The sequence below is a fragment of the Canis lupus genome, chromosome 2 (genome assembly GCF_048164855.1).
Source record: "Canis lupus baileyi chromosome 2, mCanLup2.hap1, whole genome shotgun sequence".
Classification (NCBI taxonomy): Eukaryota; Metazoa; Chordata; class Mammalia; order Carnivora; family Canidae; genus Canis; species Canis lupus.
In genome coordinates this window covers 60,367,296-60,489,191 of record NC_132839.1, presented here as the reverse complement: position 1 = coordinate 60,489,191, position 121,896 = coordinate 60,367,296, and the positions used below count along the sequence as shown (strand labels likewise).

Genomic DNA, 121,896 nt, shown 5'->3' with positions numbered 1-121,896 from the left:
ACTCCTTCTCAGCCTGGTGGTAGGTCTTACTTTTCTAGTTTTGCAGAGGGAGGAAACTGAGGCTCCGGAGGGCAAATGGCTTACAGAAGCCCACATGGCAAAAGCCAGAGCTAATGAAGAGCCCGGCAGTCTGGCCCCAGTGCTGGGCTCCACCAGCTGCTCCGCACAGCCACCCTGTCCACAGGCCTGGGGGGGTGGGGGGGTGGAAGCTCCCCACTGTGCACCCCAGCCATTTTCCAGGCCTGGGGAGGCTGTGCCCAGGTAGCGGTGTCCCCAACTCTCCAGGATCTGTAGCCAAGCCGGAAAGCCAGAGGCTGCCATGAAGGAAATCACTTTGTCAGCAGCCCATTTGCAGGGTGATGGGTAGAGATGGAGCCTCGTGTGTCTCTCCCAGATGAAATGTATAATTTGTTCTGCAGGAAGGGCCCCACCCCCCACCAAGTGTATAGAATGGATGGTTGTACCTCCCTCCTCCTCGTGCTGGGCCCAGAGATGTTGCATGACCTTGGCAAGGCTGCCCAGCTGGTCAGGGCCGAGTGACCCCAGGGTCGGGTGGGGTGGAGGGACTGCCTGGCAGGGAAATCTGGGGGGTAAGACAAGGAAGAGCCTTCTGATGGGGAGGGCTGCCTGGACTCACACCTTCCTTCAGAGCCCTCGAGAATGGTCGTGGCTCAGGTGGGCTGGAGAGACCCTCTGAAGTTTATCTAGGAGAGATGAGAGAGGACATTGTGAGGCCTTCCTTCCCAGAGAACTGGGGCCGCAGGAGTTTTACTGATTTAGAAAAATAAAATGTATTACTAGCATCGGGTTTATGGCCTAGCACATAGTAGGATTTTGATACTTATCTGTTGATTGAATGTTTTCAAACTCTATTTGTGACCAAGGTCCAAAGACCTCTTTTCCTAATTAGCAGCTTAATGCCAAGATGAAGACACCCCAACCCCAAAAGACCTCAACTTGCAGCCCCCATTTCCACTGTGAGGACTCACTAAGGTCAAGGCATGGCAAGTCATTAGGCAGCAAGGCTCCACCACTCACCAGCCTCACTCAGATGACAGTGTCACACATGATAGCATTAAGCCTGGGGGAAGCATGTGCGAGTGGGGGACCCAGGCTCAGCATGAGGAAGTCACCCAGAGGTCCAGGTGTCTCACTTCCTCCACCACTCAGGAAGGGGAAGTGCAGGTAGGGGGTGGGAGTCTGGGCACATTGGAAAGGTGGGGAGAGAGCAGGGGAGGAAGAGCCCAGAGGCACCCAAATACACGAAAGAGGCTCACCCAACACTCTGGCTAGGGCCTCATGCCCTGGGGGAGCTGCCCGGCAGACATAGTTTTCCAGGGCAGGGCATTGACACAGGTACAGGCAGGTGTGTGGGGCAGGGACCAGTGGCACGAGTGCCATGCAGTGCAGAGTCAAGGACCAGGCCTGCTGCTATTGGGTTTTGTTGGCTGGGGATCCCCAGTGTCTCTGAGCAGCTCCCAGGCCTGTGATCGCTGGGGGGGAGGGAGGCCTGGGAGCTTGGGCACGGCCAGCGGTCTAGCAGGAGAGTCACAGGGCTGGCTGGGCTGTCCGTTATCGCTGGCTTGCAGCTTGCGGTTTGTGGGAGGATGCCGTGGGTATGTGTGACACTTGTGACCGACAGGAATTGGGGCCCCAGGCCTGTAAGAAGAGCTACAGTCAAGCCCAGAGAGGGGTGAGGGGCTTGCTCAAGGCCCTCAGTGACCCCTGGGAACCCTGGGGTTTGGAGTGCTCGGGCTGGGGCCCCTTCAATGCTGCTTCCTCTTCGGCAAAGGGACAATGTACCCTGAAGCCGCCCCAGGCTGGACCAGCGGCCTCTCCCACCAGGCGTTGGGGTGCCCTGTGCTGTCCCCAGGCCAGGCCTGCAGTGGGTCTCGATGAGCCCTCGAGGGGACAGTGGGACAGGTTCCTGTGGAGGCTCTTCGCTCTGCCTGGGGATCTGGAGGAGGAGGGACTGGGGCGATGGAGGAGGGGAAGCCACAGTGGTGGGAAGGTGGGCCCCAGACCCGGGAGTGAGGAGCCAGCAGCAGACTCGGCCCAGGGCCTTGGACGAGACGGGACTGCTGGGCAGGGCCCTGAGTGGGGGGGCATATGTCTGCATGCTACAGCTGAGGCAGCAGGGGTGTCAGAGCAGGAGCCCCCAGGGGCCCAGGAGCAGGGGCCCAGGGGACAGAGAAAAGCGTGTGCAGGGGGAGAGGAGGTGGATGGGGAAAGCTAGGCATGCCCACTCCGGAGCTTGTCCTCGGGCCAGGGGAGGAGGAAGCTTTACCTGCCTGTCACCAGCCTCCCTGCTGGAATGCACAGCTGGGGGCACAGGGCTGGGAGACAGAGGAGGACCAGCTCACCTAAGCCTTCCCGTCTGCACACTGAGGGCTGTCGTCCCCATCGGTGACTGCAGGGTGGGTGCGGGGAAGGCAGGGCCCGCTGGGTGGCAGGCCAAGGGCCGGGCCTCGTCCATCTCCTCAAACAGGTCCCCTGGACAGGAAGTGGCAGACCCAGGGTCTGGCTGAACCCCAGTAGGCCATGTGCCTGTCCCTTTACCCCAGACTTGGACACCTGTTGTGTTGAGCCCCGCCCCCACCCTCCCAACACCACCTGGGACTGCAGCACTCAGGGGCACAGGTCTCAGCAGGGCCTGACCCTGAGGCAAGCAATGCCCCCCCAACCTTCTGTGGGGGAGAAGAGGAAAGAAAGAGGCAGCCTGTGGATGTGATTTGCTTCTGAGAGTTACCCACTGAGGTGTGGCAGCTTCTCCTTTGCACTTCCGGCTTTGCTTCTTTCCTGGCCACACCCCCAGGACACCCCCAGGATGGGACCACGTCCCGCTGACTCTGTGTTCTGGCTGCACCACCGTGCTATCAGCTTTATAGACCCTATGGGAGGTACTGTTGTGATCTCCACTTACACGGACTTGGAACCTCATCTCCACCTTTCAGCAGGTACCTCAGTCTTCCCGCCCATAAAATGGGGCAGGTGCACCTACTTCACAGGGTTGTCCTGAACAAGGCCGAACGCCCGGAAAGATGCCCTCCCCTCCATCCCTATTACTAGCAGACATGCGGTCACCATCCAAGCGGTTACGTGGTGATGTCACTGCCAGTCACTGCTAGTTCAGTAAAGTGGGGCAACCGTCCCTGGCAATCCTCTACCCACATCGGTGACGCAAGGCTAGTGGCGGATTCTCAAGCAGGAGCTCCTTTCCTGGACTCTGTGCTCACAACAGTGCCTTGCCCATGATGCCATCCATCCACTAGCTGCTTTCAAGTTCCTAAGATAGCCATGCAGACACAGGCCCCCCGGGCACTGCTCAGCCACGCACCCCACGTGCCCAGAGTCTGCCAGGGGTGGCATCTGCAGTGACAGGAGCAGCAGCATTAGCCAGAAGAGCAGTGGCTCTACACCTAGAATAAATATTTCATTTAGGGAGAGGGCTCTAGGGGCACCTGTGGGGGGGGGCTCCATCAGCTGAGCGTCTGATTCCTGATTTCAGCTCAGGTCATGAGATCTCAGAGTGTGAGATGGAGCCCCATGTAGGGCTTTGCGCTCAGCAGGGAGGAGACTCTCCCCTCCCCCCACTAATTTTTTTTTTCCTAAATTAAAAAAAAAAAAAAAGAGGGCTTTACACCAGTTGGTTGAAAAGGACTAAGCTGTGATGTCATGATTCCTGGAGACAGAGCCCAATTTCCAGGTGACTACATGCACAGAGCAACAATCTAGCCCAGTACCCCCACCCTGCTCTTGCAGGTGTGGGGCACCGCTGAAGCAAGCAGGCTCACCACAGTCAAAGGGGGCCACAAGACACCCCTCCTATGGACCAGCGAACGCTCCCACGTAGGGGAACACCTTGCTGCACAAATACCCTCCAGTCCTGCCTCAGGTGGTTCCGGGAAGGGACTGCGCCCTGCCACCTCCATCCAATTGGGCGCTGCTGCCATACCCAGAAGCGAAGACTCAGGTTACACCCAGTCAGTGACAACAAGTGACACTGGGTAGCTGGCCAACTAGCTGGCAGACAAGGAGGCTGAATCCTTAAGCCTTGCTCCCTATAAACAATACACGTTTCAAAGGCCAACTCTACAGGGGCACCTGGCTGGCTCAGTTGGAGGAGCATGGGGCTCTTGATCTCGGACTGTGAGTTCAAGCCCCATGTTGGGCGTACAACTTTAAAAAAAAAATCAACTCTAAGTATATGGGTTCTAGAAAAACACAAAGGCGTAGTATCTTCATGCTCTTTTAAGGTGAAGAAAGCATTTAAAAACATGCCCACACATCCCCAAAACCATAAACAATAAAGAAGGCTAAAACATCACTGAAATGCTTCTGTGTAGAATCCACTTGTCCTCCGCTCCGGATGAAAGACAAATGCTAACCTGAAAATAAGTACTCGCCTCAAATAACCAACGCTGAGAATCAGCTTGCACATGATGAGACAAAGGAGGTCCGACTTCCAACAGAGGCCCTGGAGGACCTCCTGGTTCCATGCGATGCTGGAACATCGTGGTGTGCAGAAGGTAACCCACAGGCTGCAGCCTCCTCTTGGGAGCAACTATACCGGGACACACGTTTACAGGTGTCCGCAGAAGTGCTACTCAGAATGCTGAATACACAGAAAAGGAACACTCTAAATGCTGATCAGCGAGGAACCTATTAAATCTCTGTAACGGAGTAATAGAGCTATAGAAAGTTCCCTACACCTACAGTCACTGCCATGAAAGGACGTCAGAGTGAAGACCTATTTCTCAAGTTGCAGAAGAGCCGGTGTAGCATCACCCTGTGATACAGTGCCCCACAGACGTTCAGCTGTCTAGAGAGGCGCTGGGCACGAATGGTAGCAGCTACCATCTCTGGGTGATGGACACGCAGATGAGTTTTCCCTTATACTTTAAAAATACACTGAATTCTCTTTCTACAATGAAAATTGATCGTGTTAATATATAGAGACTTGTTTTCCAGAACAAAAGGATGAAGTTTCGTCTACACCTATAAACAAAACTGCTGTGTTTCTTGCAGGATTCAGGTGGGAGGTGGGGTGGTGGTAGTGGTATGTTTGAGGGAAAGTGACTCATTCATCAGCAGGTGCCCCCCTCCTTTTCCAGCAAAGCAGCATGCCAGCATTTTGAGCAATGCCTGTGCGAGCTAAATCCCCTTCATCCAGAATGATGGGACTTGTGCATCTCTATCTTATCCTGGCGCAGGTAGTTAAGACAAGGCCGAGGCTCTTTATAAATGATTCTTTGCTATGATAAATAAAGACAACCAACTGTTTTTCGAATTTTTTATTTGGTGTTAACTCCACAAGAAAACAAAAAATCAGTTACTCTGGTGTACGTGAAATCAGAACAATACAACCACGGGGAAAAAAATCTCAGCCCAGGAATGGAAAACGGATACTTCAGTGCTATGGATATGCAATGCGCTTCATACCACAGTGCGTTTCAGCGTTTTGCCAACTTTTTAAAAAATGCTTTTTCTTTATGATCATCCATTCACAAAACTAAAAACCACACTTTCAACTCTGTTGCTGAAAGCCTCAGGGCTTCAGCCACTTAGCTATGAAAACAAATAAATACATAATCTGGTAGTCCCCTTGCCCATTTATAATCCACCCCCACCCCCGTGGAAGGTGCAATGTCCTCCTGCCAGTGCGTAAGGAAGTCGGCACCCTTGCCACCTGGAGCCCTGTCTTGATAAAAAGCAGCTGTCCAAAATCAACTGAGCTAAAGGTTGTGTCTGAAATATATTTATTTGGTCTCTGCTACATAAGCAACGATTTCTAGAGTGATCGTCACTGTAGTGATTTTAGGAATTTACAACTTCCAATTCTTTTTTGCCCTTGCTGTTAAATTATATTTCAGTGCAGATGCTAATCACTTTTTAGGAAGCTCCCGGAAGAAAGAAAAATACATAAAACCTTATAAAGTCTGTAAATAAATAACAGCAACATAAACCTTACACGCACACACACACACACCCGCACACACACATACACACACGCACACTCTTTAAAGTGTCAAAAGATGTGCTGTATAAAAACAAACCCTGACATGTGGTGAGATCCAAGCCAACCGTCCATCAGGTTTCTCACAGTGAGGACACACAGAACCCGGGGTGACTCCACAGCTTTGGAGTCATCTGTGTTCTCAATTACAAGATAGGCAACTGAACCCAGGGCTCAAAGCAAATCATACATTTCTCAGCCACTCCAGCTCCCAGCTAGTGAACGGTACAGGTGTACTGCCTGCCAAGATTCATGGTGAAGCTGTCTCGTCCACGTCAGGCTTTCCTGCCGTTCCTGGTGTTACAGACATGCTAAACTGATTTTACACATTAGGTTTTGTTTGTTTTTAAATAATGAGCTGGTTTAAAAAGAAAAACAATTTGGTTTTACCAACACTGCTCCTCGTAGCTTCACCTGCTGCCCAGTGGCGTGAAAACTCGAGGAGGCGGCCGTCCTGAGTGGACAGGACTCGCAGGAGATGGACTGGCTGCTGTGCCCCCACAGCAAGTGGGAAGCCAGTCCCATGAAGCCATCACACGGGTCTGGGAGAAATGATTTCTCTGCCCGCCCCCAACCCACCACATAGAACTTGCCCAGAACATTCTCTCAAACACAAAATGAGATCTATGCTCTACTAAATCACAGCCACAACGGCGGCTAGCTGCAGCAGCCAGGGCTTCTTCGGGGTGATGAGGTGGCCTTTACTACATGCCAAACCTTTGTTATTTTGAGTTCTGGAGGCTTCAACTCAACGGCGGTCACTAGAAAAATCATAATTTGCCACTAAGACCCTCACCACGAATGACCCCAAAGGGGTGTTTTGGCGTATATGTAACTGCAACTTCAGAGGCTAGGGGTACACTCCTCCCCTGCTTTGCCTCCCCTGCTACCCTACACCCCACAGCCGTGGCTCCTCCAGTTAGCCAGAAAGTCACAAACCATAGTATCGTCCATGATATTTCGGGGGGAGAATCCTAAGATAGAAAACACAGTATTTTCTAAGTCTCTAAAAGCACACCTTGTGGTTCCTACGTCAAATGTACATGAGAGCTGATTGAATGAAGATCGTGGATGAGTCACCCATGCTTCCCTTTGGCCTTCAGAAAGGCCCCGATCCATTGCAGGGGGAGGTATTTATGTCCCAGTTCTGAGAGAACAAAGCCTAAAGGTTCCAAAGCTCGAGTCTCTGGAGAGCGGAAGTGGTTGCGGACACCGCGGTGCTAAGGTGACAGTGACCCGGCCGCCGCAGCAAGGACAGCAACCGCGGCCAAGATGCGGAAAGCAGGGATGCTTCTAGACAAGCACATGCACACCCATTCTGGATTTGACAACACAATCTAGTCTATTTCAAATAGCCAAGAATTCAACAGCTTGGAAAACAAAAAAATCTTCAACAGGATAGCTGTCCTCAACTCTAAAATAAGCAAGAAGAGAAAGATAACTGCTGATCTGAATCAGTTAATTGAAGAAGAAACCTAAGTTGTTGCTTTAGATTAACAGGCCTCACAAAAGGGTAATTTGCCATCACATATCGCTCTCAAAAAATAATTTGTACTACTCTGCAGGATTAGAGATGAGTTCGAGAAAAGAGCTCCTCTTCGCCCGGGTCCGCCCACTCGCCTCCGCCCTCTGAGCCGGAGCCCTCTGAGCCGGAGCTGGTGCTGGAGTAGATCTTCCTGTGGAAGCCGTTGGATTTTGCTCCGGCATCTCTTTCTCCTGCACACCTCGCTTCATAAACAGAAGACACCTGGGATTAAAGGAACAGTGTTCAACAGATCAAAAGCCAGACTTTTTTTCAGAAGGGCTATGTGAATACAGAGGTTATAGAGCAAATCACTGGCTTTCCTGGGAGAGCTGAAGAGTATGAAGCATCTCACAGCTTCAAAGCAAAACCCACCACACCTCAACTTCATGATCTGTGAAGGGTCCAAAGTCCTAATTCTGTATGTTCAATCCCTGAGACAAAACGTTCCACATGTGGGGGCTGCACAAAACCAACGTCCGGAGCCAACCATAGGTGGGGGCCAGGCCGAGCACACAGAAGCCACCAGGAGGTGGGCACAGCCACATCCTCCCCAGGCTCCCATCCCGGGAGAGCCCCCAACAAGCCAACTGACCAACACAGTTTCACGCTGCGGGGTACACCAGGTGATGTGGCCGACGGGGGAGGCAGAGACAGGACACACACACTTCAGACAGCTGTGGCAGGGAAGGGAGTTCTGAGAAGTGTCCTCACCGGAAGGCTAGAAAGCAAGCCTGTGCAAAGAACAGCCAGAGCTTGCCTGGGAGCCTGGGGGCTGGGCTGCAGAGCCAGAGTTCTAAAAACTCTTTATTGTGTGGGATTGTCCCCCACACACCAGATGGTCAGCATCTCTGTCCCCCCCGGACACTGAATGCAAATGGTAGCCCCTCCCTAGTCACAGTAACTACCAAGGCTCCCCCAGCCCAGGCAGAGTAAATTAGCAACACCACCCTCCCTACTCCATAGCAACTAGTAATGCTCCTCCCACCCCCGAAGTGATTAGCAAAGCCCCCTTCCCTCACAGTGACCAGCAACATGCCACCCTGCCCCCCAGCCAGTTAAGTAACCAGTGACATCCCCCACAGTCACAGTAACTAGCAATGTCCCAAACCCAGAGTAACCAGCACCCCCCAATCACAGTAAGTGGCAGCACCCCTGTCCCCCAGTCAGAGGAACTAACAACACCCCCACCACAGAAACTAAGAACCCCCACCCACCTGTCCTCAGAGTAACCAGCACCCCCTAGTCATAGTAACAACACCCCCTACTTCCAAATGGCAGCACCATCCCTGTTGGGACCCCGAGGCAGCAGCAGAAAGACGGCCATAAGGAAGGAGGGGAGAAGAGAGGTGAGGCCAGAGGCACGCAGGGGCAGAGCACACAAGGCTTTTGTGGGCAGAGTGCAGTGACAAAAGGCCATTACGGTTAGGAGCGGGAGTCGCGGAGTCCTAGCTGAGGCTCACAGCTCAGGTCTGCACTTGGCTGCATGGCTGCATGGCCTTGACGACCGGGTCCCAAGTCTGTGCCGAATGGTGGGTGCAGTGACGGTACCTGTTGGGCGCTGTGAGGACTGGCAAGGGAATGCTCAGCCTGGGGCCTGGACAGGGTGTGGGCGATGGAAGGAGGTGCAACGGCTGACCGGTGGGGCGGGCAGGGCCGGCAGGGCCGGCAGACAGTGTGTGCAGGTCACAGAGGCCAGAGAGTGGCCCCCAGGCTGGGGTGTGGCAGCAGGGGTGGGGCGGGGTGCCGCAGGGCGCCATTCATCAAGGTAGGGAAGGAGAGGCCCGTGGGCGCCAACACTGTAGGGTGCTTTGGGGGAAAAGCCCTCATAGGACATGGAGAAGAGAGATGCGTTCCCTCTGACCCATCCACCTGCCTGCCTGATGGGGGCTCCCAGGCCTGCTGGGGAGGCAGGCCTGCAGAAACCCAATGCAGCCTGGTGCCGGGGCTGAGACCATGGTGCCACACTGGGCAGGGTCCATCCAGGGAGCACCCCAGATAGGGGGAAAGGCCTCTCTGGTGGTGCCCACTCAAGGGCTTCCAGGGGGAGTGACAAGGTCCGGCTGGTAGGCAGAAGTTCCCTGTGGCAGCATGGGGAAGGACAGACTGCGGGGAGAGAGGACAGGGGTATGGGAAGCCTTGGCAGTAAGCGGACGAGTTGGGAGGCAATGCAGGCGGGGGCTGAGGGCCACAGAGCTGGGTGGCCTGGGATGGCGGACAGGGGGAGCTCCCAGGGCTCCCAGGCTCCAGCCTGAGTGGCAAGGGGGACGTGGCCGTTAGTAAGTTAGTAAGGAGGACAGTCCACTTACCCTATTAAAATCTAACAGACGCTCTTCGTTACTGGGTATGTCTTTACCATCTGGACACTCTTCTATACCATTCTCTCCCTTGGCATTTGTATAACATTCTTAATCATTTTGAATGGAGAAGGGAAAAGAGGGAAAGGGGGGGAGATTTCATTAAGACACGGTTATGAAACATACATTTTTGTTTCATTTTTTGCTGAAAAGTCAGATCAATCAGGTCTACCAACACTTTGGAGAGCTGAAGTAGTCACTTAAAGCAGACACAGTCGCAGCCAACCAGCCAGGTATGCACGAGCAAAATGCTATGCCAACTTAAAAAGTCCTTTAATAATCTGTTTATTAAGTTTTTTAAAAAAATAGGCCAGCATAACCAGACATGCCTGTTATCCCACCATGAGACATTCATTCAACACACACATATTCACATCTGTAATGGGGTAAGCCCTAGGAACACAGCATAATCACCAACAAGGCCCCAGCTCACAGGGGCGTACAGAGGATGGAGGGAGGCAGACGATGTACCATATGCGTGTTCATCTAACAAACAAACAAAGAACTTCAGACAGGAGGAAGTGCGGTGGGGAAGACAAAACAGGGTAAGAACCTCGTCCGTTCCCCCTCAACTCAACACCACACTAAAGTCCATCTTTTCTGTATCTGCAGAATAGGGAAGAGAAAGGAAGCTAGTGGTTTGAGTAGGTGAGCAGCCCACAGAAGGAGATGGAACTGGAAGCTGGAATTAGAAGGAATCAAATCAATCACTTAGTGCAAAGGTTCCCAGCCCTGGGAGCTTAAGGCAAAGTCTACGAGCCCAAGGAGCAGAGCTTGCCTGAGATCCCAACTGAACTGGTCTGGGTCAGGGTCCAGGGGTCAGCAGTTCTGTAAAGATCCCAGGTGATTCGGAGCCACAGCCAGGGCTAACACCCACCAGGCTTAATCTACACCAGCACCCCCCTGCCCTGCCCACCCACTCCCCCAGCATCCCCTGCAGCTGCATAGACACAAGGATGAGAGAAGAGACCGCCAGCAGACCTGATGTGGACCCTGGTTTGAATCACTGAGTGCAAGTCCTGTAACGGCCCCAACTGAGCATCTGTTTCCCGGCGCCTGTGGTCCAGCTACCATGAGGCATTCAGTGAGATGACAGGCTACTCTTGTGTGATACCGGAGAGGACAGGACCAGCACTCAGTGACTGCTGTGCCCTCCTACCATTGAGTGCTGTGCTGGGCCCCATCATACTCTCCATGACTTCTAGCCCTCTCTGCCCGCCTCAGGACCTCAAAGTTAGCAGCTCAGGTTCATGACAATTACACGGGCTCTGGGACAACACAGACGTGAGTGGATCCTTGGTCCTGCGACTCACCAGTGATGGGGCTTAGCAGATGACCATCTCTCTGAGCCCCAGCTCCCCCATCTCTGAAACGAGGCAACCATCTGCCCTCATGGAGTCCTGTGCAAGTCAGAAGAGGTGACATGCATACAGCCTCAAGGATGGTGCTGGCACACTTGCTGCTAACCAAGAGCCCGGCATGCTCATCTGCCCTGGGCTCGCCTGACCAAGCTCTCATGGGCCCCACATGCCCAGCTAGCTAGTTACCCCAGTTACTTCCTGCGCTAGGATATGCCCCTGGACATAGCCAGCTCCCACCCTCCTCCCGATCCCTGCACTTTCCTGCCCTTCTTTCAGAATTCTGTAAGTACAAAAGGAGTGTATGACGTCACAGGCCTTCGGAAAAGGCAGTAGGGATTGCTGACAACGCTCTTCAAAAGCCCCCTTCAGACAGTTCCCATGTGCTAGGTGAGGACCACGTACCAGGCCTGTGCTATGCACACTCCTCTTCTTAAGTACCTCCTCAGGGAGGCACTATCTTTAGCCTCTTTTTACAAATACAGACAATGGAGACACAAAAGGGCTGGTCACAGCCCCAGGTCCACCAGCTGGCCGTGGAGGCCCTGGACTCTAGTTCCATTTTGTCTCCTGGGCCTATAACTGTTACCTATATGGTTTCACTGCTTTCTCTGTTAGACTAAAATAACACCCACACACTTACAATGAGCCTTCCAAACCTCTAGAGTCCAGTGCGTGAGCTGGAGAGACCACACTCGGGACAGACCCATCATGGCATAGAGCACGCAAGGCCCTTAGGCTCTGGCTGCTTGGTTCCAGGGGACCTTGTCCCCACCCCACTCTCGAACCGTTCCCCCTTGCTAGCTACACTACAGGTACGCCACACACATCCTCCTTCTGCACCCACCAGCGCTAGTGCCTGGGCACCTCTCCCTGTAGGTAGCCCTGGATGTCACAGGGCTAGTGTCCCTACTCCCTCTGGTCTGTGCTGGGACATGAGCTAAACAGGAGAATGGGATCCAGTCAGCTGGCCTCTGCATTCCCAGGGCCCCGTACCAGGTAGGACTGTCGGCAACACGTGCTACATGGCCACATGTGTGAATGCACAAGGCCAGCAGGGGGCGGCATTTAGGGCTCAGGCTTCTAGGCCCGATGGGCTCCCTGCTGCAGGGTGCCCAGAGAAGCCGCCTCACTCGCAGCCTCCATCCTGCCTTACTGTAAAAAGGGAAGGCCCCCTTCCTTCCTTCCCAGGGAGGCCAAAAGCTTCCAGGTCAGCCCCTGATTCGGAGAAGGACAGGGCCTGTTATTAACCATCAGCTGCACTCTGGTTTCTCCCGCTGAGTGGGCAAGAGGCCACCCATTCTCCTGGTCAACCTGCTCTGAAGACCACACGCCCCAATGCCCACAGGCTAAGAGAGTGAGGCTCAGAACGTCACCATCCCCACAAGGCAACTGTGCAGGCATTTAAAGCACAGTTGGGAGTTGGAGGTCATTCCAAAACCTGGCTACCATTATCTATCCACTGAGAGTTTCTCTATTTGCCACTTCACAATAAAAAAAAAAAAAAAAGCATCGAGCATGAACCTCCCCTTACAGCACGGACCTGGGACTGAGAGCCTAGAGTTGGGACGGACTCCTTTCCAGACTAAGGCTGCCAAGACTGCCCTCGACACACTAACAAAGCCAGAACTCAGGATCTGAAAATCATCCTAAACCCCCACAGGGCCCAGTCTTCCTTGACCCCTGGTGCTGCCTGCGGCCCCATCGTCCTCTCCCTCTGGCGGCAGGACTCTGGGGCACTCAGCCTCCCTTAGCTGTGCTCCTGTTAACTCATCTGTGACTGAATGCACCGGCACATAGAGTGATCTATGTTCAGGCCAGATTTGTGCTCCCCTCACCCTGGTGCCTCCCTGGGCATTGAGTGCAAACAGCTACTGTAGAGCATGAAGCTTCTGGACCACACTAAGCCTGAGCTTGATGGCTAATGCAGGATTCTGGACAAACTGCCAAACCTGAGTCTTAGATTGTCCTCATCTGAAAACTAAGGCTGACCTTGCACAAGGTCATGGTGGGGTCTATGTAAGAGGAAAGACAAGCAGCGCTCCATAAACAATAAAAGGCGACCCAAATATCAGCTAATGGTAGAACAGCAGGTCTTTCATAAATGCGGTTAAATAAACAAAGATGCTATAAATGAACACTCCTTCTATGCTGTCTTTCTGATCCAGCAAACCTCTGGGAAGGAGTAAGGCAAGGCAGGCTCTGGGGAAGGCATTTTTGGGCTCACAGAACAGGGGGAAGCAATCAACCCCATGTCCCCCCGAGTTGGCGAAGGCCAGGCTGCAGAGGGAGGCCAGTGCCAGCGTCCTGAGCACCAGAATTGTGCATGGCAAGGCAGGCAGAGAGCAACACCACTGGCTCCACATTAATCACAAATGAACTGGGAGACACAAAAAACACAAGGTCGTGTGAATACTACCAGTTTACATGCCCCTCTGGCCTTCGGCTTTAATGGCAGAGAGCCGGTCAAACGCCACAGCCCACGGTAGCCTGGGAGCCAGCCAGTAACAGTCAGGGCTGCCCTCGCCCTGGAGTGAGCCCCTAGCCTCTGCAGCCCTCACTCCTCCCCAGACTTCAGGAGTTTTTATAGCTGCTGGGTATGTCTACCTGGGAGGCTCACAGACCACAGTCATCTTCATCAAATGTGCAACTGCTCCATCTCCCCCTCCTGGTCCTCCCCTCAGGCCCCTCCTACTGCTCATGCCTCCCAGAAAGTCACTGAACAAGCCCTGGCGGTCCTCTGCGAAACCTCTCTGACCTGCTCTCAGATACTCCCCACTGCAGGGCCTGAGGCCAGGCCTCGACCATGTCCCTTCCAGAGAACCCACTTGTGGGGGGAGCTCAGAACCCTACTTAGTACCCTCCGCTTTTCAACCCCTTCTCCACTCTGCTGCTAGAACTGTTTTAAAACACACGCCTGACCTGACAGCCTCCAATCTGCAGTCTTTTCAATGGCCTTCCCTTCCTGTGGGTTAAACTTGACCTATATCAGCAGCACTCTCAAACCTCCCAATAGGCTTCCTCCGTCTGCCTTTCTGGCCTCAGCTCTAAGCCAGCTGGGCCCACTTGCCAGAGACCCTCTTGTCCTCGTGCAAGCTGTTCCTCTTACGGACTCTGCCGTTCCCCACCTTCCCCACCTGGGCAGCTTCCTGAAGATCCCCCTCACAGCTGATGACCCCTCCACCACCCCAAGATTCACTGGGATCCTGAATAGGTCTTGGCAAAGGTCGGTCCTTCTTATATGCATTTCCATACCTCTCCCCACATCAGGCTAAGGACAGGATCCAGTGCACACTTGTCTCTGTGTCCTCAGTGCCTGACAAAGGCTGGCTACACCAAGAGCCTCTTGGTAAATGCTTTTTGGACTGCTAATCATAGTGAAAGAATGCACTGCTCTCAATGGATTAGAACTCTGAATGAGTGGATGAACCAATGCCCCAGTATAGGCCTCCTTACCTTCACACTCTGGCGTAGGAAAGAGAGGAGAGTACAAGGCTTTTTCCCACCAGGTCTGCTTCTCTTGACTCCTATTCATTCCCTGAACATCAGTGTTCAAAACGGGAAACTGTTTAAACAAATACAGAAAAAAGTTTACAAACTTTCAGGATAAAGGAGAAAGTTCAAGCATTATTAATTAGGAACTACAAATCCTGGATTTTTAAATCAATGACTTGTTTTTTGTTTGTAACACTGTTCTAGACAAGGTTCATTAATTAATTTTCTTAAGATATTATTTTTTAGTAATTTCTATACCCAAAATGGGGCTCAAACTTATGACCCGGAGATCAAGAGTCACACACTCTGCCAACTCTGCCAACTAAGCCAGCCAGACATCTGAGAAGGTGAATTTAAAAAGCCAAAGTGTTCATAACATATAAAGGAAATTTTTTTAAGGAGCACTTATACTGGGAGTGGAATGAAGATCTTTAAAAAAACAAACACAATAAAATACTTACAAGTCAAAATATCCCCCCAAAATATCCCCAGGTAAAGGCAAATTTCTAGATTTGGGAAGAGCAGAGAAATAATGGAGCAGCCCTAAGTCTCCACTGGTATGCAATGCTCCAGAGAAGAGCGGACCGTCTCTTCCTTCACATGTTCTTGGGGGGGTGGGGGGGTGGGGAGGAGTCAAAGACGACGACACTGGATGATAAAAATCGCGTAGGCAGAGTTACCAAGCTACGTAGCTTTATAACCCAACTATGTGCTTTGCTGAGAACCAGAGGATGTTGGGCCTAAATATAAATAAGGCCTGTGGACACTGTATGCACCTCCTGCTTCAGAAGACACCTCACTCTGTGTTCAAGCTGAGAACCTGAGCAGTCTTAGCAAACAATGAACATCACTCCTCTAACAGGACTTCGTTCTTCTTACATGTAAATGGTCTTCCAGATCTAAGAATTTTTGATTCAATAATGTGTGTTTTTTATTATTTAACTAATGAGAAATACATCAATCCTTCATTTTTCACTTAATATAACTTGACAGAAAGAAAGACTCTTAAACTAGATACTGGGGGAAACTGTACTGTCTACCCAGAGTGGCCAGTTAACCTTCACTATGTTCTCCCTCAGCTCTTTCCAACAACAGTAGTCCATACCACGCTGTTATATAAGCAGGACAAGGCTCAGCTTCATGCAAATGAAGTCACAACAGCCAAGGTCTATAGCTAGCTCAAGGAAATTAATTGCATCTGACACATCATTCACAGAACCCCTAGACCTTTCCAGAAAGACCTTGGCTTCTCTATAAGGCACACCTACACTGTGAGATGACAACTTAGTGCTATTTGGGAGGAGCAAGAGGCCTCCTGGACAGAAAAGTTGCCCTCATCCCCAAAGGACCACTAAAGGAAGATGGACTTGGAGACAAGTTTCTACTTGCAAAGAAAACGTCCTAGGCAGCTGCGGAGCAATCAAAGTTTATTCATTCGTGCGAGTGCAGTCACACTGGTTATTGTGTGACCCTGTCCCAAGACCGTGGGAGTAGGGGCGAGGGGGAGAAAGGGAGGGTGGGAAACAGGCGAACGAGCAGGCTGGAGGGGTCAGCATGATCAGAGAGGAGGCTGGAAGCTGAGGAGACTAGAGGGGAGAGGCAGGGCCTATGCCTATTCATCTGCGTGCCTCAGGGCACCAGGCCTACACAATGTCTGCTGGCCTGAAGGAAAGGCTCGAGGGGATGCAGCTCCCTGATTCCCAAACGTCATCCTCCGCCTCCCCACCCTCACCTTGGGCTGAACCCACTGTTGAAGTCATGCCATGAAGTCATGCCAGTTTCTGCTATAGTTTTAGGATTTTTTTTCTGCATCCTCCCCTTGAAAGTCAATTCCAAAGGGAGAGACTTCTTTGTCCTGTTCTGTGCTACACTGAACACATACTCAATGAACCTGCATTATCTCCTGACATCATTTCACTTCGCTAGCTCCAGCTTCCGGGTTGCACAGCAAAGAGGACCAGGCATGGCTTAAGCAACCTCTATTGGACGCATGGACTTTACTTCTAGTTGGGGAGGACGGAGGGTGGAAGGGAGACCAGACGAGGACGCAGCTATGGGTGGGCCGGGAGCCTCTGCCAGGGCACTTCTCTCCTCTCCCCCAACAGCTGCTCAGCTCACATTCTCACCTGGACGCCTGTTTTCAGATGACACCTTCGCCGAGAAGCCCACCCTGAGCCCCAGCTTCTAGTGGCATGTCCTCCAAGCAGCCCTGAGCCAGCTCTGCACCTTCCACGCCTCTGGTCCACCAGCACACAATGTCATGGATGGCATGCCATCAGGGAATGTGACCTGACCAGAGACGGCTCTGTGCCTTCCTCCACACCCAGACTAGTGCCCAGACAGAGAAGGCTCCCCGCAAATACTTGATGAATGAAACCGTGAAAAAACAGAGAAGACACAAATTTAAGCCAGAAAGCCTGACCAGAAATGTTTTTAGCAACCGATGGGCTACTCAGAAATTCTTCAGAAGCTGGAAGCTGAGTATGAATGCTAAGTGCTCCCAGGTTTGGAAGACAAAGGTCATTGGTGTTTCTCTTTGAGTTCTACTCTGGGAAGAGCGTGGAAGAGTGGCCCTCAGCCACAGTCAGCTCCCACTCATCTAGGTCACAAAAGGAAAAGAAAGCCATTGTAAATGAAGAGCTGCAGAGGGCTGCTGAGACCAAGAAGAGATACTACGTGGCCTGAGTTTGCCTTCACTGACAGAAGTACAAAGCAGTGGAAAGATCGGACACCAGGCTCAGGGGCAGCAACTCCGTCCCTCTGGGCCTATGTGTCCTTCACAGTCACAGGGAGGGGGACAAAAATCCATCACAGGTCACTGTGGGCAGTGAGGGGGACAAGGTGACAAACCAGAGTGGATGTGACACTGGCACAAGTGGGCCAGGTGCCACAGTCCAAGGACCGCTCCCGCCATCCTCTCCACTCATCAGAACTTTCTGATGGCCACAACACACTGTCCTCGGGCACACTGGCTCCTCTCCTGGACTGGGCCACAAACTGAAGACAGCCCAAGTCTTCTCTGCTTTTCTGTGCTCTAAAGCACATAGCACTAAGTTGACAATAAGAAAATGACAAGAAAGCTTTTGCCACCAACTCATGCATGAATGGGCTCCCAAGGCACACTCCGCACCTTCCATTTTCTATTTCAGAAGCCAAGAACTAACTGCTGGCAGATATCCTGCACAAGTGAGAAACTTCAAGCCTCTTTGCCTCTGCTTATGCTCTTTCTTCTGCCTCTAGGCCCCCGCCTCCTCTCCCTTCTGCCCTGGGACCCGCAGGTGTGCTCAAAAGCCTCCCTCAACTCTCACCGCTAGGCGGGCTCTCCTCTGGGCTCCCACGGCATTTCTGTGCTCACCTCCACTATGCCGCCTACCCAGTTACCTACAATTGCATTTACCCAGATGCCCTAAAACGCAAGGAACTGGCTAGGTCAATCACAGTACATCTGTCCATACAACGTAACAGTATCCAGGAAATCAAAAAGGAAGGCTGATTAGGATAAAGTGCCATTTCTGTGAAAAGAGAAAAAAAGAGGAAACATTTGAACATGTCTTTGCTTCTACGTGCATAAATACCCCTGAAAGATGTGCCAAGACGCATGCTTGCAGTTGCTGTTCAGAAGGACCTATTCACTATGATATATATACCCTCTTATAACTTCTGAATTTGCTGTATGAATAAATTACCTTTTTCAATTAAATTATCTATTTACAAAGTGGTCTTTGTAGCTAGACTGAAATCTTCCAGGGTAGGGATGGGGTCTTGTTCCTAAAGGACATCTACCTTAGTGATGGGCATGTAACAGGTATTCAAAAAATGTTTGACTTGATTGAACTCAACTTTTGAAAAGAATCCATGCTTCTGGACACCAATTCTTTTAAAATGCCTACACTTTAAGGTTTTTCTTTTCCTTTTAAGCAAACTATGCCCAACATGGGGCTTGAACTCATGACTCTGAAATCAAGAGCTGGCCACGTGCCCCTAGAATTCTTACATTTTTAGTCTGCTCTGAAACAGAGCCTTTCATAGTGACCTTCACAACTGGGCTCACAGACTGCCCTCCCCCAGGAAAAGGGGGAAGAGGGCCCCCTAGACTGCCCAGACAGTGTTAGAGTGTAAAGGCACACGCTCTGGTCCCTTCTGGCCACTCTCCCAACCTTTCTGTAGTTCATCCATCCAGGACGTGAGCTCTGCCCCAGCCCTACACCATGCCACGCCACCCAGAGGCTGGGGCTGATGGGAGTGGCTACGCCAACCCTAGGAGACAACCCCACCATGTCCTCTGAGGACTTTACTAGTGGCTGAGACCTTCCAAGGCAACCCAGAAGTCTGATAACACATAAATCCATCAACATACTAGGAAGCGAAGCAATATGGCAGTGGTATGTAGAATCTCGCTTCTTCCCTCTGTTTCTTTCTTCCCAATCTGGAACCAGGTGAAATACAAAGTACATAAAGGAACATTCAAGGATAAAAAAGAGGGGCAATAAGCAAACAGATAAAGGCTAATGACATCACTGGTTTTTGTTCTCGGCAGCCGGGTTTTCAGTGTTTCGGCGGGACTCAACTCAATGATCTCTGGGCAGGCTACTCAGACCAGGGGCCCTTGAGTCATCTGTGGGGCTTCCTCCCACCACACGCACTCAGGTCCCCCCGGTACTGGCCCCACAAGCGAGGAAGGCACAGTCCATTTCCATAAGGAGCTTATAACCTAACGAGAGAAAGTACATAAATGACCCGTGAAACATGGAAAATGCAACAGAAAAAGAGGCACAGGAAGAGAAGAGAGGTGTTAGTTCTGATGCGGGGGGGGGGGGGGGAGGAGGAGTTAGGATGTGGGGTGGGGGGGGGGGTGTCTGAAGAGAGCCCCGCAGTTTGGGCAGGATTTAGCTATAGCGGAGGCGGATTGAGCATGCACAGGGCCAGGGAGGGAGGGAGGACATTCAGTGGCTCTCTGGCCACAAGCAGCATGACATTCAAGCACATCCAAATGTCTTTTAATCATCTGTTCCTGAACAAAGGCCAGGCACTGTTGATCAAGTAGCGGCTGAGAAATGGACAGATCGCTGTGTTCTGTGAAACCAGTTGTTACCTTCGGTGATATTCTTGCACACTCAATTTAACCTCAAACCACTTCTTAGAGATAGTCACAAAGGGTACAAGGACTCCCATTCACAAAACTACCATTAACCTTATCTTTGACACATAACTTCCATAGCTTTAGAAATATGCACTTGGTAAAAAGCGAGGTCCATCTATATATGTTCTGTAGGAGCCTTTTCGTTGCATTTGGATTGTGGGTTTTTACATGTACTGCCATCTGTCTTAGAGAACTCTATACAGATGTCATTTATTTTACATGCAAAACCTAAGTTCTAAACTGACCAGCGTTTCGGAAGCCATGTGACAGGGTTACAACCTAAAGAAACCATCCGCTTCTGCTCGTGAAGGGCGCGGGGCCTGCTGCAGAGTGACCCAGCACCGCACAATCCATCAGCTGTGAAGGCTGCAATGCTGGCATGCTCAGTTTCTCATGATGCATAGTGCGTGCATATGAAGACAAAATTTCCTATTCTTATGATTTTACAATGTCTTTTCTCTGCAAAAGAGGTCTATTGTCTAGTTCAAATGTATGAATGTCAAAAACCATTCTAAGTCCTTATGTAAAATCATAAGAATGTACATTTTCATATGCTGAAGCTAATTTCCCAATAATTCCACCATATCTTCCATTGCCTGATGTGGCTGGTCCTGCATTCAAGTCCAACCAACTTCAATACCCCCAACACACACAGACAACCACCTACCTCTTCCAGCTGTCCCGAAGAAACTGGATTATCTTCATAAGTGGGGAACTGACAACCTGCTTTGCAACTGCAAAAATTATTAATTTCTTCCTCGCATTGTGCCATTATTTTACAATTTGCTTCTGAGCTTTCTAAAGCAATTTCCAGAGATTCATTCATGCTACATTCCAAACACTGATTCTGCTTCCCCACCGGCAGAATCCCAGCTGATTCCTCCTGAGAATCCAGGGACGTCTGAGCACTCTTCTCCATGCCAGATTTTTTTAACCTGGGGAGGAACTTGCCCGACTCCAGCTCTGATTTTCCATAGTAATGGCCTTCTTTCTCGGCATCTTCTTCCAGCGGTTGGAGATCTGCCTGTGGGTCTTCAAATGCATCAACTTGAGAAGGAATGGGAATATTCGCTTCATCTTTCTCAGATTCAAATTCCGACTCACTTCCTCCCCCTGGGGACAGCTCAGATGCCGAAATTGGGCGGAAGTGAGTCCTGGGAGAGATCCGAATGGCCCGGTACTGGGTTCTGTCAACGCCACATATCCTGGGATGAAACACTTCGCTGTCTGAATCAGAGCAAAGGATGGATTTCGGTTTAAAACTAGGGCTGAAAGAGGCAATCCCTTCGGGTTCAAACGAACACTCAACGTGAAGAACTTGGGAGAACGGATTGCTCAAGTCGAAGGAAGAGAAGGAGTACTCCAGCCCAGGATCTTCAACCTGAAAGTTACCACATGCTCCTAGTAGGTCTTCATGGAAGATAAAAGAAAATCCTTTATGTAATCCGTTTTCCCCACTCCTCGGCTGATCGTTCTGTTCGAACGACACAAAGGGCTTCCATAACTGCCTGTGACCAGGAGCAAAACTGTTCCCTGGGGTCATGAAGACGTCTGTCCCAGCTATGGTCACCACGTCGGAAGCTGCACACTGTAACAGACTCCCCTTGGCGTGGCTGGGCGGCACGACGGCCCACTCCCCGTCGCTACTAAAGGTTTTGAGCTCTCCATAAACTCCTCCGAGAATGAATGTGTTCTCTTTGTCTTGGGCCACATCCCAAGGTTTAGAGGGTGTGGTATAGTCTCCACCGTCCACCTTCGACAGCTCCCCGGAAACAAAAGCTCTCTTCTCCAGGCTGTCTTTCTGCCCCTCCCACAGACGGTACTCGGACCTCTGCACAGCCTTGTGAGGCTCCCGCAGGGTCTCGGCCTCGGCCTCAACCTCCAGGCAGCAGCAGTAGCTACTGACGTCTGGCGGAAACAACTCCTCATCCGCTCTTTCCACGTCTGCCGTAGCCGATGCCCCATCTGCCATCTTTGTCCAAATGTCTTTAATAACCCCTGAGCTGTAGCCACCTCCATGTGGACCGCTTTCACCACACCCTCGTGCAGTTTCCAAGGTTTTGTGTTCCGCCTTTTGCTCTAGCTGAATACCACAGACAGATTCTAGTTTCGATTTTTTCTTGAAAACTAAGGTAGGAATTTCTCCTAGTGTTCTACTGTTTTGCTGGCAAGTTTCATCTTGCAAAAAATCTAGAAGTTCTTCATCTACATAATTCGACGAGACTCTAGGAACTACGTAATTAATATCTTCTGTGTTAAACTGTGTGGACTCTTCAAACTGAATATTTAATGTCTCGTTGTCTGAACGTGTTTCTTCTGAATGGGACCATGGGCTACAAGTTCTTGTTGAAAGATTAGAACAGTGTTCATTTTCTTCAAAGGCACTATTTTTGGTCCATATTAGCAATCTAGACTGGGTTTTCCCAAGCGTATTAGCACTAGAATCTGTATTTTCATTTCCCAAGTTGAGAGTTTCAAACGAAAATGGTAGAACAGAATTACTGCATTGCACTTCAAACACTGAAAAACACGAGTTTATGCCAGATCCTTCATTAATATCTGAAAAGAGCTCCTGATTGCCAGCAAGCAAATGCGGATTGAGTGCTGTGCTGTCCAAGATCGGAGAGAGTCTAATTGGAGAATCTCCTCCGAAACTCTCTCCGTCGGCATCGCCAGAGCTGGATGAACAGCACTCCCAAAACTGAGCCAGATTGCTGAGGTCATGCAGGAAGAAGCCCTCAGCACCCGCAGAGCTGGTGGAGTCTGTCCATATTGCACGTTCCCCTTGCAACTCCATCCCATCTAACACTATGCAACATTCTGCCTCAAAATCTGTTTTCTCTTTGCTTTTTTGTCGAATCATATTCAAGATCCGACTTTCTCCTTGCATTGTTTCTGAGGCACCAGGATCCAACATGGATTGATCAATATCCACTTCATAGAAGTGTGTTAATTCTGATAGATGAATATCATCCAGATACTTGTTGTCCTCTGGGAGAGAACAGAATGAGGTCCCAGTGAGGTCAATATCCTCATCGATAACTGCAGGCATTTCTACAAAATGACCATCAATGAAAGTACCTGCTGCGAGGTATGTTTTATGAATATTATTGTTGCTGATACAAAGACCGTGCACTGATTCCGACAACTCTTCCACTGCCTCTGATGCCAGATCACTCGTATCCTGTCGGTTTCGGTACGTGGTCTCTAGTTTACTCTTCCTACTCAAAGGAACAAAATACTCAGCGATGGGCTCGGTATACCACAGGGGTTCCTCTTTATATTCTCTGTCGTTTCTGGTCTCCAGGGACAGGTCTCTTCCTTCGGTGCTTCCAATGTCCCTTCTCGCCGGGTCCTTCAGGGGCCTCTTCCCACGCCGGCAGAGCGGCTTGATGGAGCCCCCGCCACTGCCGCTGCTGCTGCCCCCCACAGGCACGCCCCTCTCGGCCCTGTCGCTGGCCTTCAGCGACAGCCTACTTGGCCCATTTCGCCCTTTTTTGCTTCGAATTTCTCGGGTCTTGTGTCTCACTTTCACACACTTCACGGATGCTTTTAACTCTCCCTGATGGCCACTCGAGCTTGAGCCTGCTTCGCTTGAGCCAGAGGACCAGGAGCGAGGGCGAATCTTCCCTTCGGGCTTGTGTCGGATCTGCTTTTTGTACAAAGCAGGCTTTTCTTCCACTGTGCCGTGACTGAATGTGTTCTCCTTCTCGCTTTTACTTTTGCTCCGGGTTTTCTCGTGTGCAGTGGTGGGCACTTCGCTGCTTCTTTCCCTGATGGCTTCGCCTTCACTGTTGCAGTCCTTGGGGGAGGATGTGTCTGTGCTAGCTGGTGGGGCTGTGGATGATGAAGAAGAGCTAGAGTAAGAACAGACTTTAGACTTGTTCCACACAGTCATGATTTCCTGCAGGCAAACTGGTTTCTCAGACAGTGGTGGGAATGCCTCATAGTACCTGCAAAACAGAGGACAGAGTTCAGAATCAGGCACTCAGATGTGCGAGATACAGCAAAACCACCTTCCCTCCCAGGCGGGGCAACGGGCTAGTTCACTTTAGCAGTCAACATTTACGTCATCCACAAACTACCAACTTTTAAGAAAAATGAATAATACAGTGAAACATGCTCTCTGTTTAGTCACATGTATCAAGCACCTTTATTTATGTTCAGCACTGAGGTGAGCACTAAAAGAGTATTTAGAAAATAGGGAAGAGGACAGGTTTTATCTTTAAAGTCGTCGTTTTAACTAAGAAGTCACAAAGGACAGATACAACACAGAGAAAAGAATGTAATCTCCAGAGGAAATATCTGCATTTGGATCTCAGTTCACGTCATTTACTATGCATGTGACTTTAAGCTCCTCATCTGATGTCTAGGTCCACATTCTCAGCTTTGAGCCGGTGAGGACAGGACTTACCTCATGAGGCTCCTGGGAGCAGGGGAAACAGGCTGGAGAGCCTGGGCTCTGAAGCTGCGCTCCCCGATTATGAACCCTGACTCTGCCCTGACCAGGGTGACCTTAGGCATGTGACACAACCTCTCCATGGCCTGCGAAACGCAGGTAATACTATCATCCACCTCACAGAGCTGTGATAGTACAGGAATAAATGTACAAGAGGAGCCGGAATATTACATGGTGGCTGTCACCACACGAGTGTTCTCAGGAGAAATGCCTGGCATCACACAGGCCCTCAGAGACAGTAGGGGTTATCGAGGATGTTCAAGTATTCAGAAAAGAGGATGCTGGTGCAGCCTAGAACCACTAGAAAAAGTGGACCACAGCAGAGCCTTGACGCCCCAGAAACAGAGCAGCTTAGGGAGTACTACTTATGAGGCACGGGAGTCTGTATGTAGACACAAAACCGGAGGAAACCAGTGAGTACGGGAAATGCAGAACAGTAAAAGTCAGGGAGGCTGCTTTTAGAGGACTTGATGACAATGAGAGTTTCCAATCTGCCGAGAAGCTGGTAGCCATCACAGATCTCAGACCAAGACGGGTTGCCAAAGCAAGAATCTAGAGTTGGGTTGCCTACCAAGGGGACTGTCACTCTGGAGTCAACAGTCAAGGTCACACGTGAAGTGATAAAAGGCCATGTTTTCAAAGGGTCTACACCTGATTCTCCTTTTCAGCCTCTACTAGAGCTGTCTAATAGAAATACATGGTAAGCCTCACATGTAATTTTTAAGGGGTCACATTAAAAGTTTAAGAAGAAAAGGTGCAGCTAAATTCAATAATGTATCTTATGTAACCAAATACATCCATCACATTATCTTTTTGGCATGTAATTGGTAGTTAAAAATATTAATGTAATATTTTACATTCTTTTTTATACCAAGTCTTTGAAATCTGGTGAGAATTTACATTTATAACACATTTCAATTTGAAGTATAGCCACATTTCAGGTGCTAAATAGCCACACGCAACTTATAGAGACCATGCTGGACAGCACAGGTCCACACCAACCAATAAAAGATATAGTCACCTTAGGTTCTAGAAGTTCAGAAGATGCAAATAAAATGTATAGTAAGGAAGTTCTGCTTATAGTGAAGCTGATTTTACTAACCATTTACAAAGAAAGAAGAGCATCTTCAGGAAACAACCTTGACAAGGTCAATGACTTGCCCACATTTCTTTGTAAGCGGCAGTAGACACTTGGTCTCCTTGTATGTAATACACTTTCTTGCAGCTGTCTCCAAAGACTGGTGTGACTGCACATGAATGGACTTTAAATAATAACCTTGCCTGCTCCATTCATTTCACAAATATTGATTCAGTATGTATGATAAGGATAGAACCATCTTATCTACCTCTGAATTCTCAGTGCAAGCACATAGTAATTGTTCAAGTGTTTCATGAGTTATTAGATATGAAACTAAATACAAGACAATGAACAAAAACCGAAAACCACACAGCAGTTATTAGTCTGATTTTAACAAATGCACACTTTATCACTGAATACAATCTTACATACATTTCCACTTGATCCTTTGCTGTAGGGGATAATTCTGCCTCTGGAGAGGGAGACCCCTCTAACTTTTTGTGAATCTTCTCTTCTGTTATGAAACAAAAAATTCAGAAAGATTTGTCTTTTATCTAGTTAATAAATGCTCCTGTTTTTAAAGTTTCTCAAGTAACTTGTCAGAAATTACACAGGCTTTGTGGCTTAAAAAGAACTCTATACCATCTGTCCTTTTAATAAAAATCTATTTCTTCACAGCACCAGAGGGAATTCTCTAACTTACCCATAGGAACAATGGGCTGGAGGAGAGAGCTATTCACCTCATCACTGATCCAGTGCTCTAGAGGCACCTGATTAAGAGACTGAAATCCTCTATTAATTTCACCAGGAGAGAACATCTATTGAGATTCTCACAAAATTCTGCACCCATGGACTCTGCACTGCCTCATCTTGACTGATACCGATTTTAGAGAAAATCCAGTTCTCTGTTACAACATCTAGGTGAGCAAGGGCTGTGTGTCAACTAAAATAAAAGCAAAGGGCTATATGTTCAGCTTAGCTCATGGTACTGCTTTAGGTTAAAAACAAACTGTGCAAGGTGGCTCAAGGCTTGGTAGGTAGCAGAATGGCCATGAAGAGGACAAGGAGACCAAGACCCTTGACCTTGACATGGGGCTTTCATTCTAAGGGCTTGCAGAAAAGTTGCCACAAGAAGCTGTAAGGCTTCACGAATCAAAAGGACTCTAATGAGCCTCCAGACTGCCTTTCCCAAAAAACCTGAGAGTCAAGGCATAAGTTCCTTTGGAACCTGAAATACCGTGTCAACACCTTTGGGGTATGAAGATGGGAAAGAGGAAATATTGCTCCTGATCCCTAAGCTTCCATGTGAAGATGAAACAAAACATCCCCACCCCCACCCTGCCCCATGAGGGCACCTGTGGATTATGTTACTCCTTTGAGAGCAGGGATCAATCTACAAGTGACTGCAAAGGGTAACCCAGAAGCCACTAACAGCTGAAGACGCAGCATGATGCTGGATGGCGACACACCAAAAACAAAGACTGGCTTCTTGTCTTTGGCCAATTCTAGGATCTCCTGAATGAAGCCTCACAGTGCCCACAGCCCACTGCGTGCAGACGGTCTTCTGGCAGCTGTGTGCTCACCTTGCTTACTCTGAAGGTCTTTCAGCCTGGAGCAGAGCTCCTCCACTAAAGTCTCGATACCGGAGCTCTGTGTGAGAACAGAAATACACATTAGTTTCCTGCCAGGCATTCGTACACCCTTGTTTGTATGTAAAGGTTTCACAAATCTTCCACGTTCCAAATGAAATACCTTATCAATGCTTAAACAACATAAAAGCTGGAACACTACAGGTCTGCCAATCTGATCCAGTCCACGTACTTTACCAATAAAGTACCCTCAATGGCACTTACGACAAAATGTGAAAATATTAATGTACCTCCCAGGATGGCCTGTCTTCCCAAGGGTCAGTGACTAAATGTCAGTCACCACTGAAAATATTTGATATCTAGGTGAGCCAGGTCTTGTACCAGACTCAGTATGAAGGAGAAAAAAAAAACTGCAAAAATCTCACATAGCTCCTCTAGTTGCTCACAGTGTAGAGAAAACAAGGCTAAGTTTTTCTGTTCTTAAGTGAACACTGATAACTGCAACAGAAACGGCAGCATGGAGCGCACCACAGTGCTGAGCGCACACCCAAGCTCTATTTTGTCTGCAAGGTCATGAGCAGGGTGTTAGGCTCCAGCAGACGGGGGACATCTCAGGACAGTGCCCTCAGGAGCATGAAACCGGGAGGATCACCAGAACAGCCAAACTTTGAGGAAAAATGAATGCTGGAAACAGACACCAACAATCTTTCACTATGTAGACTTTTAAACTTTAAGAATTTTCTGTTTCTGAAGGAAGAAAGAAAAATCCCTCATGGGGTACAAGAAGAGCAAACGTGTTTCTGAGGACTTTATTCAGTGGTCAGAAGTCCCTTTTAATTCGGAAGGGAGTCTCTCTTAGGTGGGCCTGACCCAGACAGGTGCGCTTGGCTCCACTCAACCCGCTGCCCTCACGGGGCCTGCAGCAGCTAAAAATAGAACTTTTCCCCCTTCACTGAACTCAGAGTGACTCAGCACAAGTATTATGGATATCCTCAACAAGAAAGCACAGAGTGCCAGTTCCAACAGCGAGAAAGAGAACACAGTGAAAATGGTTAACTGTAGACACGGACGGTTACCCTCTACCCATGGCAGATCACAGCTGTTAGTTGGGGACACAGCACAGAGGGGGCGCCAGGGAAATAGATGGGCCCCAAAAGAGCCGTTCTTCCCCTAAAGCCCCTCCTAAAACCCGTGGCAAATGTTAGTCACAAACACTGCTCTGACTACACAAACCCATCAGAAAGCCTCTGCTTACCATAATGTTCAAGGGGTGTTGAATGTGGCTGTTTTATTGCATTTCCTCCAGACCACGAACTTAACACCGGTGTCAGCTGACACGCCACTCGCTGCATGCTGTTCTGTACAGCAAGCCTATGTCACTGTGTTTCTAAACCCAGTGCCAGGCTCCAGTGCAGAAGCCCAAGCCTCCAGGGACCCCACAGCAGCTGGCCGTTCCACAGTCTACGTGCGACAGTCATGATAAACCATGCTTTGTCTTGGAAATTACATCCACACATCTGTGAAGTTTAGTTGTTCTGGGCAGTAATGCAGGTTAGAAGTATGTGTATTTGCTCTCATACATAAATGGCAACAAAGCAGTGAGCTCACTCCCTAACTCCATATAGAAAAAGCAAGCTCTACCACCAGGCCTAGATCATCCTGTCCTGAATCCTACAGCATCCTACTTACATTACACTTAATCATTAGACTGTGGGGCTGTAATGGTGAACTGAAAAACAAAAAGGAGTACCCTAAGCAGCACCGTACCCAGTCATCCCCTGGCAGGTATTCTACAGTGAGAATTTGGTGTAGTAACGAGTTCTATATACTTTCCCCAATTATGATATAAACTATTAGATATCCCAGTATCTCTACAGTCTATCATATCCCAGGGGCACTCAAGAATACTGAGAGCCAGGGATCCCTGGGTGGTGCAGCGGTTTAGCGCCTGCCTTTGGCCCAGGGCGTGATCCTGGAGACCCAGGATCGAATCCCACATTGGGCTCCAGGTGCATGGAGCCTGCTTCTCCCTCTGCCTATGTCTCTGCCTCTCTCTCTGTGTGTGACTATCATAAATAAATAAAAAATTAAAAAAAAAAAAAAAAGAATACTGAGAGCCTACCATATCTTAAGAAATAAAGTAAATTAGGGGCATCTGGGTGGCTTAGTTGGTTAACCATCTGACTCAGTTTCACATCAGGTTGGGATCTCAGGATCATGGGATCCTGCCCCATGTCTGCTTGTTCCTCTCCCTCTGCTCCCAATAAATAAATAAAATAAAATCTTAAAAAAAGAAAAGTAACAGTGATAACTGTAAGGAAGAACACGTTATAGGTGAAAAAAATGCTAACATCCTGAAATTATGAACTGCTTTTCCGAACAGTATCACTTACAGTCACTGCACAGTATCAAATGAATATGTAAAAATGCCCCCAAACAGTAAGATCATGCTAAAAATTCAAGTAACAGTATTCTAAACCTGGAAACTGGTGCAGCACACAGGGAGACTGGCAAGTTTCTGATGCATGAGCATTCACTGATGTAGCACTCCCTCAGTCAACCAAAGATCACGAGCACCCGTGGGCCAAGTGTGACCCACGGAGAGAGAGAAAGGGCCCTTGTCCTCCCGGGTTTTACGCTGTAATCATGCCTGCCGCTCAGAGGAAATGGCCAAGTGGAATATATTTGGCTCTGGGGTTCCAACAGTCTAGGTCTTAGTATATGTGCTGCGGAAGCGAGCACACCAAAAGTCTAGGTCTTAATTGTGACCCTGCCACATACTCACAGGGTAGCATGATGTTTGTGCTGCTTGACCTGTGACCCTGAGAACACTACACTTTCTCCTCAAGATTCATGAGGGCAAACTAAGATGTCATACATGTGAGGCACCATCAGAGTGCCTGTCACATCAGTCACCTGAACGTTGGTGCCATTTCTAGATTTCGTGTATGTTTTTCATTTCCCAGAATCTCATTAATGTTATCACTGCCTCTAAAATGCCTTTAAATTTTGCTCTGCTTTGACTTTGAGGTTGGAGGCATAAGAAAGATAATTAACCTGACCCAGCTCACCCCACATCCTCTGGATTCCACCTGGACTCCGTGACCGCTGCCAGCCCTACTCCCTCACCGAGGCTGCCCGTGGAGGCTGGGCCTCGGTCAAATGTGGCAGCTACCATCCCACTACTTCTGGAAACTTCTTTCATTTGCTCCCTTCCCACAACATCTTCGGTCGTCCTCCTCCATGCTCTTCATTCTGCCCATCCTTCTCAACACAAGGGAACAAAGGCGATCACACTCACTGCCCCGTCACCACACTTCTCCATTTTCAAACCATACTCTTAACCACCTCAACAGTTCATCTCTTACGAAGAGATCATTTGAAATGGACACTCCCTAAGTGCTGGAAAGGGACCCTGCTCACAGGCAGCAACTCGGGTTAAATGTCATCCCAGGGCTCTCCACATGACCCTACCTAGATCACCCATCACCAACTCAGTTGCCACACCCGGAAAACAGCGACACCACAGCCACTGTGCTTCCCGCAGCAGCCCCCAGACTTCTCTCCTGCTACAGCTCCTGCAGTGTTCTTGTTCTACTTTCTGGGGATTCCCTCTGCCCTACCTTCCAACTCTTCTGTTGAACTTTTTCATTTCTACCATGTGTTTAGAACAAGAAAAGATCCCTTTGTCCCCCGAATGTGTCTTCTTCACAACAGTCCTGACCTTCAATGCCACGGCAGCTGGATGGAAGAAAGGGATGGGGATTCACCAATTTGTTGACTTTTAGCTTGCAATTTCCATTAAGGCATCTCCTAGCTTCCCCTCTTGGGTGCCTGGTGTCCTGCCTGGTTCTATTTCTCCAGAAAGTATCTACCAGAACAGGGAAAGCCTAGCACTTTGGTGTCCCCAGTGAACCATGTCTCCTGGGACTGAGCCCAGCACAGGCCTCGCCCACAGTGAAACACCACAGAGTGTGATGCATGGGCTCTTGGGATGCCAACTCCTGGGCTCCACCTGCCTGTACAGAGGCCTGTACTAGCCATGTGTAGGTCACAGCTAGTGATCCCTGTGGAGACACCAGACAAGGAGAGGCAATCACGGATCATCCAGTCCCAACTGCTATCTGATTGCCAGAGCATGAGACCCCACCCAAGACCAGCAACAAAACTTCCCAGTTGAGCCCTAGCTGACCCACACAACTGTAAGCAAGTAAAAATGGCTATTGGTATTAAGTCATTAATTTTGGACTACTTTGTCATGCAGCAATAACTAAGGTATACCTTTCCAAATACTCCTGTGCTTAAACCTACCCTGCATGTAGATTGAGCTCTTTTACAATCTTTCAGATCTCATAGTTTAATTTCTATTTATTTTATTTTATTTTATTTTATTTTATTTTATTTTGAGAGAGAAAACAAGGAGTGCATGTGCAAGCTGGGGTTGGGGTAGAGAGAGAATGTTAAGCAGGCTCCATACTAGGCAGAGAGCCCAATGCAGGGCTCTATCTTGCAACCTGAGCTGAAATCAAGCTTAATTAAAGGAGCCACCCAGGCAACCCTCAGATTTTAATTTCCAAAGCACTGTTGGAAGATTATTGAGAGAAAACCCAACTAGATATTGAGATATGACTACTGGTGATGACATACATAAAGGATCACTCACTTCCATTTTAAAAACCTTTTTAAGGCCAGCCCCGGTGGCGCAGCGGTTTGGCGCCGCCTGCAGCCTGGGGTGTGATCCTGGAGATCCAGGATCGAGTCCCACATCGGGCTCCTTGCATGGAGCCTGCTTCTCCCTTTGCCTGTCTCTCTCTCTCTCTCTCTCTCTGTCTCTCATGAATAAATAAATAAAATCTTAAAAAAAAAAAAAAAACCTTAAAAAAAAAACTTTAAAAACCTTTTTAAAATTTAGAACTAAGTTAATGTAAACAAAAGAGCACCATGTGAGACAACTGAGAATCTATAACAGGGTTGATAAGCTCATGCCTTCAGTGGCCAGGAAGTCATAGAAATATGTGATATGGCCAGGTATAATGCAATACATAGCAGGGGCATGTAGATAAACACCTCTGGCCTACTGCCTTTCAAAGATTAAAATAAAAAAAAAAATTAAAACCCCAAACAAAAAGCTGTTTTTGCCAAGGCACCTGCATGAGGGTTGTGAGTCCCATCCTTGACCACAGGAAGGTCAACAAAAATCTACCCATTGGCTGCCTCCAGTTCTTATTTACAGCTGTTCTCTAGAATATGGTATAGAGGAAGAGAGAAATATCCACTGGTAAACATTATCAAATGCCTACTACATGCCAGGGAGGACAAGATCCACATCTTCTTAGAATGATGGGCAAAAAAGTTATAATTTGTCACAGGAAGTAGAGGATGTCAGCCTCTGTTACAAGTAACCATCAAAGAACTTGATTAATCAAAGCTTAAAAAACGGTAAGCTTTGCATCCTCTGCAGCAGGACAGTGTGACACACCCCCTCGTGCACACAGTCTCTTTTACATCTCACACCACAACCCCACACATGCCTCCTTTTTGCCCTCTTACCACCAAGGCTGCAGATTTTATAGCAGCAGCTTTTGTTTCTTTCCTTTCTCATATCCTCACTTGATGTTTGATATTCAGGAATTACTTGAAAAACCAAAATAGCCTACCTTTTCTAAAGACAGATCAGAAGATCTGGCCCCATTAGACAGCACCAGCCATAGCCACAACCAGTGTGGAGAGAGGCCTCAGCACTCCCTACTGCTGCACTTACTCAGCTTCCTACTTGGCCCTGGAAACACAAGATCTCCGGGTCTGGGCGAGATACACTAACAGACCAACCTCTTCCCCAAACCATAAAGCCTCACCAGCCCCCCACTCCACCCAGCCGTCCTTTCCAAGTCTCCACGTAGCCCTATCCACAGCAGCTCACGTTCAAAGGTCTATTCACACCTCCACACATAGATTAGTGGTTCTTCCCTAATTTCCTTTCCTCAGAAATGAAAATTGCATTTTTTAAAAAAGATGTATTTGAAAAAGAGAGAGTGTGTGCAGGAGCAAGGAGAGTGGCAGAGGGAGAAGATCCCAAGCAGACTGCGTTAAGTGCAGAGCCCGACTTGGGGCCCCATCTCATGACCCTGAGATCATGACCTGAACCAAAATCAAGAGACAGACGCTCAACTGCCTGAGCCACCCCACCCAGGCATCTCTAAAAATCGCATTCTTGCAAAAACCACAGCTATCCTCCATAATGTCACCCTTTTCTCCAGCCCAAATCAAGTCCTGTCAGCTCTACCTTCAAAATGTACTTAGAATCTCACTAGTTCTCACTGTCCTCTACCTTTAGACCGCTGCTTTCTCGGAGTCTACCCCGTCCTGTCCCATCCCAACTTAGTGAGACGGCCTGTGGGGTCCTATCAGCACTGAAGTGAGGCTACACTAGCCTCTGCTCCAGACCCTCCAACACTTCACTTCCCAGAGGAAAAGCCAAAATCCTCCCCAAGGCCTACAGGTCTTCTTGCATGCCCCCCTCCCCATCCCATCTATACCGAGGAGGTAAGGTCAAGGCTTCCTCAGCAAGGTAGACAGAGCCGTGAACTCCTGAGCTTTAGCAACCACTGACCGGCTTCGCAGGGGTCTGGCCTACAGAGCGAGCACAGCCTCATTTCTTGCAATGTTCAGAAACTTACACATTTTAAGCATTCCATACATGTCACTTATTACTATTTTGATACTCTTATTATCCAGAATGAGCTAAGTTCACAAGTCAGGTGCAAAGACACAATTAATATGTATTGTCAAAATTAACTTCAATAGTAGACCGCCATGAAACTCAGTCTTTATATATTCAACCCTGTACAGCATATAAACTATACATATGCAAATACTAAGATGTACTACATGCTTCTACTGGTGAGCTTCAATGTTGGAATATGAGCAACTCCAACAAGCCCCCCGCGGTACTCAGGGCATGAATCTCTCAGTGGGGCTCCATGGCAGCCTCAGGCCGAGCAACAGCCCAGCCCAGGGCAAGCACAGCACCACTTCCAAACTTCTTGAAGTCGTCACTGCCTGCGAACCTGACAGGCAGTTTTGATGCAGTTTTCAGGAACTCCATTTAAATAAACAGAAATATAACTCATTATTAAAACAAAAACAAGCAATATAAAAAGCTCCAATTCCAGGGACTGAGAAAACAGTACCAAGTAAACTTGAAGGTTCTAAAAAAACAAGAGCGGGCAAACTTTAACCTTGCTTCATAGTCTTTAAAAAGGGGAAAGAGGGGTACGTGGGGGGGCTCAGTTGGTGAAGCATCTGCCTTCAAGCTCAGCATGATCTCAGATCCAGTCACACAGGGCTCCCTGCTGAGTCTGCTTCTCCCTTTCCTTCTGCTCCTCCCCTCTGCATGCTCATGCTTGCATGCTCACTCCCCCCAACCCCTTGCTCACACGCTCTCAAATAAATCTTTAAAAAATATTAAAATGGGGCAAGAGGTCTGGATATAGTTGACATCAGACACACATCGTGTCCACTGACAACACAAACAGACAGCTCAGGAGAGCATCACTTCATAAAACCAGGCATCTGGGCGTGGCGTGAGGTGCACCACCCCCTTTATAGGCTCTGGTACAACTCTAACCAAAGCAGATGCAAAATGTGCTAGAGAAAGCAAGTGCCCAGAGAAGGGCACGTTACTTGCAGATGCAGATGCAGATGCAGATGCAGGGAATCAGCAAAGGCACTTCAGCGGGACCTCACAAACAGCAAAGCCCACCAAGGTCATGACCTCCTGGAGGAATCAAGACCAGATGCCCAAATCTTTGCAGGTGCTGCCAAACTTTATTCAACGTATAAAATTAAATTTGACATAACTGAGTTTTCTGTTTTGGTGACATCTCTTAGACAAAATATTGAGCTGAGCAGGTTAAAGAGATGTGCTGTCATATGGGGTACAATTTGTGGGGATAGATTGGGAGGAGATACAGGGTCCCATCACACGTATGCACAAGAGGAGTCAGGGAAGTTAGCCACTCTACCGAAACCATGACACAGTGATGAGTCTGATGCTATGGATGCTTTTATAGCAACAACTAACATGGTACCTGTAACAGGCACAAACGAAAGTCACGAGAAAAGAATTCATCTCACAGGTAATGCATAACATCACCTCTACCTACCTACCTAATATTAGGACAGCCTCTTTGTGTTATTGTCTTATAGTTATGTCATTAACATTTTAGTCAGAAGGTAAACTTGTTCAGGGCTTTTGATTCTGGATCAGATGGTAGAGACTGGGTGGGAAAATGGAGCACAGAACCACATATGTATCATCCTCGATATTTAGGCAATGAACATCATACCCACATGCAAACATTCACTGTGGCCAAAACAGAAAACAAAACATTTGCATTCAAATTTCCTATGTAGGACCTCCTTATGCCAGCAGACGGATTCTAGAAAGAAAAGCCTGGGGACATACAACCTACAGTTTATGAACATCCACAGTGATTCCTTTCTGTTGTTAGGGACCATGAGGAAAGAAGGTCTTTTTCCAGGTTCTTTCCACTGACTCCCTCAAACCAGGAGAGCTGGCTTAAGAACTTCCTGCTTCCTCTTCATTCCCCAAGCAGACAGCCAGCTCCTTGTACATGTCTCGCACGTTCATTTACTCAGCTCGTTTTCATTTGGTGAGATTAAAAGCATTCATCATTAAGAAAAAACAATGCAACAATTTTTTTATAAAACGAGAAAAACAGGGATCCCTGGGTGGCGCAGCGGTTTGGTGCCTGCCTTTGGCCCAGGGCGCGATCCTGGTAGACCCGGGATCGAATCCCACGTCGGGCTCCCGGTGCATGGAGCCTGCTTCTCCCTCTGCCTGTGTCTCTGCACCTCTCTCTCTCTGTGACTATCATAAATAAATAAAAAATTAAAAAAATAAAAAAATAAAAATAAAAAAAATAAAACGAGAAAAACAGGGATGACTGGACGACTCAATGGCTGAGCGTCTGCCTTTGGCTCAGGTCATGATCCCGGGGGTCCTGGGATCGAGTCCTGCACTGGGTTCCCCGCAAGGAACCTGCTTCTCCCTCTGCCTAGATCTCTGCCTCTATGTCTCTCACAAATGAATAAATAAGTAAGTGTTAAAAAAAAAAATGAGAGAGAGAGAGAGATAGAAGAACAAACTGGAAAAGTAGACTTCACTGGGCTAGAAAAATAAACTTCCCAGCAAAGGAAAGCATTTTTCCCAAGAAACAATGGAAAGAACCACTCTGTTTGCACTGCTCCTACTTCACACCAAGTCCTTTCCAGCACGCAGCACGCTCAGCTAGGATGAACCCGACACGAGCGCCATGAGGCAGGGAAGCAGGGTCTTGCATTGGGTTGGGACAGGTGCCCGTATTCCTCCTTATTCCACAGTTCATGTCAAGCACCCTTGTTTTCCACTCGGCTTCCCTTCACTGTGAGCTGAAGCCAAGAGTCACTTCTCAAGCAACTTTGGTCCAAAGCAGAAATAGGATCCTTTCCCAGACTGAAACTCCTGACTCACATTTTCCTCCCAACCATGACTCAGCAGCTTCTTTGGATTTTTTTCAAAGTATTTACCTGAACTAACCTCCTTAAAAAAAACCACCTGCCATTTTCAACGCCAAATTACTTTCCTTGCAGTGCCAGATAGAAATACCTCCTGGGTAACTCTCCAACCACCCTGTTCTTTCAGAGCGTTGCCTCTAGCTCCAGGAGTGGACCCCCAGGCAATGCTGCCTGTCCTTGCAGTCCACCGCCTGATCGTGTGTGCTCCTGCCCACACCCAGCCAATTACCCTGTCCATAGCTGATCGGTGCTTAGGTACTAGCCTTTAGCAATGGTGTGGGGATGGGGCTAGCAGGTGGTGTTTCCCACCATCCGTGCTATAGTGGAGAAAGCCAGACTCCAGAGAGAGATGGAATGACCCAGAAGCAGAGAGGGAAGCAAAGGAGAGACTGTGGATCATTACAGAAAATAACTTTGACTGCCAATCATTTTCTTCCTAGTTGAGGCGTTCCTCGGGCCCTGCATTTCCAGACGTGGTTTCAGTAAGATATCCCTATGTCCTTTGTGTATATTATCCCACTTTTTCTTAAACTAGGTTCATAATATTTCCACTTGCTGTAATGAGACAGTTCCTCAGACAGCCAGATGAGCGGTAACTTCCAAATCCCTATCCCACAGTCTAGGAGGCAGCAGTTTCAAGAAATCACAAGGCAAAAATCAAAGGGGTGGGGGAGAGGAACACAGTGGGAGAGGACAGGAAGGGTAGGGATGCCCAGGGGAGACTCCCTAACACCTGAGTGTGTGCAATTCCATCATCCCCCGTGCCTGCACTCACTTTCAGGCACCAGGAGACAGGCACACGGGGAGCTCAGCCTCGGTCCCCAAAGAGCACAGTCACGAACGGAGGACAGAAATGAACAACTGCAACTGAGGAGGTGAGGCACGCATGAACAGAACACGTCCGTGCCAGGGGCTCGGGCTCTCACATGCGGCGCTGAGCGGGATGAGAACACACAGCTGGGACGCACTCTTGGACAAGCCTTAAAAGGCACGTGAGCTGGGTGGTGGCCACACAGAATATTATCAAATGGAGCAAACCCGATTATCCCAACATCAGCCATTAGGTAACGCATATGATTCCTTTATTAATCTTCTAATACTTCATATAAAATAGTTCTCGTGTCTTTTAGCATCCTGAAAGAACAAAATGGTTTCAGAATATAATCACCCATTTAATGTTTTTTTTTTTAAGATTTTATTTATTTATTCATGAGAGACACAGAGAGAGAGAGGCAGAGACACAGGCAGAGGTAGAAGCAGGCTCCCTGTGGGAAGCCTGATGTGAGACTCAATCCCAGGACCCCAGAATCACGCCCTGAGCTGAAGGCAGATGCTCAACCACCAAGCCACCCAGGCGTCCCATAATCACCCATTTAAATTAAGAAGTTTCTGGAGGACAGAATCCTTTCAATTCAACTCTGCTAATAAAAAGGAACTTAAAACCAGACCATCTCAAATAACTGGTAAAAGCAAAATAATTTTCTAAGTAGAAGGATCTCAGAGAGTATATCTTACAGGGAGTAATAAGAACTACATAGTATTAACTTAAATGGGTGATTATATTCTCAAACCATTTTGTTCTTTCAGGATGCTAAAGGACACAACTATTTCATGTGAAGTATTAGAAGATTAATATAATAAAATAATCTTATGGGGGAGCCTGGCTGACTCAGTCAGTAGAGCATACGACTCTTGATCTCTAGGTCATGAGTTCAAGCCCCATGTTGGGGATAGAGCTTACTTAAAAAAAAATAAAAATTCTTGTAATATTTTCTTAAAACAAAAAATTATATGAATCATAAGGAAATGCAGTGCCCTTAAAACACTAAACTGCTATCCCACTTCTAGGAATGGATCCAAAAGAAATAATCTAGAATATGGAAAAGCCACACATAAAAATATTCTGGAGAGCATAACAGAAAATCAAGAGTAAGCTGAACAGGAGTGTCTGATGGCTCAGTCAGAAGAGCATGAGACTCTGGATCTTAGGAGTCATGAGTTTACGCATAGAGATTACTTAAAAAGAAAAAAAAAAAAGAGCAAGCTAAGGGAATATCCACTAATAAAGAGTGTATTATATTGCTGTTGGAATATTATTTGATGAAATAGAACTTAGCCATTACAAAGAAGATAATGTAATAAAAAGATGGAGCATGTTAAATGGGAAAAAAAGGATATATAATTTGGTGGATCCTCTAGTTGTAATATTACATTAAAAATATATATTTTATACAACTTCATTTATGCAGAAAAATGCCCTAGAGGAAGAAGTGATACTGTTCCCACCACAGTGGTAAGATAATGAGTAGTTTACTGTTTAAGTTTCTTTGGTCAAGATGTTATATTTGTATACTTAAAAAAAAAAAAAAACCCCACCCCCCTCCTCACCCTGCTCCACCTCTTTTTTTCTTCAGTATTAGAAGTAAAACGGGAACCTACTTCATCAGAAGCAGAGCGAAGACATTGGACAGCAGCCTGTTTTTTCATTTCTTCTAGAGTCAGATCTGAGCACTTTTTCTTACTCTTTCCCCATTTCTTGTAAGCTCCTTTTTCCCAGCCCAGGAAGATGTCATTCTCCTAAAGCAAGATTAGACAGACTTCAATGAACAAGAGTAAATAACAAGTTTCAACACTATTTCTCACACACATTCCCTTCCCAAGAACATTCATCACCAGGAAGTTCAGAGACCACAAAACATGGTCAATCTGAGCGCTTCAGGTTAATTATTCATTTGGTATCTATTTCCCAGGTTCTCATTATATTATTTAGAATTTATGATCTTAAGGAATATGACTCACACACATTCAGTAAATGCTAATAAATAATTCAATTTATGTATGTGTATGTAAATGCAAGTACATCATACATGTAAATATATGATGTAAGGATATTATAAATGCAAATGTAAATTTATGCAAATATAAGATCATATGTAAATGCAAGTACATCATAAATTCCAAACTATATACATAATTAAATGTCTTCTCTTCTGCGCTTCCCACTCTTCAGTAATGAGTGTTCATATTACTACCAGATTTTATCATTTAACAGTTAAATGGTTCAATCCTTATTGCTTTACCTGTAGTCTATAAAACAACAGATATAAAACATTTCATGTTGGCAAGAGAAGTCCCCCCACCCCTTGGTTCCACATGGCCCATAATAAAAGTCTGAAGAAAATTTGAAAAGCAGGAAGAAAACAAAAAATCATAACTGATCCTACCACCCAGTAAAAACTAGAGTAATTTGGTCTGCCTTATTTGGTCTTTTCTATATGCTTTAAAAATCACAGATTTGAATTCATGGTAGTTATTGTATTTGATTTAACTTACTAAATTGTACCCATCACCTCAATGTTACCACAAATTCTTTGGTTACAAAATATTCTAAGATGTAAGTTTATAGCTATTTCCCTAAAAGGGGACATTAAAGTAGTATTTTTAATTGCTTTGCTACTTTGTTTTGCCTTTTAAAAAGACTTCCATTTGAAAATAAATAAATAAATAACCTTTCATTTGACAAATTATGATTAAAATCAGTGGACAGACAATAAGAGAAAAAAGGTCAGAAAGACAATGGCAAAATTTTTAAAATTACTTAGAAGATGACATGACCTAAGCAAGCCCTCAGGACATATATATGAATATACGAATTAGAAGTGAAAAGAAGGAAAAGCATAATAATAAACTCAAAAGATTTTAAAAGGTCAAATCATATACCATCAACTGTCTAACCCAATTTTTACTTTGATCCATAAAACACATAAAAATTACTTTTAGGCCACCAGGTAAGAGTGGAGGAACAATCCTTCCTTCTATATCCATCGTCATTAGCATACTTTACTTAATTTTTTGGACACATTTGCAGATCTCATGAACCTGAAAAACATATTTTCTGGCCGAGTTTTCCAATTTTCCAAGGGAAAATGTGCTTAATGGCCAAGTAAGTCCCATCAGTGTATTCCATTTATCTAACAGGTTTGGCTGGACTACACCTGAAACCTGACATTCTTTATCAGTGATATCTTCTGGAGATTGAGTTTGTCCTCTAACAGGAGCAACAGACAGAACCATAACAACAAAGACTCAAAGCTTCCAAAAGCGGAGAGAAATGTTGTAATTCTATTGTTTATGGTATATAAAACAAAGAAAGTAGAAAACTTATTGTGTAATTATGGAAAACAACTCTTTTTTGTTTTGAGCTACTGAGACTGGCTCTTTCTCCTTCTCAAGCATTATAAACATGTTTCTCTACTGAAGCTACATTATAGCTCAGCAGAGGTAACACACATCCAAAGGTCCTAAAAAAGTTTTATTATACAGATAGAAGGGACTTTCAAAATTCAGGCCACATGGACAGGTGCTTTTTCTGGAGGGCAGTCTGACAATACATATCAAACAACTTAAACATGTACATGTACTTTCAGTCTAATAATTCTGAGGATTTATCCTAACAAAACAGTCACCACTGTGTGCACAGATTTAGCCACTGTGATATTGATCAGATAGCTGTTAATCCAGGCAAATAAGAAGAAAACAACTTGGTTAAAAAAGTTAAGATTTATCCAGGCGAGGAGATATTATAGCTATTAAGGTGATTATGAAGCAGGGGCACCTGGGTGGCTCAGTTGGTTAAGTGTCCAACTCTGGATTTTTTATTTCAGCTCAGGTCATGATATCAGGGTCCTGGGATCAAGTGCCACATCGGGTTCTGACTTCAGAAAGGAGTCTGCTTCTCCTTCTCCCTCTGCCCCACCCCCTGCTTGCACACGTTCCTGCGTGTGCACCTTCTATCGCGCTGAGATAAATAAATCTTTAGAAAAGGGGGGGATATGAAGCATATTTATTGACCTGGAAAGCTATCCACAGTATGCGTAAGAGAAATCGTTTATACAAAAGTACAATCTCACTTTTTGTTAACACGTGTGCACACACACACACACACACACACACACACATGAATGTGCACTAAAAGGTCTCAGAGAAAACAAACTAAGAGATCACTAAGAAGCTTATCTCAGTGAGGAGGAGAAGACACAGACTTTCTGATTTTTCTTGTAATTACATCATACTCCTACAGTAGTCAAAGTTGTTGCTAATGGAAAATTTACTGAGGCACAAGAATGGAGAAACTCGAAGAGTTCTTGTGGCTCTTCACTTCGGACAGATATCTGGCATCTTCAGGTTTATCCATGAATGTACTCTCACCCATCCATCCAGTGAGGACTTGACTGTTCTCCCTGGGGCACTAGGGGTCATAGGAATGAATGCAGCAGAGGCCCTGCCTGTCAGAGGTGCACAGTCCGGTACCAAATACAGACACAAAGGCAGATGCCTGGGAATGGCTGTTGCTACCATAGAGGTCTACAGAAAGCACTCGGGAGGCCTAAAAAGGGCCTGGCTGATAAGCCAACCCTTCCTACAGGAGGGTCACTGAAGTGGAGTCTTAAACAGTGAACAGAAGTTTAGGCTAGAATAAGGGAGGAACACCAAGCAGAAGAAATGTGGCGCTAGAGCAAGGGATGGCAAATTTATTTTTCTTCAGGGAGCCAGATATCATTTTAAACTTCACAGGACAAGATGATGATCAAGGATATAAATGTAGTTACTTTTACAAAAAGGAAATATATTCTCACAATTTTTTTAATTGATGGATTTCAAATTATAATTCAGTATAATTTTTTGTTCCCAGATCTACTAACAACAAGAATGAAATTCTTTCGGGGAGGGGATGAAATAACATTTGCTTAACTGGGTTTCAAAGTTAGCATTCCCTCAACATCAAAATCAAAGACAAATGTTCATCTGTTAATGCTCATTTTTAAAAAAAAATAACAGCTTTACTGACAAACAATACAGAGACAACCAAATTTACTCTTTAAAAGTGTGCAATTCAGTGGTTTTTTAGTATAGTTCACACTGGTGATTACATAACAATCACCACTACCTAATTTTAAAACCTATTTATCACCCCAAACGGAACTCTGTACCGTCAGCTGGCACTTTCTACCACTACTTTGGCTCTCCTGAGTCACCGGGAACTACGGACCTGCTCTCTCTATGGATCTGCTTATTCTGCACATTTCATATACATGGAATGATACAACAGATTTCCTTTTGTGGCTGGCTTCTTTCCCTCAGTGCAAGCTTTTGAAGGCTCATCTATGTTGTGGCAGTAGAGGTGCTCCACTCTCTTTCCTGACTAATATTCCACTGCAAGGACATACTTCCTTTCAGCTATGAAGGCACTGGCGGGCATCTGGATTGTTTTTACCTGCTATGAACATTCACATACAGGTTTTTGTATTGATGCATATCTTCTGTTCTCCTGATTATACACCTAGGAGCAGAATTGCTGGGTCACATGGCATCTCTGTGTTCAACCATCTCAAGAACAGACAGGCTATTTTCAAAGCAGCTACATATCACCATCACACCAGCAACATTTCAGGGCCCCACCTCCTCCACATCCTCACGGACTCTCATCATCGCCTGGGTTTTTATTTTAGCCATTCCAGCACACATGAAGTAGTGCCTCATCATGGCCTTCATCTCCCTAATGATTAATGAAGTGAGGCATCCTTTCATGTACTTACTGTCATTCTTCCAGAGAAGATATATGAAGGGCTTATTCAATACTTGGCCCATTTTAAAGTTATCTATTCTGAACACGCATCTCTCATTAGATACAGGATTTGCAAATATTTTTCTCTAATTCTATGGGTTTTTTTTTGTTTTTTTTTTTTACTTTTTCCATGATATCCTTTGAGGCACAAAAGTTTTTCATTGTGATAAAGTCTCATTTACTGATGTCTTCTACGGCTGCTTGTTTTTGGTGTCCTAAGAAATCACTGCCTCCTCCAAGTCATAAATATTCACTCCTGCGTTTTCTTCCAAGAGCTTTATGGTTTAGCTCTTTTATTGAGGTCTAGAAACCAAGTGGAGTCGATGTATGTGGTATGAAGTAGGAGTCCACCCACCTTTACAGGTGGCTACTCTGTTGTCTCAGCATCTTTCACTGAAAAGACTATTCTTTCCCCCCTTGAACAGGCTGGTTAGACCATGGATATACAGGCTCATTTCTGAACACCTGGTTTCATTTCATACAGCCATATATATGCTAATATCAAGCTGTCTTGATTACTGTAGCCCTATAGTTAGTTTTGAAATTGGAAAGTGTAAGTCCTCCAACTTTGTTGTTTTTAACAAGATGTTTTTGGCTATTCCGAGTCCCTTTAGAGGTCTATATGGATTTCAGGATCAGCTTGCCAGTTCTGCAACACAGGCAGCGGGCACTCTGACAAGGCTGTGTGTGCATCAATGCACCAGGCACTTCTGTCTTAATGACATGGAGTCTTCTGATCGTGAACATGGGAGGGCTTTCCACTTACGAGATTGTCTTTCATTTCTCAGTGACGTTCTCAGTGTGCAAGTCTTGCGCTTCTTTTATTAGATTTATTCTGAAGTACTTTATCCTTTTTGATACTGTTGTAAATGGAATTTTCTTAATTTTTCATTCCCTAAGGTTTTCTATATACAAGATCGTGGCATCTGCAAACCACATATAGTTGTAGTTCTTCCTTTCTAAGCTGGAAGTGTCTTCTTTTTCTTCCCTAGCTGCCCTGTTAATACTGATCTGTAATAAGACTTCATGGCTTTTGTCTTTGAAAATGTCTTCACACAAAGATATTCCCAAATTCTGACATTAACTCACAGACATGAATTTAACTAAACATGTTAATTGCCTAAATAAAAGGCATTTATAAAATTCTGTTAGATTCTTCTCTTAATATTTGCCTTTTCACATGTCATCATAGTGTAGATTAGTCATTCCCAAGTCAGAGGTAGGTGGAAGCTTCTCAGTTGAACAATTACACGAATATGAAGATACAGAGGTCCCCTCAGCACCGTGTCAAGCAGAAGCCACAGCTTGGCACCACAGTGTGACCCTGGACAACATCCCGCCACAAAGCTGGGTCGGAGCGGGAAGTTGGCTTCTCGTTTTCACTTCTGACAGAATGAAAATATATAAAGCGGCTTGCCATTATTTGTGAGACAAACAATGTTAGCTGTGAAGATGGCTTTAGAAATTTTGCAGATATGCGCTGTTTTGCCTTGTAATTTCACATTGACTTCACTCAGAAACATTATCAAGTGTGTAGCAAAAGCTGCACAAACAACAGAGTAGTAGATACACTTTGTGCATTCTGGGTTTTCCACTTACTATATCTGAGAGTGCCTTTACTCCTTTTTTCTAGGTTCATATACTGTGTGAATGTATTAGGACTTAATGAAACAGTAACACTGAGCTAATCATAAGCTTTTAAAAGAAAACAGTATAAAAACACAGTTCAAGATATTTCTCTTTTATTGTTACGTTTTCAGTCCCCTATGCTCTGCTCATTACAAGTCCACTGAGGCACAAACATAAAATATTGGCCATGTGCCAAAGGTCTACTTGTTAAACTGCAAAGTCAAGCATGATTTTTCAAAGGCATCATCTTAAAGACAGAAAAATTATCAAGTACCAAAAGAAGATATGGCTAAAGAACGTTCTCCGCGTAGAAATCTATTGCCGAGTACTTTTCCAGACACTCCTGTGAGGTGACATAAGGCTAGAGTTTTGATTGACTTTCTCTTGCTGCCTTCTGTCAAAAAGGAAACGGAGAACTGGAGAGAGAAAAAGAACACACCATTCTGAAATACAGCTGGGATGATGACGTCTCCATCAGCTGCTCAGCATCCACCCCTGCCTCCCACACCTTCCTGTTAACAGCACCCTGAAAAACCAAAACCCTGAAGTGTCTGAATGGGACTGGTGCCACCCCCATCTTTGGGCCCTGACTTGCTTAATACAAATCCACACGTTTCATCCCTTTAGCTACAAAGATTGGCTCACACATAGGCGTGTGACCCATCAGACATGGGCAGTTGAAAAGGAGCAAAACAATAAAATAAAATAAAATAAAAATACAATAAAAGGGAACACCCCCTCTGGAAGCCAGAACCACTCTCACTTTCATTTGCCCTCTACCTTCCCGGGAGCTGGCTGCAAAACCAAGCTGACAGAGGAAAGCGAGTAGAGAGGCAGGGCAGGAGCCCTTGTGACCCTGGGAAAGCTCTGAACTAAACCAGGCTGGGGCCAGCCCTACTTCTCCAAATTCAGTTATAGGAGACTTTTTCTCCTCATAAGCCAATTTAGGCTAAATTTTTGGTTGCTTGTGAATAAAAGATACAGCTAGAATTTGAGGAAGGGCCTAAGTAATAAATCCACTTCTCACTGCTCAAAAAAACGGCAAATTGTCTCTAAAATACAAGCCTAATGGCAGCTTAATGACATCTATGTTTTTCCAGCTAGGTCCTCAGCCAACAGTGACAATTCCTCACTGGCCTCCTTGCCCTCGGGTGCCTAACTAGTTTACCTACCAGCACACAGGCCATCTGCAGTGCTGGTGTGCACAGCAAAGAGTCTTTCTGTCTCAGGGACTGAAATGCAACCCCCAACACAGCCCATCAGGCTCATGAGGCTCGGTCTGCTCACCCTCCCAGTCTCATCCCCCAATCGGACTCCCAGCCCTGCTCTTCTCTGGCCTCACAACACAGGCCCTTCCTGTTTCTGTGACCTTACATGTACTCTCCCTTCTTCCTCCCTTCAACTGCTCAACTGGTCTCTCCTCTGTCATCCCCACTGCCATCGTTCCCCGAATGCAGTGTCCCAAGCTCTGCACAGCCAGTGTTTCACAGATGCCGAGACCAGCAGCTCTCTCTTGAAGACCGTCCCTAGTCAGCTCTGTATTCCTGGCACCTGCTGTGGCATCTCATGGGCATCCACGTGGAGAGTTAAAAAGCAGACATGTGCATTTTACATAATGCAATTATTTATTTTTAAAAATGCAATTATTTATATTCAAAACCTTTTCTCTATTCCATTTGAAGAGTTTACTCCCCACTCCCCATGAAAACCATTATGTCATGGTATCTTAGGATGTCTGTGGACATTAATTTGCATACCCATCACCAGTGCTAACTCCTACTCGGACTGTACTGTCACATTCCCAATGTGTAAGGTTTACTTAAATCAGTGCCTACTGAATGAATGTCTGTTGAAATACAGCACATGTGATAAGACACTGGAGGAACCTAGGACTGGTCATATTTTGTAGGAGTTATTGTTCAGGAGGCGAACAATCTTACAGGGGAACAATGCAAGAGCACATTCTAAGTGGCTCCAGGAATAAGCAAGCTGTGCCAAAGGCAGATATCACCAGTCCACTTAGCAATCAGTACTGGGATTATTTTTACTGAACCTCTGCCAATATCAATAATGCAGCTACATTTCTAGAGTGATGGCCTCCCAGCTAGAAGATACACTCAATTAGGAGATATAAAAGACACTGCAACAAAGCTACAGTAGTCAAAATAATGTGGTATTAGCAGAAAGACATTAGACCAAAGGAACAGAACAGAAACCAGAAAGAGACCCTCGCATATGCGGGCAAACAATGTTCAATAAGGGTGCCACAACCACTCAGTGGGAAAACGAGTATTTTCACAAATGGTGTTAAGACTGGATGTCCACCTGCAAAAGAATGTCACTGGATCCAAACCTCATGCCATATACAAAATCCAACCAGAAGTGAATCAAAGGCCTATATATAAGAGCTAAATCTATAAAACTCTAGGAGGAAACATAGGACAAAGCTTCACATTAGTTGTGGAAGAGATCTCTTGGACAGGATGCCAAAGGCAGAGGCAACAAAGTAAAAATAGACAAATTTCATGAAAATTTTTCTATTTTGTACAACAAAGACACTCTCCACAGGGTGAAAAGGCAGCCCACAAGATGGGAGGAAATATGTGCAACCATGTCTCTGATGGGGGGTGGGGGGGTTAACACTAACACATATGGAGAACTCCTAACACTTAACAACAGCAATAAACAGCCCGATTTAAAAATGGGCAAGACAGTCCTCCACACAAGACACCCAGATAACCAGTGAGTACAGGAAAAGATCTTCAACATCACTGATCATTGGGGAAAGTCCAAATCAAACCACAATGACATACCACCTTACACCCATCAGGATGGCTACTATAAAAAAAAAAAAAAAAAAAAAAAAACAGAAAATAATGAAATTGAGTAATTTTGTGGAGAAAATGGACCCCTGTGTACTGTTGGTGAGAATGTAAAATGGTACAGCTACTGGCAGTTTCTCAAAAAATTTAAAACAATTACCGTATGATCCAACAATTCCACTCCTGAGTACATAACCCCCAAAAATTGAAAGCAGGGTCTCAAAGAGATACTATTTCATGTTCATGGCACCATTATTCTCAACAGCTAAAACATGGAAGAAACCCAAATGTCCACTGACTAATGGATAAGCAAAATGTGGCATATTCCTACAGTGGAATATTATACAGCCTTTTAAAAGGAGGAAATTGTGAGACACCTGGGTGGCTCAGTGGCTGAGCATCTGCCTTTGGCTCAAGACGTGACCCCAGAGTCCCAGGATTCAGTCCCACATCAGGCTTCCTGCATGGAGCCTGCTTCTTCCTCTGCCTGTGTCTCTGCCTCCCTCTGTGTCTTTCATGAATAAATAAAATCTTTTAAAAGGAGGAAATTCTGACATGTGCTACAACATGATGTCATTCAGTACATAAATAGACAAGTACACTGTGATTTATCCAGATGATGGAATATTATTCAGTGTCACAAAGCTCCGGGCTATCCAGCCACAAAACGATCTCGAAGAACCTTAAATGCATATTACTAGGTGAAAGGACATTCTGGAAAAGGCAGAATGACGGAGGCAGTAAAGAGATCAGTGCTGTCAGGGCTTGAGGGAGGGGGATGAACAGGTGGAGCAGGGAGGATGTTTGGGGTAGGGAAACCACTCTGCAGGATACCGTGATGATGGATACGTGTCCCTCACTATGCATCTGTCTAAACCCAGAGAATGTTCAACACAGAATGTGAATCCTAACGTAAGCTATGGACTTCAGGTAATTACGTATTGGTGCAGATTTGCTAACAAAGGTACTGCTTTGGGTGGGGATGTTAATAATGGGAGAGGCTCTTCATGTGTGGGGCAGGGGATTATGTTGGAAATGTCTTCCTCTCAATTTTACTGGGAACCAAAATTACTGTAAAGAAAGAGTCTTTACGGGCAGCTAGGGTGGCTCAGCGGTTTGGCGCCGCCTTCAGCCCAGGGCCTAATCCTGAAGATCCAGGATCGAGTCCCATATCGGGCTCCCTGCATGGAGCCTGCTTCTCCCTCTGCCTGTGTCTCTGCCTCTCTCTGTGTGTCTCTCATGAATAAATAAATAAAATCTTTAAAAAAAAAAGTCTTTACCAAAAAAAAAAAAGTAACTGGCAGCAGACCAACTCCCCTGCCCAGCCTAACCAGAAAAGCCAGATAAAATACAAAACCAAACCAACACATAACACCTGTCCTGAAACATTAAGAGACTGCAAAAGTATCCAGGCCTTGAAAAGACAAGGAGGGGCAACTGTCCTCGTCCTTGATGAGGGCAGCTGCCGGCACAGGGGAACAGACACCGGAGCCTGCTTTCTCCTCTGGGAAATGTACCCTTTTGAGGCCCAGGGCCCTTTAAGAGACAGAGAAAGCAGTGGAGCTGGGGGAGGCCCTCAGGCCTGGACAGAAACTGCTAGTGAGGCAGGTGCCAGTTGCCCCGAAATAAGGGACAAAAGAAGGGGCGGAAGACAGGCCACACTGCTGGGTTCTCCTCCAGACACGAGGAGCGTGCTGAAGCTGTAGGGCACACCGGGGCTTGTGTCGATGGTACAATGTGCTATTTGTCTATCTCAGTGTTATTAGATAGACATGACCTTTGTGAATATTCACCCATTCATTACTACCCTGGTCATTACGTACTCAAAAGCAGAAGGAAAAAAATCCTCTTGTGTTTCTGTGCAGAATCCATGGTTGCTCCCTATCTGGAACTAAAAAAATTTAACATAAGAATACCTAAAGCAATCACACAGATTTAAGGACGATCATGAAAGAGCGTACAAAGATGAAACTCCTTCAAAAAACAAAAGAACAAAATCATGACGACTGAATATCACTACAAATGGTTCATTTGTTTCAAACACAAGTCTCAGAATGTAGTACAACCAAAGAACATTTCCCCAAACTTAAAAGCATTTTAGAAGTAAATGCCACTTTGTACGCAGGTACTTTGAAAGGATTTTTAAAATTTTATTTATTTATTTTAAGTAGGCCACACATACAGCACAGAGCCCAATATGGGGCCTGAACTCACGATCCTGAGATCAAGACCTGAGCTGAGGGGATCCCTGGGTGGTTCAGCGGTTTAGCGTCTGCCTTTGGCCCAGGGCATGATCCTGGAGTCCCGGGATCAAGTCCCACGTCGGGATCTTTGCATGGAGCCTGCTTCTCCCTCTGCCTGTGTCTCTGCATCTCTCTCTCTCTCTCTGTGTCTCTTGTGAATAAATAAAATCTTTAAAAAAAGAAAAAAAAAAGACCTGAGCTGAAATCAAGAGTGGGACACTTAACTGACTGCACCACCAAGGCGCCCAGAGGGCTGCTTTTTGACAGCTCAGCACCCTAATTACCCCAGACTACCTCTGGGGTAGCATCCTCTCAAATTCTTGGTCCCTATGGCTCCAGGTGTCCCCTCCTCCTGGGAGGTGGGTCAGGAATCGGGGCAATGACCAAGCTGCCCTACCAGGAGGAGCCCCGGCTCTGCCTGCTGTGCTCACACAAATGAGGGTGGGAGTCTGGGGCTACAGTGGAGAGGGGAGGGGGGGGCAGGGTGTGTTTGAGAATAAAGGCAATAGATAAGACAAAAGCTTCACAGTGGGGCAGAGACTACAGAAGGCCCCAGGTCAAGCTGCCACTGAGGCCAGCCGTAGCCTCTGGACATTTCAAGTTTTTATCTATTTATTTCAAGTTTTTTTTTTTAAGATTTTATTTATTTATTCATGAGAGACACAGAGAGAGAGAAAGAGGCAGAGACACAGGCAGAGGGAGAAGCAGGCTCCATGCAGGGAGCCTGATGCAGGACTTGATCCCAGGACAGCAGGATCATGCATGCCCCAAGCCAAAGGCAGGTACTCAACTGCTGAGCCACCCAGGTGACCCAAGATTTTGTTTTTAAGTAATCTTTACAACCAACATGGAACTCAGACCTACAATCCTGATCAAGAGTCGCAGTCTCCACTGACTGAACCAGCTGAGTACCCCTGGACATTTCCAACCTTTTAAACCAATAAATGAAAATAAATAAATAAATAAATAAATAAATAAATAAATAAATAAATAAATAAACAAACAAACAAACAAACCAACCAACCAACCAACCAATAAACGCTCCCAAATGGACTAGCTGTGTGACCCTCAGCAAGGAACTGAGCCACTATGTGTAAGCATCTCCACCTACAGGATAGAGAGCACAGGGCCGCTGAGAAGGTACAGGGCATGGAAAGTGAGCACTCTGACTTGTGGCTGCCTTGCAATACATGGTGTGCTGGTCTCTACTACCACTTCTGTGTAAGTAAGTCCAAGCTGGGTTTTCTGTGATAATCAAAGGCTCCTTGGGACACCCAGGTGGCTCAGTGGTTGAGTGTCTGCCTTTGGCTCAGGGCATGATCCTGGAGACCCAGGATCGAGTCCCACATCGGGCTCCCTGCATGGAGCCTGCTTCTCTCTCTGCCTGTGTCTCTGCCACCTCCCCCCCACATTAATAAATAAATAAAATCTTAAAAAGAAAAAAAAGGCTCCTAGTAAAGATTTCATGATGCTGAGAACATTAATATCTAAAGACATAAATGTTTTAATAAACTCTTGGATGATAGTCTTGATTTACTTAATTATAGAAGAAAACCAAGTATGTGTAGGGTTCTAAGAATGGGGTAGTGAAAGGTAGGCCTATCTTCCTAAAATAACGCTTCCTACTCGTGGCAAACTATGAGGAACTTGCTATTGACCATCAATCCAGCACAACCCTGAGCAGGAAAAGTAAACTCCCCCTTCTATTTACGGTTTTGAGGAGCTTCCCTGCTGGCCAATTTTAAGTAAGACTAGAAAATATTTTGGGGAGGCACCTGGGTGGCTCAGTCAGCTAGATGTCCACCTCTTGATCTCAGCTCAGGTCTTGATCTCAGGGTCATGGGGTTCAGGTAGCTTGCACTGGGTTCTGCAGCAGCCTACTTAAATATATATATATATATTTATGCTTTTATTTTATTTTTTTTAAAACAACTTAACTCAAATTTATTTTAACAGAGACTTTAATGCTCTGAATGTCTGGGCAATGCATGCTGCCATGGCACCCACTTTCACTCTGTAGGGACTCAACTCCTAATTCAAATGTGAACAAAAACAAATGCAACGTTTCCCCTCTCTACAAACCACAAGTACAGTAAAAAACGGTAAATCAATTCCACATCATTTCTAAAGCTTGCCTTTACAGCTGAGTGTTATGTTATTCATTCAGTATTTATTATATATGAAAACAAAAACAATAAAACTAATATTAAAAATGGGCATGTGATCTGGGTCTGACAGACACAAGTTTACATCCTGACTCATTATTGTGGGCCTCAGACAGATCACCTAACCTCTCCAAGTGCCCACTTCCACACAAGTGAAAACAGAGGTGTGGTATGAGGGCTGACTAAGGTGTGGTATGAGGGCTGACTAAGGCAGTCCCTACAGCACATGGCTGGCACTGCGCCCGGTGCTCTCTACATGACAAGGCTACCGATCTCAAAAAGATAAGGCATTCCAGTAGAATGCCAATTACTAAAAGTAGAGGGGAAACAAAGCTAGAAAAAAAGCACCACTTTGCAGCCATCAGTTATAGGTGATTCAGGCGGAAGCATCTAGGTACGGTGAAAGTGCCAGTCTCTCTGCATGGGTCACCTGATTACACGGGAAGAATGCTCAGGTTACGCTGGAGAAACCTGGCAGACATCACCAAAGCCAGCACTGACACCATGAAGCAGACTGACATCATGGGCACCTGCCACGGTGCAAGGAAAAGAAGGGAGCACCATCATTCATGGAACGTCACTGCCATCAACACATCGCTCAAGGAATGTCACTGCCAGCAACACATAAGCTGACTCTACACAGGAGCAAACGTCAGGCAACCACAAAGTTAGAAGATATTCCTCAAAAACAGCTAGTCTGTAATCTTCAAAAATATCAACATCGTGAGGCACAGAGGAAAGATACGGAACCATTTCAGATTAAAGGAGCCAGGAGGAGCAACCAGTGAAGTCAGTGCATGTTCTCCAATGGGATCCTAGATGACAGGAAAGCTGCGACGATGGACGTTACTAGGACAACAGATAAAAAGGGAACATTGACGGATGTTCTATACTACTGTGTTGATGTTAATTTTCCTGAATTTTATAACTGTAACACGGCTATCTAAGAAAGCCCACTCTTTTTTTATAAATTTATTTTTTATTGGTGTTCAATTTGCCAACATATAGAATAACACCCAGTGCTCATCCCATCAAGTGCCCCCCTCAGTGCCCACCACCCAGTCACCCCCACCCCCCACCCACCTCCCCTTCCACCACCTCTAGTTCGTTTCCCAGAGTTAGGAGTCTTTCATGTTCTGTCTCCCTTTCTGATATTTCCCACTCATTTTTTCTCCTTTCCCCTTTATTCCCTTTCACTATTTTTTTTTTTATTTTTATTTATTTATGATAGTCACAGAGAGAGAGAGAGAGGCAGAGACATAGGCAGAGGGAGAAGCAGGCTCCATGCACTGAGAGCCCGATGTGGGATTCGATCCCGGGTCTCCAAGATCGTGCCCTGGGCCAAAGGCAGGCGCCAAACCGCTACGCCACCCAGGGATCCCCCCTTTCACTATTTTTTTATATTCCCCAAATGAATGAGACCATATTATGTTTGTCCTTCTCCAATTGAGAAAGTTCACTCTTAAAAAAACATGCCAATTTTCTTGGGGTCAAGGAGAACCACAAGGAGTGAAAAGAAATAAAACAAAAATGGGAAAATATGAGCAACAGGTAACTGCGTGAAGCATGCACCTAGTGCCTTGCCCTATTTCTTGTCATCTGATGTTTGAAATTATTTCACAAAAAGTCAAAAACAAAAATGATGAATATTTGGGGGTGCCTGGGTGGCTCAGTGGGTGAAGTGTCTCCCTTTGGCTCAGGTCATGATCTCAGGGTCCTGGGATCAAGTCCCACCGACAGGCTTCTTGCCCAGTGGGGAGTCTGCTTCTCCCTCTTCCTCTACCACCACCCCCTGCTCGTGCTTTCTCTCTCTCAAATAAATAAATAAAATCTTTTAAAAAATGATTTCTATGCTCAAGGACCTTATAATCTACTGGGAAAGATAATACCTTCTAATAACTGCAATGAGCAGCTCTCCAGAAGAGACTCCAGGCTTAGAAGCAGATGACACAGCTTCAAGGTGGGGGGGTGGGGAGAAGCAGAGGAGGATGCCCAGGGCCACGGGGCCCTGCAAGGCAGGTTCGAACCCAGGTTTATACCTACATCTAAAAGTGACATGCAGCTGAGCTCCTGATTAGTGGAGGGTGCACTTACTGAAGCATGGTAATTGAGGGAGGGAGGAAGGGAGGGAGGGAGGGAGGAAGGAAGGGAGGGAGGGAGGGAGGGAGGGAGGGAGGGAGGGAAGAATTCAGGGAAACAGACTGTGGCACATCCCCAGCATCCACAGTGGAGGTGCTGCTCTCTAGGGCAGCTCAGGAACCAGGTGATGCCACAACGGCATTTATAACTGCTCAAATCGGAGACTGGTGCTTAACCCTACTGGTTATTCCACCTCACAGGCCCAGGACTGATTAGCCTTTCTTTCTACCCACTCTGGGCAGCAGAGACCAAAGTCATGTACAAAACCGGTTTCTTAGAACTCAGGAGCTCCTGTGTTTGTTTTAACCAAGATTAGGAAAAATGAGGGATTAAATGTAATCCCTCATTTAAGGCAGGTAATGCTGGTAGCTGCAGCAATAGCCTTAAAACTGTCCATTTCTAAGTCAAGATTAGACTTACGGACTGAGGCTGCAAAAAGCCTTGAGGAAACAGACACCCAAATGCCAAGTCCTCTGGCCTCCAAACGAGGAGCTAGGCCATCACGATGTGACCCAGGGAGCAGGACTGTGAACCAGTGTCTGAATCACAGAGGGTGGGCAAGGCCATCCACTCCTCTTCCTCCTGTTGGGGAGACTGCCCTCGGCTCTACACCCAGACTCTCTTCCTGGGGGAACAGTGAGTGCATCCCTCCCCAGAGTCATGGGAAGGTAACATCCAGGGCAAACTGACCTCCCAGGTCATCTTTTATTTAAAACAAGGATCATTTTCAATTTGACCTTCCCCATCAGCAGGGGACTTGGCACTGGGCTGAGGGAAGAGTATTTTAGGAGCCTTTATTTCCCTTTGGAGTCTCCTTGCAACTCCAAACACATTCTGTTTTCACTAATCCTTTTAATTATTTTTTATTATTTTCTTTATTTGAGGGAGTGCACAAGTGTGTGCACACAAGAAGGAGCAGGGAGGGGGGCAGAGGGAGAAGCAGATTCCCTGCTGAGCAGGGAGCCCAAGGTGGGGCTCGACCCCCGGACCCTAGGTCATGACCCGAGCCAAAGGCAGACACTCAACCCACTGAGCCATCCAGGTACCCCTATTCTCACTAATCTTTATCTGTCCTGCTCCCTAAAAATGAGGCAGCACCCTGGAAGGAGGATCGAACACTGGGGACAGAGAGCTGCCTTGCCCCTGAACCCCAAGCCCTACTGAGAAAGGAACCAGAGGAATCACAAACACATCTCATCAGAGAGATGTCAACTCTAATCTTAACAGTAGGCCCATGTTTCGTTCCCTTCTTAATGTTCTACAGCATGCAGTACATAAATACTTGGTGCTAAGAAACTTATTGGCATTAATAATATATTCTGGACAGATACTGTTAACACATAATCCTAAGAGTACACAATTTTTGAGTTAAGAGAAGTATCTTCCTCATTCCTGGAAATAAAAATTCTTCTATGTTTGTAGATGTAACATTGTATTTGCCCCTAAAAAACATATATATATTTTACATTTACTAGGAAGATGATGGAAAATAATAAGAGCCTTAGTAAGGAAATGATATAAAAGAGCGATTACCAATATAACATATTCTCGGATTAGGTTATATGTAACACCCTGAAAACACTAACCTAATTATCAGCAGCCAAAGCAGTAAGCAACCTAGAAGCAGGGAAAATAGGGCTATGTCCGCCAGAAAGGATAAGGAACAACAGCAGTAACACACTCTATACAGCTGGTGAGTGACCAACGTTAAACACAGTGGTGAAATGCTGTATTTATAGTACTTGGAGGCTCTTCTGTGGTTTGGAAGGCCAAAGCCACTTTCTTCTGTTAATGAAACTTTATTCCTGCTTTCAGTGTTAGTAACAATGGTTTGAAACAACAAAAGCAGCCACAAAACACTGTTTCGTGTGACCTTTGCACACAAAAGTCACCCAGAGCTCCTGTGGTCACTGGTGACAACTGTACTGCCCTTTGGGCAGGCCACACTTCAGGAGCTCCTTTTGGAGAGTGGAACTGGAATTGGGCTTTTTCTCTCAAGAACGTAGATTTGGGGGATCCCTGGGTGGCGCAGCGGTTTGGCGCCTGCCTTTGGCCCAGGGCGCGATCCTAGAGACCCGGGATCGAATCCCACGTCAGGCTCCTGGTGCATGGAGCCTGCTTCTCCCTCTGCCTGTGTCTCTGCCTCTCTCTCTGTGTCTCTCATGAATAAGTAAAATCTTAAAAAAAAAAAAAAAAAAACAGATCCTAGATTTGCTTACTTTCTCACTTCCAACTCAGCACCGAAATCAAATAAAATGTATAATGGTCGACTTATGGGGTGATCCACAATGACTTAAGGCTACACTGTGTGCTTTTACCCAGCTTCTAGGGCCACTGGTTTATAACACATACTTCGGTTAAGAAGCAGTTTAACATGAAAATGAAACATTAAACTCCGGAATGTCAAGAAGTATAACTGAGTGAGAACGATGCTGGGTCATAATGTGTGATGCTCCTAACCCACAGAAAGGAGCACTACTCAAAGGCAGCAGGTCACCAAACCCTCACTGCCCAGGACAAGATCTAGAGTCTGAGCCAGAGCGTGGTCCATACTGAGAAAATCTAAGTACAGAGAAAGCAGCTGGACTAACCAGTCACATAACGCTCCCCAATAGGTTAGGAGTTTGTAAACGCTGGCAGCCTACAAGCTTTTCTGGAGCACCAAAGCGCTCTCTGAAGAGAAATGCAAACATGCAGACACAATCAGGATTTGTCACAAAACACATAAGGTAGGGAAATACCTGTTCCTGCAGATCGTAGTCATAGCTGTCGTGCAGCAGAAGACTAAGGACGTAGCGGGTATAAATCATGGCATCAATGCCACATTTCTCCAGCTCCTGTCCCAGCCAGGTCTGCACTGGGCCCAGAGCATGAAGCAGAGACATTTCAGAAACAGATACGGGGCCTGGATAAGAGCTTGAGGAGCTTTCAGATGGTAAACCATCCACAACAACTGTACAGATAGGGCGCATGAATTTAGGTTGCTGACATCCTTAAAATGTGAAGCATTTTCTGCAGTTGATGTTCTGTTGGTATCTGGAGGGGATTTTCACTCCAGTAAAAAGGAGAGATGCTTGACATCTAGGATAAGCATCTATTTTTGCTGGCAGTCAGCCATTAGAACAGAATTTCCCTCTTCAGGCATGACCAGTGAATCAACATCCTGACAGCAATACACACGCAGATGTGATTTTCTACTTTATTTTCACATTGAGGCCAAATGGAAGTCTCCGGCAGAACCTACAAAAATGAGAGAGAGAAAAAAAGGTACACATTATATAAAGATATAAATTACTGATCTTTTGGAAAAATTCAAATGAACTGTTTACTGAAATTTGATGTCTTTGAACATGGATTTCTTTTTGCTGTCATGTTTGACATTTTAAGTCAAGTGATATTTCTTTTTTTTTTTTTTTAATTTTTATTTATTTATGATAGTCACAGAGAGAGAGAGAGAGGCAGAGACATAGGCAGAGGGAGAAGCAGGCTCCATGCACCGGGAGCCCGATGTGGGATTCGATCCCGGGTCTCCAGGATCGCGCCCTGGGCCAAAGGCAGGCGCCAAACCGCTGCGCCACCCAGGGATCCCAAGTCAAGTGATATTTCAAAATTTTAAGCTTACATCATTTAAAAGAAAGGAAAACTCAGAAATTTACATTGTTGTGCTTGTACTCAATCAAACCAATGTTTATTCTGCTACCTCAAGACACCGGGCTAATAAAATTTTGTTCCTCTGTAATGCTGAAAGAATTTGTATGGTAACAAATCACTAGTTCATTTTTAAGTGTAGCAGAAGCAAGCAGCTGAATAGTAATTTCATTTAAACAATGGTTAAAAATTAGTCCTTTAAAGTGAAGGTTTCATAAAGGTAATCAATCATTTCGTATAGCTACAAGCTTTGCATGGCTGCTCACTATTTTATTTCATAAAAGTGAAAGTAAAACATGTATTTGGCTCATAGCCACACCAGGCTGTATGGTTACACCTGATGTAACTTTTATTCTTTTACACCTTGGCTGATGGTTTGCTTACTGCTATGATAGATGCCATGTTCTTAATAGCTTTTTCCCCTAAGTTAACCTACTTTCAATATGTCAAACTAATCTAACAACGGCCTTATTAAATCACTCATGCCACCAGAAGATGAAAACTACCACAGTGACAAGTAAATCTCATCAACTCAGCTTTTGCATGAATTTTAGCAGACAATAAGAGGGTTACCAAAAGTGATTTAGGAGCCACTGAGTTGCTCAGTCGGTTAAGCTTCCAACTCCTGATTTAGGCTCAGGTCATGGACTCAAGGTCAAGAGACTGAGCCCTATGTCAGGCTCCCTGCTCAGTGGAGAGTCTACTTGAGATTTTTTTCCCCTGTCACTCTGCCCCTTACCCTACTCACATTCTTACTACTTAAAAAAAAAAAAAAAATTAAAGGTATTATTAGTTAGTAAAAGTATCAAGTCTGAAAGACGTTTCCCCAAAGACTTAAGACTCCACTTCTTGTATTTCATGAATAACTACACAGTAACTTTTACAGACTTTAAAGAAAAATGTTCAAATCTACCATAGGACTAAGTTACTATATTAAGTTGTTAACGTATATTCTATTTTCAAAATTTTTCTCTACCATACAGTCTTTTCTGAATTATGGAAAATAGATAAAGTAAATGTTTTTCTATAATTTTCACTTGCTGAAATTTTCCAGCTGACTCTCAAAATTAAAACATATTTCATTAATTCTTTAAAATGACTGAATCTTCGGATGCCAGAGAGATCATCAATTAAACAATACACTGAATTCTGGGAACACCCCCTGAAGCAAGGTGACATGCTGGTTCTCATTCAATGACGATCAACCTAGATGGAGAACAGACTTGAAGCAACAGCTGAAGGCGCTAGATGAAAGATCTAAGGCAGCTTAAGCTCACAGCAAACAGCACTTAAGATCGGCAGAGAGTAGCCTTAAGAATTCAGTAGAGTACTAATCAGGGCATGCATGTGATAAACTCCCCGATCACAGGAGAAGATCATCAAGAAAACTAGAAGGAAATAGGACTTGGGGACGCCTGGGTGGCTCAGCAGTTGAGCATCTGCCTTCGGCTCAGGGCGTGATCCCACGGTCCTGGGATCAAGTCCCACATCAGGCTCCCTGCATAAAAGCCTGCTTCTCCCTCTGCCTATGTCTCTCTCTGTGTCTCTCATGAATAAATAAATAAAAGCTTTAAAAAAAAAAAAAAAAAAGGAAATAGGACTTGATGTTCAGCATGCCCAGGGATGGTGCTGTTTCCTACCAGCCAGAGTTGAAAACCAACTAATTCAGAGACACACCCCTGACTCTGTAGGGGAATTAGCCCTAGAGAGAACAGTGTGTGACTAATATATACCAAAAGGAAGACCTGAAGGGCCAAAGTATTTCTAATTTCATTATGGTCCCAGAACAAACCTCAAGAAATGTATAGGAACAAAAAAATACTGAGCATCTTAAAAAGTAAGATTCAGGGGCACCTGGATGACTTGGTTGGTTGAGCATTTGCCTCTTGGTTTCGGCTCTGATCATGATCTTATTATGGTGATGGGATCAAGTCCAGTATCAGGTTCCCCACTTGGTATGGAGTCTCTGGAGACTTCCCTCCTGCTCCCCTCACTCCCCCCCCCAACTTGTGCTCTCTCTGAAATAAATCTTTTTTTTTTTTTAAGTAAAATTTATAATGGTTGGAATCCAATAAAAAAAGGAGACATGCAGACAAGCAGGCATAAAGGAAATAGAAATGAAGAGAAAAATAAATTCACTGAAACCAACTCAGAATTGACACAAAAGTGAGAATTAGCAGAAAAGGATTCTGAAGCAGTGATTATGACTAAAGGCCATATATGTAATTAATGAGCAGAGAACAGAAGATATAAAGACTGAAAGTCAAACATATACAGATGAAAACTACAATGTCAGAGAGAAAAAAGCAGACAGGATGGGGGTAATGGCAGATTAACCCCTTCAGAAGGAAAGATTCCAGTCTTACACTGCAAAAGAAACCATACAAAATGAAACAGAGAGAAAGGAACAAATTAATACAGCTTCAGCAAGCTGTATGACAATTTTAAGAAACCTAACGTGTAATTGGAAGAGAAAGAGAAGGGGACAAAGAAATATTTGAAGAAATAATGGCCAACATTTTCCCAAAATTGATAACAACTAAGATCTAAGAAGTTCACTGAACTCTAAACACAGAAACATGAAGAAAGTGATACCCAGGCTTCCTGCAACAAAACCATTCAAATGGTAAAGCAAAGAACCACAAAGCCTCTGGGGAGAAAAGACACATCAGGTAGAACAGAGCAAAAGATGACTAAGGACACCAAGTTTTGGAGCACCTGGGTGGCTCAGATAAGTGTCTGCCTTCAGCTCAGATTGGGATCTTAGGGTCCTGGAATCAAGCCCTGCATCAGACTCTCTGCTTAGCCGGGAGCCTGCTTTTCCCCTCTCCCTCTGCCTGCTGCTCCCTCCTGCTTGTGCTCTCTGTCAAATAAATAAATAGACTCTTTAAAATAAGATGAAGGAAAAAAAAAAAAGAACACCAAGTTTCTTGTCAGAAACAGGCAAAAGAGAAAGATAATCAGTCAAAAAAATGTTGAAGGACTGGAAGAAAAACCCATCAACATAGAATTCTATACTCATCACAAAATCTTCCAAAACGAAGTTGAAACGAAGACTTTTTTCAGACATGCAAATGCTGGAAGAATCCAGCAATAGCAGCAGATAGCTCTGGGAAGTGTTACAGGAAGTCCTTCAGGCTAAAGGAAGATGACACCAGAACAAAACATGCATCCACTCAAAGGAACAAAGTGCACCAGAAATAAAAAAATAAAAAGAAAAAGAAAAACTACATTTTTCTTTTTCTTTTTATTTTTTTATTTCAATATCTTCAAAAGATAATTCCACTATTGAAACAAAAATAGTAACAATTTATTGTGAGGTTTGTAACATACGTGGAAGCAAAATGGAGGGTAACAGAACGCGAAGCTGGGTGCGGGGGTTAATAACACTCCTACCAGCTCCTCCCATATTACCTGCAATGGGAGAATGCCACCTGGAGACAGATTGTGATACAACAGCTGTTAATAATCACAATAAACATAAATGGTCAAACCAACCAATTAAAAAGCAGAGGTGGTCAGACTGGATTTTAAAACTGCAAGATGCAAATATATGCTCCTTATAAAAATATCCACATTCAAAGTTCCAAGTAAAGGGATGGGAAGAGATACACCATGCCAACATTAACAAAAAGCAAGGTGCAGGGGCATCTGAGTGGCTCAGTTGGGTAGCTGACTCTTGATTCTGGAGTCCTCAGATCAGCCCACATGGGCTCCATGCTCAGTAGCGAGTCTGCTTGAGGATTCACTCTCTCCCTCTCATGTCTGCCCCTCCCCATGCTTGCCCTCCTTCTCTCTCAAATAAACATTTTCTTTTTTAGATTTTATTTAAGAGAGAAAGACACAGATAGCAAGAGAGAACATGAAAAAGAAGAAGGAGAAGGAGAAGCAGGCTCCACACTAAGCAGGGAGCCCGATTAGACCCTGGGATTATGACCTGAGTCAAAGACAGATGTTTAACCAACTAAAGCCACATAGGCGCCTCATAAATAAATCTTAAAAAAAAAAAAAAAAAAAAAAGGTACAAGGTAGAATGATTATAGTATCTGACATTTTAGAGCAAGGAGTAGTAACAGAAGTAAAGGTCATTTCGTGACAATAAAGGGGTCAATTACCAAGGGATGTAACAGTCCTATTTATTATATACCTGGTAGCAGAGTTACAAACTGTGTGAATAAAAACTGATAGCATTTCAAGATATAAACAAAGCCATTATTTGTACTAGATATCAAAATCCCCCTCTCTCAAACACTGAAAGAAATAAACACCAAGTCCGTAAGGATTTAGAAGACTCGAGCAATATTATCATCAATCTGACAGAAGACTGTATTCTGGGCCATAAAGAAGGTTGTAACAAATTTAAAAGGATTCAAATCATAGAAAATATACTCTTTGACCATATGGAACTAAATTATAAGCTAATCAGTAGTGCCTGGGTGGCTCAGTCAGTTGAGTGTTGGACTCTTGATTTCGGCTCAGGTCATGATCTCAGGGTTTTGAGATGGACACTGGAACCTGCTTGATATTCTTTCTCCCCTTGTACCTCCTCCTTTCTCGCTTGCTCTTAAAAAAAAGAAAAAAAGAAAAGTGGTTTCAACCCAAGTATAGGATTCTCTGTTGTCATTAAGAAATTTCACACTTCTTTAGACAAGTGCAAAGATTCAAGAAGTGGGTGAGAAAAAAAATCAACATAAAAATGCAAAATGAAGCAAAGCACACTGAACTCCCAAGATCTCATCAAGGCTGGTTAAAACCTTCCCTTGCATTTTTACCCCTAACAGAACTCTTCTCGAACTTGTTCAATAACTGATGACATAACATTTTAAAATAATAGGACATATCTCTAGAGTTACTAGGGATTATGATCTTTTTTACTCTCTATAGTTCAGACTGCAGAGGAAAAGGAGAAGAGCAGAGGCTGCTAAGTCTGGTACCATCAGACTACCTGGCAGCTGTCCATGCAAGAACTCTGAGTGGATCCTAGTAATAGGGTCTGAGACAGAAAAAGTACAAGATGGCTCTTCTTGTACCATAATGGTAGGTCTAAACGTTCTTGGAGCCAGTGTCCATCCTCCCTATTCTGAACCTCAAACTTAGCAGATGACCCAGGTAGAGAATATGGAGCCCTAACAAAGCTGCTTCTCCCTAAGCAGCAAGCCTTCAACAGAGGGATGAACACATGACAGAATGAGACTCTGTTTCCAGTTCTGAACTAAAAGGAGACTCCTAGGTATGTTGGTTCTGATTTTTGTTTAATTAGAACTTATTTTGGAGGTGCCTGGGTAGCTCAATTGGTTAAGCATCTGCCTTCAGCTCAGGTTATGATCTCAAGGTCCTGGGATTGAGCCCAGCATTGGGCTCCCTGCTCCGCGAGGAGTCAGCTTCCCCCTTTCCCTCTGTATGCTCTCACGCATGTGCACTCTCTCAAATAAATAAATCTTTAAAACAAGAAAACTGGGCAGCCCAGGTGGCTCAGCGGTTCAGCGCCACCTTCAGCCCACGGCGTGATCCTGGAGACCGTGGATTGAAGCCACGTCTCCTGCATGGAGCCTGTTTCTCCCTCTGCCTGTGTCTCTGCCTCTCTCTGTCTTTAAAATAAAATAAAATAAAATAAAACAAGAAAACTTATTTTGGGTACAATCAATGACATGGTCAAAACAGTGGAACGGTCTGACAAACACAGGCAAAACCCATTTAATGTTTGCCTGGCAAATTCAAGAACACAGCTGGCAAACACCCAAATTTCAAACTGTTACGCTCATTCCAAATGTGAAATTTAATCAATATGAAGTTAAATTTCATTTCGGTTTAACTAAATTCTCCAAAAAAATTTTTTAAGATTTTTAAAAATTTTTATTTATTTGAGAAAGAGAGAGAACAAGAGAGAGAGAAAATAATTGGGGAGGGACAGAGGGAGAAGCAGACTCCCTGCTGAGCAGAGAGCCTGATGAGGAGATCGATCCCAGGACCCTGAGATGATGACCTGAGCCACATGCTTAACTGAATTAATCACCCAGGTGCTCCTCCAAAAGAGGTTTTTTGTTTTTTAAGATTTAATTTATTTATTCATGAGAGACACACAGAAAGAGGCAGAGACATAGGCAGAGGGAGAAGCAGACTCCCTGTGGGAAGCCTAATGCAGGACTCAATCCCAGGACCCCAGGATCATGACCTAAGCCAAAGGCAGACGCTCAACCACTGAGCCGAGGCACCTCTCTAAAAGAGTTTTTTTTTTTTAAGACTTTATTTATTTATTCATGAGACACACACACAGAGACACAGGCAGAGGGAGAAGTAGGCTCCATGCAGGGAGCCTGACATGGGTCTCCAGGACCACGCCCTGGGCTGCAGGCAGTGCTAAACCACTGCGCCACCAGGGCTGCCCCTCCAAAAGAGTTTTAAAGAAAAAGCACCACTATATATACTCCAGGCTTTCTGTTTTGCTTCACTTCATTTTTTCAACATCTGATTCTTTCTCCAAAAGTTTACAGAGTTAAGAAGGCCTTCGGATCACCGTATCTTTCTCCCATGCAAAACTAACCCGAATCATCCCAAAGACTGGATTGCATAAATGATCATTTAAAAGGTCCCACAATAGGGGTATCTGGGTGGCTCAATCGATTAAGTGTCTGCCTTCAGCCCAGGTCATGATCCCAGAGTCCCGGGATCGAGCCCCACACTGGGCTCTCTGCTCAGTGGGGGTTTGCTTCTCCCTCTGCTCCTCACCCCACTCATACTCACTAGTACATGCTCTGTCTCTCCAATAAATATATTTTTTAAATACATAAAAAAGGGGCAGCCCAGGTGGCTCAGCGGTTTAGCGTCTGCCTTCAGCCCAGGGCCTGATCCTGGAGACCCAGGATGCAAAAAAATATACATAGCTATAATTAAATGCCCATGGAAGTTTCTATATCACTTATGTCTTTTTTAATTCTTGAAGGTAGCACAAAAGAGTGGAAAGTACATGAGCCCTAGCACAAAAGAGTGGAAAGTACATGAGCCCAGCATAACATTTAGGGTTTTGTAGTCCATCTCACCTTCGCTACTTAAGAGCTGGTTTCTATAACTTGTTTCCTCACCTGTAAAACAGAATAATATATATGTGCTCTCTCTACACCTCAAATCTCTCACAAGGTTGTTGCAATGAGCAAATATTTTGTGGCCTTTGCATTTCATAAAGTCATACGAATGGAAGGTACTGTTACAAACTACCCGCCTCGGGCAGCCCCAGTGGCCCAGGGGTTTAACACCGCCTTTGGCCTGGGGTGTGATCCTGGAGACCCAGGATCGAGTCCCACGTTGGGCTCCCTGCATGGAGCCTGCTTCTCCCTCTGCCTGTGTCTCTGCCTCTATCTCTCTGTCTCTCTCATGGATAAATAAATAAATCTTTAAAAATAAAAATAAAAGCCTTTAATTCTTTATCTAGTCTGTATAAACATTTTCGAGTCATATAATTAGTCCCAAAGGATTTGTCCACAAGGAAAAAAAGAAAACCGATCTAATACTTATTATACAAGTAAATATTTATTTAACAAATAATTAAGACTTGGTAAGGCTACAAGTTTCATATGAGTAATTTAACAAGGGATTTTTGAGGTGGAATGAAGGTCATTTTGAAGAAGTTCACTCATCTTCCAAAATCTCTTCCCTTATTATAACAACGTGCCAAGAAACATAATGCTGTCTTTCTGTACTCTTCGTAACACCACACACATTCCTAGAAGTAATTCAAATTACAGCCCCCATTAGTGGGTGTGACAAGTCACCTAGGGTACAAGCAGCAGTGAGTCCTATAAGCTCTGAGAATCAGACATTCTGTAGTTCAGTTTCTTTAGAGCTCAAGCACAGGAGACAAGTGACCAGCTAAATTTAAATATTAGAGTATTTCCCTTCTTCTTTTGTAATATAGTGAATGTTTTTTTTTATAGTGAATGTTTTTAGATTTGCTGGAAACATATAAAAATTATTTCAAAAGCACCATCTCGGGCAGCCCGGGTGGCTCAGCGGTTTAGTGCCACCTTCAACCCAGGACGTGATCCTGGAGACCCGGGATCAAGTCCCACATCGGGCTCCCTGCATGGAGCCTGCTTCTCCTGCCTGTGTCTCTGCCTCTCTCGGTGTGTCTCTCATGAATAAATAAAACCTTAAAAAAAAAAAAAAAAAAGCACCATCTCTTTCTGACATGGTACATATCTATCATCTGTGGAATATTCTCAATTTGCTTGTGTTACAGCATAACTGATCATAAAGAGCACCAGTCAACAGTTCTAAACCGTGTTTCTCTGGGCAAAATGGAAAGGGCAGATCTTGTGGAGGGAAATCTGTTCAACAGACTTACTCTTACTCTCCAAGCACTTCTGCTTTTCTGCTCAAGTGAATCCCATCTACTTTCATTAAAAAACAAAAACAAAAAAACTAAGTATTTTTCTAAATACAAGAGAAGGATGTGGCAGCCTGGGTGGCTCAGCGGTTTAGCACCACCTTCAGCCCAGGGCCTGATCCTGGAGACCCAGATCGAGTCCCACGTAGGGCTCCCTGCGTGGAGCCTTCTTCTCCCTCTGCCTGTGTCTCTGCCTCTCTCTGGTGTGTGTCTCCCATGAATAAATAAATAAAATCTTAAAAAAAGGATGCCCACACACAATTTCTCCACCCTAATATAATTCACAGTATTTTCATGTGATAATTTTCATTATCAGTGTTTTTTTCCTTTCCATAGAACTTCAAATGTTTTCTGGGGCACCTAGGCAGCTCAGTCAGTTAAACATCCGCCTTCTGCTCAGGTCATGATCTCCGGGTTCTAGGACTGAGCCATGAGTCTGGCTCCCTGCTCAGTGAGGAGTCTGCTTCTCCTTCTCCCTCTGACTCTACCCCTGCTCCTTCTCTGTCTCACTCACTCTCTCTCAAATAAGTAAAAATCTTTTTTTTAAAATAGCACATAAAAAAAAAATTGGCCACACCAGCCACATTTCAAGAGCTCAAAGCCACACATGGCTAGTGGCTACTGTGCAAATATAGGACATTTCTGTCACGGCAGAAGTTCTGAACAATACTGGCTTTGATTCTCTTCAGCAAATGAACTACGTTTGACTAAAAAAGGGTCATTGGCTCAACAGAATCCATGTACCCTTCCTCATGTACCTAGGACCATGAGAGACACTCCTCATACCCAGAAAATGGGTGCTAAGCACAACCATTCTGAGACAGTACAATGTGCCAGAGGGATTGCCGGAGGGAAGTAGAAAACATCTGCCTTTGTGTTTGATAGGGGTCAAATGTCATTACAGTAGAAAGTAATCCATGGAAGGCTCAGTGACAATGTCAAACTGTATACAGAACAGCAAGAACCATGAAGCTTACTGACAAAGCAAAAAGAAAACCGAGAATAATCAGGATGGGGTGCTAAAGCTCAAAATTTGGTAAGAAAGGTTATCTAGTCAAATAAAGTATATTATGCTGCAGAAATAAACAATCCCCAAATCACAGAAGCTTAACAAAGGCTTTATATGCTCCTGCTACATGTCCATCCAGGACTGGCAGGGACACTCAGCATAACCACAGCATAACCTCTCTGGTACACAAGATGTCAGTAGGGTTGCTACTGCTAGTCCAGGAACCACGGGGAAAGAAAACCTGGGTCAGAGCATGCACCAGTGCTTTGGAAACTCCTTCCTGGAAGTGAGCCCCACATCTCACCAGTCAAAGCCAAGTCTCATGGCCTCACTCACTTCAAGTGGGGGTAGGGGAAGCACACTCCTCTCCCATGCCAGGGAGGAGGGAAGAGCAGTGATAGGTGTCAATAGCCTTAAGGATTACTTCAAGAGCTAAAATGTGAGGCTCCTGATAGGAGACAACTCTAAAGTTTAACACTAGGGATGCCTGGGGGGCTCAGTCAGTTAAGCATCTGCCTTTGGCTCAGGCCATGATCCTAGCTCAGTGGGGAGCCTGCTTCTCCCTCTCCCTCTGTCTGCACCCCCACCCAACTTGAGTTCTTACTTGCTCTGCACTCCCCTCAAATAAATCTTAAAAAAAAAAATTTTTTTTTAATAAAGTCTAGCACTACTGAAACCAGCATTCTGGTCAACTTGGGTGGAACATTCAAGGCAGATGAATTAAAACACTGCAAATAATAATAATAAGTCCCACAAGAGAGACTAAAGTAACAAGCTAAGGAAGGTTCTGAAGGCATGAGGACTGCTGAAACATTAACACCTAAATGGTAATGAGCCAATTCGTGCCCTAACTCCTCCAAGCAGCCATCCCTAATTACTTAAAGCCACACTGCTCTCTTCCTGTGACACTTAGGGCACTCACTGTCCTCCTGCTCTCTGCCTTTCAATGATATGCATCCATACTATTCTCCAACTGCCTCCTGCATGTGGGTTCCTTTACAAGCAAGGCTGAAAGTTCTTCAAAGCCAAACTGTGACATATTCCACATGCTAATTAGCAGAATTTTTAGGCCTTGGCAGGTGAGCAAAACTGTGTCAAACTAAACACTCTCCCAATCTAAATGGAACACATTCTCAAAGACAGCCTTGGGAAATACAATATTCCTAATACTGGCGTGTGTGGAGAAAACGCTGAGCTCTGGTCAAGTTCTCAGCTCCCAGGTGGAGAACAACTCTAACCTAGGAGCCCCAGCTCATTCTTCCACCACCCACACGTGTGCTAGAGGCTTTCTGTGTGCCAGGTCTTGTGTATGCTGCTAGTGACACAAAATCAATAATCCTTAGGTCTGTTCTTTCTGTATATACCATCCTATGCTAGGGGGCTTTGGTCTTTATCCTTAATCAACTTGTACTTCTTCCTACTGAAACACACCACCTTCCACCTGCCCTTGGATCTAGTTTGGTACTTTTGCAATTTATGACTTGACACTAACTACATATTTTTTAACCAGTCTTCTTCACTACAACTTTCACAGTAAATTTGATAAAGTACTCAGTATACAAGAGTCTGAATTACCTGAAACTGTATAATTCCTCAATTTCTGTATTAATACAATTTTCATACATACACAAAAGCATCTGAAGCATAAATAAAGGACATACAAAATATAAACAGAAGAAAACAGAATAATGAAAGTAGATGTTTGAACTATGACGACTCTGGCTTTTAGATTCTACTACTTCTCACCAAGATCCTAAATATCTGCCCAATAAATCAGAGAGTGCACACATGTAACGAGGTAGTTACACACAGATTTGCATCAATTTAGAATATAAGGGATCGTTTATTTTCTTTAGTAGGTAGCACGCCTCCAGAGCAAATCTATGGCCAGAAGAGAAAATCCATAGAGAATTCACAGCCTAAACCAGAACTTGTATCACTAAAGAAACGACAGGCTAAAAGCTGATCATACATACCTGTTTAGCCTCTGAATCTGAAAAATTATGTAGATATGGACAATCAGACCCCATTGTCTCTTTCCCATCTAGAAATGTGTCAAATTTGAGGAAATGAATAAGGCTTCTGTTTAAGATAATATAACCTACAAGATTAGTGTGAGACATGAGTGCTTTCCTCACAAATAGAAAGAACTGCATGTAGATTAAATTCCCTTTTTACTAGCCAATCTATCAGAAATGAACTGGTTCGTGTATATTCTCCAGTGACAGTTAAAATGAATTCTTTTCATGAATGTAGGGTTGTTCTTGTAGGTAAGAGTATTTACTTGATAGTAATAGGAACTAACAAAGGTCTTACTAAATTGCAGACACATAACAGACCTGGTGAATCTCTAAACTGAAAAGATTAGAAAAAAGAAGAACTAACTAGATAATGATGGTAGGTAAAAGGACTTGGTTCTACAGAGAATCAGTAGTAAAGAATAGACGTCCACTAAAGGAAAAACAAATGGGAACGACAACACAGTCTAAGGAGAGGAAATAAAAGGGAAGCTGTCAGCCTAGACTGGATAAAATCTCTCCTCTTGTCGAGGGTTTACAGAATCCAAAGGCTGGGTCAGCCTCCAGGTTCTCAGAGCTGTAACTGGCCTAACCAGAGGGAGATAAACTGCTTATACAAAGTAACACTGCTTGATTTCTAATTTTTAGTCTGTTGTCAGTTATTTGAGGATTCATTCTTATCTGTTAATATTTCTGGTTTGAAAAACTGGACTGATTTTTCCAGACTGAAATCTCTGCAGGTTATCACATTATAATAATCAGTGTCTATAACTCATCTAGATCTTTTAGACATCAGAATTTGTTACCAGGAATACAGAATGGCAGTTTTATGCCTTCAAAAAAGCCCTTATTGTAGACTTACCAAAAAATGCCATTTTTCCCCTAGAAAGGGCAAACCGCATGTTGGGCAGTTTACAGAATGAAAACCCATGAGGAAAATCCTTTGGGTCAGAGGGAAAGCAGTAAATGTATACGCTGACATCTAAAAGAAACAGTCTTCCTGCAAACAATAAAACAGCTACCAAACAAACTTCAAACATCAAAACAAAATTCATTATTATGAAATCCTAAAAGTTTTTAGAAAAATTGCTGGAAGGTGGTCAAGCTAAATTTCAGAAATTTAAAAACTTCAATTAAGAGAAACTGAACGGACCTTCAACTCTAAGAAATAAAAATTTTCAGAAACACTAAGCAAATTTATTTAGAAACAAAAAATTTAAATAAGCAGATTTTTAGAATTTTGAGAATGCAAAAAGCTCTAACATAAAATTCATTTAATCAAGGATAAAGAGTTTATCAAATAAGATACTAGATCATGGGGACATGTGGGTGGCTCAGTGGTTGAGCGTCTGCCTTCGGCTCAGGTGATAATCCCGGGGTCCTGGGATCAAGTCCCAAACTGGGGTCCCCACAGGAAGTTTGCGTCTCCCTCTACCTGTCTCTCATGAATAAATAAAATCTTTAAAAAAAAAAAAAAAAGGATACTAGATCATGGTGTATTATAGTAGTTTTTCGGGATGCCTGGGTGACTCAGTAGTTGAGCATCTGCCTTCGACTCAGGGCATGATCCTGGGGTCCCAGGGACCGAGTCCCACCCACATCAGGCTCCCTGCATGGTGCCTGCTTCTGCCTCTGCCTCTCTCACGAATAAATAAAATCAATCAATCAAATAATCGTTTTTCAGACTGCCCCTGTTGCTTGTCAAATGTCTGTTCATAAAAATTCTACAGCTTTCAGGGGCCTGGGCGGCTCAGTTAGTTAAGGTTCCGACTCAATTTCATCTCAGGTCAGGATCTGAAGTCACATGAGATCAAGACCTCCTGTCATCAGGTTTCCTTGCTCAGAGTGGAGCCTCGTTGAGATTCTCTCCCTCCTCCCCAATACACATGCACTCTATTTAAAATACATATATATATATATATATATAATATATATTTAATATATACATACTTTTTTTTTAAGTCTACAGCTTTCAACTACTGACCTCAAATTACAAAGTGAATTGTCTTCTGAGTTTCGAGAGGTGGGGGGAAAAATGGCCTAAAATTCTGAGGCTCACCAGTAAGAGAGTGGTTGGTCCATTTTTTAAAAATACTAATATAAAGCCATAAGCTAAGTAATACATATTACAGTTCTCCAAAATGACATTAGATAATAAACAATTCTTTTTTAATAATAAATTTATTTTTTATTGGTGTTCAATTTGCCAAAATACAGAATAACACCCAGTGCTCATCCCGTCAAGTGCCCCCCTCAGTGCCCGTCACCATTCACCCCCACCCCCCGCCCTCCTCCCCTTCCACCACCCCTAGTTCGTTTCCTAGAGTTAGGAGTCTTTATGTTCTGTCTCCCTTTCTGATATTTCCTACCCATTTCTTCTCCCATCCCTTCTATTCCCTTTCACTATTATTTATATTCCCCAAATGAATGAGAACATATAATGTTTGTCCTTCTCCGATTGACTCATTTCACTCAGCATAATACCCTCCAGTTCCATCCACGTTGAAGCAAATGTTGGGTATTTGTCGATAATAAGCAATTCCTTGGTAAGATTTAGTGTTTCTCAATAAGAGATACCTAGTTCAATAAAAAATTTTGTGATCATTATCTGATTCATATCCTACTAGTTAGCAATTTTAAAGGATCAGTATAAAATCCTCTATTTGTAAAATGATATACATTTCAGAACTCAGAATAGGTTCAAAGTACATGTATTTTTCATCCATTAATTATAGGTTTCAAAGATTAAATCATCTTTAGCTGTGACTCTTAGATTAACTATGTAGTTAGAGTTCCTAGAAAGCTATTTAAATGAACATTGTCATCATTTAAAATGTAACCTGCTACAGTTTCCCCAAAGTGTATTCATTATTCTAGGTGATAAAAAAATTTATTATTTTTGCCATAGAAATTTCTTCCTTTTGCATAAATTAGGGAAATACCAGAACTGAAACAAAAGTAGGTTTATTTATTTTAGGAGGTCTTAAAACTTTTAATATGATAATGTGCATCTGGAACCTCTAGGGAGGAAACAAAGTAGATAGCATTTTCCATACTTATTTAATTACAGACCTCTTCTATGTTCCTGAGAACACTTTGGGAAATATGACCTTTTAACCAGAAACACTTAACATTTTCCTAAGGGCCAAGTCATAAGAAAGACCTAGATCTTTTAGGGTCCTTACATCCTCAATTTCCTAAGGTTGAAAAGTTAAACTAAAGATACCATTTAAGAATAAGATCATTAAGTACACCCTTCTCCTTTATTTCCCTTTAAAAAATCTGCATAAATTCTATTGTGCTGCACATCAATCCAGACTCCTTTTTATATGGGATCAGAACCTTCCAGATTTCCCCCTTTCCCCTAGACACACCTAGTCCTTATCTATAACCTTGGAATAGACATATAAGGTGCTATGCCTGCATTCAATGCACTCAATGCACACCACTTAGTTGCCAGCGTATATTATAGGCACAGCAGCAAGCACGCACCTGAGGGATCAAGGAGTTGCTTACAGCCATTGAAATGATCCTGGGTTTATTTCCTTCCACTGCACAAAACCACCAAGTGTTTTTAGCAGCTCAAAAGACGGAGATCTAATAGGATGCTAATGGCGAAGCCAGCACTAAGAGTCAATTCACCTGACCAGTGTGTCTGAACTCAAGATGGCCAAGCTTGGGTGCTCAGAGGGCACATGCTCCAGGGGTGGTGGAGGGCAAGCTAATTGAGAAGTGCTTGTAGTCCATAAACATTTGCTGGGGTCAAGCACAGCTGGCTAAAAAATTTAGAAAGGCTACTGATTTTCAGTGTACTCTGAGGCACCCCAGAATCTGAGAAACACGCTGAGAAGCCCCACTACTCTTAGAGACCAAGTAGAGTGGCATTAATAGGATTGTATACCTATGGAATTCTCCATACATCAATGATACTCAAGACCCAAAATATAAATACTTTAAAGATAATGCAATATTAACAATGCAATATTCTTGAAAAATTTTTTTTAAAGGAAGTCTGTATTAGGCCTTGTTTTGACTTCCACTTTTTTTTTTTAATATTTTATTTATTCATGAGAAACACAGAGATGTGTGAGAGAGAGGCAGAGACACTGACAGAAGGAGAAGCAGGCTCCATGCAGGAAGCCCGATGTGGGACTCGATCCCAGGACTCCAGGATCACGCCCCGGGCCGAAGGCAGGGGCTAAACCGCTGAGCCACCCAGGGATCCCGAAAATATTTTTTTAAGATTTTATTTACTTATTCATGAGAGAGACAGAGACATAGGCAGAGGGAGAACCAGGCTCCCCACGGGGAGCCTGATAGGAGACTTGATCTGAGGACCCCAGGATCATGACCCAAGCCAAAGGCAGATGCTCAACCACGGAGCCATCCAGGTGTCCCTATTCTTGAAAATCTATTTAAAATAGTCAGTGGTCGGGATACCTGGGTGGCACAGCCAGTGAACTATCCACCTCTTGATTTCTGCTCAGGTCATGATCTTGGGGTCATGGGACTGAGCCTCACACTGGGCTCTGCGCTCAGCAGACTCTTCTTGGGACTCTCTCTCCCTCTCCCTCTGCCCCTTCCCCCCTATGCCCACTCTCTTATACTCTCCCTAAAAATAAATAAATAAAATCTTTAATATATTCAGTGGCCTGCACAGGTCCCAGCCTGCCTGTGGTTTAGGGCTGCTACCTGCCTCATAAAACAAAAGGAAGTGTTCATCTTCTGGGAAGACACAATGGTCTTCTCCTCTGAAAAAGCCTCCTACAGGGCAGCCCCGGTGGCGCAGCGGTTTAGTGCTGCCTGCAGCCTGGGGTATGATCCTGGAGACCTAGGATCGAGTCCCACGTCGGGCTTCCTGTATGGAGCCTGCTTCTCCCTCTGCCTGTTTCTGCCCCTCTGTCTCTATGAATAATAAAATCTTAAAAAAAAAAAAAAGCCTCCTACACAGTTGGCTTTAGCATCTTCCAGGAATAGGGAGGCAGGGATTGAGGCCTCATGAGTCAGGGTTTCAGCTGAGTTAGAGAAGACAATGCCTATAACCAGAAACTCCAGAGTCGTATAGTTACCTCCAGGTAACCCAGCCTGGGCTTCATGACAGTCATAGAAGTGAATTCCTTAACAATAAAATAATAGGGGTTTTTTTTTGGAAGATTTTATTTTTTATTTATTTGATAGGAGGAAAGAACACAAAGCAGGGGGAGCAGTGGGAGAGGGAGAAGCAGACTCTCCACTGAGCAGGGAGCCCGATGAGGGACTTGATCCCAGGACCTCAGGACCATGATTTTGCTGAAGGCAGATGCTTAACTGACTGAGCCACTCAGGTACCCATAATAGTTTCAAAAAATAAAATATCTAGCAAAGTATGGCACAAAGGTGACAGATTTTGGATTGGAATTTTACACTAATTAAAACTCTTCTCAGGGCACCTGGGTGGTTGAGTCATTTAAATGTCCAACTCTTGGGCAGCCCCGGTGGCACAGCGGTTTGGCGCCGCCTGCAGCCTGGGGTGTGATCCTGGAGACCCGGGATCGAGTCCCACATCGGGCTCCCTGTGTGGAGCCTGCTTCTCCCTCTGCCTGTGTCTCTGCCTCTCTCTCTCTGTGTCTATGACTAAATAAATAAAATCTTAAAAAAAAAAAAAAAGTTTAAATGTCCAACTCTTGGTTTCAACTCAGGTCATGATCTCAGGGTCATGAGATCAAGCCTCATGTCAGGCTCTGTGCTCAGCACAGAGTCTGCTTATCTCTCTCCACCCATCCCTTGCTCCTCCCCACCCCCAAATAGTAAAATACTTAAAAAACCAAACCAAAAAACCCTTCTCAAAAAATAGACTGGCATGATGTTCTGTAGAGGTCTATACAGGTCAAAACTTTATAATCTCACTGATATGTTCAAATCATAAATATTACAAAGGTAAATGTAAAGAAAAAAGTAGCAGACATATGCACTCATATACACAACAAATATACACAAACAACTAAGAAAAGCAAATAAACAGAAACAGTTAAGTATCCAAACACTAAACATAAAAGTCAACTTTCAAATGACTCCTCTTAAATATAAAGTTGACTATGCTTTTCTTATAGATTCTGGTCAAGTTTTCTATCACATAAAATACTTAATTTGGGGTTAATAATATTCTACTCAAGTTAATATGAAATTAAGACAACTCTGGGGGAAAAAAAATCTAATAATCCTTGGAAATATTTAATAAACGAGAGTAATCTTATCCAGATGCATCTTTCAGGTACTACCACCTAACAACCTGTAACAAGAACCACAGGAGTGATCTGGGATTAGAGTTGTGTTCTAGATCCCTGGACAGGGGGTGCCTAGATGGCTCAGGAGTTGAAAAACTGTCTTTGGCTCGGGTCGTGATCCCAGGGTCCTGGGATTCCGAGTCCCATATTGGGGTCCCCAAAAGGAGCCTCCTTCTCCCTCTGCCTGTGTCTCTGCCTCAGTCTCATGAGTAAGTAAATAACATCTTTAAAATTAAAAAAAAAAAAAAAATCCCTAAACATTCACGTCTCAGCTCCTCAGTGACAAGGTCAAAAACCTATGTAATTTATGCAGAAGGCATTATCTACAAACCAATTCTCCACCCCCACCAATGGTGACTTTAACTACCAGAGCAATTGAGGACCAGGCTTAAGAGGAGAGATGGTCACTACAATGACAGATGTTACATCAGAACTTAGCAAACCCACTGAATCACAAACTCCCTTCTACCAAGGTCCCCAGGTGACAAATGTACTTTTTTTCTTTTTTAAAGGAAGCTCTAGGCCTAATGCGGAGCTTGACCTCATTACTCCAAGGACAAGAGTCCCATGCTGTACGGAACGAGCCAGCCAGGCACCCCGTCTTTCCCCACCTCAAGATCAGTGAGATGCTAGTCTATACTTTCTTTTAAATGTATTCAAGGTTTCCTTCTCCTATTGTGGCAAACTGAACTACTATTCCCAAGCAGCCCCTGGTTTCCCTCATATGTCCCATCACACAGCAGGCCCCTGTGGTCATGGCCATGGGACAGGGCGGCGGTGCCTTCCCAGAGGCTGAAAGGCCCCGCCCTGAGCCCCAGGAACTGGTGTGGCCAATGGACCATAGTAGACGTGACCTAAGCCATATCCAAGCAGCTTGAAAAGCAATCATGTGATTAGGCCTGGCCTCCCGTGCTAGCACAGAAAGAACGTGTCCCAAACAGGGCCACCTCCTCAGCCTAGGTCTCAAGAGGAGAGCCACCACAACTGACTCGCAGATGCCAATGCATGACATGGGCCACGAAGAACTGTTTGGTGCTCAGGCCCCTGACATTTGGGGGTCCTGTCACCACAGTACAACCTTATCAAATCTAAAACAATATCCAGGTCCTCAATCTGTCTACAAGTCACCTATAGCTAGAATTAATGCAGCAGGACCTAATTGCACATCTTTCTATCTGGAAGCCCAACTGTGCTGGTGTCACTTACGGATCTACCCTCTGTCCCCATATGTCACTACACAGCTCTTTTAGATCCATAACCACACGTCTCCTGGGCTCTCCTCTGCTCAACACACTGCATTGCCTGAGCCACTATGCTCTTACGTGAGGCATCGATTGGTTCTCAGGAACGTCTTCCCAGTACCTTGGCCCTTTGTTCTTGCTTAGAATCTTAGGATCAGCCACCACATTCCTTGAGAAACCCTGCTGGGATTTTCATTGGAAATGCATTAAATACAGAGATCAGTTTCGGGAGAACGGACGGCTTTCCACTACTGAGTCTTCCTACTTATGAACGAGGACCATTTCTCCATTTATTTAGGTCTCCTCCTAGACCTTCCAAGTTTTCATGTTCCACACACAGGTTTATTCCCAGATACTCAGTCACAGACTCTCCTAGGTTTTATACAGAATCATCATCTGCAAATGCAACAGTTTTGCGTTCCTAGAGTTGCCATCCTTAGGTGGGTCATGTAGGCCTGCCCTCACCTCAGCAGCACAATGAAAACAAGTGGCATCACAGGGTGTCCTTTGTCCTGTACCCAACTATACAGGAAATGTCCCCACACTTCCTCATTAAAACTGATGTTCTCTGTAGGTTTTCTCTAGACATCCTGCACTGGTCAGGGACATTTCCTTCTTTGCAATTTGCTAAGATCATAGCTATAGTTCAGTCCTCGATGTCTAGAATAGATGAGTGAAGGTACTTCCTGTCCTATAACATAAAGGTGGTTTTCCTCCAGTGACAGCAGAAGCAGCTTCTGTTTATGGAATTTACTATCGAAGTGTTCTACATGCATGTTCATTTCATTTGAACACCCCATGAGGTAGACACCGTTATTATTCCCTTTGTACAGATAATACAGAAACTGAGAATAGAAAATTGATTTCTCCAAACAGCAAGAAAGAGGAAGAGCTGGGATCTGAAAGCAGACGAGACTAACTCCAGAGTCAAGCTCCTCTCCACTATGGACTATCTGGTAACAACTTGCAACCACTGAAAGGGTCCTTCTGGCCCCAAAGGAAGGCCTTTAGCAGCAATGATGCACACCTAACTCCAGCTATCCAAGAGTTAAATTCTGATCTTGGGGAGTCCCATTTGGCCACAGATCCCCCATAAGGAGTCCTTCAAATCATTAAAGCCGGACAAATTCAAACAAAGGGAAAAGGAAGGTAGGATTAAATGAACCAAGAACTTTATATTCACATGAAATAGGTCCCAAAATTTTGAGACTGAGCTATTGTTCCAGGGATCCTAATGCCACTGATAAATTTGTGAAAATATGCAGCTAGATGGTTAAAGAAAATCAAAGAAGTCTCAATCACACCAAGAAAATCACAGGTTATCATAGGTACCATGTGAATTTTTTTTTTTTTTTAATTTATGATAGTCACACAGAGAGAGAGAGAGAGAGGGGCAGAGACACAGGCAGAGGGAGAAGCAGGCTCCATGCACTGGGAGCCTGACATGGGATTCGATCCCGGGTCTCCAGGATCGCGCCCTGGGCCAAAGGCAGGCGCCAAACCGCTGCGCCACCCAGGGATCCCACCATGTGAAATTATTTAAGTTTAAGGAAACCAGTATGTTGCTGTTAAGATTTTATTTATTTGACAGAGCATGAGCAGGGGGAGGAGCAGGGAGCCTGACATGGGGCTCAATCCCAGGACGCCAAGATCATGACCTGATCCAAAAGCAGATGCTCAACTGGCTGAGCCCCCTTGGCGCCCAAAACCAGTATGTTTAATGAGGAAAAGAAAAGCATAATGTGCACTTTAACTATTTATGCCCCCCCATTTCACATGTAGTGGGAGGAGATGGGGAGGACAGCTAACAGGACTCAGAGAAAGGGGAGCCCAGTTACCCTATATTTCTTCAGAAGGCCAATGAATACGTTAAATCAAATCAATAAAAACTTTTTCTAGGAAAGCTACCATCTAACTGTGGCTGACACTGCTGTACCACCCAGACCCCCATGAAGGAAGTGCTGTGGGCCACCAGGAGTGCCATGTCAGCCTCTTCAGGGACTGTCAGTCTCTTCAGGGACTGCCCCAGAGACAAAAAGCAGCCCCATCTAACATCCTTCCCAAGAGATCTCCACCTCCAACAAGTGATGTGAGCGTGCAGGTCTGGTCATTTGGTGCATCTTGGGGGTGACTCCAAAGAGCTATTCTAGCTTCACACCTCCCCATGGGGTTAGCCAAGGCTGGGCTGGGCCTACAAAGGCAGCCCAATGTCTTCCTCCTTTCTACAGGAGTGGACCCCATGGGTGCCTTTTCTTTTTGTTTTTTAAGAGAAAGAGAGAACTGAGGGGGTGGGGCACAGAGGAAGAGAGAAGAAAGAATCTTAAGTACGGAGCCTGATGTGGGGCTCAATTTCACAATCTGAGCCAAAACCAAGAGTCAGACACTTAACTGACTGCACCACCCCCACAGGTACCTCTTAATCAACATCAGCTGAACTGTCTACGGGTACTCTCCAGAGAATCTGCTTCCCAAAGACCCCAACTTGTGACACTCAGATAGGAACTGACCGCCCCATCAGAGTCAAGTGACCCTTAACTGTATTTAAATATCAGAAACCAAAAATATAAATAAATAAATAAATAATATATATATATATATAAAAAAATTTTTTTTTTTTTTTTTTTTTTTAAATCAGAAACCACTACCATTTGGTGAATATGCAGGACACAGTGAGGGTGACAAAGCAGCTTAACATGAGGGGCAATGGTGGAATGTTCTCTGGTAATTTTAAAGCTAGAAGAATGTGATTTCAGCGCATGAAATGAAATAAGCATCTTCAATGGCCCATGTCATCATTTGCTCTGTAGATAAACCAGAATCCACATTTCCACTCCATGGAAACTCTCCGTTCCATGTTTAGGAACATGGATATGCTAATCAAAGTCCTAGGAACCACAGTCACTTTCAGCAAGTCTCTCCTTTCCATTCTCTTACAACCACTAGTCAATCTACCTCGGTTCAGACCCTAACCCAATGTCCTTATGAGATAAGGGAAACGGGGACAGGGACCCAGAGAGGAGGCCACGTGCCGACAGAGATGCATACAAGCTAAGGACACCAGAAGCCAAGAGAGAGGCACAGAATAGGTCCTTCCTCAGAACCATCAGAAGGAACCCAGCCTCCTGACACCTGCATTTCAGACCTGGAATGATAAATCTGTGTCGCTGTCAGCTACCCAGGCTGTGGCACTGCCTCATGGCAGCCCTGGGAAGCTCCTGCAGCTTCCAGTTCATGAAAAGAACATGCAATATGATGGTGAGGAGGAAGGAATGCACAGGCATCGGTGCCAGGAGCATGATGACGTAACACTCTGAGACACCGTCTCATCTAGTGCTGTTCAGACATTTCTCAAAGAGGCAAAACCTAATACTATGCCTGAAACAGGTTATAGTGGCACAGGTGAGGAGCACAGGGAGTACCCAAACTCCTGGCCTTCCCCCACCACCTTAGGCCCTAAGTGTCTAGGCTCCCTCCCTCCCATCCATCCATTCATTCAACAAACATTTGAGCACCTGCTGTGTGCCAGATACCACTTTTACAGCATGAAAAAACAGGGAGCTAAACCAAACCTCTGCATTTATGGATTAAGACACTAAAGTGTAGTCAGGATCCAGAGGCAGGTGCAGACCAGGGCCATTGCAGTCCAGGTGCAGTCCACCATTGGCTCCTCATCCAACTTGCAGCCTCGCTGTCTCACAATTTTGAAAGATCAAAGCAAAGCCTTTTTACGTTGCATTTAGCATATCCTTCCTAATCAAAGTTTTTGGCTTGGCCACTACTGTTCACCATCCCCACAGACCTAGAGACACTTTGAGAAGCTGACAGACCTGAACCCTGCGCCAGAGGGAAAGTGAGACCAGCTTTGGCCCCACTTTAGCCAACAGCAGACTGCAAGATGCTACCAGGTCCTTTTCAAGGTACTCCTTTGCCTACCTTGGCAAGGCCTGGGTAAGTCCACTCAGAGGAGTTTCCATTTCCATGACAGTTTCTACCACATAGCTAGGGGAAAAAACTGTCATGAACACTGTTCCTAAATGTGCATGTGTACGTTTAGAAATGGGAGAAATGCAGGGGGAAAAAGAGTAAGATGTAAAGGAAGAAACCTTCGCCTGATACTGTAACAATACAGCCACTGGTGCCCACCAGTCCTCACCGGTGCAGTAATAAGCAGCAGCCCGTGAGCAGCAGCACCTGCAAGGTCCTGAGACCAACTGGGGTCAAAGCCTGGTCCCAGCTCCAGGTCTCTGGAAGACGCTCAGGGCGGGAGTGCCCTGGACATGAGATCATGCACCGGAACCGAATGACAAGAGAGATGGTAACAAAGCCCTCCCTCAGGGTGGCTGAGTCCACTTCCAGGGCCTAAGTGAACATTAAAAGGTACTCTACTGAACACAGAATGAGAAGGGAGGTAAGATATTCTTACAGGAATTGCATCAAGCAAAGGTACAAGGTGGGAGAGAGCCTGAGACCAAGGTTTTGAGGGTCATTAGAGTCACCTGGCTGCATTAACTGCATCAAAGCTCCTACGTGTGTGCTTTCTTCAACTGTGTGGTTCTTCTGCAAAGGCCACATTACAGCAAAGCTCTCACTGTACAGGCTGCATCCTCGTCCTGATGAAACTCACTTTAAAACAAAACCAAAAACAAAAAGAGTCATAGGGAAAGATCCTGATCCTCCAGACCATGTCTGAAATCTGTTCCTGTCTAAAGAGTTAAGCCCATCTACTGTACAGTGGCCAGGCCCAGTTGCTCTCTGATTCTTTTCCACAAGTTCTAGAGAAACTTTAGAGAAGCTCACTTGCCCACAGACTACAACTAATATCACCACCACCCTCCTCCAACTCCCCTCCGCTGGCTCTCCAGGCTGTCCTTGGACTTCTCTACCTACATGTGCTTCCTCCATTAGTACCACCCAACAGCAAGATATAAGTTACCAGTATTCAATGTCAAATTTTCCAGTAGCCACATTAAAAAGGAAATGGGTAAAATTAATTTTAGCAATATATTTTATTTAACTCTATAGATTCAAAATATAATCACCCCAAACATAATCGAGGTAAAAAATCATTGATATTTTACATTCTTTTCTCCCCATACTGAGTCTTGGAAATCTGGTGTATGTATGACACAGCATTTCTCAAGTCAAACTAGCCACAATTTAAGTGCTCAAAAACCACATGTGGCTCGAGGCTAGCTTACTGAACAGCACCATCCTACATGATCTCCAGTCCCATGATTTTAAATACCATCTAGGTAGCAATTCCTCCAAACTATACTCTGCTTCTCTCATGAATGCCAGAATTCTAGAGTCATGAGGCTACTAGACAGTTAGGGGTCTGACTAGCATCTCAACTTGTAACAGGTCTTCAAAAAAAATACAAAAACTGCATTCTCACAACCACCATCCTTGCTGAGACCTTCCCAATATCAGCCAAGGCAACTTCATGCCTCCACTGCTCAAGCCAAAAGGTTTGGCATCATCTAGATCCTTCATCCTCTTCTCACATAACTAACCCACCAGCAAATACACAGTCCACCTTCATAACACACCCAGAATCAGGGTCTTTCACCTGTTCCGCTCTCCCTCTGGATGATACTCTGCTCCCCAGATAGCATCCTAGCTCTTTCCCCTATTTCCTTCGGGTCTCAGCTCAAGTGGCATCCTATCAGAGAGCCCTTTCCTGTCCACATATCCCACATGACCCTCATCTCCTGCTTTATTTTTTCTCTTAGCAGGAATTTTCACTTGACATATGTAGCCATGTGCTTACTCATCTCATCAGGACCGAACAGTGCTGCATGTGAGTGGAGACCAGGGGGTGCCCTGCTCTGACCCTTCACAAGAGCCTGCTGTGGGGAGCCAAGCTGACCCACAGCCTCTCGCTGTGGCACATTCAGAGTCACCAAAGCAAGGATATCAGGCCACCCTCAGCAATGCTGAGCAGCAGGAAGTACTAGACCCAGGCCACCCAGGCTGTCACAGACCCCCTAGTAGCTCCTCCCATCGGGTTCCTCCTCCCCTCGCTCCCCTGTGCAAGGTCTCACCTGCACAGAGGTCAGCAGTCTGCAATTCCACACTCCTGCTCCCTCGTTTTCCCTCTCAAGGCAAATCCCTGTAAGCCTCCTGCATGTCTGAGCATCATGGCATCTGTGCCTAGGACACTGCAGGCAGTAAACAGTATTGTGGGAAGGAATAAACCTCTAGGAAGAGTAGGGCAGAGGAAAGAAAATGGACTAAGTTCCAAGTTTAGAAGTTTGGGCTCCAGCTTTGTCACATGTTATTTGTAACCTTAGGGAAACTTCTTGAGGCCTCTGAGCCACAGCTGCACCCTTTATAAAATGGAAAGGACACCACCTCTCAAGGTTATCAAGAAGATACAGGAGTCTCCTGAGGTCCCTCACACCAGGCTTGCTGTGAAGGAGCTGCTGAACAAGTGTGGACTCACTCCCCTCCTTACCCACTCTCTGTAGCTCTTTCTAAGCATTCTGATCACTTTTTAACTAAATAAAGCCCCAAATAATCCTGTATACCCACTAGTGATCCCTTGTTCAATTGACCCCAACTGATGGTTAAACCTTATTTTCATTCCTGACTTGCCTGTGATGGGTTAGGATTCATTTGACTAGATTTTAGCAAATGAAATCCCAAAGATAGGTATCTTAACAGCCTGAAACTTAAACTGTTTCCCTAAAGCTTGAAGTAAAGCATGCTTTAAAAACACAAACCACGGGATCCCTGGGTGGCGCAGTGGTTTAGCGCCTGCCTTTGGCCCAGGGCGCGATCCTGGAGACCCGGGATCGAATCCCACGTCAGGCTCCCGGTGCATGGAGCCTGCTTCTCCCTCTGCCTGTGTCTCTGCCTTTCTCTCTCTCTCTCTGTGACTATCATAAATAAATAAAAATTAAAAAAAAAAAAAGCTTTTAAAAAAAAAAAAAAACACAAACCAACCAATACGAAATCTAAAACTGCAGTTCAGTACCAACTTTCTACCGCTGTTTTTACAGCTCCTTTAAAGATTTTATTTGAGAGAGAGCGAGAGAGAGCGAGAGACAGCACCTCGAGGGCACACAAGCAGAGGAAACAGTAGAGGGAAAGGGAGAAGCAGGCTCCCCGCTGAGCAGGGAGCCCAATGCAGGGCTATCCCAGGACTCAGAGATCATAAACTAAGCCAAAGGCAGATGCTTAACCAGGAGCCCTTTAAAGCTCCTTTAGGGATCCCTGGGTGGCGCAGCGGTTTAGCGCCTGCCTTTGGCCCAGGGCGCGATCCTGGAGACCCGGGATTGAATCCCACGTTGGGCTCCCGGTGCATGGAGCCTGCTTCTCCCTCTGCCTGTGTCTCTGCCTCTCTCTCTCTCTCTGTGACTATCATAAATAAATTTAAAAAAAATAAAATAAAATAAAAAAATAATAAAGCTCCTTTAAAATAGAGAGGGTGACAAAACATGAGAGACTCCTAACTCTGGGAAAGGAACAAGGAGTAATGGAAGGGGAGGTGGGTGGGGGGATGGGGTGACTGGGTGACGGGCACTGAGGAGGGGGCACTTGACAGGATGAGCACTGGGTGTTATACTGTATGTTGGCAAATTGAACTCCAATAAAAAAATATATATATATAAAGTTTTTTTAAAAGATTTTATTTATTTTATTAATGAGACACACACACACACACAGAGGGAGAGAGAGAGAGGCACAGAGACCCAGGCAGAGGGAGAACCAGGCTCCCTGGTTCTCTCTCCCACGCAGGGAGCCCGATGTGGGACTTGATCCCGAGTCTCCAGGATCAGGCCCTGGGCCGCAGCTAAACCGCTGAGCCACCCGGGCTGCCCAAAAAAAATTTTTTTAAGTTTGCAGCATTCTAGATCATTAGAGGTTTCTCAAGAAAATACACACGGAGTTTGCATAGACTTAATTAGTAGACTTAAAAAGACTCAAGAATGACCTATGTGGACTTGTATATGCATTAGAAAGTCTCCAAGTGTATAATTAAATTGTTAGTGGTGGTCATTCACAGGGAGAATTAGGAGGCATGAAAATGAGGGGTACTTCTTTAAAAAGTGTTTACAGGACTGGGGTGCCTTGTTGACTCAGTCAGTTAAGCATCTGATTCTTAATTTCCACTCAGGTCATGATCTCAGGGTAGTGAGATCAAGCCCCACATTGGGCTCCACATTGGGTGTAGGGCCTGCTTAAGATTTTTCCTCTCTCTCCCTCTGCTCTCCCTATTAAAAAAAATTCTTTTGAAGTCTTTATAGGACTGACATAATTGGTAGGGTCCAATGCAAAGTGAAAATGTAGGCCTCGATCAAAATTCTTAACAGTATCAAGGCTATGATACATGGGTGGCTCAGTCAATGAATCATCTGCCTTCAGCTCAGGTCATAATCCCAGGGTCCTGGGATGGAGCCCCATATCGGGCTCCTTGCTTAAAAAAAAAAGAAAAAAGCATTAAACCAAATGAGGACCCTGTGTGACTGCACAGGTGGCTGGCTCATGAAGCCGACCCTGACGCTTTGTAATTTCTGTTACCCTAACACTGAACGTGCAATACAAAAACTTCTTCCTCAGTAGCACAAAATTATATCACAGGACTACCTGAAAGAAGAAAATACCCAGCCTAATGTCTGGAACTGTTAAAACATACCCACCAAGAAGAATTTTAACATGATCAATGACGATTTAGAGAAGTTAGAAACTTGATCATTTTTAGGCTGCTCAGAGTAAGGAGGTTATTCATGGAAGTTCACCAAGACACGTGTTAAGAATGTTCACAGCAACACTGTGTTAGAATAAAACACGGAAGTCTGTCCCATCAACTAGTTCAGTAAATTCTGGCACATTCATACAGTGGAATAGGAGGCACATAAAAAAAAACCCACAGGGAGGTAGATCTGTACATAAAGAAGATCTGTCTGTGCTGATATGGAAAGCATTCCAAGATACAAAGTTCAGGATTTGCTTAAACATAGAACACTCTCTACAATGACTCCATTTTTTAGAAGCATTGGTATATTTTTTTCCTAAGACATCCGAGAAACTTAATCAGTGTTTTTTTTTTTTTTTTCCCCCAGTACAGGATGAGTACGGGAGGGGAAGGAGAATGCAAAAGAAGACTTTTCTCTTTTAAGATTTTATTTATTTATTCATGAGAGACACAGAGAGTCAGAGACCTAGGCAGAGGGAGAAGCAGGCTCCCTGCGGGGAGCCCAATGTGGGACTTGATCCCAGGACCCTGGGATCACACCCTGACCCGAAGGCAGATGCCCAACAGCTGAGCCAAACAGGAGTCCCTTTACTTTTCATCTTTTAATCTTTTTTAGATTTCTTAACATGTACTTTAAAAAATAAAACAGATTTTGGGCAGCCCCGGTGGCGCAGCGGTTTAGCACCGCCTGCAGCCTGGGGAGTGATCCTGGAGACCCAGGATCGAGTCCCACATCAGGCTTCCTGCATGGAGCCTGCTTCTCCCTCTGCCTGAGTCTCTGCCTCTCTCTCTCGCTCTCTCTGAATGAATAAATAAATCTTTGAAAAATAAACAAATAAAACAGATTTTATAATAGTTACTGTTATTTGGAACAAGGTTTTGATGAATCATACGAAATATATTTTAATAGTTTTTTAAAAAAATTTTTTAAAGATTTTATTTATTTATTCATGAGACACGGAAAGAGAAACACAGACACAGGCGGGGGGAGAAGCAGGCTCCATGCAGGGAGCCCAATGTGAGACTCGATCCCAGTACCCTGGGATCACGCCCTGAGCAGAAGACAGATGCTCAACTGCTGAGCCACCCAGGCGTCCCAGTTTTTTTTAATTTTTAAAAAATATTTATTTACTTAAGTAATCTCTACACCTAATGTGGGGCTCGAACTCATGACTGCATGATCAAGAGTCACATGCTCTTCCAACTAAGCCAGCCAGGCACCTCTACTTTAATTTAAAAAAAAAAATTTTTTTTTAAAGATTTTATTTATTCATGAGACACACAGAGAGAAAGGCAGAGACACAGGCAGAGAGAGGAGAAGCAGGGAGCCCAATGTGGGACTCGATCCCGGGACTCCAGGATCACACCCTGGGCCAAAGGCAGACGCTCAACCATTGAGCCACCCAGGCGTCCCCCCAAAATTTTTTTTAATATTTTATTTTATTTGACAGAGGGAGAGAAATCATGGGGGCCGGGGGGCTCAGAGGGAGAGGGAGAAGCAGACTCCCCACTGAGCAGGGAGCCTGACATGGGGGCTCGATCCCAGGACCCCAGGATCATGAACTCAACTGAAGGCAGACGCTTCACTGACTGAGCCACGCAGGCGCCCCTAACAGTTTTAAATAAACTTTTTAAATTCATAAAAACAAGAAACTCCTTTGCTGGTACTAGCAAAAACAAAACAAAATAAAAATGCAATCAGTATTCAATTATCTATGGTGGTTACGAAAGAAAGCAGTGGTACATAACCACCACCAAAAAAAGAATTTAAAAAGTGTCTATTCCATTTCACCTTTCTCTCCATTAAAATCTTCACAGAAAATGCTAAGAAGCAAAATGTTATTCAGACACCTAAGGAAAAGCTAGTAACTGAATAAATAAATTAAATTAAGGGCTTGGATAAATCCTCAAACTGGGCAAACAATTTTGAAATAGTTATGTACTGGCTATTAAGATTCCAAAGGTACTCTGGAAAATGTAATTGAGCTAGAAACTCCTGGCTGAAAAGGGAAATAAGTCCCTCCTCATTTTCTACCCCCTGCCCTGAAGTAACAACTGCATCACCAAAAAATAAATCTGAAAATGTACTAAGGCACATTTTCCTTACATTTATTTATCTCCATGATTTTTCTCCTCCATAGGTGACGGACTTATTTCAATATGTACTGAGCAACACTGCCCTGTGCCAGGTACCCTGAGGACCGCTGACAGTGCCCAGCTCGCTTCCCATCACCAGAGAAGCAAACGCAAACACGCAAACACACACGCACACGCACACACACAGTGCCCGTATTCACAGAACTACCATTTCTTTAGAACTCTAGCTAGAAACACAAAGCAGCACATTCTCAAGCACATTGCAATTATTAAACTAACCATCTCACTGCGTTTATTTTGAATGTAGATACTAGTTCATCTGCTGGGATAGCCCTATCATCCCCAATTCTGTGAGGCACGTTTTAAGAAAGATTAAAAATATATAGATTTTCAATGATGTCTTTCAAAAAAGCTCATAATCCTAAGTACAGTCAATGTAAATTAAATAGCAATCAATACATTCACCTATGTTGCTGAAAATAGGGAATTCCATATTATGTTAGAACCAACAGATTCCACTTTTTAAAGTTTCTGGATACATCTTTCAATCAGTAATACATATAAACTTAAAAATAGTAACTAAACGATTAAATGTTTCAAAATTATAGCTGGTTTTCCTCACCTAGTTTCCCCTTCGCCAGCCAGGGCGGTAATAAGAATGATGACCAGACAAAGGAAGAGACACAAAGCTATGAGAAAGCCTAGTGATCAGAAATGGTTTAGAGGGGATCCCTGGGTGGTGCGGCGGTTTGGCGCCTGCCTTTGGCCCAGGGCACGATCCTGGAGACCCGGGATCGAATCCCACGTCGGGCTCCTGGTGCATGGAGGCTGCTTCTCCCTCTGCCTATGTCTCTGCCTCTCTTTCTCTCTCTGTGACTATCATAAATAAATAAAACTTAAAAAAAAAAAAGATTTTAGAAATGGTTTAGAGAAAATACCAAAATTAGAATTTCAACAGTCACAGGGCTCAGTCGGTTAACTGTCTGCCTTCATCTCTGGTTCTGAGATCTAGAGGAGTCCTGCTCTCTGCTCAGTGGGGAGTCTGCTTCTCTCCCCACCCCATGCTCTCTCTCAAATGAATAAATCTTTATTAAAATAAATTTTTTTCAACAGTCACTCCAAATATTCTAAATAGAAATTCTATCATTTAATAATTACAAAAGATTAAAATGAAAACATTTGCTTTACTGAAAAATAACATACGGTGAAAAGAACAATTCCCATTTTCCACTGACTTTCTTAAGCCATGTGCAAAAAACCTGGTTCGAACCTGGTTCACCTACAGATAGGTCTACCTGTCTTCAGAATACTTTAGGACCACTGTCGCGAATCTGCTTCGTGCAGTGCAAGAGCCCTCTCCAACCAAATACTCACTTTTCCACTTGTTAGTAAATCAATGAAAGAACAGGGCTGCAGGTGGAAAACCCAGAGGACTTTTTCTTTTTTTAATTTTTATTTATTTATGATAGTCACACACAGAGAGAGAGAGAGAGAGGCAGAGACACAGGCAGAAGGAGAAGCAGGCCCCATGCAGGGAGCCTGACGTGGGACTCAATCCCGGGACTCCAGGATCACGCCCTGGGCCGAAAGTGGCGCTAAACCATTGAGCCACCCAGGGATCCCCACTTATACACACTTATATGGGTGCCCCAGACACAATTTGTGAACACTGTTACAGTAAACCAACATATACAATCTATCATCTTATACAACCACTAGTATTCTCTACACCTGCTCAAAATAATGGTTAACAGCTGCTACTTACTGAGCACTTGCTATGTGCTGGGCCCTGTTCTGTATCCTGGGGGAGCACAAAGCTCTCACAGAGAGCCATTCCAACCCTGCTCCCCCTCCACTGAAATCAGAGGCTGCAGAGTGACTGAATTCAGTCAAGCATTTAATGAGTAAGTGCTGTATGAAATCACACTGCACACTAGAAGGAAGCAGCAATGGATAAGGTTTCTCTCTCTTCCCTCAAGGAGTTTAAAATCCAGGAAAGACCATCACGTAAAGACTGAACTAAATAAAATGTCACAAGGAGAAATAACTGAGTGGAAGCATCAGTCAAGCACTGTGTGGGAGAAGAATGATGGAAGAGTTAATTCTGAAAATCAGGAGAAGCTTCTCTCATAGAAGCAGAAGCCTTGAAGCCAAGCCTCCAGAATTAAGAACTTTGCTAGGAAGAGCAAGACTCAGAGGACATTCCAAAGTAAAGGAACTGGACAAACAAGCATGATAGCCGCCAGAGGTCTGGTGTTGAAATACGAGGTGACAAGAGAGGTGCAGGAGAAATGAGGCTGAAAGCTGAACGAGGCCAGGCGGCATCAGTCTTAAAGGGATTGCTTTATCACTAATTCCCAACTGGTGGTAGTGTCTCCAAGGTGAAAATCCTTGTAGGAGTAAGCCTCCCAATAGAACTAGGCCATAACTCTCAGGTGTGGCCGAATTGGGGGGGGGGGGGGGAGAGGGAATGTCAAGAACCTCCACACAGTGCATGGGGGGAGGCAGTACATCCTGGGGTGGGGGTGGGGGGACAGTGCATCCTGGGGAGAGCAGTGCATCCTACAGGATGTAGAACAGCCTGGTTGGGGGCAGGGCGGGGGATGGGACAGTGCATCCTAGGGGGGATGGGCTCTGACCTACCCCCTGAGCAATTCTGGTAACAGACCACAGGAGGACCAGAGAAACTAGAAAAAGGAAGGCCATTGGCAGGCCTACAGTAATAATCTATGGGAGGACGGGAAGGACAGGCTAGGGGATGTGCTAAGAGAAAGGTGATGGAAAAGAGACGTGGAGGCAGACCTGGTAAAAGGAAGACTCAAAAAGTTTCCAGCCTCAGTTATGAGGAGGACAAATGTGCGGTGAAGCCATCATGTCAGCTTATACCTGAACGAGGACAGGCCACACACAAAGTATAGCCACTTTAAGTGACGCTGCAAAGCAAAAATAGCACAGACAAGACTGTTCTCATTTCACAGAATAAAGACACGGAGTCCAAGAAAGATCTAACCAACTTGCCCCCAGTGACAGGGGGTGAGAGATGAGCCAAAACACCAACCCAAATCGTGCAAATCCAGGCCTAATGTTCTTTAAATAAGCCTCCCCAAAAGCAAGTTACTTTTTACATGTATAACAAATCTTAAAAAAAAAAAAAAAAGCTTTGAACAAAAAAATCGCTCAGGAAAAAACAAACTTTAATCTGCTGGGAGGGCAATTTTATTTGAAAGGTAGGAAATATTTTAAAACTTGGGCTCTGCATCACTCTACCCAAAAGAGGGGTGTACAGACTTCTCAGTTTGCAGTGCAGGCTCAAGGATCCTAGAAGTTTAGACACAGACGACAGAGGTGGCTGTTTCTACTTTGTATAAAAATACCACCTAGTATTATGCAAGAGATCAAACATAATCGAAAAGAAATATTCTAAGTACTAACTATCCTCAAGGTAGTAAGACTGCACATCGACCATTGTGGTTGGTACTATTAAAATACTTTATGAAAACATACTACATAATGCAGATGACAGACTTCGACTTTATTTAGCAAACACTTGAATACTTTAATGTTTAAGCCCCTGACCAAGGTGTTAGGAGTAAAATAATGGCATGGCCACCACAGCCAGAGTTTCACATACAACATGCAAGGAGATACAGGCAATCATGAAAGCAAAACAGAGGGTTATGACTGCAGTAATGAATAACTCACATTGACAGGGTTTCTGAAGGGCTGCAGAGGACATAAAATTGGGTGTGGACTTTTAAAAAACCGGAGAGGGCAGGAAAGCACTGCAATCAGAAAAAAGGACATAAGCAAAGAAGGAAGTAGCCGGGCACATTTTGAGAACTGAGTGTAGTCCCATTCTGTGGGACAGTGTAGAAAGGTGACAGGACACATAAAGTTCAGAGATGACTCGGCCCAGGCTAAGGGGCCTTAAATCTAGGCTCCAAACAACAGGCAATCTTAGCTCTCTGAGCCAGAGACTGGCAAGATGTGATCTGTGTTTAGGACAGAGGACTCTGGCAGCCAGGCAAAAGTGTGCACAGGAAGGTGGGGAGGAGTCTAAAGAGAGAGCATCAGCCGAGAGAGGAGTCTGCGGCTTCGCAAACTAGTACGAATCTAATATGTTAAAAGAAGAGGACTGTTGACAGAATTATTTCACATCTCCCCTCACCTGATCATACCAACTGCCCCGTGGGACAGTGTCATCATTTCTTCCATCTTACAGACCAGAAAACTGACTCAGAGACCATTAATTGCTCCAAGTCAAATGCTGCTAAAACAGGGAGAAAAGCCAGACACACAATGCAAAATAAAAAAATAATCCTACTGCCTTTGAAAACTGTTACTTTTACCACCCTATAGAGTGGTCTATAATACCATTAGAGAAATACTAAAAATCCATGTAATTTCCCTAAATGTTTCCAACTTGTATAACAAATAAGCTAATTACCATTAAAATCATTACAGATTTGCTTCATGTTTATGCCATGTTAAAGGCGCACTTTTCTTTAAAAAACAAAAAACCCTCTAATTCCATTTAAATGGAATTAAACACTTAAGAGTAGTAGTCTCCCCTCCTCCATTCAATATTCCAGGGGCCAAAGTGACAAACATGAAAACTGACACGTGCCCAAACTGCAGCAGTAAATGACTTTTTAAATAATCTAACATTCATTATTTAACAGGTACAGCAATTGAATCTAGTATATACAGTAAGTAAATGACTGCAAGGAGCTGACCTAAAGGCATGCAAAGGCACAATTTTAGAAATGGTCTTTGTCACAAAGAAATGGCATAAAAAACATCCTGAGACCCATTTAAGAATGGATCAATCCAAAACAACCAATGACAGAATATTTGACCTTCAGGATGCAGACTGGTAGATTTCGCCCCCGCTTTAAGTGCATAGTCTACAAAATGGTCAAGGAGTTCTGGCACGGGTCTTACACTGCACAGGAGAATTCTAGTTTCGGGATCTGATGGAACAGTTTTATCCACAGCATCACCTATTATCAAAATTGCCTGCCCCCACCTCCCCTTCACCCATCTTCTACCACCGGGTTTTGGTTTTTTGGGGTTTTTTTCTTTTTCTTAAACAAGCAAAGGCCCAAAGATGTAAAACCTATCTTAGAAACTTGGGACAATGAATCCAAGTATCCAACCCAGGTCATGATTAGCAAAAACCAGAATGAAATCATTGCAAGGAGCCGCACGTCCCCTCCCCGCTCCATCGCCTCTACCCTCTCCTAGGGTTAACTCTCTACACCTAGCCCAGAGAGGCCCCAAACGAAAAGGCGGTGAAAAGACAAAATCAACGCTGGGTCCTAGCACGACCGGGGATCAGCCACCCGAGCCGGGCACGCCAGGTCACCTGCGCACTGCCCCGCGGCACGCGACACCCGCGGGCGTCAGGCGGCATTTCGCACGCGCCAAGTCCGCGTACCCGGCCGGGGGACGCAGGGAGCCGGGCAGGGGGGAGTTGGGAGGGCAGGGGGAAGCCGGGTAGGGGGGAGCTGGGAGGGCAGTGGGGAGCCGGGCAGGGGGGAGCTGGGAGGGCAAGGGGGAGCCGGGTAGGGGGGAGCTGGGAGGGCAAGGGGGAGCCGGGCAGGGGGGAGATGGGAGGGCAAGGGGTGAGCCGGGAAGGCAGGGGGGGACCGGGCAGGGCGGAGCTGGGAGGGCAAGGGGGAGCCGAGCAGGGGGTAGCTGGGAGGGTAGGGGTGCGCCGGGAAGGCAGGGGGGGGACCGGGCAGGGGGGAGATGGGAGGGCAAGGGGGAGCCGGAGGGCATGCGGGTGCGGGAGGGCAACGGGGAGCCGAGAGGGGAAGGGGGAGCCGGGAAGGCAGGGGGGAGCCGGGAGGGCAGGGGGGAGAAGGGACGGCAAGAGGGAGCCGGGAAGGCAGGGGGGAGCTGGGCAGGGGGGGAGCCGGGCGGGCAGGGGGGTGCGGGAGGGCAACACGGAGCCGAGAGGGGAAGGGGGAGCCGGGCAGGGGGGAGATGGGAGGGCGAGGGGGAGCCGGGCAGGGGGGAGCCGCGCGCCCCGGGGCCCCGCCGTCCCGCCCGCGCCCGTCCCCTCCGCGGACCCCGCGCCACAGGCCCGCGCGCCCGTCACTCAGCGCCCGGCCCGCCCCCGCGGCCCCTCCCCCGCGGCGGTCTCCCCGCCCGGGCCCCCAGAGGACAATGCTGGAGGGGAGGGGCGGAGGCACGCGCGGGCCGGGGCAGCGCGGCGAGCGCCCACCCGCCGGCCCCCGGGGAGCCCCGCCGCCGCCCCCGCCCCGGGCCCCGCGCCCCGGCCCCGGCCCCGGCCCCGTCCGCGCCCCGCCTCGCCTCGCGTCCCCGCCGCCAGCCGCTCCCAGTGCCGCCGCACCGGCCCATTGTGCGGACTCATCGTGCGGCCCCCGCGCGCGGAGCCCGGAGCGCACGGCACGGGGCCCGGGGAGCCGGGAGCCGGGGAGCCGGGGCGGGGGGGCCGGGGCGGGGGGGCCGCGGGCCGCCGTGCGGGGCGCTCCGGGCCCGGCCGGGTTCCCGCGGAGCTTGCGGGCCGTCGGGGCAGCCGGCCTCCCTCCGCCCCAGGCCGGCCCCGCGCCCCTCCGCGCCGACCCGACCCGCCCCGCCCCGCCCCCGCCCGCGGTACCTGCCGAGCGGCCGTGCGGCGCGGCGGCGGCCGGCGGGGGCGCCTCCTGTCGCGGCGAGGGCTGGAGCGGCTGCCGAGCGCCGGCGGCCCTGGCCTGCGCCTTACGTAAAGCGGCGGCGGCTCGGGCGCCACTCGGCGGAGGGCGGGAGGCGGCGCGGCCGCTCCGCTCCGTTACCCGGCAACTGGCCTCAGCGCCCCGCCAGCCCGGCGCGCTCCAGATCCTTCCGCCCAGCCGCCGGATTACATCAGCGCCGGCCGCCCCGCCCCGCCCCGCCCCGCCCGGCCCGGCCCGGCCCGGCCGCGCCCCGCCCCTCCGGCCGGGGGCCCCGTGGGCGGACCGGCGGGCGCACCGGCGGGCGGCGGGGCCCTGGCCCTGGCGCTGGCCCTGGCGGGTCCCCGGGCGGAGCGTGCGCGCCGGCTGCCTGCGCGGGGCTGGGGCTGGGGGCAGGGCTGCCCGCGACAGCGCCCCCCGCCACGTGCGGGCCGTGGGAGGGGGAGGGGGCCGCCCCGAGCCCAGAGCCCCGCGACCCCAGACCCCGCCGAGGCCGCGCCGCCCCCCCCTCGCCGCCCCCCTCCCCCCCGCGGCCCCGGGCACCCCCGCCTTTCCGGGCGCTGGCTCCACCTGTCTGCGCCCCCTCCTAACCGCGTCCTGGGATGGCTGGAGTGGGCGGTTTAAAATAAAGACTTTATTTTATTTTTTTTTTTTTTAAAGAAACCCAGAAGACAAGCTAAAGAGATGTGACATGGCTCTTTTTATTAAGGAGGCAAAAATAAATTCTGGAACATTCGAAAGTGGGAACCAAAAATGTGCACTAACCTTTTAATCAACGTCTCTCTTCACACCCACCTTCCTTAGATGTGATTCCTAGTCCTGTCCTTAAAAAGCAAATAATTAAGTACGATAGGCACCAGAGAGGATGAAACCGGGAGATTACCCGCTTCCAAAGAGGAAACCCCGTCCACAGGGGGAGTGACCTGCCCAGGGTTATCATCGTTCCGTTGATTTACTTATTGAGCACCCACCAGGTGCCAGGCACTGAGCTTTTCTGTTCAGAACTTGCGAGGCACCCGGCTCACAGGCTCCTGGCAGAAGCAGAAGTACAGACTGGGAAGGGGCCAGCTGGGCACTGTGCCCGGTGCTGGAGGGACGACCATGGGGAACTATCATTTACATACCACCTACAAAGTGGTTTTCTGCAAACATGTCTTTTGCTCTTCAAAAGAATCCTGGATATGATCATCCCCGTATCACAGGTGAGGGAGCGAAGCTCAGGGAAAGTGATTTTTCCTAAGCGGTGCTGCTGGGGGTGAGGGGAGTTGAAGCCAGGAGGCAGGATTTGAATCCAGACTCTGGCTCTGAAGTCTGGGGTCTTCCCTTGCGCAGCTCTTTCTCATGAGCTGGCTCGCAATTTTCTATTCTGAGGTTCATCTGGGTTGAGTGTACCTCCTCACAAATCACAGTGCGATGGTTCAATCAACACCTTCTGAGCACCTGTGCTGGGTTTGACTCCATGCCAGGCAGAGGTGGGGCCTGCCTTCTTGGAGCTCAGTCTAAGAAGGGAGGGAGAGGATGAGAGGGTGTGGGAAAGCCAGGGTGGTCTGGAACAAAGGAGAGGCCAGTAAAGGAAGCTTGGGAGTCTAGCTGCCAAGGGCTTCCAAACCTGGACTTCACAAACCAGTGAAATCTCCCTCCAAATAGGAGGGATTTGTGGACTGATCAACATGTTACATTGGTAACCTAGCTGTCATCTACACTCATCATTTTGTGAAAGAATTTATGAACAGTGAAAAATAAAAATAGTAACAATGTTATGTCAGATATTCTCAGAGACAAACACAGCTGGCAATGTCATAGCTGTACACACACAAACACACACATGGGGTTTACTGACCTTATTTTTCTCATTTTTGCCATAGACCAGATTTTCTGAACCATAAAGTGAAATCAGAAGGCTTCTTAGGGGACAAAGTATTTAAACTGAGCAGGAATTAACTAGGATTAGTAGTGTTTAGAGGTGGTAGGGGAAGATTACAGATTGGAGAATGAAAGTATCTTGGTTACTTTGTTTCCTTATCAAAACAGCTCCCTAGCCTTCAGATTATTTTGATAAATCCTGGAAGGTTTGACTAACTCCAACCTCAGGGCCTTTGCACTTGCCCAATCCCCTCTTCCCATATTTTTGCGTAGCTGGCTCCTTCTTGTTCAGGGCTCAGCTATAATGTCATATGTTCAGAGACACCTTCCCTGATCCCCAACTTAGAATGGCCTACTTCCCAGTCATGAGGCAACCCCCTGTCTTGGTTTTTTACTCATCATTCTTATCAGCAGATGAAATTATCTTGGTTGTATGTTTGTATAGTCATTAAACTCAGCTTCCCCCCAAACCAAGACCTGCATGCATCCCAGGAGAGCAGTCATCTTGTCCGTGGCGTTCACCAACCCGTCATGAGACCTGCCGATTTGTGGGCAAACGACTGGATGGCCATCTGTAATGTAGTCCGTTTGGCTACAAGGAGAGAAAACAACCCTGCTTGCTCACATGAGCAATTGAAAACAGTGTCTCAAACACGAACCCTTCACTCTTTAGAGTACCACCCTGCCGGCGACCTTTAAAGCTCCTGAGTGGTGATCAGCAGAGTTCAACCCAGAATAACAGTAGTTCCTCCTCAGCTCCTGAGGGCTATGATCTGCTGGGAACCAAAGGAGGCCAGAGGACTCTGGTGTGAAGGCACAACTGGTGTGGAAGCAGAGGAGTCCCACTTGGTGTAAGCTCCGATCATTGATTTCAGGTCTCCAGCCCCAGGACCATCTGCTGCGGCTCTTTGACCCCTGCATGAGGGTGAGGTCGTGAGAGGGAGCATATGACAACTCCTAGTGCCTCTGGCCCAAATGTTCTGGATGCCAGCAAGGATTCAGGCTGATGCCAGCTGGGGCAGTGGTTTTGTAACCACATCCATGGGTCCAGGATGCTTTGTGATGCTGCACAGCACAGGCTGGCAGAAAGCAGGAGCAAGGCTTCCTCAGCTCTCTGACCTTGGCTTTGCTCATAACCTCCCTCTCTGGAGCTCAGTTTCCCCTTCTGCACAGCAAAGGGTTTAGGCAGGAAGATTTCAAAAGCATCCTCCCACTTTGTTTTTTTCCTCTGAACTTTGGAAACAAAATTTCAATGAAGCCAACTCTGATAAAAGAGGGAGGCTATGTGTGGGGGGGTGTGGGGCAGGAGGTATACAGGAAATCTCTGTACTTTCTCCTCAGTTTTGCTGTGAACCTAAAATTGCTTTTAAAAAGTCTAATTTTATTTTACTTTTTTTTTAAAAGATTTTTTATTTATTCATTTGAAAGAGAGAGTGAGCACGAGAGTAGGAGCAAGGGAAAGGATCAGAGGGAGGAGGAGAGAGGGAGCCTGATGTGGGGCTCAATCCCATGACTCTGAGACCATGACCTGAGCAGAAAGCAGACCCTGAACTGACTGAGACACCTAGGTGCCCCTCAAAAAGTCTGTTGTTAAAAATAAAAGAAAATGTACAAATCTCAGCTGTCACCCAACACCCACGATACCTGCTCCTGGTTACTGACCCCATCTGCGGGCCAGGTGCTCTACGCACATTGTTCCTACCCCGAGGATAGCTGGTAGATAGTCGGCAGGGGGAGGTGATTGCCATTTGCAGTTAGAGACTTGGAGGACTCTGGACAGGTTAGTGGCTTACCCCTGGACAGGCTGCTACTTAAGTGGCAGGTTAGGTGGCTTGCCCCTGGCCACGCTGTGACTTAAATGGCAGGTTAGGTGGCTTGCCCCTGGCCACACTGTGACTTAAGTGGCAGGTTAGGTGGCTTGCCCCAGGCCACGCTGCTACTAAGTGGCAAGCACCCTGATTTGATTGTAGCCCTCTTCTTGCTACTATGCAACATGTTTCCATTAAAGTCCTGCCTGAGTCCAGATTTAAAAGAAGGATGCCCAGATAAGAACCCAAAACAGAGAACCTCCCCAGTGCCTCCCCTCATTGAGGACTCTAACTGGTCACCTCAGCTCAGAAGCTCGGTCAAGGCCATCAATGAACACCCTCCTTCTTGGCCTATTCTCTTAATTTCCCCAGGCCCTCAGCCCCTCCTGACGCCTCTCTCTCCTCTCAGCGGCCCTGCGTTCCCTTCAGGAGTGGCCAATCCCATTCCAGCATCTGAAGAGTTGAGGTCAAGGAGCGCCTGGCCAGCTCAGTTGGAGGAGTGTGTGACTCTTGATCTCAGAATCGTGAGTTCAAGCCCTGTGTTGGGTGTAGAGAATGGTTAAATAAATAAAACTCAAAAAAAATTTTTTTAAATAAAGAGTTGAGGTCAAGCCTCTGACACAGCCTCACAGTATGACCTTGAGGAACTCACTGACCTTCACAGGGCTTCCATTTCCTAGTATATGAAATGATGGAGGGATGATGTCCCTGTCCTGCTCCTCTGTCAGTTATGTTAAGAGCCAAACAAAATTAGAGGTATGGTGTCCTCTGTAGACTCAAAGATGCCGTGTAAATGCCCAGTCTCGTTATCTTTTCTCAAGCTTGTTTCAAGGGCTTATCACTTTATCCTCACTCTTGCCTCTCACCCCAAATCAAAGAAAAGTCAACAAGGTCACCAGCCACCATCCAATCTACATACAGGTAGGGTGGCGGGTTGGCTAAGCACCCAGGCTGGGCCACTGGGCTGAACCCAGGCTTTACCACTTAGCTTACTGACAGAGGTAAGCTCTTTTACCTCTTGGTTTCTTCGTCTGTAAAATGGGCATAATATAACACTATCTACCTCAGAGAGCTGTAGTGAGGGAATAAGTAAATCCACATAGGGGATCAGATCTGTCTCTGGTACACAGCAAACATGCAACAAACACCAGCCTTTTGTTGGCTTGGCTTGGCTACTGCCCTGCTCCTAAACCCTTCTCTGGTTCCCTCTTCCTCCACCCCTTGTCACTCCACTGCTTCACCCCTGCCACTCAGCATACTCCTGGGTGCTTCTATCCACTCTGCAGCCTGAACTCACTCTCCTCACTCTGACCTTTTTCCTAGGCCCCAGATCCACCTCCTGCACATGTTCACCTTGCTGGTGAAGTCTCTACTGTCCACAGCTACCTCGTGGCCTTCCCCATATAATCCACACCCCCTCGCCCAGTCCCGTATTATAGCTTTGCCCTCTCCCCACTGCTGAGCTAGAGTCTGCATGCACTGCCCTATTGAACCTGAACTTGCAGTTGGGCTAGGTGCAAGTCCAGCAGCTGTGCAACCTTGGACAAATTACTTCCTCTCTCGGAGCTGGCTTCAATATCCCTAAAATAGAAACAACCAGAGCACCCTCGAGTAGCAAACAGTAATCTCTGGATTTAGTCACCCAGGATATGAAGCCCGTTCTGACGTTTAGGGAAACCTCCCACCTTACAAGTCCAAGTGGGAAGCAAGGCCAAAGTTTAGCTACAAGAGCCCAAGGCAGGATATTGACCACACCTTGTTCCCAATCTCCCCGCTTCCGCCCTGATCGCTTGTCCTTATGGACAACAGGAAGCAATTCATGAGGCTTCCTCTGCACTGGTTTGCTCTTCCACGCCCAAGAGGACTGTGTGTCTGGGCGATTGGCATGTAAAGCACTTGGAGGTGATTTTTAATCAAGATATTCAACTGTGGGAGATCCCTGGGTGGCTCAGCGGTTTGGCACCTGCCTTAGGCCCAGGGCGTGATCCTGGAGTCCCGGGATTGAGTCCTACATTGGGCTCCCTGCATGGAGCCTGCTTCTCCCTCTGCCTGTGTCTCTCCCTCTCTCTCATGAATAAATAAATAAATAATATTTTTAAAAAAAGATATTAAACTGTGAACATCACCTACCAGCAGCTTGTCGGCAGCCAGGCCTTTTGTTGGGGAGGAAGTTCCAGCCAGGTTCCACCCTGGAGTGGGTGATCTGGAAGGCTGTCATCCCCTCTTCTCCATCAGAAAGGCCTCCCCGGTTGACATACCAAGACAAGGGCCTGAGAAGTAATGGGAGGGAATGCCATGCAGAGAAGCAGGTCCCACCACTGGGAAACCTGGGGTGGCCCCAGATCCTCTCCGTTTACCCCCACAGCTAGTCTGGACAAGTTCTTGTACCTTGCTTCCCAGTGTATGGCATGGGGTGGGTCCCAGCCAGGCAAGGACTACAGGAAACTGGCCTTTTCTTCCCACCACTGAGTGCCATGGGGCTCTTACAAGAACACTAATGTGTTCTAGTCACAATTCACAAGCACTCATGGGCTAGCTCTGTGCTGCATGTTGAGGACCACGGTGAATTGGACACAGAGACTTTGAGAACCACACTGACTCCTAGGGACTACACATCCACAAACAGAGAAACATCTGAGAGCGCAAAAAAGAAGGAAGGCACACCAGCCTGACGTTTGTTGAGTATCTACTGGATCCGTTTCCTAAGGGCTTCTGTAAAAAGTCCCCCAATCTAGCTGGCTTATACACTGGAAATCTGTTGACTCACAGCAGTGGAAGCTGGAAGTCTGAAATCAAGGTGTCTGCAGGGGATGCTCCTTCTGGAGCCTCTAGAGACTTCTCCCTTGCCTCTTGCAACCTCCACCGTTGGCGACCATCCCCGGCATTCCATGACTTGCCGATGTATAACTCCAATCTCTGCTTACATTGGCACAGGGCATCTCTCTCCCATTTCTCTCTTATAAGCATGCTAGTCATATTGGATTGGGGTCCACCATACTCTAGGATGACCTCATCTTAATTAATAGGGTCTGCGAAGACCCTATTTCCCAAAAAGTTCACCGAGGTGCTGGGACTTAGGATGACAATGTATTTTTTTTCTGGGGGGACACAGTTTAACCCCTAACACCTGCTATGTTCTTGGCCTTGCCTATTACACACACTACCTCCCTTAACCATCCCCAGGGGCTAGTGTTGTCTTACCGGTTGGGAAACTCAGACTCAGAGAACCAAAGTAATCCTCACAAGTCTGTGGTTCAGTTGCTGCTACAATGAGGACCCCAAGCTTTCAACCCCACATCCAGTTCTCCTTCCTTCTCTTCTTCTATCTATGCAACCACCAAACCTCTTCTGAGTGCCACGTGATAGGCCCTGTGCCAGACTCTTTTTAGGCCCTGGTAAATAAAGCCAGCATGGCTGCATGGAACCCACAATCTAAACTATAAAATGTTTAAGTATACCATTACTAACTGTGATAAAAGTCACAAGAAACAGCAAACAGGACTATCTACTTAGCTCTAGCTGCTTGAGCTTAGTCAGCAAAAGGCTTCGATGCAGAAGTGATATTCAGATTATCTTAAAGAATGGGGGGGATCCCTGGGTGGCTCAGCGGTTTAGCGCCTGCCTTTGGCCCAGGGCACAATCCTGGAGTCCCAGGATCAAGTCCCACATTGGGCTCCCAGCATGGAGCCTGCTTCTCCCTCTGCCTGTGTCTCTGCCTCTCTCTCTCTCTCTCTCTGTCTATCACAAATAAATAGATCTTTAAAAAAAAAAAAAGAACGGGAAGAACTAGGTTCTTTATGGTCAGGAGGGCAGGGGAGGCCCAGGGGAGAGTTCCAGTTGGAGGAGTAGTGCATACAAAGTTCTTGAGGCAGGAAAGGTCATCGAGCACTGAGAAACCAAGAGCAGTCTGGGCAGGGCTAAAGGATTGCAGATGACAGATGACTTTGGAGAAGTGGAGGGTGGGGTGGGGTCTGTGTGTGTGTGTGTGTGTGTGTGTGTATGTGTAGGAGTGTGAAGAGGGTGCAAATCAGGCCAGGCCTTGGAGGCTATGGCATGGACTTTGGAACTGATTCATAGTGCAGATGGGAAATGTGGATCTATGGCAAATATGCTATGGGGCAATTCATGTACCTACTCAGCAAGTTTGGATAGAACCCATGGGACGTGCTTCTTGCTCTGGTCAGTTCGAGCCTGAGGAAGACTAGTGCCAGGTCAGATCTTAGTTGGAAAATGTCCACGAGGCAAGGCCATCATTCATGAGTTAGCGTGTGACTGAGGAGCAATGAATGGGGAGGAGTTGGGATTCTAAAATCTTGCTTGCAGGGTGACCTCGAGCAAATTGTGCCCCTGCCTGGGGCTCCTGCTTCATTCCTTGCAAAGCTATTGGTGCTGTGTGCACTCTCAGAAGCTCTGAAGTAGAGAGCAAGAGGACGATCCCTGTGGGGACCCTCTGCCCTTGACTTCAGACCCATGTAAAGTTTATATAGTATCAAGAGCCAGACTCTGGCTAAAGTTGTCTGACTTTGGGTGGCCACTGAACTTGTTTCCTCATCTATAAAAAGGTATTAATATATATGCCTTGCACAGAGAATGAGCATTTAGAACTCTTGCTACACCTGGAATTGCCTACCAGGAAGGTCAAACATTTGTATTGTTAGCAGTGAATGCTCTTATTGAGCACCTACTATGTGCACCTGTGCTAAGAACTTTGACCTATGGGGTGCCTGGGTGGCTCAGTCAGTTGAGTGTCTGCCTTCGGCTTAGGTCATGATCCTAGAGCCCTGGGATCGAGTCCCACATCAGACTCCCAACAGGGAGCCTCCTATTCCCTCTGCCTATGTCTCTGCCTCTCTCTGTGTCTCTTATGACTAAATAAAATATTTAAAAAAAAGAACTTTCATTTGTCACTTGTATTGTTTTATTTCCACTTCACCCACCACCCTACAATTTCCCATTTTACAGGTGAGGACGCTGAGACCCAGAGAGCAAGTAACTTGTCCAAGGTCACTAGCCAGGTCACCTCTCCTCTTCTAGTGCTCTTTCCACTTCCAGCAGCTAGAGGTACCCAGAGATGGGATGGAAGCTCTCAGGAGCAATTTACCAGTGGAGTGTTTGCACATAGCCTAATCACTGAGCTGAGATCCTATAGGAGATACTGAACCAGCTGGTATGGACAGGATGATATCCCAGGAGCCCTCCAACCCTGCAAGTCTGGAACAGGTGGCTAAAGAGTGCATTTACTAAACCACACCCTGGGGAGGAGGCAGGGAGGGCGGTAGTCACAGGTGGAGTCAGGGGGCCTGAGGCCCAATCACTTTGAGATTTACCCCAGGGGCCTGGAAATTCCTAATACCAGTTAGGTCATTATTGAGTCTCCTGGCTGCACTTGGTCACTCTCAAGGCCACTGCAAAGACTGGATAAAAAGGGTAGCAGGTGGGGCTCCCTGGGTGGCTCAGTGGTTTAGCGCCTGCCTTTGGACCAGGGCATGATCCTGGAGTCCTGGGATTGAGTCCCGCATCGGGCTCCCTGCACGGAGCCTGCCTCTCCCTCTGCCTCTGTCTCTCTCTGTGTGTCTCTCATGAATAAATAAATAAAATATTAAAAAAAAAAAAAAAGGGTAGCAGGTGGATACCATTGCCAGGTCATGCTTGCATGAATACGTACTGATACTTCACCACCTCAGTCCAACCCAAGTTACATTTGCCTTAACTGAATTCAGAGGACTGACTCCTCTGCTGGTCAGTGGCATAGCCTTTGAGCAAAATTCCTCCTCCATTCTGAGCCTTAACTTCCTTATCCGTAAAGTGCATATGAGGATAATAGTATCCACCTCCTAGGTTGTCGTGAGTTTGGAGGGAGATAAGCAATCTATGTAACATGCTTGTTCACTGGCACAAAATCTGAGCCAGAGGAGATAATGTTGATGATGATCATCAGGAAGGCTGGTATCATTTCCTGAGACTTGCAGAAGGCTTTGTTGGGCTATTACAGACTTTGCCTAGAGAAAGAACCAGTGGCTTCTATGGTGAATGGATTCAAAAAGGAGCTGAGAGATCTTTCCAGACCTGGCTGAGCAGGAAGAGCCATCATGGGAGCCGACACTGGCTACTAGGAGGACAGAAAGGTTAGGTGCAAGGAGCCCAAGAGCCAGGACACCTGAGACTGTTGGTCAAGCTCTACAGGTTTCGGGCTAGACAAACTGACTCCACATTTAACCAAGTTGTGTTGAAGAGGGTGTCCATGAGTCGCACCAATGGTGGCCTCTGGCCCTTTCCCCATGATAAGGAAGATGAAGCTTCCTGGCCAAGAGGACAAACGGCTGTAGTTGTAGGGACTATAACCAATGATGTGTGTGTCTGAAAGTTGTTCAAATGGAAGGCGTGCACACTGCGAGTAGGTGGCCGTCCCAGAGCCACATCCTCAAAACTGGGGGCAAGATTCTGGCCTTTGACCAGTTGGCCCTGGACTCTCCCAAGGGCTGTGGCACCGTCTCAATCTTTGGTCCATGCAAGGGCTGAGACATATGCGGGCATTTCAGCAAGACCTCAGGAAGCCTGCACAGTCACATCCAATCCCACGAGAGACGGAAGGGCTAGAAGTTGAAATGCACCAGAGGCCACCTAGCCAGGTAGCCCCAGATCCTGACTTGTTAAATTAAGAGGATTTGGGATGCAAATTAAATTAAAAAAAAAAAAAGGAGCTGAGTTGTTCTAAAGAGGAAGGAGGGCAGCATTTACTGGGCGTGTGCTGTGTATAACTTCCCCTTCTGTTTTCCCACCAGAACTTCCGGAAAGCATGTGAGCTTGACAATGCTTTTGGAATCTGATGTGACTTTGGGGGGCATGCAGCATGGGTCTCCACCCCCACCTCCCTAGGCTATCCGCATCTTGGTGACTAGAGCAGTCCGATTATGGACCACATCAGGTCATGTCACCCCACTACCCTAAACCCTCTAGTGAGGCCAGTCCTTTTCCCACCAGGCCCTAGCACCAAGCTCCTTCTGACCTGCTCTCACAGAACCGCCCCCCGCAAGCCCGCTGCAGTAGCCAGGTTGGTTTTTGCTGTTCCCCAATTCTTCCCCGTTGCTCAGGGCCTTTGCATTTGATCTGCCTCCACCCATAGTGCTCTTTCCCCCACATACCTGCATAGTTACTTCCTCACTCTGTTCAAGGTGGGTCAGAAGTTATGAGTACTAGTTTCCTGGGACTGCTATAACAAAGTCAGGGGCTTGAAACAACAGAAATTTATTCTCTCACAGATCCAGAGGCAGGAAGTCTGAAATCAAGGTGTCAGCGAACCACATTCCCTCTGAAGACTCTAAGGGAGAATTCTTGGTCTCTTTCAGCTTCCTTTTTTTTTTTTTAGATTTTTTTATTTTTTATTTATTCATGATAGAGAGAGAGAGAGAGAGAGAGAGAGAGAGGCAAAGACACAGGCAGAGGGAGAAGCAGACTCCATGCGGGAGCCCGATACGGGACTCGATCCCGGGACTCCAGGATGGCGCCCTGCGCCAAAGGCAGGCGCCAAACCACCGAGCCACCCAGGGATCCCCTATTTCAGCTTCTGATGGTTCCAGACTTTCCTTGGCTTGTAGCCACATCACTCCAATCTCTTTGCCTACATGGTCACTGGGGCCTTCATGTGGCCTTCTCTGGCTGTCTGTCTTCTCTTCTTATAAGGACACTATTCATCAGATTTAGAGCTCACCTGGAATAATCCAGAATGAATTCATCTCAAGATCCATAACTTAGTTACATCTGCAAAGACCCTTTTCCACACACAGTCACATTTAGAGCTTCTGGGTGGACATATCTTTTGGGTCCACTGTTCAATCCACTATATCCCTAGTGATCTTCCATGGTCAAAAATAGCACAACCCTCTCTCTTCTCCTCCCCCTGTGTTACCTGGGTTTTTCTTGCTAGCACTAAACATCCCATGCTCCCGTGCATGTTTGTTTGTCTCTGGCCCTCTCCCTGCTCTAACTGTAAGCTCCAGGAGGGCAGGAAGGGCTCTCTCTGCTGTGTGCACTGCTGCATCCCCAGCTCCTAAAACAGGGCCACATACACAGTAGGTACTCAAATGAGGATTTGTTGAACAAATAAATAAAGATCAGAGGATGCCAAAGATTTATAGCTATTTGGGTCATTCCTAAGAATTTGTTACTAACAGCTCATGATGCTATAGTATTTACAGGGAAAATGAATATAATTGATACTTATTAAAATGGATATTATATTTATGTTTACATGCCATAATTAAGTCACAGTCTGATGACAATGCTTAAGTATCACTGGAGGAAGCTAGCATTTTCCAGAAAGAAGTGACTTTAAGTGAGAAGGTATATCAGGTAAACTCATGGCACAGAGGCAAGTGGCTTTGCTTCTCAGAGCTAATATGGAAAAGTTGGACTGGGTGACTCTGCCACTTGGCAGTTGCATAGCCTTGGGCAAAGTTCCTTTCCTGGGGTGCCTTGGTGGCACGGTTGGATGAGCTTCTGACTCCTGGTATCAGCTCGGGTCATGATCTCAGGACCCTGATCTCAGGGTCGTGAGATGGAGCCCTGCATTGGTCTCTGTGCTGAGTGCAGTCTCCTTGGGTTTCCCTCTGCCCCTCCCCCCCAAATAAATAAATACATCTTAAAAAAAAAAAAATAAGTTCCTTTCCAGCTAAGGCCCTTTCAGCTCAGGCCAGGAGAATTAGTGGCAGGAATGCCACATGCCCTGCCTCTCCTGACCAGAGGCACCTTCTGCACTGCCTCTCTAGAGCTTGGGACTTTCACAGCTGAGAGGCATCCCTCCACCCACTGGAGGCAAATGGAGAGGATCTGGGTCCAGCCCTCATCTCGAGCGGGAGCTCCACTCACCCTTAGCCATCATTTGCAGCACCAGAAAAAAGGTCCCCAAAAGCATGACATCCAGGATAGTGCTTCTTCTTCTTCTTCTTCTTCTTTTTTTTTTTTTTTAAGATTTTATGTATTTATTCATGACAGACACAGAGAGAGAGAGGCAGAGACACAGGCAGAGGGAGAAGCAGGCTCCAGGCAGGGAGCCTGACGTGGGACTTGATCCCGGGACTCTAGAATCACTCACACCCTGGGCCGAAGGCAGATGCTAAACTGCTGAGCCACCCAGGGATCCCCCAGGATAGTGCTTCTAATGGGTGGAGATTTTGGAGGTTGAGGCTGGGGGGCTCCACATGGCAATGCTGGGGTCCCAGAAAAGGATTCTAGACTCAGAGCAGTGGGCAGCCAATGTAAGTGAAGGAGCTTTGGCAGGAGCCGAACAGAGCAAATTCGCCCTTCATAGCCCGTGCACCTGGTACGCTGTGACCCAGCAATACGGGGAAGAGCAAGAAAGGAAACCCATGCCATTGAGCATCTGCTCTGTCCCTACATCATCTCACTTCATTCTCAAAAGTACTTCCATTCCTTGTGCAAATGGGGAACCTGAGGTCAGTGAAGTGAGTCACCTTCGGCAGGGTCACCCAGCATGCAAACCTCAGTGCAAGTAGCCTCTGCCTTGGGCCCTCAGGCCTTCACATGCCCCATGCCTGGGGCACTTCTCAGCTCTGATAAACTTGCTCATTCTCCCAAGTCTAGCTCATGGGTCCTCTTTTCCAGGCAAATAGCCTGTGAGGTGCCCTGCTGTCAACCTCGGCCACCATCTCCTGTCCTGCACCTACACTGCCATGCTTTTGCTGCCCTGTCTGTTGTCCCCACAGGACTGGACCTGTGTGCTCGTTATCTCGAGTGTTTCCCACCCAGCAGGAAGTTGATGCTCAGCAAGGGCTTGTGGAACCAGGCTCAGGGCCTAGCCCAAATGCCACCTTCTCCAGGGTGCTTTTCTGGGCCTTGACCAGAGTATAGCCTTCCTCTCCACCAGGAATTCTATGGGCCCTGCCCCTGAAGAACCCTACCCCACCCATGGTCTGACCTTCTTGGCAGGATCTATTCCTGTTTATTTGTCTATTGCCTGTCTTCTCTATTAAGATATTGGGACCTGGCCCAGAACAGAGCTTGGTGCATGGAGGCATTCAAGGAAGAAGACCATTCCCAGCACCCAGCAAGGATCCCAGGGTGGGGGAGGGCACTTGTTGCTGTAAGAACAGACCTGGGCATCCCATCTCCTCCCTTCCCAGACCTTCGAGCTGGAAGGGCCCAGATGTCCTCCCAACCTAACTCATGTAGCAGTGGAGACACAAAGCCCATAGAAGTGAGCGGTGAGCCCAAGCTCACACAGCAGAAGTCACCTGACACCCCATTCTCCTGACTTTGTGCCCACTGATTTCTCCTCTCTCCCAGGTTGCCTCTTGTGTCTCCCCTCTTTCTGGGCAAAATTTACCCATTCCCCAGGCACAAGGCCAGGAGGTTTCTGGTGGGGAGCTGCTGGGAAGAAAGCTGGGTCTGAGTCCTTCCTTTCATGGGTCATTTTTTTTACTGTAGCAAAATACACAAAACATAAAATATACTATGTTAGCCATTCCTAAGTATACAGCTCAATGATACAAAATACATCCATAATGTTGTGCAACTTTTACCACCATCCAGCTCTATAATCTTTATCTTACAAAACTGAAACTGAACGCGAGAACACTCCTCATTCTGCCCTCCCCCACCCCCACCCCCAGCCCTCGGCAGCCACTACTCTACTTTCTGTTTCTAGGAGTGTGACTCCTCTGGAAACCTCATGTAAGTGAAATCACACAGAATCGGTCTTTCCCCGACTGGCTGATTGCACTGAGCATAATGTCTTCAAGCTTCATCCGTGATGCAGCAAATATCAGAATGTCCTTCCTTTTTAGGGCTGAGTAACATTCTGCTGCATGGATGCACCACACTTAGTTTGTCCACTCATCCATTGAGGGACACTTGGGTTGCTTCCACCTTTTGGCTATCATAATGCTGTGATGGTTCATTTCTTTTTAGGCCTGATTCCTCATTTGAAAAATGGTGTTCCTGTCCTCATACGCTTACGTGAATTAGTTTGCCTGCTATTTGCTTAACGAGTCATGGAGGCCTTTTTAAACAGGAGGGAAATGCTGGCATTTGCTGGGCACTCACTGCGTGCCATGGGCAATTCTATGGGCTTTACGCGAATTTATGAATCAGACACTCATAGTCCCATGAGGTGGGTGCCAGTACGATCCCATTTCACCGAAGCAGAGAGAAATAGAGACCCTGCCCAAGGTGGAACAGCCAGAACATGATAGAACTGTGATGGGAACTCAGGCCACTGGCTCTGAAGACTGGCCTCCCTCAGACACATGGTCTGCCACACACCTGGGCTTATCCCGTCCACCTGTCGAGAGCAAGTGTGTTCATGGATTCCCAGGGGGCCATCCTCACAACCCACCACTGCCTGCCAATTCCAGTTGCCCTAGGGAGGAAGATGGAGAAAGATGCTAGAAGGATCTACAGTTCATCTATTTGGCCGGAAGGTGCCCAGTTGTTCCTGCAAAGTAGATGTTCAACTCATCTTCTGAAAAACACAATAAAACTCATGTAGGAATTATGTGGAAACTCCTATTTCATACATCTTTTGGGGGGAAAAAAGGCTAGGAAACCCCACATTCTGTCTAGTTGGCACCATCAAAAGGAATAGCAAACATTATATTCACAGGGATGTGTTAATTTAACACCCAAGCCATCAGGACCCATCACCTAAGAACACCTGTGTGGCTCACTCAGCTGAGCACCGGACTCTTGATTTTAAAAAAAAGAAAAAAGATTTTAATTATTTATTCACGAAAGAGGCAGAGACATAGGCAGAGGGAGAAGCAGGCTCCCTGTAGGGAGCCTGATGCAGGACTCGATCCCAGACCCAGGATCATGACCTGAGCCAAAGGCAGATGCTCAACCACTAATCCACCCAGGTGCCCCTGACTCTTTTTTGGCTCAGGTCATGATCTCAGGGTTGTGGACTCGAGCCACACATCTGGCTCCATGCTGAGTATGGAGCCTGCTTAGGATTTTCTCCCTCCTTCTCCCTCTGCCCCTCCCACTCACATGCATTCTCTCTCTCTCTCTCTCTCTCTCTCTCTCTCTCAAAAATAAATAAATAAATACATACATACCCCCATCACCTAACTCATTTCCACAATCAGATGGAGGGAGGGTTGGATGCGTGGCCACAGAAACCTTGCCTAAAGGGGGGAAATTCCCTTAAAATGACCACCTCTGTGTCCATCAGATGCCCTCCCCATTTGTGGCTTGACTTTTAGCATCACAGGGACCATTGGACTTTCTGCCTTGAGACCATCTGGCCTAATTACCCCTGTGACTGGTACAGGACCTGAAACTGTGGCTGGTTTTGAGAAGAGCCCTCTCCTGTGAAACCCCAAAACCTCAGCTACCTTCCAGGCGGCATCCACACTGGCTAGGACAATTGTCAGTTGCACCGGGCTTGGAGAAATCAGCTGGTTCTTTGCTAGGAAACAGATAAACAAATAAACCTCTTTTACCCTGCAGCAGTTGTCAGTTCACAGAGGTAGCAAAGCATTTATTCCTTGTTATTTTTTTCTAGAAAGAAGAGGGTAATAGAGCTAGAACTACCTGGTCCCTGACAACAGCTCTTATTTCTTGAGAACCTACTGTGTACCAGGTGTTCGCATCCATCCACTCTCTGAACTGCTTGGTGGTCCCTTGAGGCCCCCACCCTCTCTGTCAGGTGAGCACACCGAGGCTCTGAGGGGACCAGTGAGTCTCCCAAGGCCACTGAGCAAGGAAGCTGCCGAGAAAGGATTTGAACCCAGCTCCAGTGGAAGCAAAAGCCGTGCCCCATCTCCACCCTGAATGTCACTTCCATTCCCTTCCTGGTTTTTTGGCTCAATTGTCCTAGTTCAAGAGAAAGTCTGAGGTCGCAGTGGGTGGAATCTTGGTCAGGGGCAGGGGCTTGGAAAAGGTGATTCAGGATGAAGTCAGCAAAACCTAATGTCTATTGAGTCTGAGCTACCAAGACCCTCAGAGAAAGGGGACCAACACCAACCAGGAGCTGGGGTCCATGGATTCAGGGATCAGGATTGAGATTTAGGGTTCTTAGTTTGACCATAAATAGGCCTTAGGGCAAAGGTTCAGTGCCAATGGTTTATTACAGAGGTGAGGTCGGCAGAATAATGGCTCCCAAAGATATCCACCTCCTCGTCCCCAGGATCTGTGCATCTGCAAGAGGAACTTGGCAGGGGTGTTGAAGATTCTGGACTCTGCAATCGGGAGATTATCCTGGATTATCTGGTTGATAACCTAATCGTGTAAGTCCTTAAAATTGGAAGAGGGAAACAGAAGAGTGGGTCAGGGAGACGCCGTGGGAGAAGGATTTCATCTGCTGGTTGAGAAGATGGGGGGGGGCCAAGAGTCAAGGAAGGTCAGACGCCTCTAGAAGCTTCTGAGGCTCTGAGTGTCTGCCAGCAGGGCAGCTGTGCCCACCAGGCTCCGCCTCCTCTATAAGGGGCACTTGGAGCACCCACCATAGGGGCCCAGGCTTCCAGTGGGCGTGGGCAGAGACTAGCAGGAGTGTAATTCTGGCAGCCGGAGAGAGCCCTCGGGAAGAGCTGTGGGTGCTAGAAACTGCAGGTTGGTAAAGGAGGCCTGCACCACAGCATCTGTGCAGGAGCACAGGGGCCAGACGGTGGATCCATGCCCTGGTGTGTCTGTCTGGTCCAGTTCCTGAATCCACAGTTTCTGAGATGTTGATCCAACATGTCACCCCTGCTCTAGGACCTGTCTTGGCTCTGATTGCCCCACAGTCCCGGCCCGCCTCTCCTGTGACGGGGTCTGCCCGCCTGTTTCCCCAGCCCAACCCCACGTCCTGCCCTGCAGACACCCCACCCTCCAGATGCACCCAGCCATTTACACTTCTCGATGGGTTGTTTGTTTGTTCTTTTAAGATTTTATTTGTTTATTCATGAAAGACACAGAGAGAGAGAGGCAGAGACACAGGCAGAGGGAAAAGCAGACTCCATGCAGGGAGCCCGACGTGGGACCTGATCCCAGGTCTCCAGAATCACGCCCTGGGCTGAAGGCAGCACTAAACCACTGAGCCGCCCGGGCTGCCCTCGATGGGTCCTATTTGTCACACCTCTCCGCCTTTGCAAATACTGTTCCCACTGCCTGAACGCTCTCTGCACCTCTTCTTAACGGCTATGTACTCCCACGTGACCTATTTCTGGGAACCCTTCCCTGCTGCCCCGCCCCAGGCTGGGTGAGAGCTCTCTCTTGCACAGTCCCCTGCACGCTAGCCCCTCGTGGACCACCACCTCACAATGCTATGCTGGACATGTCCCACCGCCAAGGCTGTGAGCTCCCGCAGGCGGGGCAGCTGTGCCTGCCTCGGCTCTGCCTCCTGGGCACCCAGCCCAGGGCCTGGCATGCACGGGCTCAGGGGAGGACTCTGCTCTACAGAACCCGAGTCATGGGAAAGGCACGCGTTGCTACCCACAGCCCAGCCCCTGGCCTCTCTGCCTGGCTATTTTTATTTCTTCCCCTGCAGAGCTGAGGCCTACAGGGCAGGTTCTCAAACCGACCAATAAGACCAGCCAGGCAGAGTGAAGGCACTTGCCGGTGCTGCCCCAGCCAGAGGCCAGCAGGAGTGGCCATGGGGGCTCCTCCTCTGGAGCACAATGCCACGACCTCAGAGAGTTGTACCTTAGAGCCACCGGGGATGGCGGGCACCAGTTCACTGCCTGGACAGAGTCCCCTAAGAGCTGTGTAACCTTGAACAAGTCACACATGTCACCTCATCTGCCAGATGGGTGGGGTCTAGCCCTCTCTTGCAGATTGTTCTGAGGATCAAATGATAAAGCGACAAGTAGAATTGAAATGTCACTTTAAATAGGTAGAACAGTCACATGGTTCAAAATTCAAAATACAGAAAGGGGTATTTACAAAACCGCAATGAGCTATCACCTTACATCTATCAGAATGCCTAAAATCAAAACCACAAGAAACAAGTGTAGGTGAGGATGCGGAGAAAAAGGAACCTGTGCACTGTTGGTGGGAATGCAAACTCGTGCAGCCACTGTGGAAAACAGCGTAGAGGGTCCTCAAAAAGGTAAAAATAAAAGTACCCTGTGATCTAGGAATAGTAATCACTCTACTGGATGTTTACCCAAAGGATACAAAAACACTAATTCAGAGGGATACATACATTCCTGTGTTTACAGCAGCAGTATCTACAATTATGGAAGCAACCCATTATCCATTGATTGATGAACCGATAAAGAAGCAGTCTATGTATTCATTAGAATATCACTCAGCCATAAAAAAGAATGAAATCTTGCCCTTTGCAAAGACATGAATGGATCTAGAGAGTATTATGCTGAGTGAAATAAGTCACTCAGAGAAAGACAAATACCATATGATTTCATTCATATGTGGAATTAAAGAAACAAAACAAATGAACAAAGGAAAAACAAGACAAATGAAACATGGGACTCTTAACTGTAGAGAATAATCTGATGGTTACCGGAGGGGAGGTAGGTGGGGAGGTGGGTGAAATAGGTGACGGGGATTAAGGAGAGCACTTGTCGTGATGAGCACCGGCTGATGTACCGAAGGGTTGAATCACTGTATTGTACACCTGAAATCAATACATACGCTGTACAGAGTACAATAACATATGCTGTATGTTAACTACACTGGGATTAAAATAAAACAAAATATATTTATGTGTACGTGTGTATATATATACATATGTATATATACGATTTTAAATATATATAATTTGGAATTGTCATGGCAAAAAAAAATAATTAAGGAGTATTTTACTCAGTGCCAACCCAGCCCTCACCCCCAGGCAGCCAGCTGGCTAGATTCCCTAAAGTCTGCCAGTGTGGCTGCTTTATCTCTCCCTTCCTTCCCTCCCTCCTCTCTATCTCTCTAACATACAGAGAGAGCCAGAGGTTGTTTATAAGACTATATATGTGTGTGTTTATATGTCTACACACGCATACATACACCACCATTGTGGAGAATCTATTCTGCACTCTGTGCTTTGGCACATAGTCGGCGCTTGTAAAGTGGTAGCTTTGATGCTTCACTGTCATCGTCAGCTTCATAATCACCAGCTGTCAACTACCATGCATTGAATGAGGAGCTACCAAGCAAATCTTATCTCCATTTTATGGATGAAGAAGCGGATGCTCAGGGAGGCTGGGTGACTTGGCCAAGGTCATATAGCTGGCTGGTGGCAGAGCCAGGAGTCAAGCCCTTGCTGGAATTGGAATCCCAGAGCCTGTGCTCAGAGCCACTGAGCATCTCTACCGTGGCCGCTGAGCTGCCCGACCCCACACTTGCTCCAGGCAAGTGCCTCTGGTTCCAGGTATGACAGGAACACCAAGGCTGTCCCCGTGAGAGCTCACATCCTTTGGACAAGCAAGAATGTACCTACCCAGCCTACTACATGTCCCATGGGGCCTTAAATTCCCCTGGAGTCATCAGTATCAGGCTGGAGGATCCGGGCCAGGAAGCGCACCCCCATGTGATGTCCTAACGTCCAGAGAGTACAGGGACTTGCACCAAAGTCACACAGCAAGGGGTGACATGCCCAGAGTCAGAACATAAGCCAGCCCTGCCCACCCCAGTCATATGGAAAATGTTTGATCAGTGCCGCAAAGCGTGCTGACCTGTACCTTATCAGGGCACCCTGAAACATCACCACCCCAAGTCCCAGGTCTGGAATACTCTCATTAAATCCTGAACTCCCATAGGCAGGACCCCCACAGGATAGTTATCTCTGTGGTCACATCCCTGCCACCCCACCCCAGGGCTGCTAGGACAGGGCCTGGAATAAGGCCAGGTGAATGTGTGAAAAATTCTACTTCTCTGACACTAGGCATTGCTGGTTTGAATCTAGACTCATAAAATAGGAACTCTCAGTATGTTGAAATTCTGCAATATGTGGGTAGCCTCAGGAGCAGGATGCCCTGGACTTCGGATCAGGGGGCTTCTCTGAATTCCAGTGGTCTCACTTATGGCTGTGGCATACTGGGCAAGTTGCTTAACCTCTCTGAGCCTGCTTCCCCGTCTGTAAAACAGAAGTAATAAAATCTACCACACAGGTCACGGAGAGAACAAAATCAGATGGTTCACCGTGGCAGATAAGTGTAAAACCATATGCACCTCACAACAACCGTAACACATACTGGGCCCTATTTCTTTCTTTCTTTTTTTTTTTGCTGGGCCCTGTTTCTGTGCAGACTGGGTCCCGAGCTCTCGAGGTCCTTCCTGGGGAGGACTGGATCACTTGTACAGTTTGCTCTGAGTTTTCACTCAGTCCTACATCACTCAGTCGCCTGACATAGAACACACTTGCTAGCTTGTCAGTTGTCTGTTGTTCCTGAACTTGACTGCCAGGGCCGGGAGGGCAGAGGCTTCTCCATTCCATTCACCACTCCATCCTCAGCGCCTGGAACTGCCTGGCTCACTCATGGAAGCTGCCTGTTAAAGATCTGTTGAAAGATCATTCACTTTGGGAACTGATAAAGAGACATCTTCTTGCATCTTGCAGATGGGGAAACCAAGTCACAGACAGGTAGGAGTGGCTTACTCTCTAAGCATGACCACAGCGTCCTACCATGGGGAATGGAGGGGCTCAGACTGCAGGCGCTGGAGCCAGATTGCCTGAGTTCAAGGCCTGGCTCAGCTGCTTACTGGCTATGTGACCTAAGGCAGGTCACTGGAGCTCTCTGGTCCTCCATTTTCTGCCTACAAATGGAAGTGAGGATAGTTGCTGCCCACAGGGGGCTGTTGTAAGAAGACATGAGGTCTCTCTGTGAAGTGACCAGCACAGTGCAGGATGCAGGAGAGCTCCAGGAACTGTGGGCTATCAGCACCCCATCTGTAACACTCAGAAGAAACAGGTCCAGAGAGCTAACTCAACCACAGTCACCCTGTTCAACTCCATGCTCTGTCCACCAGCCCGATACATCCCACCAGCTGGACTTGGAGACCAGCCACACTTGGAGAGTGAGCCAGGCTGAGCACTGGGATCCCAAAGCAGTGGGGCCGCTCCATCCTGGGCAGGGCCTGGCCTGGGGAACCTGCTCTCAGCACCACATTCAGCTCCTGGAAATGGGCATCCCCGTGTTGCTGGCCCGCTGGCCCATGCTGGCAGCAGCTGCACTGGCCTGGGCTGGGAAGGGAGCAGAAGGGGGTTGCAGACTTGGCAGGGAGCCCAGGATGCAGGACAGGAATGGGGAGCGTGCCCAGAGGAAAGGGCATCCCCAGTGCTGGAAGCCTGCCTCTGCCTCAGCAGTGCTCAGGCATGGACCCCATCCCATTGGAGGCTCGAGCTCTGAAGGACCCCCTTACTCCTCTCCAGAGGGATGGCCTCCTTGACCAGACTCACAAGGACCCGATGGTAGTTCTGGATAACAGAGTATCTATATACAATGAACCACAGGTCTGCACAGCAAGGAATAATTGTGTCCAGTCACTCTCACCCAGGACAGAATTAAATTCTGGTTAGGAACTTGGAAGACCCCTCTGGAAGTAAGATTACGTTGGGAAAAATTGCGTGGGACTAGCTTTTGCAAAGAGTTTGGGTGATATGGTTCAAGGAACAAGGGTTTTGATGCCAGTTAGACCTGCCTCTGCCTATAAGCATCTGTATGACCTGGGACAAATAATGACTCCAGCCTCGGTCTCCTCATCTGTAAAATGGGCATGACAGCTCTTCATCCTAGCCATGTTAAGTGCGAAAGAGCGCATAAAGCCCTTCCTTCCAGAAAATCCTTTTCCCAGGATAGGAACACCTCATCCTTGCTGTGGGGGCCCATCAATCCCACCTTGCTACCGCTACTCATCATGAGTAGAGTGCTTTGCTGGGAAGCCGAAGCATGATTAGAACTTCACCTGACCAGTAGGGCTCTTGTATTTACCTGAATTTGGTTCAGTGCCTAGTGGCCTGGGGCTCTGTGGGACCCCCCTGCAACTTCAGGGCTTATGCATAGCTCATGTCTAAAGGGGAATGGTCCATGTGCTTCTTTCCACTGAGGAGTGGGCCTGCTGTGGGGGTTTGTACTGAACAGGTGGCCTGAGTGTCAGAGCTAAATTTGCGTCCTGACTCCACTGTGTGATTTTGGGCAAGCTGCTTAATCTCCCTGAGCCTGTTTCCTCTTTTGGAAAGTGGCATGACACAGCCCTGGAAAAGGTTAGTCAGTGTCTGTGCCGAGCTCAGGGGAGGAGGAAAATCTTCCTCCTGTCTCCGAGGAGGGGGTACCCTTTCTCCCTTGGCTCTGGGGCCAGAAGCTGAAGACTGGGGTGGAGGGAGGGACCCAGGCTGAGCCCCCAGGAAGATAGGAGATGTCTGATGAGGTGGCCTTGGGGGAAGCTATAAGCCATGCCCACCAGCCCCTACTTACTGCCCCAGGGAGGGTCTTCCCGAGCCTCCATGTGGGCCAGCGTCATGATGACAGACACAAGCTCAAGGCTACCAAGAGAGAAGCTGAAAGTCTCTGATGGGTCCAGGACCCTCTCAGCCTCTCCAAGGCTGGGGAGAGTCACTGTTGCAGCCCAGCACTGTGGACTCTGCTACATCTGCTCCTCGCCAGCCCTGCTTGTGTCCCTTTAGAATCAGAGGGCGGTGTCCTTGGTCTCAGGGGAAGGAGTGGGCAGTGGCCGCCTAGGGAGGAAGGCAAGGCAGCCGGGCCCGGAGCCAGTAGGAGAAAGCCCAGCTGGGCCAGGAGAAGTGCCCGGGGACTTAACAGTTCAGCGTCCAGTGAGTCCCGGAGCCCTGCACTTGGACACCAGAATCTGGGTGCACTGACCACCCAGAGGGGCCCCTGCCACTGGACCCGTGAGCCAGGAGAGAAGGGGCGTGCTCCTGGGATGCAGGCCCCACTGTGCATTAGCAAGCTACCTGGTCGTGGGGGGCTGGCCACCCCAGACACTCCCTCTAAAGACACTGGACATGCCCTGGGGACCAATGATGACTGCAGGGACCTCAAAGAGCAAGAAAAAGAATTCTCGCCTGGGCATCTGGGTGGCTCAGTGATTGAGCCTCTGCCTAAAGCTCAGGGTGTGATCCTGGGGTCCCGGGATTGAGTCTCACACTGGGCTCCCTGCATGGAGCTTGCTTCTCCCTCTGCCTGTGTCTCTGCTTCTCTCTCTTTCTATGTCTCTCATGAATAAATAAATACAATCTTTTTTAAAAAAAAATCCTTGCCTACAAGGAGTGTGCTGGTTAGAGTACAGGTCAACGAGGCCAGGTCACCATCTACAGTGACCCACACTTGTGCTCCTGCGGGCATTGCTGTGAGGTCCTTTGTCAATGCGGCTCACATCTTTGAGTACAAGATCAACCTCAGTGATGGGGGCAGGCATCATCCAATCCACTGAAGACTTTAAGGGCAAAACTGGGTTTTCTTAAGAAAGGAGAGATTCTGGCCACGGGCAGCAGCCCCTGCCAGAGAGTCTCCAGCTCACAGTCCTGTCCTGCAGATTCCAAACTTGCCTGCCAGACCCCACAATCACTAAGCCAATTCCTTAAAATAAATCTCTGTTTCTCTGGTGGAAGCTGGCTGACAACGCAGGAAACAGGCGTCCCATCCCATTCCACCCTCCCCTTCATTCCTGGAGAGCCGACTGGGGGCCCATGAGGTCCTCCACCCAGGTGGGCAGAGGTGAACGCGGCACACACCTCCCAGGCCAGCGGGGAAGGCTGGCAAGGACGGGCCATGTGTGAGTGTGAGCCCTGGCTCGCAGCACACTGTCGCTCACAGAGTTGGCTCAGCTGGTTCTTGAGAGCTGGCGGCGCCCGGGTCTTCCTCACTCTGCGCTCAGTGTACCACTCGTACTGGTAGCTTGAAGCTGCCTGTGGCCGGAGTATCCACACTACGGGAACTGGTCAAGGCTGCAAGTCAGCACACAACACTGGCTAGAAGAACATGACAAAGGACCACCTTAGATTGGGGGGTTGGAAGATCCAAGGAGGGCTTCTCTAGAGGGTGACTTCTGAGGGGGGCCCAAAGACCAATCAGGATTTAACTCAATGGGGAGCAAAGGGAATAGCAGCTAGCAAGAGGGAACAGCGTGTGGAAAGGTTCTAAGGAGAGAAAGAGCCCCAATGTTTGGCCACTGTTTCGCCTGTTTGGGCTTCCCCCGAGACCAGGAGTGCCTGGAGGGCACACACTGCATGTCTTGCTCACCATCTCTGTATCTGCAGGGCCAGCAGAGCCACTCTCTGAGCCATGTGCTATCAGACTCCTTATTATGCCCGTTTCCTTATCTGAAAACTGAGGAGAGTGGGAGAGTAGGCCTTGGAGTTAGTGTAGATTCTTTTCTAAGCTCTGTGAGAAGCCACAGGGCAGAGATATGGTCTCTCTTTTTTTTAAGATTTTTTTTTTAATTTTATTTATTTATTTGAGAGAGAGAGAGAGAATGCGCATGAGCAAGGGGGAAGGGCAGAGGGCAAAGGAGAAGCGGACTCCACACTGATCAGGGAAACCCACATGAGGCTCAATCTTAGGACCCTGGGATCATGACCCAAGCCAAAAGCATACATTCAACCAACTAAGCCACCCAGGCACCTTTGATTAATATTTTTAAAACATCAGCCACACTGCCTTGAGGGGAGTGGAAGTGGGGAGAGCCCCTAAGGTATACCAGCAGAGTTGGGGAGTTCTCACCTACAGGTCACCTCATGGCTCAAAATAACTGCCTGAACTGCCACCATTGTGTCTTCATCCCAAGCAGAAAGCAAGAGGAAAAGGAAAAGGAGAGAGGAAAAATAAAAAAAGCTTCACCAGCTCTCCGTGCCCCTCCTTTCAGGGGCTTCCTAAGCCTGCCTCACCAACTTCTCCGGGGTCTCCCTGGGCAGCACACCACATCTGGCTGTGAGGGGTGCTGGGCGATGTAGTGTTTGGCTGGACACATTTCTGCTCCAAATAAAATCAGGGTTTCATTGGAAAGGGAAAAGGGGGGCACCTGGGTGGCTCAGTGGTTGAGCCTCTGCCTTTGGCTCAGGTCGTGATCCCAGGGTCCTGGGATGGAGTCCCTCATCTAAAATCTTTTAGAAAATAATAATAATAATAATAATAATAATAATAATAATAATAATAATAATAATAATTTCCTGGAGTGAAATGGACAGATCTGAGCATCTGGTGAGTTTGGCCAAAGCTGTATACACTCCTAGCTATTGCTCCAATCAGAACACAGACCATCTCCAGATCCTGATGGTCCCCTTGTGTCCCCTTCAAGCGGACTCTCCTCCCCCCACACCAATACAACCCCTGTTCTGACTCAGCTCCCTATGGATTTGGTTTCACCTCTTGTCGAATTTTCTTTTTTTTTCTTTTTTAGATTTTATTTATTTATTTACGAGAGATTCAGAGAGAGAGGAAACAGAGACATAGGCAGAGGGAGAAGCAGGCTTCTCGCAGGGAGACTGATGCAGGACTGGATCCCAGGACCCCAGGATCACATCACAAGCCAAAGGCAGACACTTGAATTTTCTATGCATGCTTTCAGGTTGGCTCTTCTTTTTTTTTTTTTTTTTTTTTTGGTTTGCTTTAATTGAAAGATGACGTGGGGAATAGAGGTGAGGAAGTACTGTGGTCAAGGCCTAGCGCTAAGGGAACAGTTGCTGCAGAGCACGTCATTGGAGTGGAGCTCCCACAGGCAGGGCATTTGTGTCACATCACATCCTCTCCCTGCCCATCCGGCTCCCTGCCTCCCTACGGCACGCTGACCCATTTTCTCTCCGGAAGCCTTCCTTGTACCACCTGCTGCTGTGGGCACCTCTCACCCAGAACTTTCCTTCCTAGCCCCTGGTGCAATCATGATGAAATCACTAGTTGGATTATTTTTCTTGAACATCTGTGTCCCACACACAGGTGAGCTCCACGCGGCATGCCCAGGTGTGTTGTGGCCACGACTCATATATGCTCAGTAAAGATTTGTTGAACAATTGCTTATAGGAGAGTGTGTGTATGTGTGTGTGCATGTGGAAGAGAGGAAACAGTGTGGGCAAGTGTGGGCCAAGGAACACTGAGGGGCAGAGGCAGCCCTGCCTGGGGGCGCTCAGGGCATGGCACCCCACACTGAGGTATACTGAGCCTGGGACTGCCCCACATGCTTTACCTTTACTCTTGCACACCTAACCAAGATCCATGAGGAAGATGCCTCCATCACTCCCTTTAGGGACCAGGAAACAGGCCGAGGGAGTTGAGGCTGCATCTTAGCTCAGCTTACCCCAGGCTTGCATCCCCTGGGCTTTTGGTTGAAGCACTTAAAAGCCTACCCAGGGTCAAGAGGCAAGGACATGGACTCCACCTCTCAACGCAAGGAGTAGTAAGAAATTTTGGAGTTATGTTTTAAAAACCACTAGTATACATATTTCGATCAATGAAAAAAATATCTGAAATTTAACTGAGTTCTTACTCTGAACCAGGCACTGTGCTAAGTCTACTTATATAGATAATATGACATAAAATATACATTTTTGTTTTGTTTTAAAATGTTTTATTTTTTAAAAATAGACTGGAAATAAAAAAGAATGAAATGTCTTATTTTTAATATATTTTTAAAGTATAATTGACAATTCGTCTCAGTGATTCAACAATTGTATACCTTACTCAGGGCTCGACAAGTATGGCACCATCTGTCACCATGCAACATTATTACAATATTATTAACTATATTCCCCACACTGTACTTTTCATCTCTGTGCTTTATCTACTTTATCACTGTAAGTTTGTGCCTCTTCATCCCCTTCACCTGTCCCTGCCCCCTGCCATCAGTGTATTCTCTATGAATCTGTTTTTATTTTTGTTGTTTGCTTGTTTCTTTTGATTTTCAGATTCACATGTAAGTGAAATCATATGGTATTTGTCTTTCAACATCGACTTATTTTACCCAACCTAATATCCTTTAGATCCACCCACATTGTTGCAAATGGCAAGAGTTCGTCCTTCTTTATGGCTAAGTAATATTCAACTGTGTGTATATGTATCTCACATTTTCTTTACCCATTT

General features: G+C 46.6%; 1 protein-coding gene and 1 pseudogene across 12 annotated transcripts; one reads left to right on the top strand and one right to left on the bottom strand.

Annotated features, from left to right (window-relative positions):
- Window positions 1–315: 315 nt before the first annotated feature.
- On the bottom strand, window positions 316–94,356 carry KIAA0232 (KIAA0232 ortholog). Of its 12 annotated transcripts, none has more exons than XM_072802704.1 (10): window positions 94,202–94,355; window positions 56,958–57,456; window positions 39,033–39,170; window positions 27,009–27,075; window positions 25,858–25,939; window positions 20,556–23,841; window positions 19,106–19,174; window positions 14,710–14,818; window positions 9,848–9,945; window positions 5,280–7,763 (listed from the first exon to the last, which is right to left on the bottom strand). In XM_072802704.1, exons 2-10 carry the CDS (start codon window positions 57,186–57,188, stop codon window positions 7,584–7,586), a joined length of 4,260 nt encoding a protein of 1,419 aa, XP_072658805.1. In that variant the 5' UTR covers window positions 57,189–57,456; window positions 94,202–94,355; the 3' UTR covers window positions 5,280–7,583. The 12 variants fall into 12 exon arrangements, with proteins under 12 accessions (XP_072658837.1, XP_072658853.1, XP_072658805.1 ...); XM_072802723.1 differs by lacking the exon at window positions 94,202–94,355 and adding an exon at window positions 91,276–91,297; XM_072802715.1 differs by lacking the exon at window positions 94,202–94,355 and adding an exon at window positions 81,272–81,398.
- Window positions 94,357–104,013: 9,657 nt separating this feature from the next.
- Window positions 104,014–104,521, top strand: LOC140610330 (large ribosomal subunit protein eL18-like; annotated as a pseudogene).
- The last annotated feature ends 17,375 nt before the right edge of the window (window positions 104,522–121,896 follow it).

Excerpts from the sequence above, each read along its gene's own strand:
- KIAA0232 (XM_072802704.1), bottom strand. The coding sequence starts at position 57,188 with ATGCGCCCTATCTGTACAGTTGTTGTGGATGGTTTACCATCTGAAAGC. Across the intron at positions 14,819-19,105 it reads CCATATTGCTTCGCTTCCTA|TTTCCCGTTTTGAACACTGA; the intron begins GTATGTTGATGG and ends TTGTTTAAACAG. Across the intron at positions 9,946-14,709 it reads TCCTACGCCAGAGTGTGAAG|AATGTTATACAAATGCCAAG; the intron begins GTAAGGAGGCCT and ends AAAATGATTAAG.